The sequence below is a fragment of the Nyctereutes procyonoides genome, unplaced genomic scaffold, assembly GCF_905146905.1.
Source record: "Nyctereutes procyonoides isolate TBG_1078 unplaced genomic scaffold, NYPRO_anot_genome, whole genome shotgun sequence".
In the NCBI taxonomy this organism is placed as follows: domain Eukaryota; kingdom Metazoa; phylum Chordata; class Mammalia; order Carnivora; family Canidae; genus Nyctereutes; species Nyctereutes procyonoides.
Window position 1 is genome coordinate 9,683,374 of NW_026575132.1, and position 144,179 is coordinate 9,827,552.

General features: G+C 41.4%; 1 protein-coding gene, 1 long non-coding RNA gene and 1 pseudogene across 3 annotated transcripts; 2 read left to right on the forward strand and 1 right to left on the reverse strand.

Moving 5' to 3' along the window:
- The first annotated feature begins 17,074 nt into the window (after nt 1-17,074).
- LOC129522687 (aldehyde oxidase-like) lies at nt 17,075-83,180 on the forward strand. Its single transcript, XM_055344981.1, is given in 41 exon segments — nt 17,075-17,126; nt 17,765-17,861; nt 20,033-20,141; nt 21,603-21,669; nt 21,672-21,728; nt 23,638-23,712; nt 28,032-28,123; nt 29,038-29,118; nt 29,930-30,074; nt 30,954-31,046; nt 32,186-32,337; nt 32,531-32,627; nt 34,032-34,141; nt 35,166-35,183; nt 35,185-35,288; nt 35,290-35,364; nt 36,272-36,434; nt 38,076-38,168; nt 41,151-41,320; nt 41,972-42,089; nt 45,301-45,423; nt 49,006-49,099; nt 55,126-55,250; nt 56,933-57,013; nt 57,015-57,067; nt 60,256-60,311; nt 61,285-61,370; nt 62,178-62,301; nt 62,304-62,368; nt 63,998-64,225; nt 69,685-69,709; nt 69,712-69,779; nt 71,877-72,005; nt 72,915-72,989; nt 74,504-74,556; nt 75,792-75,906; nt 78,918-78,983; nt 81,152-81,340; nt 82,036-82,074; nt 82,076-82,204; nt 83,130-83,180. Coding segments are annotated over 41 exon segments (3,942 nt in total).
- Nucleotides 83,181-83,539: 359 nt separating this feature from the next.
- Nucleotides 83,540-106,247, reverse strand: LOC129522724 (uncharacterized). 2 transcript variants are annotated; one of them, XR_008666965.1, is made up of 3 exons: nt 106,092-106,247; nt 86,182-86,315; nt 83,540-83,669 (listed from the first exon to the last, which is right to left on the reverse strand). It is a non-coding gene; the product is annotated as an uncharacterized LOC129522724 (long non-coding RNA). The 2 variants fall into 2 exon arrangements; XR_008666964.1 differs by lacking the exon at nt 106,092-106,247 and adding an exon at nt 92,685-92,740.
- A 15,734-nt stretch (nt 106,248-121,981) lies between these two features.
- On the forward strand, nt 121,982-122,576 carry LOC129522688 (translationally-controlled tumor protein-like; annotated as a pseudogene).
- Nucleotides 122,577-144,179: the final 21,603 nt, after the last annotated feature.

Below are 144,179 nucleotides of genomic sequence, written 5' to 3' on the forward strand. Positions count from 1 at the left end.
ACACACAGAGAGAGAGAGAGAGAGAGAGAGAGAGAGAGAGAGGCAGAGACACAGGCAGAGGGAGAAGCAGGCTCCATGCAGGGAGCCCGATGTGGGACTCGATCCCGGGGCTCCAGGATCACACCCTGGACTGAAGGTGGTGCTAAACCACTGGGCCACCAGGGCTGCCCAAACTCACTGTTTTTAACCCATGGAAAACCCTAGAAAAGCTTTATAAGGGAAAATAATCCAATTGTTGTAACTTAAGTAGTCAGTAGGAGACAGTGATGAAAAATAGTAGAAATCCACCATGATCAAAGTGACATTCCATATGTCAGTGCATATAGTCTGCACAGCCGACTACCCCAGGAAATGGTCCCTGGTTTGGTTTTAATTCAATTGGGTACTGGTTTCGGCCAGCTCCAGGTGGAAGTCTGGCAGCCAAAAGTGGCGAGACCAGAGACAACATTAGACCAATGAGAAGGAAACCTCACATGGCAGTCTTTTTTTTTTTTAATAATAAATTATTTTTTTATTGGTGTTCAATTTGCCAACATACAGAATAATACCCAGGGCTCATCCCATCAAGTGCCCACCTCAGTGCCCGCAACCCAGTCACCCCCACCCCCCGCCCACCTCCCCTTCCACCACCCCTAGCTCGTTTCCCAGAGTTAGGAGTCTTCCATGGCAGTCTTAAGATTGGCAGCCATCCTAGTGACTTAGGTGGTTGCCTGTGCCCAAAAGACAATTCTGTATAAAAATAGGGAAAGTAGCACCTGGATGGCTCAGTTGGTTAAGCAGCCGACTCGTGGTTGCAGTTCAGGTCATGATCTCAGGATCGTGAGATAGAGTCCTGCTTCAGGCTCTCCACTCAGTTGGGAGTCTGCTTGAGAGTCTCCGTTTCCTATCCCTCTGCCCCTGTCCCCCTCAAATAAATAAATAAATTTTCCCCCCTTTTTTAGAATAGGAATTAAGAGGGCATCAAGTTTCTGGGTCTTATTTCCATACCAAGCAGGGTACTGCCTTCCAGCCAAAAGGCAGGCAGGTCTCTGGTCCTCCCTGTAGAATAGCCATGGGCTAGAGGAATGTAGCCTGAGTAACTGACATGAAAGTGTTCCAATAAGACCATACTCTTTGAAAAGCCCCTGAAATGAAAGTAAAGGGAGAGGAGAGGAAGTACTCACCAAGTTTGTACTAAGCCTTGGAGTCTAGATGAGCAGATTTGAGCCCCACGTTGGTAAGTTGCCAAAATGTTGTGATATGAAGTTTGGGTCTGGGAGTAAACAGCCAAGAAAGAATTCTTGAGACTTTTTATTTATTTATTTTTCCACCCCCCCCCACCCAATCAACCCTCAGTTTGTTTCCTATAGTTAAGAGTCTCCCATGGTTTTTCCCCCTCACTGATGATTTCCCATTCAGTCTCCCTTCCATACCCTATGATCCTCTGGGCTGTTTATTAAATCCCACATATGATGTAAATAATATAATTTTCTTTCTCCAATGGACTTATTTCACTCAGCATAACACCCTCCAGTTCCACCCATGTCAATGTAAATGCTATTTGTTCTTTTGATGGCTGAGTAATATTCCATTGTGTATATACCACATCTTCTTTATCCATTCTTCTGCTGATGGACATCTCAGCTCTTTCCAGAGTTTGGCTATTGTGGACATTGCTGCTACAAACATTGAGGTGCAAGTGCCCCTTTGGATCACTACATTTGTATCTTTCGGCTAAATCCCTAGTAGTGCAATTGCTGGGTGGTAGTGTAGCTCTATTTTTAACTTCTTGAGGAACCTCCATGCAGTTTTCCAGAGTGGCTGCACGAGCTTGCTTTCCCATCAACAGTGCAAGAGAGTTCCCCTTTCTCTACATCCTCACCAACATTTGTTGTTTCCTGACTTGTTAATTTTAGCCAACCTCATTGGTGTGAGGGGGTATCTCACTGTGGTTTGATTTGTATTTCCCTGATTCCAACTGATATGGAGCATTTTTTCATGTGTCTTTTGGCCATCTGCATGTTTTCTTTAGAGAAATGTCTGTTCTTGGCAAATTGAACTCCAATAAAAAAATTTTTAAAAAAATAAAAGAAAAAAAAGAAATGTCTGTTCATGTCTTCTGCCCATTTCTTGACTGGATTATTTGTTCTTTGAGTGTTGAGTTTGATAAGTTCTTTATAGATCTTCGATACTAGCCCTTTATCTGATAAAACATTTGCAAATATCTTCTCCCATTCCGTAGGTTGCCTTTTAGTTTTGTTGTCTATGTCCTTTGCTGTGCAAGACTTTTAATCATGACAAAGTCCCAATAGTTCATTTTTGCTTTTATTTCCCTTGCCTTTGGAGACGTGTCTAGCAAGAAGTTGCTGCAGCTGAGATCAAAGAGCTTGCTGCTTGTGTTCTCTAGGATTTTGATGGATTCCTGTCTCACATTTAGGTCTTTCATCCATTTTGAGTTTATTTTTGCATATAGTGTAAGAAAATGGTCATTTCATTCTTCTACATGTGGCTGTCCAATTTTCCTGGCATCATTTATTAAAGAGACTTTTTCCATTGGATATTCTTTCCCGCTTTGTCAAAGATTAGTGGACCATAGAGTTGAGGGTCCATTTCTGGGTTTTCTATTCTGTTCCCTTGATCTGTACATCTGTTTTTGTGCCAGTCTCATACTGTCTTGATAATTACAGCTTTGTAATAGAGCTTGAAGTCAGGCATTGTGATGCCACCAGCTTTGTTTTTTTTTTTTTTTTTTTTCAATATTTCTCTGGTTATTTGAGTTTTTTTTTTTTCTGGTTCCATACAAATTTTAGGATTATTTGTTCCAGCTCTGTGAAAAATATCAATGGTATTTTTATAGGGATTGCATTAAATATATAGATTGCTCTGGTAGCATAAACATTTTAATAATAGTTGTTCTTCCAATCCATGAGCATGGAATGTTTTTTCCATGTCTTTGTGTCTTCTTCAATTTCTTTTATGATTGTTCTGTAGTTTTTAGAGTACAGATCCTTTACCTCTCTGGTTAGGTTTGTTCCTAGGTATCTTATGATTTTTGGTGCTATTATAAATGGGAGCAGTTCCTTAATTTCTCTTTTGTCTCTGTTACTGTATAGAAATGCAATTGATTTCTGTGCATTGATTTTATATCCTGCCATGTTCTTGAATTACTATATGAGTTCTAGCAATTTTAGGTTTTCCACATAAGGTATCATGTCATCTGTGAAGAGTGAATGTTTTGACTTCTTCTTTGACAATTTGAATGCCTTTTATTTCTTTTTGTTGTCTAATTGCTGAGGTTAGGACTTCTAGTTCTATGTTGAATGACAGTGGTAAGAGTGGACATCCCTGTCGTGTTCCTGGCCTTAGGGGAAAAGTTCTCAGATATTCACTGTGGGCCTTTCATAGATGGTTTTTATGATATTGAGATATGTTCCCTCTATCCCTATCCGGTGGAGAGTTTTAATCAAAAAAGGATGCTGTATTTTGTCAAATGCTTTTTCTGCATCAATTGAGAGGATCATATGGTTCTTGTCCTTTCTTTTATTAATGTGATATATCACGTTGATTGATTTGTAAATGTTGAACGACCCTTGCAGTCCAGGAATAAAGCCCACTTGGTCGGGGTGAATAATCGTTTTAATGTGCTATTGGCTAATATCTTGGTAAGTATTTTAGCATCCATGTTCATCAGGGATATTGGTCTATAATTCTCCTTTTGGAAGGGGTCTTTGGTTTGGGGATCAAGGTAATGCTGGCCTCATAGAGCAAGTTTGGAAGTTTTCCTTCCATTTCTATTTTTTGAAACCGTTTCAGTAGAATAGGTATTATTTCTTCTTTAAATGTTTGTTAGAATTCCCCTGGGAAGCCATCTGGCCTGGACTCTTGTTTTTTGAGAGTTTTTCTAATTACTGCTTCAATTTCCTTGCTGGTTATGGGTCTGTTCAGATTTTCTATTTCTTTCTGTTTCTGTTTTGGCAGTTTAAAAGTTTCTAGGAATGCATCCATTTTTTCCAGATTGCCTAATTCGTTGGCATATAGTTTCTCATAATATGTTCTGATAACTGTTTGTATTTCCTTGGTGTTGGTCATGATCTCTCCTCTTCCATTCATGATTTTATTCATTTGGGTCCTCTTTTCTTTTTGGTAAGTCTGGCTAGGAATTTTATTATCTTATTCATTCTTTCAAAGAACCAACTTCTAGTTTCATTGATCTGTTGTACTATTCTGATTTCTATTTCATTGAGTTCTGCTCTAATATTTGTTTCTCTTCTCCTGTTTGATTTAGGCTTTATTTGCTGTTCTTTTGGAAGCTCATTTAAGTGTAAGGTTAGCTTGTGTATTTGAGATTTTTCTAATTTTTTGAAAGAGGCTTGTATTGCAATATACGTCCCTCTTAGGACTGCCTTTGCTGTATCCCAAAGGTCTTTGAACAGTTGTGTTTTTGTTTTCATGAATTTGTTAAATTCTTCTTTAATTTCCTGGTGGACCCATTCATTCTTTAGTAGGAGCTCTTTAACTTCCAAGTATTTGAGTTCCTTCCAAATTTTCTCTTGTGACTGAGTTCAAGGTTCAAAACATTGTGGTCTGAAAATATACAGGGAATAATCCCCATCTTTTGGTTTCTTGCAATGTTTTTAATTCAAAAAGGTGATTTTATTATAGCAAGGGGACAGGGCCTGTGGGCAGAAAGAGCTGCATCTGTGAGTGTGAGGAGTGATTGACTATATATTTTTTAGTTTGCGGAGGGAGGGAAGATAGAGATAACATTATGTTTTTAAGGAATTTCTGTATGCTGAAAGCAGGGTCTTACAGGTCCTTGAAGATTTAGCTATTGTCAAGATTAAGCTGCTTTTAGTCTTTAATAAAACATAAACATTGGGGAATTAAGCCAGCCATGACTCCTTGAGGCATGTCAGGCTCTGAGTGTTTCAGATACATATCAGTATGCTGCAAGCTGTAAGGAGATTTAATTTAAGTTACATTTCTCTTGCTCTTCTTTTCCTCATCAGGCACAGTATAGGTAGTAAGTAGAATGTAAGAACAAAGAATACTAGAAGAAGCAATCAGCCACCAGAAAATATGGTTCATTCTATAGGATAACTCACCAGACATGTTAATAGCATTTAAAAGGGGAGTGGGGATGCCTGAGTGGCTCAGCAGTTGAGCATCTGCCTTCGGCTCAGGGCATGACCCTGGGTCCAGGGATGGAGTCCCACATCAGGCTCCCTGTGAGGAGCCTGCTTCTCTTTCTGCCTGTGTCTCTGCGTCTTTCTCTCTAATGAATAAATAAATAAATCTTAAAAAAGGCGGGGGGGGGATGGATGAGTGGACTGTTCTAGATTAAAACAGACTGAAGAGACAACAAACAAATACATTGAATAGCCTTTGTCTGATTCAAAGAAATCAAAAGTAAAAGGGCTGTTTTGGACACTGGGAAATTTGAGGATACTAAGAAAATATTTTGTTAGGTGTGATCATAGCACTTTCTCTGAGTAAGAAAATGTCTTTTTAAAAAATGTATACTATAGTACTTGGGGATAAAGTAATGCGTCTGAGATTGGCTTAAAAATACTTCAGAAAAAAAAAAAAACTTCAGAAAAGGGCACTTGGGTGGCTCAGTCGATTAAGTGTCTCCCTTGGACTTCGGTCAGGATCTCAGGGTCCTGGGATAGAGCCCCTCACTGGGCTTCCTGCTGGGTGTGGAGTCTGCTTCTCCTGTCCCTCCCCGCTCTTGTGTGTTTCTCTCTCTCTCAACTAAATAAATAAAGTATTTTTAAAAATAAAATTAAATACTGCAGAAAATGTTAAGTTATTATGGAAAAACATTGACCATTGTTAGAGCTCAATGAGGTATATGGTGATGCTAGTTGTACTCCTCGCTTTTATGTACAAACTGGAAATTTTCACAAAGTTTTGTGTTCACATAAACAGAGTGACATGGCAAAGTGTTCTAGGTATATTTTTTTAAAAGATTTTTTATTATTTGTTTTAGACAGAGAGTGAGCATACCCATGAGTGAGGGGAGGAGCAGAGTGAGAGGGACAAGTAGACTCTGTGCTGGGGACCAGCCAGACCAGGGGCTCCATCTCACCACCCTGAGATCATGAGAACTGAAATCAAGAGTTGGAGGGTTGACCAACTGAGCCACCCAGGCGCCCTGGTGTTCTAAGTATATTAAGGGACAACAAGTCTGGGAAAAAATTAGTTTGGCTCTCTTTGAGTTTTTAAAAGGATTTGTGGGCAGATTTCAAAAATGTAAAGATAGACTCCAAATTAATACTGATAAATTCTAAGTTGTAGGCTAACTGATGAGTTTTCTATTTATGCTTTTCAGTATTTTCCAAGTTGCATTAAAAAAAAAAAAAGTTTTCCCAGGACGCCTGCGCAGCTCAGGGGTTGAGCCTCTGCCTTTGGCTCAGGTCGAAATCCCAGGGTCTTGGGATCCAGGCCCGCACCAGGCCCCTCACAGGGAGCCTGCTTCTCCCTCCGCCTATGTCTCTGCCCCTCTCATGAATAAATAAATAACACTTTTTTTTTAAAATAAAAAAGTCATCCAAGATGTTCATAGGGCAGTTCATATTTACCAGATAAACTTCATGGTTATTTACTGGATAAACTTTGAATAGTGATAAAGCTGTAAAAAAAAAAGTTTATATGAAGGTAGCTCTTGATTTTAAAAATAAACTCGGATAACTATTTCTAAAACGGTAAAGTTGGAGCAGCCCGGGTGGCTCTTAGCGCCACCTTCGGCTCAGGGCGGGATCCTGGGGACCCGAGATCGAGTCCCGCGTCGGGCTCCCTGCACTTCTCCCTCTGCCTGTGTCTCTGCCTCTCTCTCTCTGTCAAACAAACAAACAAACAAACAAACAAACAAAACGGTAAAGTAAAACCAGTCGCTGTCCTTAGGTTCCTTTCCTGCAAAGTTGGACTGAACGGGGCTGGTTCATTAGGACCGCGCCAGGTGGCGGGAGCGCGGTGGGAGCAGGGGCACCAAACAAACACCAAACAAACACCAAACAACCCCACGTGTTCCCAGACTGCACATCTGGCTGGTAAACCCCTTTAGGCTTTTTTTTTTAATTTTAATTTTTTATTTTATGATAGTCACAGAGAGAGAAAGAGGCAGAGACATAGGCAGAGGGAGAAGCAGGCTCCATGCAGGGAGCCCGACGTGGGACTCGATCCCCAGTCTCCAGGTTCAGGCCCTGGGCCAAAGGCAGCGCTAAACCGCTGAGCCACCCAGGGATCCCTGGAAAGCCCCTTTAAATACGTACCAAGGAAAAACGACCGAAGAGACGCCGCAGGACCCGCGGCACCTGCCGGGAGCGGGGAGCGGGGAGCGGGGAGCGGGGCGGGCGGGGAAGGTCCGCCGCGGGCATCCGGGGCCGCCAGGTGAGCGCCCGCGGACCTGCCGCTCTCCGCCCGGGTTTCCCGCGCTGGCCGGGCGCTCTGGGGCTGCGCTGCTCCCGGGCTCGGGCTCGGGCTCGTGCCCGCAGGGCGCGGCCGCCAGGTGAGCGCGGCCGCCAGGTGAGCGCCGCCCGCGCGCTCCCCGCCCACCAGCCCCGGGCCGCTGCTCCGCTCCCTTCCGTCTTCCTCCGCGACGGCCCGGCGGACCCCGCCCCGCCCCGCCCGGAAGCGGGAGTGCGGAGGGCTATGGTTCCTCCCCGCGGGCAGCGCTGCCCGCACCCCCGCCCCACAAGCCCGCAGGTAACTGGGGGGGGGGGGCGGGAGCATCCGTCGCTCCCGGGGCGTCGGGGTGCGCAGCGGGCAGCTTAGACCGGAAGGACGCGAGTTCAGACGCGTCGGCAGCCGGGCTTTGGGGAGGTCACAGCTAGTTCCCAGGGGAGCGGAGCCCAAGGCGGTTGGGGGGGGCGGGGCTCTGCAGAGCCTCGGGGCGGGGGGGCGGCGTTCAGCCCTGGGCCCCGAGCCCCCCGGAGCCCCCTGAGCCCCCTTTAAAGCACCTGCCGCCCAGCCCACGGGCGGGAGACTCTCTTCACTGCTGTTCCGGCGTATTGGCACCACTTTGCAAGGGAGAAACTGAGGCAGGAAAGCAATAAAAGGGCCACCTCGAGAGATGACCACCAGCGGGGCCGTGCTGCCCGCCTTTCCACAGCGCCAGCGGCTTGGGGCGGCCTGTGCTCCCCCGGGGTGCGGGGGACGCCCGGAGAAGCTAAGCTCAGGCTTCAGGGCCTCTCCTCCGAGCATATTCTTACACGTGTGGTTTTGTATTACTTTTCTTAAAGAGGACCCCTCCCCAAGTTGTACAAATTCTAGGCCCCCTAAAACCTTCCTCTGAGCCCTGTTGCGTGGGCTCCACACTGGATAACAGCAGCTTGTTTTTCCCGATCTGTGTGATGGGGGATTTTAGGATCCTCTCTGAGGACTACTAGGAGAGTCAGTATGGCAGTGGGATGCAGTGTTAGCAACATGACACTCTTTCTTTGCATGACTGAATGGCCAGGAAGTAAAACTCTGGCCCTTTTATTTAGACAAGCAAAGATTCGATTCCAGCTGTCTTACTGAGATGCCCGAAACTTTTAGAGTCCCAGTTCTTCTATTAAAAGGGAATACTTACTACTTAGATCAGAGTGAGAATGAGTCTTTAACTGGTTTCTTAAAGGTCTACTCTGTAATGCAGTGTTCCGGGGTTCTCAGGGGGTGCAACTGAGCCTAGAAACGATGAAGTCCCTGTTTGCATGGAGTTTGCATTGTGCTAGGGAGGCAAACAACAAGCATGTAAGTGAGTGGACATGTGTCAGGCAGTAAGAAATGCTAGGATAGAACATAGAGCCAAGTGAAGGGACAGAGAGTAAACAGGAGCTGATAGTTTATTTTTTTAAAGATTTTATTTATTTTTTCATGAGAAACACGCAGGCAGAAGGAGAAGCAGGCTCCAAGCAGGGAGCCTGATGTGGGACTTGATCCCGGGTCTCCAGGATCACACCCTGGGCTGAAGGCAGGCGCTAAGCCGCTGAGCCACCCAGGGATCCCAGGAGCTGATAGTTTAAGTGGGATGGATGTTTGGGTCTCTCTGGAAGAATGACCTTTGAGCAGTGACAAGTATGAAGTGAGGAGCAAACATTTGGGGGAATGGGGCCCAAAGATCCTCAGACATGGGGATTTCTGCATGCTAAGGGATAGTAGCAAGGAGGGTAGTGGGGCTGGAGATGTGGCCAGCGGCCAGATTGTTAGGTCTTTGTAGGTGATGGTAAGGGTCCTGATTAAATGTGGAAACTGGTTTCTGAGTCTTACTTCTTCCTTATCCTCCCTCCCCTAGCCCCAAACAAACCATGGTTGGATCTTTAACATAATAGCTAACAACAGTTGGTGCTCTATTGGTTTTTTAAAAATAGATAAGCTGGTTCTTATCTATGGGCTCAATTTTATCCATGGGTCAGATGTCCTGTGATCGTTTGGAAAGTACATTCTAAAGATGTCGATTCAATTTTTGTAGTTAACCTTTTAAAAGAAATCAGGCCACTCTTTCCTGGCAAGCAACCCTGATTGCCACATAGATAAAGTTTCTGGTCCAGAGGATGAGGGGCTGTTGAGAAAAGTGTGAGAGAGAAACCACCAGGGAAGAGGGGGTTTAAAGTCAAACTTGAGGTCCTCTGCCCATTTTTTTTGGTTGAATTATTTGGGTTATTTCGGTGTTGAATTGTATTAAGTCCTTTATATGTTTCGGATATCAACTCCTTATCAGAGCTATCACTTGCAGATATCTTCTCTCATTCACTTGGTTGCCTTTCTGTTTTGCTGATGGTTTCTTTTGCAATGCAAAAGCTTTTTTTTTTTTTTTTAATTTTGGTGTAGTCTCAGTAGTTTGTTTGCTTTTGTTTTCCTTACCTGAGGAGATATATCTAGAAGAATGCTGTTGAGACAGATGTCCAAGAGATTACTGCCTGTTTTCTTCTAGGAGTTTTATGGTTTCACGTTTTACGTTTAGATCTTTTATCCATTTTGAGTTTATTTTTGTGTATGTTGTAAGAAGTGGTCCAGTTTCATTCTTTTGCATGTAGCTGTCCAGTTTTCCCAACACCCTATATTGAGAAGACTGTCTTGTCCACATTGTATATTCTTGCCCACTTTCTCCTAGCTTCATTAATCATATAAGCCTGAGTTTATTTCTGGGCTCTCTATTCAGTTCTATTGATCTAGGTATCTATTTAGTGCCAGTGCCTTATATTTTGATTGCTACACCTTTGTGATATTTCTTGAAATCTTGGATTGTGATGCCTCCAGCTTTTTTTTTTTTTCCTCTCAAGATTGCTTTGGCTATTTTAAAATAAGTCATGTAGAGAAAGACAAATACCATATGGACTCTAAAAAGAAAAGCAAACAAATAAAAACAGATACAGAATCATAAATGTAGAGAACAAACTAGTAGTTGCTAGAAGGGAGAGGGTTGGAGGGATGGGCAAAATAGCTGAAGGAAATTACGTATAAACTGCCAGTCAAAAAATAAATAAGTTGCAGAGATGAAAAGTACAGCAATATTATAACATTGTATGGTGACAGATGGTGACCACACTTATCTTGGTGAGCATTGAGTAATGTATAGAATTGTATAGAAGCCAGTTAGGAGACTCCAGGTGATGTGATGAGCCTCCAGTCTGCTTTTTTTTTCAAAATCCCCTTAGGTCATCAAAAGGTGTTGTCAGGCAGAGTCTAAAGCCATCTGGAAGGAAAGCCAGTGCGTATTGGTCAGATATTTCTAGTTGCAGAAAGATTTATGAAATTTTACTTGCTCCATCAGGGGCCCCCAGAACAGGTGACTCACTTAACACAGAGTTTGAGGGAGGAAGAAGCCATAAATAAGTTATACCCCAGATGCAACTCTCTAACACAGCTCAAGAACTAAAGCATGTCATTCTACAGGGAGTGAGGCATAGAGGTCAAAGGTGTGATGTTTTGGAACTACTTAGTCATGGGTTTGAGTCCCATGCTCTCTGCTCTGCCTCTTGGCAGCTCTGTGGCCTCAGGCAGGCTGATTTAGATCTCTGAGACTCAGCTATCCCCTCTGCAAAATGGGGCTAATAACCATAACTTCTCTCATGGAACTGAGGTAAAGAATAAATGCCACGGAGAGTGGCTAGCAGGGTGCTTGACACGCAGTAAGCACTCAATATGTAGAAGTGATTATTAATATCTGCACCAGAAAATAACCTGCTTTATGTGCAGAGCCAGACCTGCCTGAAAGTGCGAAGGGGACTGAAAAGTAGTCATCAAGCATTATTTGCTCAACAAAATGTGGGGTCTTGATATTAGTACAGGAATCTGGAAAGAGCTGTCCATTAGCTAGTTTTCTTTGGGTTCTTGGTCTGCAGAACTGAGGAAGGAGATTTCTGGGATGGTTAAAATGATTCAGAGAAATGGGGGGGGGGCGCACTGGTGCCTTAGGCAGGAAGAACCAACAATTAAAATGAACTTTAAAGCCACCAAAATCTCAGACAGAAGTGTCCTTGCTGCCTGTCTGCTTGGCCTCCTTCTCTGTTGTAAGCATGCTGAGAGTTATTCCTTTTCTCTACTGGGTCTCACAACATACATCTCTTTCTTCCCTCTCCTTGTGCCTCTCAGCCTTGTCCTTTCACACATATCTCTTTCCCTTTCTTAGTTTCTATTCTTTCACCACTTTCTTGCCCCTCCTCATCTCTCTTCTCTTTCTTCTTTCTGCCTCTGTCTCGGACATGGTGAAGACCCCTCGGGGTCACTAGTCCCTAACCTGGCACAGAGGAAAGTGATTTCTCAATCTTGTGCAATATGACCTTGAAATCTCACAGAGGGCTGATGGAGATACAGAAGGAAAGACTCTGCCCTCACAACACTCCAAGCTATACTGAGCCAGGAACAGGTAATGACCCTGACCCAAGAACTGGCATCATCTCCCCAAACCAGAGTCAGTGAGAGTAACTGTTCATCATTCCCTTCCCACCCCCAGCCACCAGCTTGGCCTTGATCTCACTGTTTCACTCCAAGACTTGCCAGGACAGGGTGCATGCCATGACCCTGAGCCTCCCTCCCCCCTCCAAATACCATCCATCAGATCAAGAACAATAAACACATTTCAAGCCAGGGGCACATTGAGCCAGGCTTCAGTCTCTTGAGACAAGTACCCAAACAGGCAAGGCCTGCTTCTTCCTTTAATTCCTTCCAGAAATATACCAATATCCCTTAAGCCCAAGTGCTCTTCTTTACTATCTAAGCTACCCTAAGATCCTGTTTCATCATTGAAATGGGTCTTCTGTAAAATTTGCCATTGCATGTATTAGTTAGGATTACTTTCAACTGTGAATGACACAAACTCAGAACTAATAGTGGTTCAAACAAGATACAAATCATTTTTGCTTTACATAAAAGGATGTCTTGGGGCTGGACCAGAAGCTTCATGATGTCATCTGAGACCCAGATTTCTTCTCTCTTTTTCTTCTGCTGCCATTAATATATTGCCTCATGGTCTAAGATACCTGCTGGAGTTCTAGCCATTTTGTCCCTTTTCCAGACAGCATGAAGGAAGAAAGGGAAAATGCATGCTGGGATAGACAACAACAGTTTCTGTCATCATACTTGGCACTTCTGTTTTTCTTGCTTTTCTTCTGTTGAGATGCCCCAAGACTGTGAGAAATCCTTCCTCTCTCTTCAGTATTCTCATAGCAAATTGCATGCATCATGATCATTTATTAAAGTTAATTAATACATATTACGTTCCTATGATATATCCCCAGCACCTAGCTCGGTGTTTGATACAAAGAAGAATAATAGAAGGTGGTGCTCCCAGGATCAAGAGAGGCTTATACACACACAGATGATTAGATGATTACGATGCAGGATACAGTTCTGTCCCTCAATTCCAATATGTGGGTGGTTTCTCCCCACAGCATCAAGTAATTCCCTACTCCTGAGCATTTTGCAATTCAACTCAATCCTTACACTATCTACCCAGAGACAGCATCAAATTCTGTTATAGATTCAGTCCCACAAGAATGCCCCTCCTGCCCTCAGATGCCAATCACAAGTCCAGGTTGTTACCTGAAACTTCTGACTGACAGGCTATAAATCAGATTTCCACAGCCTCCTCCTTAGGCTTGATTAATTTGCTAGAGTGGCTCACAGAACTCAGGTAACCAGTTTAGTCACTTGATTACTGGTTCATTACAAAGAGTATTAAAGGATATGAATCAGGGGCACCTGGGTGGCTCAGTTGGTTTAGCATCTACCTTTGGCTCAGGTCATGATCCCAGGGTCCTGGGATGGAGTCCTGCATCGGGGTCCCTGCTTAGCAGATAGTCTGCTTCTCCTCCTGCCTCTCCCCCTGTTCATGCTTATACTCTCTCTCTTTCTCCAAAATAAATAAATAATTTTTTTAAAAAATAAAGGATATGTATCTATAGCCAGATGAAGATATAGGATGAAATCCAGAACAAAGGAGCCTGAGCCTGTGGATTTGAGGCCTGGCACAGGTAACAGATGGGTGTGTTCTGGTTCACCAACCTGAAACCTCTCTAAGTCCATCCTTTTTGGGCTTTTATGAGGACTTCATTACACAGGAATGACTGATTAAATCATTGGCCACTGGTTCCTCTCCCCTTTCTGAAAGTTCCAACCCTTTAATCATATGGTTGGTTCTTCTGGCAACCAGCCCACATTAGGTTAATTCCAGAAGTTACACCATTAATATAACATGACCACACTCAACACGGGAAATTCCAGGGATTTTAGGAGCTGTGTGTCAGGAACAGTGACTGAAGACTGAATATGTATTCCTAATTATAATTCACAATGTCACATCGAGTACAAAATTTAATGACAGATGTGTGGACATTGGCCATAGGAGCACAGAGGAAGCTGGTTACCTGTAGCAGAGAACGGAAAGGTATATTCGATGGCAGCACCCCCACAGAAGAGAGTATTTGAGCATGGCATTGAATGACATACCAAAATTCTGCCAAGTGAAGAAGATAAGAAGGACTTTAAGAAGGAATCCTATATCCTTAAATGTAGTTAGGGGTAAAAGTCCTGTGGGCCCAGCCAGTTCTCCCATTGTTCAAGATACATGGGTTGAGTGGCAGGAGAAGGTGGGCATCTGTCAAAAAGGCCTTGTAGGCTATGCCACAGAGTTTGAATTTCTTCTTGTATTCCAGGAACTCTTGAACATAAATGTCCCTAAGACCCATACAGTATGCTCATTAATGATGCATATTTTCTTTTTCTTTCTCCTAGAAATTCTGATTCCATAGGAAATTCATTTTAACAGGTGCCTTGAATGATTCAGGAATTCCCAGTGTGGTGGTTTGGCAGCCAGGAGTCAGTGTTGAATTAAAGCAAATGCAGATGATCAGACTTGGATTTTACAGAGGTCATTCCAGTAGTGGCATGAAGAGTGGCATTGTGAGTGCCAGGAATGGAGGCAGGAGACATATTAGGCAGCTCTGATAATTGTTCAGGCAAGAGGTAATAAGTGTTGACCCTGAGGAGTGACAGTAGAAGTGAAGGGTGTTTAGAGAATTATTTTGGAAATATCAATGACATGACTTGGTGACACTGATTGTGATGGATTGAAAGAAATAGAAAGTTGAAAATAGCTCAGGTTTTTAAGCTTGGATGACTTAGCAGATGGTGAGGCTATTAAACAAGTTAGTGAAAAGAAGGGAAAGAGTAAGTTTGGGAAATAAAGAGTTTCATTTGAATATGAATATTCATGTTAAGTTGGGGATGCCTGGAGGGGCACTTTTTTGTATTACAGTATGGGTATGCATACTCTCCCCAGAAACACACAGACAATCATACCTCTCACTATATTGCAGATTCCTCTAGGGTACAGATCTGACATTGGTAGTTGGCACATACTTCACTTTCCCTGGCATATGGCCACTTAGAATTGAGGGTGAGGAGACATCCACAGAATAAGCATATGTCCCCTCCTCACCCAATTCCCAAAAAGGTAGCAGTATAACATGGTGAAAGATGAACTCTACTTCTGAGACTGTGAAGCAAATTATGATTCTCTTTGTTCTGTGACTCTAAAAGAAATCCAAAGTTTTCATCCAAAAAGAGAAAACCTGATCATTTTGGGAAACATAACCAATCATGACATTTCAATCTGCTGCTGTTCTATTGCTGTGCTGCTAGGCTGCCCACACAAACCTGCTTCTTAAGTATATCGTTCTTGCACATCTTTGTATTACTTGGCATATACATTTTATCTTCTCTTTTGTTTCTTTGACTTGGGAGTCACTGGTTGATTGTGTTCTCTTTCTGAAAACTGTAATTCTTTGAACATGATAAATAAGATTTTTTAAAAAAATTATATTAGTATCTCTGGGGCTATTCTTTCCCAGCATCCACCCCCTACTTCTTTCTTCCATATTCTTTTCTACTAATATCTTTTCCCTGTTTCAGACTTTCTAAGAGAAGCTGGACAGGAAACAGTAGTATTCTGTTGGCAGAAACAACCACTGCCTTAGCAAACAGCGACGATTCAGGACCAAGGACAGTGGCAAACTGGTGGTGGGGCTCAAGATTTTGACTTTACACTTATAAGAGATGATTTGTGTATCACAGGTGTTCCATAAACATTAAATCAAATTGAAAATGTGAGTAGAAGAGTTGATTAATGTACATTTCCAACAAATAAGTGTGAGCTTGCTGATGTGAATATCACACAAGCTCTCTCGGCTTTATGTACGTAACTCTTCTTTTCCGTCTGGTACAGGTGATAGAAAAACATGTTGATCCTGAAAAAATGCCGTTACCACAGCTGAGGAAGACGTATATCCTTTTCTATGCTTTGAGTGTGTGCATGTGTGTGTATAGTACTGATATCCTTAGTAGGTGATATTTCAAATATCTTTTTAGAGCCATATTCCCTACCATTATGGTTTTATGTTCTTCTTTAAGAAAGTTTAGTTTTAGTTTTGCAGGCACTGCACAATTTGGCTGCCAGAAGAGCCAGATTCTTTCTAATATATGTTTTGGCACCAAATACATTGTATAAAATAGAGAAGCTAGCAGTGGGAATTATAGCAAATCTTAAAAGGGCTTAATTAAGCATCCTTTAGAACTAAGAGTCACAATATTGACATTCTATCTTCAAGAACTAATCATCATGTCCATTAGGAAAAAAAAAAGAGCACAGAAATCTCCTGAAATGAAAGTTAAAGAACCATGGAGAACTTAAACCTGAAAATGTTACCTTAGAAAAACTTTCTAAATGAAAGTCATGTAAGGAATGGGTTCTTAGCCTGCTATTCATGAACTCCAGTGGACTTCCTGATGTCTGTATACTCCTCTAAATTACATGCAGAAACATGTGGCAATGGTAATTTCTACATTTTTATTCCCTCTCCAATGATTGAGACTCCCCAAAGGGTGCACAACCCAAAAAGCATCAATAACTATATTCTGGAAGTCATTCAAGATCTTTGGATATAAAAACAATAAACACTGATTTCCTAGTTATCCATGGTACTAATGTGTAATATTTAAAATTTGGTTCTTGTGAGTGACAGAAAATCCCAAATAGCAGTGAATAAGATAGATGTTAAACGTTTATTCCTTTTTCATTTTGTTAAATTCGGTTCTTTTTGAAGCAGACACCCAAAATGGGATTAAATGTGCAAGGACTGATTTCCTGAGTGAAAGGAAATAGTGAGAGAGTTAGAGAAGGCCGAGGGAGACATTAGACCATAATGCAAGTGCCACCCATGAAGAAGAGAGGATGAGGAGGCTGAGTGGGAGGGTCTAAGGCTGCTGTGCAGTCTAAAGTACATTCATCAAAGCCATTGGGGGTGGCTGACAAGCTCTCCCATGTCCTTCCATAGCACTGAGCCATTGGCGGGGAGCAACCCATGGGAGTCATGGCCTTGATGAAAACTAAGGTGATAGAAATCAAAATGCAACAGCTTGGTCATTTATGCTCCATGTTGAAGGAGGTCTGCAAAACACATTCTCATGGCCGTCACACTCACATAAGGGAATCTCAAAGGTAGGTAAATACCTGGGCTAGTAAAGCAGTGTCATAACCTTATTAGGGAGCCAAGCTCCTTGGATCTTGTTCCCCCACCCTCCTCAGCATGAAGCTTTGTCCTCATGGTCAGAGATGATTAATTGGAGTGTAACCATCATATCTGAACTCCAGAAAATGAGAAGAGGTAAGGGATGAGGAAGGAGGCACCCCTCTCCTTTTGAGGACATTTCTGTCCTAGAAGTCATACATAGCACTACACTAACATCCCATTGGCCAGCATTGTCATTAACCTCACCCCTGCAGAAGAGACTGGAAAAATATATTTTTTTATTCTGGGAAACCACATGTGTGGCTGAAAATTGGGGTATCTTTTACCAAAAAAGAGTGAGAAAATAGATATGAGGGAACAAGTAGCAGTTTCTGCCATTGGGAAGCAGAGAGGTATAGTCAACATGGATACTAACACACAAATAATTATTTACAATTTGACATTTTACTTTGTATAGCATCAAAGATGTAGATAAGGATGAAGACAAATGTGCAATGTACTCATACTTTCAAGTAATTGGGCCTTTATATGTACAGACTCTTTTTGAGTTTGGCCCTGTTTTGGCAGTCCAGTTGTTTTGAAATGGAGGAAACTAAATATTATACACAAATGCAAATCAGGAATCTACAAAACTCTAAATAATAACAGCTAAGGTATTATCTGAACTTAACTATATATTCAAGAGTCTTTTTGATGGTGGTGTCCTCTAAAGTCAGAGCTATTCTAAATAGAGAATTTTGGAAAATATATTATCTTTAACTGCTTTTTTCCAGTTCAACTCACAGGAACTAAGTATGGCTGTGGAGTGGGAGGCTGTGGTGCCTGCACAGTGATGATATCATCATATAACCCCGTTATCAAGAGGATAAGGTACCTTGCAGCCAAGTCTAGATATGGTTGCATTTTTAAAGTCTTGAACTTTGTTTTATTCTTTCACTTGATAAATATGTATGAGCACCCACTATGTGACAAGAACTGTGCTAGATACTGGGTACAATGACGAACAAGATAGACATGGTCCCCAGAATATGAATGGGTTAGAAAAAACTATATCAAAAAAAAAAGAAAAAACTATATCATCAGGGGGGATAACATATGGTCAAAGAATCCCCTGTTGAAAATTGAAATGCTGTCTGACTCTGTGCTGTCTGGGGAAGAAAGGAAGGGCTGAAATAGCAGTGAAGAGTAATGCCATTATCACACTTTTGTGTTACCATTATAGCCTACTAACTGATATCCTTGCTCCCACCCCTGGCCCTCTATTTGGTGAATTCTGTACATCAGACGGATCACTTTCAAGTATAAGTCAGATCACCACACTCTCCTATTTAAAAATCACCAATAGTTTCATTATCATCTTCTCTTTATGTTTGATATTTATCCTTCTTCAGATTTGCCAAGTTTCTTGGATCTGTGGGTTAATGTCTTCTATCAGCTTTAGAATAGTCTCAAGCCATCATCTCTTCAAATATTTACTCTTTTCTTTCTTTGTCTCCCTCCCTTCTACCCTCCCTCTCTCTCCTCTTTTCCTCCTCCCCTTTTTATTTTCTCTCCCCCTCCTCTCTCTAACTATGCATATCTTAAACCATTTTACATCATTCTACAGATCGCAGATGAAGGCTGAGGATCTGAGCAGTGGTAAGATTTCAGAGATCTGCCTGTATTCCACAGCTAAGTCACCTGCTTCCTGAACTCTCGGTGATCCCTCCCTGCTTTACAGCCTGGCTGCCTACTTTAGTTCACCTGGAAGTTCTCTTTACTCTCCTATCTCACTTCCATGCTTTGGGAGATCTCTTGCAGCCATACCTCCTTGTTTTAGTATCTGGAGGGTGGCAGCTGCCCTACACTCTGTGAAGCCAGAGTGCTGACAGCCTTCCCTTAGTTCTCTTGCTTTTTTCCAAATCTTCCTCATCTAGGAGTCTAGATGCCTGGAGAGTTTTTTTTATAACATTCCTTCCCTACCACTAGTTTTACAGTACTACCCTCAGCACTCAGTGAAGTTTGGTGGGGAAGACTTTGGGGACAGTGCAGTTCAACTTTATATTCAGCCCACATTAGAAGTTTGTTGAAAACTGGTGTAGTTTCTCCTTACTCCTACTTATAGCAGATTCCTTCTCCATCCACATCAGTCAGAGATGAGGACATCTGTATCTCACTCTCTTATAAAGGGCTTGCACTTAATGGGGCTTAGTTCGTTTAAGTTTCTTCACATGCTCAGCATCTGATGCATTTTTTAAAAACTATAATTATATAGCTTATATGGCTTGTTTTGGTCTTTAGAATGAAGCCTTGGTTTCTAAATGAAGCCTTACAGTTACCTACCTTGCCTGTCTTTCAGCCTGGAATCCTAACATTCCTTCTGTATTCACTATGCTCCAACCTCACTGGCTTCTTTCTGTCCCTAAACATCCCAAGCTCACTGCTGCCTCAGGGCCTGTGCTTGTTTTGTCCCTCTACCTGGAATATTTGCTCCCAAACCTTTCATGTCTGGCTCCTTCAAATCATTCAGGTTCCAGCAAAAATGTTACATATCAACCCTCTTTGATCACCTTGTAAATAGCAATGCCTGCCTCACCTCTGCAACTCCTTATTCCCTTTGCCTGTATCAATTTATTCATAGAACTTCTTACTATCTCAGTTTATATATGTATGTATGGTCTATGTATATATGTATTGTCTATCTTCCTGCAACTAAAATATATATTCTACAAGGCAGGAATTTTATCTGTCTTGTTCACCAATGAATTCCAGTGCCTGGAACTTTGCCTAGCACATAGTAGACACTCAACAAATATTTACATTTAGTTATAAATGAATAATATTCTTCCAATCTTTCTTTTGTGTGTGTATATATGTGGATGAAATACTGTTTAGAAACCTGTGTATTTTGCTTCTAAAAAATGTGCATGAGCTGAGGACAGAATGTATTTGCAGAGCCTGAGGCATCATACAAAATCTGCCATATTGGAGGTGCTGGGTGAATTCTCATTCATTTCCCACTGGATACAATGTAATTTGTGCTTCTCTTTTGCATTCTGAAGACATTATGCAGCCAATGCCTGTCTGATCCCCATCTGCTCTCTGTACAGGGTTGCTGTCACCACAATAGAAGGCATAGGAAGCACCAAGGCCAGGATTCATCCTGTTGAGGTGAGGGTGTACTTCTTTCCTCATAGTATTTCTGTGCTTCAAAAAGCATGGCAAGCCACGCAAGTTGATGCAGTCGAACAGTCTGAGCTCTGCTGCTTGGCCACTGCCCACCCATACATGAAATTGAGCTCAAGGCCAGGAGTGACACCTGGTGTGTGGATGTTTTATAACTGATTCCTTAGAAAGATGCTTTTGGAAGCCTTCAAGGCATTTTCTTTTGAAAGAAAACTCTGACATTGCTGGGTTTGGTTTTTTTGTTGTTCTAATTAGATGGGACCTATCCTTCTTACATCTCCCAAATTCAAAGAAACGAGGGCCGTATGCATTGAGGGTTATAATTGCATCATTTTTTTTTTTTACAAAGTGCAGAGTAACCTCATTTTAAAGCTGGATGAAAATCTCAGCTCCAAAAAAGACTTAGTAAATGTAGCACTTGTTCAGAAGACAGATAATTGGAGTTTTTAATAAATTTGGAAGCTTTTTTTCCTAAGGCAGCACCTTGTTAGAACTTTACCTCAAATGAAAGGGCACCTTAGACTCCTGGCTCTTTAAATTATTTATACATTGCCCATAAAAATGCTGTTGCTACTTGTTTTTATCTAGGTTAATGAAGATCACTTATGGGGAGAAGGATATAAGAGGAAAAAAGATAGGAGCAATATAGAGAATAACTAAACTTCACATTCTCTGGACTTGAAGGAATGTCAGGTCCTGTTTCTGTCCTGTGAAACCTCATTACCTAGAGGGAGCAAATTCTGCTTAGATGCTCTTGTGAGATGTGGCTGTTCTACAGCTGTGAGACATCCTTTCATTTAGTAGTGGCTGCTGAGTGACTGGTGTTGCAATGTTGCCAGAAGACAGATTCCAGAATGGGGTTGTGCCTTTGAAGTTAGACTCCAAATAGAAAATGCTGGGAAGGAAAAGATTTGATAGAGAAATAGGCAATGTTTCCTTCTTGACTGTTTTCTGGATTAATTGTTACACTTTGCAAACAAACTTCTGTGTGCTCTAGTGATAGGGCAATTGTGGGCAGCTAGAAGACTCAGGAGGTTTGGTGTGGTTTGATTTTCTCAACCTGAGTGCAATTTGCTTCACTTCTGTGAGGAACTTAAAGGGGTAACTTTTATTTCAGTGATTCCCATTCTGTACTACGTATTGAAACCACCAGGGAATAGATGCCCATGTTCTTGGTCTGGGCTGCTGCTTGGGCCTTGGAAATTTTAAAGTTCCCTTGGTGATTCTAAAGGATGAGAACCTTTAATGAAATATGAAAACCAGTAATCACAGCCACCTGGTCTGAAGAAAAGGAGACACCTAGGATGAGAAGGAATTTCTAGTCTCTTCTCCAATTTTAATGTGCAAACAAGTTGCCTGGGGATCTTGTCAAAGTGTAAGTTCTGATTCAGTGGATCTGGGTTCGGGCCTAAAGATTCTGCATTTCTAACCTTTCTGTGCTTCCAGGAGAGGATCGCCAGGTGTCATGGCACACAATGTGGGTTCTGTACCCCTGGGATGGTGATGTTCATCTATAATTGCTAGGGAACCATCCAGAGTCCTCTCTGGAACAGTTAACTGATGTCCTTAATGGTAGGTTATATATATATGTATGCTTCTTTATTTTTAAATAATGGTGATGATAAGAGTTGATGTTAGACCCTTACCATGTGCCACATGCTGTATTAATGCTATATAAGGATTGTCTCATTTACTATTTATGATACCTTTGTAAGATAGGTATTGTTACTATTCCCATGTCTTAGGTGGTGACACTGAGGTTTAGAAAATATAATTTATTTAAAGTTGTACCACCAGGAGATCCCTGGGTGGCTCAGTGGTTTAGCGCCTGCCTTCGGCCCAGTGTGTGATCCTGGAGTCCCAGGACTAAGTCCCACATTCTCTGCATGGAGCCTGCTCTCCTTCTGCCTCTCTCTCTCTCCCTCTCTCTCTCTCCTTCTTCTTCTGCCTCTCTCTCTCTCTCTCTCTCTGTCTCTATTGAATAAATAAATAAATAAATAAAAATCTTAAAAAAAAGTTGTACCACCAATAGTGAAGAGTTACTTTGTTTAAGTCAGGATTCAAACAAGATCCACACATTGCACTTGGCTGATATATTTCTTGTCTTTTCTTAATTTATAAAAGTCTCCTCCCTTTTTTTAAAAGATTTTATTTATTCATTTGAGAGAGAGAGAGAGAGAGAGAGAGAAAGAGCATAAGCAGGAGAAGTGACAGAGGAAGAGGGAGAAACAGGCTCCCCACTGAGCAGAAAGCCTGGGCTTGATCCCAGGACCCTGAGATCATGACCTCAGCCAAAGGTAGATGCTTAACCAACTGGACCACCCAGGTGCTCCTGTTTGCTCATTTTTACAAACATTACAGAGCCAGTTTATTCATTTACTCTTTGAAAGGATCCAGTTTTCTCCACATGCCATTCTCCTCCACTACTTTCTCTTATGGAGTGGGTGCTCTCAGGATCATATTAGATATCAGAGGGCTCTTGATGAATACAATATGATATCAAAAAGATTGAGATCTTCTGGTGATATTTATTTCAAATAACTGTCTTTATCCAGTCTAGAGTGATTTTATCAAGTTCAGAAGCTCAGTATGTGCATGGATAGAGGAGGTCTTCATTAACAAGATTCTAAACAGTTTTTTAGAATAATAGCCTCCCAAATCCTATTTCTTGTGAAACTCCCCATGGTTCTATCTGTCTGTTTCCTGCCTCCCAAGTACCGTAGTTCCTGGCCAGAGAACACGAGGTTAAAGCTCATGTGTCTAACTCTTCCACACACATGGAAGATCAGAGCAAGTAGAAGTGAAAAGAGGAGATGCAGCACATGAACTGTCTCTTGCCTGAATTCCTTTAGATCTTCTTATGCATTTGATCTCATGGCTGTTTATAATGTGAACAAGTGACAAGGGGTTTTCAAATCTTAGAGTGCTGAAGACTTCCATGGAGAGTTTGTATAGAGTGAAGATTCCTGGGGTTAAACTCTAGATGGCTTGCTTCAGTGACTCTGTTTTCTCAATAAGACCCCAGATTTGGGGGATGAGTGGAGAATGTGGGCTCTGGACTACTGTGAGAGAAACACTACCCTCTTGATTTATTGTAGATAAATTGTGTGCCCGGTTGTTTCAAAAGTTTAACATCTGCCTTTGCTGCTATGAAGTGTCTTTGATCTGTCAACTGAAGCTTAGCTCTTGAATGTGCCTGTAGACCAAGTTTTTAGCTTGAAATCATTGTGTTCTTTGAGTACCTGTCATAAGCAGAAGATATAAAAATGTTTAGAGAGAAAACACAAATAGCTGAGTTGTTCAGCTCTACCTCAGGACTCTCAACCTAATATCCCAAGTTGCTGTTGAAAAAAATCAGACTTTATAGATTATATAGACTGAAATGTCAAACAGAGCTTTCCTCTTGGATGGGGTCCTTACTTCCATCATGCATCTGGCAGATTGTGCCTCTCTACTGGGTCACTTGAGTAACACAGTTGAGTTTTTCTCCTTTCGGGTAACCTATGCTGTTGCACAGGATATAGGTCCATAATTGATGCATGCAAAACTTTCTGTAAAATAAGTAGAAAGGAACACATTTTTTAGAAATTTATTTATTTATTTATTTATTTATTTATTTATTTATTTATGACACAGAAAGAGAGGGAATGTACACACGAGCAGGAACAAGGGCAGGGAAGAGGCAGAGAGAATCCTAAGCAGACTCCCCACTGAATGTGGAGGCTGACAGAAGGCTCAATCCCATGAGCCTGAGATCATGACCCAAGCAACATCAAGAGTTGAATGCTTAATTGACTAAGCTACCCAGGCATCCTGAAAGGAAAGGAACATATTATTGAGTGTATTTTTTTTTCTAATGAAACAAAGCAGTAGAGATTACCAGGTGTGATGAAGACAAGAACCATTGTTACTAATACAAGGCCTTTCTTATCCAGGGTTTGTAATTGCTGTTTGTTATCTGATCTTGGGCAGGCACTTATTGCCATTCATTAAGCTTGCCCTGATAGTCACACAATGAACACCTAAGCACTTCGATATTGGGTATAGATCATTGTTTCCAGAGGTCTTTCCTGATCTGTTTGTGTCAGCTGCCTTGCACCCTGTTGCTCCTGTGTCCCTCTGTGCATGCCTCTATGACAGCAGTGGTTTAATTCTCATTTGCTCTCCCATGTGTCCATCAGACAGTGGGCTGTTTGACAGTGGAGACTGCATCTCCAGAGCTGGTCACCATGCACTGAGTAGCTACCCAGTCACTATTTATTGCATGAATAAATGAATAAACAACTTGGAAATGAGGGACATAAGATTGCCCTTTAGACATTAAACTATGAAATCAATATGTCATAAATAAGAACTGAGTGATAATCATAATAATTAATATAGATCATTAAAATATTAAACATTATTAATATTGTTAATATTTATTGCTTAGTGCCAGACTTTATTATAAGATTTTTACATATTTTTACTTGTTGAATAATCGCTACTATTTAGATTTTCTCATAAGCTCAGATTTTTTGGAGTTAAAATTTAGTATGGATATGTTTACATACACATGGTTCTTTTTCATAAGATTTAGCAGTATTGATTCGGTAGTAGGCTTCAACTAGTAGTCACCTGTTTTATTAATAGCTAGTAGAAGAGACTTTGCCTCCTGCCTGGGGTTTGCATTTCATCTCCAGCTTCAGCAACTCACTCCAGAAGGCCAGCTCCTCCTGAGGCTGGACCAGCTGCTTTTTCATCAGGTACCAGGCTTGAATTAAGACTTAGATGATAGGGGCAGCCCCCCGGTGGCACAGCGGTTTAGCGCCGCCTGCAGCCCAGGGTGTGATCCTGGAGTCCAGGGATCGAGTCCCATGTAGGGCTTCCTGCATGGAGCCTGCTTCTCCCGCTGCCTGTGTCTCTGCCTCTCTCTCTGTGTGTCTCTCATGAATAAATAAATAAAAATCTTAAAAAAAAGGACTTAGATGATAGAGGAGTGACATCAGCAAGATGGTGAAATGGGAGTTTTCCACTGGCTTCGTCCCAAAGATCACCAATTTTGACAATCAATTCTGCATACAAGTGACTTATGGAAGTCCAGAGTCCAGTGGAGAAATCCCATCACACCAATGGAACAAGAGCAATAAATCCAAGATTGTATGCACTGAAGAGAATGAAAGGAACAGTTTCACTTTATCTGCATTATCCTTCCTCCAAAGTGTCATGGTTCAGTGCCAACTCAGACCTTCCTGGCTCACAATTTATCTAATGGGGGAACATGAGAGTATGTGAATGGGTATCTGGCTTCCCTAGTTGCATGGACACTGCCAGAGAGACCCACTTCTTTCTCACCTCATCTCACCTCATGAGGAGTGATGCATAATCTAGGAACAGGGAAAGGTGGGAAGTTAGCAGCCAGGGCTCTGAGAAGGCATCAATAGGACATGGATCTTACTAACCAAGATCAACAAGAAAACACAGAAAGATAATTCAACAAGATCAGGAAAACAATACATGGACTAAATGAGAGATAGAAATAATTTTAAAAGGAGGCAAACAAATTCTGGAGCTGAAGAATACAATGAATGGGATCAGGAACAAGACAAGGATGCCCTCTATCACCACTTCTATTCAACCTAGTACTGGAAGTGCTAGTCAAACAATTAGGCAAGATAAAGAAATAAAAAGGATCCAAATTGGGAAGAAAGAAATAAAATTGTCTGTACACATGACATGATTTTATGTATAGAAAACCCTGAAGACGCCACCAAAAAAATTGTTAGAACTAATCAATGAATTTAGTAAAGTTGTGGGATATAAAATTAACATACAATACTCAGTTGTCTTGATATATACTAACAAGCTATCAGAAATATTAAGAAAGCAATCCTATTTACAATAGCATCAAAAACAATAAAATGCTTAAGAATAAAATTAACTGAGGAAAGACCTGTAAAAGACCTGTACACTGAAAACTGTAAGACATTGTTGAAAGAAATTGAGGAAGACAGAAATAAACAGAAAGATATCCCATGCTCATGGATTGGAAGAGTTAATATTGTTACAATGTCCATACTACCAAAGCAACCTACAGATTCAGTGTAACCCCTAATAAAATTCCATTGGCATTTTTCACAGAAATAGAAAAAAAATCCCAAAATTTGCATGTAACCAAAAAAGACTCTGAGTGGGCAATGCAGTTTTGAGAAAAAGCAAAACTGGATGCATCACACATCCTGATTTCATACTATTTCACAAAGCTTTAACAATTGAAACAATGTGGCACTGACATAAAACAGACTCACAGACCGGTAACAGAATTGAAAGCCCAGATATAAACTCATGCATATATGGTCAACTAGTCTTTGACAGGGGTGCCAAGAACACAATGGGGAGAGAATAGTCTCTTCAACAAATGTCTTGGGGAAACCTGAATGAAACCATATCCCTATTTTATATCACTCACAAATGAACTCAAAATGTATTAAAGGCCTAAATGTAAGACCATAAATGTGAAACCATAAAACATAGGGGAAAAAATTCCTTGATATTGGTCTTGGAAATGGTTTTTGGATAAGAAGCCAAAAGCACTGACAACAAAAGGAAAAATAAACAAGTGGTATTATCTCAAACTAAAAATCTCCTTCACAGTGAAGGAAACAATCAACAAAATAAAAAAGCAGCCTACACAGTGAGAGAAGATATTTGCAAACTACTAACCATAGGGCATTAATATCCAATTATATAAGGAACTCATGCAACTCAATAGCAAAAATAAAATAAGTAATTTGATTTAAAAATGGGCAAAAGATCTGACTAGACAGTTTTTAAAAAAAAAAAAGACATACAGATGGTTAACAGGTACTTAAAAAGTATCCAGCATCACTAGTCATCAGGGAAATTAAATCAAAACCACAGTGAGATACCACACACCTGTTAGGATGGCTATTATCAAAATGTCAAAAGTTAAATGTTGGCAAGGTTATGAAGAAAGGGGTATCCTTATACACTTTTCATGAGAGTATAAAGTTGTACAGCTACTCTGGAAAAAAGTATGGAATCTCCTCAAAATATTAAATATAGAACCACCATAGGATTTGCAATCCCATTTCGGGGTATATATCTGAAGAAAATGAAATTAGTAACTCAAAGAGATATCTGAATTCCCATATTCATTGCAGCATTATTCACCATAGCCAGGATATGGAAATAACCTAAGGGCCCATCAACAGATGAATGTACACATTCATACACGCACACACACACACACACACATACTGCACAGAGGAATATTATTCAGCTGTGAGAAAGTAGGAAATCCTGGCATTTGCAACAACATGGCTGAATCTAGAGGACACTATGCTAAGTAAAATTAGCCAGATAGAGGAAGACAAATACTGTATGATCTTACTTACATGAAGAATGTAAAAAAGAAAAAAAGTTGGACTCATAGATACAGAGAGTATAATGGTGGTTGCCAGCGGCGGGGGATCGGGAGAAAGAGATGCTGGTTAAAGGACACAAGCCAAAAAAATTAAAAAAAAAAAAAAGACACAAGCCTTCAGTTATAAGATGAATAAGCTCTGGGAATCTAATTTACAGCATGGTGACTATAGTTAATAACACTGTGTTGTGTATTTCAAATATGCTGAGAGAGTAGACTTTAAGTGTTCTCACAACACACACACACACACACACAAGAATGGTAACTATGTGAGATGATGGATGTGTTAATTAAATCGATTGTGGTAATCATTTAACAAAGTGTACATATGTAAAACAATCATATTGTGCACTTTAAATATATAATTTTATTTGTCAATTATACCTCAATAAAGCTGAAAAATGGTAGAATCAGCAATAAATTGTTGATTATTTGTTTTTGCACCCACTAGACTTCTGGCTGCTGTCAAAGTAAAGAAAATGGGATTTGCCATTTGGATCAAGAAATAAATGAATTACCAGAATTTGAAGAAGTAAATAAGGTCAGTGAAATGTAAATTTTTTATAAGGTTTTCACAGGACATGAACAGAAACCAACTTACTTTTAGGAAGAATAAATAACTGCCCAAGTTGACTAATCATTTGATGCATTTCAACATGTCCCCTCTCCATTCTTCATCTTCATCCAAAAAAAAAAATTTCCGAACAACTTTATTCCTCATTCCAGATATTATTCTGGTTCAAGTACAACTATCCATAGAAGAGAAAACATATTAAAAAGAAGAAAGAAGAAGAAGAAGAAGAAGAAGAAGAATAAGAAGAAACACGTTGATACTTTAATGTCTCTTAGTTTAGTTTAGTTTGGTTTGAAAAAAAAAAAAAAAAGCTTTTTCAAGTCTTTTTTCCAGGGCTACTAGAAGCAAAGTGAAGATGTTAGGGAAATGGAAGAACTGGCAGAGGAAGAAGTGATAGGTGGCAATTTGGGGAAAAATTTTTGTCTCAGCTGTTGCTTGCCTCCTCTGCTTTCCCAGACTGCAAAGAGAATGTGCAAGAAGTTGAGTTTTGGGGGACCAGTGGCATCTGCACTGAGTTGCTAGAAACTAGGTCTGTATTAGAGCCCTCGACTTAGAACACAGAGATTGTGGCTGGCCAGTTGGCTTTTTGTCTGTCTCTGTATGTCTTTCTTCTTTTGACCTCATTCCACAAAGGATCTTTTTTTAAGATTTTATTTATTTATTCATGAGAGACACACAGAGAGAGGCAGAGACATAGACAGAGGGAGAAGTGGGCTCCTTGCAGGGAGCCCGATGTGGGACTCGATCTCAGGACCAGGATCACACCCTGAGCTGAAGGCAGCCACACAACCACTGAGCCACCCAGGCGTCCCTCCACAAAGGATTTAAGGTAGTCAGAGTTACCTGATGACAATAACTCCTGTTACTTTTTTTTTTTAAAGACAAGTCCAAAGCTCTTCTCAGAAGAGGAGTTTCTGCCATTGGATCCAACTCAAGAATCGGTTTTTCCTCCAGAGCTAATGGTAAGGTGAATTTGAGCTCATTCTAAAGGAATTCATGCTGAAATGCTTAGGAAGGGTATTTGCTTATGGATCTTCTCAGAAGTTGATTGAGAAATTGGTAACATCCATCTGCCATGGTTAATCCAAGGTGTAAAGAGTATGAGACTAGGGCAGCCTGGGTGACTCAGTGGTTTAGCGCTGCCTTTCAGCCCAGGGCCTGATTCTAGAGACCCGGGATCAAGTCCCACATTGGGCCCCCTGCATGGAGCCTGCTTCTCCCTCTGCCTTTCTCTCTCTCTATCTCTCTCTTGAATAAATAAATAAAATCTTTTTTTAAAAAAAGAGTGTGAGACTAAGAGAGAGATGGGTGAATGAGGGTAGAGCCATCATGAGGGGATAGTTGACTGCTAAAAGCAGCAGATTGTATCTATAAGAAAATGTCATGAAATAACATCACAACATTTATAAATGTAGACATGTTTCCAACTTCCATCTTTGTTGAAGTTTATCCTTCCACAGAATGAGTTTACAAAATTAAGCATATTACAATATTCTGAAAATTTTTTTTAATATTCTGAAACATTGAAATGAATTCCTTTGAGATATAAAAGCACCAAAGTAGATATATAGGAATGGTCTCCAGAAGGAATAGAATATTTTTATATGTTTAATCTGAACTCTGATTCCTTAGTAAAGCTTTACTCTTAGGTCACTTTTATTTTATTTTTTAAAAAGATCTCCATTTCCTTTCTCTGTTCCTACCAAAATGGGGTAGAAACAGGTGAAAGTGTTGTCATGAGATGATCTTGAGTCCCTCTTGCTTTTTTGACAGATAATGGCTGAGAAACAACCACAAAGGACTAAGATTTTTAGTGGTGATAGAATGACATGGATTTCTCCAGTGACCCTGAAGGAGCTTCTAGAAGCTAAATTCAACTATCCTCAGGCCCCTGTTGTCATGGGAAACACCTCTGTAGGTATGTAGAGCCCCAGGGACCTCTTATGAGGGAATTGAGGAAAAGGACTTTGGAGGAAAGAACCTCATCTATGCATGTTCTCTGGAAAAACAGTCTGAAAAAAGACTTTTAATCATTCAGACTCGACTTCCTCAGATTGCTCAAGAGACTTTCACAACTTCCATTACATAAGTAAATTCCGATTGCCTGCCATCAGTGCAGTGCATAGAGTTGCACCCAGGAGATCTGCTTCATAACAACTCAGAAGTAACAGTTCCAGTGACAGCTGTCCTTTCTTTCCATGTGGAGATTGATCTCAGGCTCATATTTGAAGTTGCTCTTTGTTTCCTCTTTTGGTGGTATCCGGATAGATATAAAATGGTTTTCTTACACCACAGTTACAGGGTTTTTCTATTGTGTCTGTTTTGTGAACTCAGTTTGCCTACTTCTTTGAAGAGTCTCTCAGAGTCCTCCCAAAGAGAATTTTGAGTGTGCCATAAGTTGTCTCGTAATAGTCAGCCAAGACTTACAGCTGACGAGTTCAAAGAGTCCTCCGAGTTCAGTGAAAGTCCATCTGGCTGGTTTCCGGGTGATTTGGCAATGAACAGATCAATAGAAAGATATGTAATTTTTGTGTATTTAAAAATAATTACTTTTTTTTTAGAGAGAGAGAGTGTGTGTGTGTGAGGGGGGAGGAGGGGTACAGAGAGACAGAGAGAGAATCGTAAGCAGACTCCACACCCAGCACAGAGTCCCCACACAGGGCTCAATCTCATGACTCAGGATCATGACCTGAACCAAAACCAAGAGTCAGACACTTAACTGACTGAGCCACCCAGGTGCCCAGAGATAATCACTTTTAATCACAACTTCAACATTTATTTTTTTCTAATCTTTTAGGGCCTGAAGTGAAATTTAAGGGCATCTTTCACCCAGTTATAATTTCTCCTGATAGAATTAAAGAACTGAATTTTGTGAACTGTTCACATAATGGTGAGTTCTTATGATCCCTGTTTTCTTAGTTCAAATTCATTAATCAATTTATGTCCTTTGTCCAGCAGGCAAGCAGGAAAAAAATTATTCCAAATTACAATATACAGAGATTTTCTCCTTATAAAAATGATAACATTCTGGAGGAGACCCAGGGAAGAACATGGAATACTCATCGTCTGAATAGTCAGTCTACTGAAAAAAACTTTCTGCCTGCCATATCAGAGAAATGTAACAACTATTCAGTGAAGAGTATTATGCTAAGTGCTGGATAGAAGATAAAGAATAGAACACAATCTTTGCTCTCTAGAAGCACAGTAGTAAGGAAAGCAGGTTTATGTATTAAGCAGCTTTCAGACTGGCCCATCTGTTTCCACAAAGGAAATTGATTTAATGACAATGATGAGAGGTAATATAAATGTGGGTGTGGAGTCTAGCTCTAGAGTCTAATTCTTGACTTTCGCATATTGGCTATGAGAACTTAGTCAAACTCTGAATCTCAATTTCTTCATCAGTTAAATAGGGCTATTGTCTCAAAGATTTCTTAAGATTCAAGGAGATTCTGGGAAGCATTCAGCATAGTAAAAAAAATTTGGCCTACATCACCTTTATCACCACCACCACCACCTCCACCTACATCACCATCACCACCACCTCATCACAACCATCACCTCCATTCACACAGGACCTCCATCACTACCACCACCACCTCCATCACCATCACAACTTTCATCACCACCACCACCACCTCTATCACAACTACCACCACCATCACAACCATCACCACCATCGCCTCCATTAACAACACTACCACCATTACCTCCATCACCACAACCACCTTCATTACTACCTCCATCACAGCCATTACTTCCATTAACACACTACCTCCATTACTACCACCACTTCCACTCCATCACAACCATCACTATCATCACCTCCATTAACAACACCACCATGACCACCACTACCACCTTCATCACCTCCATCTTCTCCATCACCACCACCGCCACCACCACCACTACCATCTCTAAGCAGGGCAGCGATATCCAGGAAAAAGATCCCATGTCTATAACTTTGGCCTAATGACATTTCCAACTCATCACTAATCACACTGCATTTATTTATAAATTATTTCACTTCAGGGCTGGCCTTAGGTGCTGGCCTAAGCCTGACTCAGGTGAAGGATATCTTGGGTGAAACAATCCAGAACTCCCCAGAGGAGAAGACACAGATGTACCAAGCTCTCTTGAAGCATTTGGGAACTCTGGGTGGATCTCAGATCAGGAACATGGCTGTATGTATTTGATGATGATAAACTCTGGCATGTGTGTCTGGAGTGACTATCTCTGACAAATCATGATACTTTAATTCTTTTGTAACAGACAAAAAATAATGATTCTCCAAAGCCTTGCTTAATCCTTAACTCTCACTTGTGTCTTTATAATTACATAACAGATATTGAAAATAGAACTCATTATTTTAAATAGTCTTTAGGGGGCCATATCGTGAGCAGGCACCTAGATTCAGATCTGAATCCCCTCCTGGCCATGGGCAACTGTACCCTCAACTTGCTATCAAAAATAAGTGACAACCCCTTGGAAATTACTAAACCTGCTCCTCTTATCCATTTTTTTCTCTGGGGAGGCAGGAGGTCCAGTTTTGAAAATGACTGTTCTTTGTAATATTAATAATTCTTCGCACCCTCGTGGATGCTGGAAGTTTGATCAATCTGTTCCTAATTCCATACACTTCCAATGTCTTCGTCACTTTCTTTTTGAGGCCTTGTGCTAGCTATTTTCCCATTCTGGTCACCCTAGTTGACCATACTTGTATTGGTTAGTGTCCTTATGTGACCTGAGTAGTAGAGAGAACTATAGGCTGTTAAAAACTACCGAGTGAGCCCCCATATTGAAGACTTTCTCCAGGTGGTACAGGGGGGTTGTGGCAACCTTGTCATATTGTGTGCTCATACTTAATTTTTGATGGAAGCCTACAGATCTTTTTTTGTTGAAAATGGCTGGACTCCATTCTGTATTTATGAGTTTTGTTTTTGAAACAAAAACAAGGGCTTTTAATATGTTTCTTTTTCCAACTTGGTTAATAATTATTGCTCATTGGTCCCCTATAAATCTGTTTTTATTTTCTTTTTTTTAATAAATTTATTTTTTATTGGTGTTCAGTTTGTCAACATACAGAATAACACCCAGTGCTCATCCCCGTCAAGTGTTTTTATTTTCATTTAAAAATATGGATTAGCCTTCTATTACCTGCCTACCTATGTTGTTAAATACCTACTCTTCATATCATCTGAACCACAAAATTACCTTTAGGAGGAAGGTTAGTATTCAGAGTTGTGTATTTAAGTAACATCCCTTTAAAACAATCATATGATGAGAAACATATTTTGTGATATGAATGTAAACATCAAAAGCTTCTTAACTTTCTTCCTAAAGTCATATTACATTATAGCTTTACGTGGTTCCACCCCCCAGTACATTGATTAAAGAACAGAAATTCTTCAGGTGCTGGAAAAAGACACAAAAAAAATAAGGCAGCACCTTACTAGTATAAATTTATTTAAGGCATTTTTTTATTCATTACTGAACCTACTAGGGTTCGTGGTTATAAACAATACATATTTGTTGAGTGACTTGATCAGATTATCAAGAAGGGTCTGATATCTACTGCCTCCTTACAAAGCTCAAAATGAATTGTGCTCATAATTGTGAAGAGGACTGTTCATGTGACTACTGGGCCACTCTGCTAGATATTTTTATTTATAAACAAGCAAAGAAGCAAACAGCACCACAAGTGGGACCTAGTCTGTAAGAAATACTACAAGATGTCATTGTAGGGGGGGCAATTTGCTAAGCATAGAAAGAACACTTCTTTTCCCAAACAACCAATTTCATCAGGTGTTTGGTAGAATTATTTCCAAAGTTTTTTTAACAGAACAGATTCCCGGGGAAGTGTCATTTCTTTCCACAGAAGGGAAACAACAGGTTCCTTTAAATGGGGAATTTCTCAGAAGGTGTCCCAACACAGATCTGAAGCCCGAAGAGATCTTGATCTCAGTGAACATACCCTACTCGAGGAAGGTGAGAATGTCCTTTCAGTCTCCTGGTTTTCCTGTGAGTTTACAGGAAATTGTTAATTCCTGTACAGGAAATTAATTCCAACATATAGTGAGTTAAGGACAGGTGCTGACTATTTGCAGGGGAGATTACAGTACTTGTTAGTAGTTACCTTTTACTTGTGCTATGCACTCCCCAACCATTCCTAGAATTGAGAGACCTTTGTCTCTACCATTCCCTCTCTGTCTCTCTGTCTCCCCTTGTCTCTCTCCATCCCAACTCTAAAATTACTTCCCTATAGATTTTTATAAATTCTTTCTCCCTTAAGGCTTTTTCTTAAAGAAGACTTGAAAATATGCTATACCTATATCTTGGGGTTTTAAAGAGTCAAAAAAAATACATTTTCAATAGAACTTAGGGGATAGAAGGACTTTGGACTCAAAGTGAACTCAGACTCAAGACTGGATCCTGGTTTCAAGATCTGTGACCTGAACTAACTACGGAATCACTCTGAGGCTCAGACTCCTTATTTGTAATATGAGAATAATCAAGCCTGCCTTGAAGGGTATAGTAGTTTGCTAGGGCTACCATCATAAAAAAAACATAAGCTGAGTGGCTTAAACAATAGAACTCTATTTTCTCACAATTTGGAAGGCTAGAAGACTGGTATCAAGATGTCGGCAAGGCTTGTCTTCAGAGGCTTCTCTCGTTGGCTTGTAGATGACCATCTTCTCCCTGTGTCCTCACGTGGCTTTCCCTCTGTTTATGTCCAAATTAACTCTTAGAAGAACACCACAATGTTAGATTAGAGCTCACCCTAATCACGTCATTTTAATGTAAATACCTCTTTAAAGGTTGTATCTTCAAAGTCACATTCTGAGTACTAGGAGTTAGGACTTTAACACATCCATTGGGGAGGGGAGGGGGGTAAGGTTCAGCCCATAACAGAAAGTGTGACAAGGTCCTGTGAGGCAGCATACATAAACTGTTTAGTGCATAGTTGTCACTCCTTATTTTTCTACAAGTGCCACTTAATTTTCGTTTTCAGTGGGAATTTGTGTCAGCCTTCCTTCCGACAAGCCCAGCAGCAACAGAATGCACTTGCAATAGTCAATTCAGGAATGAGAGTCTTTTTTGGAGAAGGGGGTGATATCATCAGACACTTATCCATCTCACAGAGATGTTGGTCCAACCACTGTCTGTGCAAAGAATTCCTGCCAGAAACTCATCAGAAGATATGGTATCATGTCCCTAGACTCCAAGTAATGGAGAAACTCCTTTTGTGATAACATACCATTACAAGAACAAAAATGCTTACTAGCTTTCTATTTAATGGCATGGAATTCCAGTAAGATTTCATTATTATTTCCATGTATCTTGATTATGATGAATCCTGAAGTGGGCATCATATAGTCTGTGTGTGTATAAAAGAGAAGAGGGGGCAGGGAGAGGGAGAAGGAAAGAGGGAACCCATCTCGTAATAGTACAGTAGACACAGTAAGCAAAATAAGAAAATATGCATTCTCTACCATGAGAGAATACTTTACCATGGTAAAAAATAGACTAGGGGGGTTTGTTTTATAATAAATTGCTAAAGTCATTTGCTTACATGACTTATCTTTGTAGATAATACTAATAGCCTATATTTCTGGAGCATTTGCTAGGTATCAGTTACCATTTCAAAAGTAAGTAGAGAAATGGTGGTTAAAGTATGAACTCAGTCAAACCCGATTAACTATGTGATCTCAGTCAGCCTACTTTACTTTCTAGTGCCTTTCCTTATCTGTCAAAGGGCAATAATCATCCCTACCTCATAAGATTAAATGAGTGAATGCATATAAAGTTCTTAAAACAGGACCAGGCATGCAGTAAATGCTCCTCTGATATAGGGGTTGGTTACCACTGGGCTAAGGACTTAACACAGGTCATCATCTCTTTCTTATGACCATTCCAGGTGGAGAGTTCTACTCTTTTTCTCCTTTTACTGATGAGGAAGTGATGGTCCTGGGACTGTGATTTAAATGTGGGTTGCCCAACTGTGGAGCTTACACTCTTATTTCCTGCATTATACTATCATTATTTGTCTCATACCCAAGCTGAGTCCATGAGGTAATGAGCCTTGTTGGCTAGGAGTCTTCTCTTTGATTCCCATAGGCCTTGGAACGAAGAGATGCTGGATGCAGCTTGCAGGCTGGTTCTGGATTAAGTTACCCTTCCAGGCTTAGCTCTGGGTGGGAAGGTGGAGTTCAAGAGAACTCTCATCATCAGCTTCCTCTTCAAATTCTACCTAGAAGTGTCACAGATGTTGAAGAGGATGGTCAATGGAACTGACCATGTATTGGCTTTCCCAGAACTGAGGGCTATGGTGATACCCAAAGTGGAGGCAACAACCTCCACTATGCCAAAGAGCTATAGAATAGAGGGAGACAACCCAAATTAAAGACACTTGGGCTTACTGGGAATCCTCCAGGCTGGCTACTGATGGCCTGTACACTTGGAGAAGATTCGCAAATAGAGCACAGAGTTGTGCAGGATTCCATTTAACACTACTCAGTTACTGTTTCTGACTGTTGTTTGGGTGGTATGCAGAAAGCTTGTTTGAACATATTTTCCTCAGTAGAACATCTCTTCCACTTGTGGAGGGTCACCATCCTGCATTTGACTTTCTTCTCTGGATTCAACTTCATTTCTCTCACCTGTAAGATGATGATGGCAGCCATTCCACAAGGTTATTATGAAGTGGGTCATCACAGGAAGAGGGCTCAGAGGAACATGGGAAGACTGCCTTGTAGCTGTCTTAGTGATAGTAGTGATAACCCAGGTCTCCCTTGTAAAAAATAGTTACAAGATTGTTTGCTAGGGAAGGCACAACTAGAAAGATTTCTCTGAATAAATTTTCTAGACCCAAAGGGACCTTGAAGCATCCCATGCTATAACCAGCTGACCAAATTAGACTAGAAGCCAAGAACATTCTTCATGTGATAGAGAACTTAGTATGATCACTTTAATAAGAGTCACAAAGTTTTCTCTTAATATTGCTTCTGAGTGTATTTTTTTCATTATACATGGATTTTCAGTATACATTATACTAAGAACCAGAGGGTTATATACAATTTCTGAAAATGGAAAATGGACAATGTGTAAGCGACATACTCTCACCAGGCAATCAAAAGAGGAAAAAAATAAACCCAATGTGGATTATCCCAATTAATAGCAATTATTACAATTTCTTGGGTGAATCAAGTGATATCACTTAAAGCTTCTACCTTGCAGTCTTATGTCTTCTATTTAACCTCCTCTAGTCAATATTTCTCTACTATTAAAAATAGTAGCCTTTGTTGGCTTTAATTTTACATTAAATTTTTTTAATTATAAAACATAACCATTAGGTGTGCTGTTTAAAGTCTTATTTAAAGACTCAGTGATCCATTTCTCTCAGTTCCAAGAAGTGTTCCTTCTAGGGACGCAGGAATTTTCCTCCTGTCGGGTTGTAGCAAGGATAGAGCCCTCTGCATTTTCCTTCCTCCCCCTTTGGCCAGGTGGTGCAACACAGTTTCACATTCATTTGCAATGGTGTGCTTTGGCTCTCACTTTTTCCCCAGCTTGAGTATTCTCTTCCTTTCATGTTATTTACCTCTCCCCTATCTTCCTATATTTTTGGTTTGTAAGTCCTCAAACCATTTAGGAAAGTATATGAGAGAATCATAAGCAGAAAGATGTTGGAAGTCCATGATCTATATTTACTTGGTTCTTCATAACGTAGAGTAGTATGTATGGACCTTCTAGAGCATGTGTCCTAGAGGTCAGGGAGCTGTTTCTACCTCCAAGGTTCTGCACAGATCAAGTACTTACTAAGTGTTAGACTTCCAAGGAGAGCTGCTTGTTAAGAATCATGGTAGCCTCCCTTCCAAGACCATTCTGGCCTATTTTAGATATCTACAATGGTTCTACTTTTCAGGATCCTGTTCACTATCCTAGCCTTACAGACAAGTATGAGAGTGCTTTAGAAGATCTTCATTCCAGACATCACTGCAGCATATTAAAGTACCAGGTTAGTGGCTTTTTTTTTTTTTTTTAATTCAGAGAGCCTGGCCTATAGCTTCTTCACCTGGACACTCCACTTATCTCACAGTGATTCTCAAGCTTTATAAGCTCCCCTTCTGGTGAACTCTGCATTTTTTGGTGTTAATTAAAATTTCAAACTCAATGAAAAATTATGACTAAAAATAAAACTAGCAATGGCAGTTTTTTAAAAATGTCTGTTTTGATCTTGAAGTTCATGTGTTTTGCTCTGTGGCCTTGTGCCACTGACAGGAATGAGCTGGCTAGCTTACCACACACTTCTGCCCTTGGCATTGCAGAAGTTGGAGCACAACCAAAGTCACATTCTGTGTCAGGGCCAGGGGGCTGCTTTGATTTTATTTATAGAGGAGCAGAAAACACAGCCCTTGGAAGTTGGTGAAAATGCAGTAATGGTTTTTTAAAAGAGCTACTGATTTACTTTTTTTTTTTTTTTAATAAAGAAAAGTGTCTGCTTCTCCAGTCTCTATTCTCCAGGTATCTTTTCTGTGAGTTACATTTAGAGTTGACTCTAAGTTCTTTTTTTTAAAAAAAAGATTTTATTTATTTATTCATGATAGTCACACACAGATAGAGAGAGAGGCAGAGACACAGGCAGAGGGAGAAGCAGGCTCCATGCAGGGAGCCCGACGTGGGATTTGATCCCGGGTCTCCAGGATTGTGCCCTGGGCCAAAGGCAGGCGCTAAACCGCTGCGCCACCCAGGGATCCCCCTAAGTTCTAAGAGCTATTAAAAACTCTCCTAATGAAAGCTGACTATTAGAACAGAATTCCTCATGACTTTCAAATGGAATTTTCTACTACAGCATCATAGCAATATGACCTGAAGTCATCCTGTTGGTAAACTGGATAAGATTGATGTGTTTTTCCTTGAAATTATTGTCAAGAAACTTTACCTTGAGAGTTTTAAGTCCAGAATGTGATGAGGCTTTTTAAAGCATCAGTTCATTGAGTCTATTGTTGGATTTAGTTGTAAAAGCTGACAGTACATCATAATGAATGTTGCAGTTGGTATATATCTCTTGAGGGTTTAGGTTCAGTGTGTTCAAAAATTCAAGGACACCAAACTCCATTGAAAATGATGATATTAAAAGTTTTGAAAAGCTTCCGTCTTTCCTGGTGTTCTACAAAACATGGAAGCTGCCGCCCTTTGCTTATAGATACCCTAGTGTTACCTTGACAATGGAAGAAACCTCAGAAAGGAACAACAACAACAACAAATCAATAGGCATTCAGATCATCCAAAGGAAAGTGATAATCTTCACACGATTGGTAATCATAAAAGGAAGCTTGTTGTTATAGATTGCAAGGCTGACTTTTGGAAGCAGTTTATCTCCCACACAGATGAGTTTTCTTTTTGTTTTCCTGTGGTTTTACACACACACACACACACACACACACACACACACACATATCTGCATTGCCAGAGCATCTTCAGCACAGGAAAAATCTGACAAACATTTTTCCCCAAATCAGTTCATTTGCTTTGAAAGCATTTTGCCATAGCTTCAAGAGATCACCCATTTGAAGAGACAAATTCATTCCTCCATTGTACCTTCAGCCACATAACAAGCAGAAGGTGTCAAGTCAAGTACAGCCTCTTTTAATAGTAGATTCACCCAACTGACGCCCCCCCCCAAAAAAAAAGTGTTGCATCTTCAGCTAAAATGCTGAACATGTTTTCAGATTTCATGTGCCACTCTCCTTTGCCTTATTGATGTAGGCCTGCCTCCTGCCTAGACAGCCTCTGATCTATCTCAAGCCAAAGGTTTATTTATTGAGTCCTTCAAGTAGGTTGACAATGAGCCAGGACCACTCTTCTCAAGTCCTATAAGCAGCGGAAGGCATTGGAGAAGTAGTGTGTATTTCAGTTATCTTTATCCTGGAATTTCCACCACCCACACTCCCACCACCGCCTCCTTAGCAGCCAGAGCCTTCATGCTGAACTCTGAGCCTGGCCTCTGTCCTATCCCTTAATTCCTCTTTCTTCATGCATCCAGTTCTTCTCCCAATAACCAACCTACTAGGAAAGCTAACAACTCTCTCATATTTGAAATAATGGGGAAGACATTATGTTTCTTAATGTCCACTTTGGTCAATGAAGCTTATTAAAGGTATTTAGAGACCATAGCAAGACATTTTATTCCATGGGTCTTTAAGAAAGAGTAGCATTAGTAACTCATTCCTCAAAATGCAGGTCCCTTTGTCTTCATTCTTTATCAGGATTGTCTAAGTTACGAGTTTTACCCATTATTTCTTAACTTCTTGCTTGGAATAGAAAAAAAAATAGGGTTCTTCTTGTTGACAGCATGCCCTCGATATTTTGTAAAACATAGTCACAATGTCAGAATGCTCTTCTGAAAAACATTATATATGCCATTGCTTAGATACAACAGTAAAATAATTTTGATAATTAAATTGAAAGAAATATGGGGTCCTGGGTGGCTCAGAATTAAGCATCTGCCTTTGGCTCAGGTCATGATCTCAGTGTCCTGGAATTGAGCACTGAATTAAGCTCTCTGCTCAACAGAGAGTCTGCTCCTCCCTCTCCTGTCCTTCCTGCTCATGATCTCTCTGTCTCTCAAATGAATAAATACAATCTTTAAAATTGAAGAAATATGTGAGTGTTAACAAGAGGGTATCATCTCACATTTTTAAGAAGAAATATTTATATTCATTTGCTTACATAAATGGGATTTGTATTAGAGATATTTATGTTCTATATTCAGTAAAGGTGGGGGGAAAAAGAATGATGTCATAACCATACCTCCCAGTTTGCCTACTGTATTATTGAAATAGGCTTTTGTCCTAGGGTTATTATTAACAGTGAATATTTTCAGTTTAAAAGTGTTCTGGTTTGGATGTAAATTATATAGCTACTCTCTTATGGGAGAAGTGCATAGTATTATAAAAATGATCTGTTAACCAATAATGATCTGTTATTGGTTAAACAGAGTGCAGACTCAAAGCAGCTTCCTCAAGATACAATTGGCCATGCTATCATGCATCTGTCTGGTATTAAGCATGCCACGGGGGAAGCCATCTACTGTGATGACATGCCTACAGTGGACCGGGAACTCTTCTTGACTTTTGTAACAAGTTCGGGAGCTCATGCTAAGATTGTGTAAGTGATAAAGTTGCTAATTAGATGTTAATGATTGCCTTTTCATCCAAATCACATTAGTGATAAGTAATGGTACAAAGAGGACAGGCTATTTGTTGGCAATATCCAATGTAGCTTGGGAGGGATATTAGATCAAAATGTAGGATTTACTACAATTTTTCCCTCCATATACAGTTGACCCTTGAACAACATGGGTTTCAACTGTGCAGGTCCATTTATATGTGGATTTTTTAAATGTCAGTAGTATGAAAAACATTTTCTTTTCTCCATTTATTTTCTTGTAAAAATATACGACACGTAAAATACGTGTTCATTCACTGTTGATGCTATTAATAAGGCTTCTGATCAATAGTAGGCTATTAGTAGTTACGTTTTAGAGGTGAAAAGGCTATATGCAGATTTTCAACTGTGTCGGGGATCAGTACCCCTAACCCTTGCATTGCTCAAGGGTCAAATTCACTCATTTCAAGTAATAGCTTCATTATCCCAGGAATTTTTTCCCAGTTGTCTGGCAGAGAACTATTAGAGCAGCCAGCCAGTCACTGGATGTATCTTAACACTCAAATATCTTATTCTCCAATTAAACATGTTCTCCATGGTCTTCAGGCAAGAGGGCTTCTCTGAGGACCTGCTCTGTGTATTCTCCTCTAGGTCTATTGATCTGTCAGAAGCTCTCAGCCTGCCTGGAGTGGTGGATGTTGTGACTGAGGAACATCTTCATGGTGTAAACTCCTTATGCCAGAAGGAGAAACTTCTGGTGACAGAGGAAGTACTGTATTTTTGCTTTCTGTTTCAAAAATAATTTCCTCAGTTAATGGCCTTACATATTTTTTTTAAAGATGGCATCAAGGGATCCCCGGGTGGCGCAGCGGTTTGGCGCCTGCCTTTGGCCGAGGGCGCGATCCTGGAGACCTGGGATCGAATCCCACGTCGGGCTCCCGGTGCATGGAGCCTGCTTCTCCCTCTGCCTGTGTCTCTGCGCCTCTCTCTCTGTGACTATCATAAATAAATAAAATTAAAAAAAAATAAAGATGGCATCAAATTTGGCACATCATAAAGAATTCCAATAATTCTTTGATACACCATATTCTAATGGTGAATGAATTCAAATATATTCATTTTCCATACAAGAAATGAAGTTGTCCAGTACTATAAAAGATACTTGGTGTTTTCCTATTTTCTGGTAGTAAGACAGTGTGCTGCTAGCATGTATGAAAGGTAAATGAAGAGAGAATAATGATAACTTTTATTTGTTAACCTTTCCCCTAAGAATCCCTCACCATTGCCCTAGGCTCAGTGTCCAAGTCCAAGTTCAAGTAGTATCTCCACCATGAAGCCTTTCCATATCCTTTTTTTTTTTTTTTTTTGAGAGAGAGGAAAAGAGGGAGCACATGCACAGGGTGGGAGGAGCAGAGAGATAGAGAAAAGAGAGAAATCTTAAGCAGACTCCATACACAGTGTGGAGCTAGACTCAGGGCTTGATCTCATGACCCTGAGTCATGACCTGACCCAAAATCAAGAGTTGGATGCTTAGCCGACTGAGTCACCCAGGTGCCTCATTTTTATGCCTTGATACAAGAATTCTGTCTCCCTCTCTGAACTCAGTCTGACTCATTCGTTTATACTACGATGTATTCAACAGGCATTTTTAAGTGAGCATCCAACGTGGCTGACCACCATAGCTGAGCAAGACCCAATTGGCCCTTACCCTCACAGAGCTGAAGGTCCAGAGGAGAAGGTGAAGTGGACCTTTAATGCCCTTCCTGCAACGTACTAAGCTTACTTAGTTACTCCTTTGTCTTATGTATTTCTCCTCCCTAGTAAAAGTCCTTGAGTCAAGCCCCATGTCTGATTCATCTGTATATTCCACACACTGCTTCCCATGTAGCAGGACAGAGGAACAATGATAGCACTGTTGCCATTTGAAGGTTTTGGGTGATTCAAAATGATTTGGCTATTGTATCTTAGGTTCCCAGGAAATGCAACAAGGGCAGCATCCAGCAGGTTTTCTGCCTAACTCACACTTCTCAGTTCAGTGTTTACCGAAAACAGTTTTATCATTTGACGGAGTCCCTACATCTGGCTCTTGCTAGCTGATTTAGTTGATAAAAATGCAAGTTTGATGACTGAGTGTGAAGTGGAGATTGAAACTCTCCCAAGGCAGGCCTGTGTGGGACTAGCAGAAGACATTGAGAATTACGGCCTTTGCAAAATGTTAATTAGACAAGCAAAACCATTCTGAGCTGCACAATGGTACTTCCTCTGGGAGGTGTGCACATGTTGATTATGAGCATCACAAGGGCAGGTCTGCGTGCCGGGTCACAGGGGCAGAACCAGGCCTCTGTGCAGAACTCCTTTTTTAAGTTATGCCTTTAAAAATTATTTTCATTGTAGAAACTTTAAACATATATAAAAATAGAGAATAATACAATGAATCCCCAAAGGCCCATCACTCAGTTTCAACAACTGTCGACATTTTGCCATTCTTCATTTATCTCCCCATTGTTACCCGCCCCCCAAATCACACTCAACAAATACACTTTTGTGTGTGTGGAATATGTCTAGATTTAACTTTTTACTATCATTTTTTCTGACAACAAAGCCACTATGTGCTCATTGTAGAAAAGATTTAGTAGTTTAAATCGATTTTAAAATGAGTGATTAAATCTGAATTGTGATCATGGTATAAGGTGAGACAGAACTGAGCAATCATGGTGAATTCTTCTGGTCTTATTTTACCTTTCTGGAGCCTTATATTCTTTTCTCCCATCAATTTTCTGCCCTTATCCTGTGTGAACTCTTTTAGGCCAACTACCTCACCTGGAGGTGAAACGATGAAGGGGATGCTCTGTGCTTGCTTATGTCTTGGCGAGTCTAAACTCAGTCTCTTTGTGAAAAGCCTGTGCTCCACCATGGTTTGGGGCAGAGATTTGCTCACCAGCAGTGTTGTGTTTTCATTTTCTCCCTCCCTTGTCTCTGAGGAGGTGGGCTATCACCCTCTGGTACTCCGTCTCCAGATGCTGCCTCTCAGGATGGCCTTGATCATGGTGGCAGCCACAGGTTGAGCCATGTGCCTGGCTCTCCCAGACCAGCTGGCCCTCCGCCCCTCCACAGCCCCAGTGGGTTGGCCTGAGCCTGAATCTGCCGTATGACAGTCACTCTTGCCCTTTTTCAGCCACTTTTGCTAGTGATGCAGCACAAAGACCTGAATTCCCCTTGTGCCTGGGTGTTGGTTCTCATTGGTCCCTGTACACACAGGGCAAAAAGAAACTACTGAAAGAGGCAGACCACTCTGGCTTGGTAGGTAGTAGTTTTAATAAGAAAGGGAACTTGTGGGGAAGCCTGGGTGGCTCAGTGGGTTAGTGCTGCCTTCGGCCCAGGGCCTGATCCTGGAGACCCGGATCCCGGGCTCCCTGCATGGAGCCTGCTTCTCCCTCTGCCTGTGTCTCTGCCTCTCTCTGTCTGTGTCTCTCATGAATAAGTAAATAAAAACTTAAAAAAAAAAAAAAAAGAAAGGGAACTTATGAGGCCTGTCTTGGGCAGCCACAGGGCTAGTTGACGTCTGCACCCATCTACCTTCATTGGTATGTAAAGGGCCTTCACTGGGTTCAGTCATGTGAGCCATCCAGATGATCTGTACCACACATTACTCTCTCAAGGCTCCATCCTTAAAACAGCTCCTAGTGTGGAAACTGTACCTTCTAAGGATAGGGAAGGAGTGAGGAACCTGCATTTGCCTGGGTCAAACTCAAGAGTCAACCAGTGATCACATCTTGTCAGTGACCTCCTCCAGCACCGAGGTCACCGGGCCAACTCTGACAAATGCACTTTCTTACCAGGGTCCTTGTTATCAGCTGCACTGCATGTGCAAAGGGGGTTGTTTACTCTGTGTCTCGCTCTGTGCTAGGAGGGAGGAGGAAAATGAATGAGAGGACCTGGTGCCTGTGCTCCCTGAGGACAAAAGTCTTTTTGTGTTGTAGGTATTCTGTGCGGGTCAGCTCTTCTGTGCCGTGATTGCAGATTCTGAGGTTCAGACAAAGCAAGCAGTCAAACAAATGAAGATTATCTACCAAGATTTGAAGCCACTGATCCTGACCATTGAGGTAATGAGTTCAAGGGTAGCGCCAGGAGAACACATTTCGATGGTGTAACAGTTAAAATGCTTTGGCTACAGTAACAGGAAAGAAAATTTGACTCAAACTGGTGTCTAAAACATAGGGGCTTGGGATCCCTGGGTGGCGCAGCTGTTTAGCGCCTGCCTTTGGCCCAGGGCACGATCCTGGAGACCCGGGATCGAATCCCACGTCGGGCTCCCGGTACATGGAGCCTGCTTCTCCCTCTGCCTGTGTCTCTGCCTCTCTCTCTCTCTCTCTCTCTCTGACTATAATAAATAAATAAATAAATAAATAAATAAATAAATAAATAAATAAATAAATAAAAAAAACATAGGGGCTTTGTTGGCCTCAGACTTTATCAGTGTTAGCAAAGAACCTGATTTTGTGCCTCTGCTCTCTGCTGCCCACAGTCCAGGCCTTCTGCCCTGTAGTCACGGAATGGCAGCCAGGAGCTTCTCGTCCATGTTCAGGGAGCAAGAGAGAGACCATTGTCCCAGCATTGTAAGCACGAGTCCTGAGATCCAGGTTTATCAGGCCAATTAGGTCACGTCCATCTCTGAATGAATGATTGGCCAGGGGAATGGAGGACCTGTTGGTTACTGCTGGGGGTTAGATTTTTTTGAAGTGTATGGGCTGCAGGGGGGTGGAACTGAGTGGGGTAGCGATGGAGATGTAAACAGAAATCTGATCACTGAAGGGGACAGGTGAGAGGAATGCTGCACTGGCAACCAGTGATGTCCAGGACAGTTGGCACACCTTGCAGGCCTGAATTCACCTTCACCCTGACTCTCTCGGGTGTGTGCAGGAACCAGCAAGATGCTCTGTGAAGCCAGTATTGGAGATAGCATTTTTAGATTCTCCAGTGCGTATCTTAAATGAGTATGAAGAATAGATCTTATGATGCCTGTAGGTATTTTGGCAACTTAAACAAATTGGAGTATTGCATTTTCTATCATGTTTTTTAGAAAGGAGTTAAGAGATCTACAAAGATTGTACGAAACCATGAAATGACAGGGTGCTCTGCATCTATTGCATTGGCTCTTATGATTTACTAAATAATGAAAGCATGCAAGTTGGGAAAGCAGCATGAATAGATTAGATTCAGCAGACAGGCGCTGTGGACTCTGGGAATACATTATCTTCACAACGAAATGAATCTGTTGTCCTCTAGGTGACTAGCATGCCCTGTGGCAGGGAATGAGAAACTGACTTGGCTAAGATTAGTGTCTCTAGGAGAACTTGGCCTAGGGTGTATTTCCCATCATGCTGTTTTATTCCTAGGAATGTAGCATTTGTTTCTGGACAGTGTCCTCAGTATTTTAAAATTAAAATAAAAGTATGTCAAGATGACAAACATTTAGAAGTTAAGTTGGAGTCAAGGAGTGATAAAGCTTCCCAAATTTTCCTGGCCAGTTTCAGATTCAAATATTCTCATCCCTTCTTAGTCAGATGTTGACTACCGTGCTTGCCTACCTTATACACAAAATGTTCCCCAACATTTTGTTTTAGAGTTACTTCTAAATAAGAAATGATTTCGTAGTTGCTTCTTCATAAGAAATTATTTACATGATACTTCATCAAAATGTTATTTATAATCCTTTGCCCAGTACTGGTGGCTAAATATCTTCCCTTCCCTGCCCCCACCTTCTAGCCAAATAAAATTCCAAACAAGCAAACAGATGCCACTCTTTCCTTGCCCTCCGTCCCTCCAACTGGCAGATCCCCAGTTGTTTGCCAGTGAATACCAGCATCGAACACCAAACTTTGACATGTGGGGAAGAGCTGCCTCACATTTTTATCAGAGTTCAAGCTCTCCAAGGTCAATCTACTAAGAAGGGAGTGGATTTAACCAAAATTTTTAGGGGGAAAGACACCCAACTCCATACACATTACAGTTCTTCAATCACTTTTTTGACCAAGAAATATTTGGGAAGTTGTCTCAAAGTTACTCAAAAAACAAGTAGCAAGTAAAGAGGGAAAATTTATAAGGTGTAACTTCTGTTTTCAACCTGGAATAGATGAATCTTAGATTACTATGAAAGGCATATAAATTCATCGTAAGAAGAAACTGTGTTATCAATCTAAATAAGATAAAAATAAATGTATCGCTGTCACTAACACTGATGTTTAACTAAGCTGATGCTTTTTAGAGTGCTTCGTAGTTTGAATGGGGAAACTCTATCAAAACTCTTGGCTCAAGGGATCAAGTTGATGACCATGGTGAGAAAAATATGCTCCCGACCAGAAAGTCCTGTCAGTCATCATGATCAACGATATGACCATAGCCAACACCTATACAGAGTTCGCCACAGGTCAAAGCAGGTTTTATACACTAACTCACTAAATGCTCACGACAACCCCGTGAGGAAAACCTGCTATTGTCTTCATTCTGATAAGGAAACAAGAAGACAGGTCACACAGCTAGTCACATAGCTGGTCAGTAATAGAAGCAATCAACAAACCCTCTATCAAGGAAGCTGAGTCCCACAGTGGTAAAAACAAATGAACCCACTGTTTGAATGGAGGAAATGGCAGGATCACAATCCATCAGCCCTGTAAGGTGTTCTGATAGGTCTAAACATCTACTAGTGGCCAGAGGGAACGAGAGTTAGAATAATTCCTGTCAGCAGGCTGGAATTTCACGGATGGACAATAACCTGTGGTAGATAATGTTGGCAGGAGCTGGTACGTCACATTTGCCAGTGGATGCAGGGATTATGGCAAAATAAATTCCTAGAATAGCTAAGAAAACCAGCCTACATTATTGTAGCTACATCCTTGATTATGTGTACCTACCACTGTCTCCCTTCGCTGGGCACCCAGGGGAAGCAGTAGGATCCAGTGTGTAAGTGGATTTGTGGTACATAGACTGGGCTTGTAATAGAATCTCAGTTCTGGGGCTGGAGTCCCAGGTGCCCCACTGCCCTGTGCAAATGCTGTGCTCAACCTCCCAAAAGAGGAGTGTGGAGCTGGCAGGCAGGCCTACCATGATCCTTATCACTAGAATGTCTTTGGCCAGCATTTACTGAGCATTTATTATATGCCATGTAAGCTCTTTATATGTCTCATTTCATTTTATCTGCACCACAATTTTATTGGAGCAATGTGCACAACTGTATCTCCATTTTACAGATGGGGCTCAGAGAGAAATAATAAGCCCACAGTCAAACGGTAGTAAATGGAGAGACTGGACACAATTCTGACTGGGTCTACAGTCCAAGCTCTAAACCCAGGTGCCATGTGGCCTTGGCTGCATAAAATGGGTTGTGGAATGCATAGTACAGTCTTCCTGGAAAATACTAGTTCCACTCCGGGACCACCTTACATGCTGGGTTTTTTCCTGAGCATACCCTCTTTTGACTCAACAGGCACATTTGTATTTACTCTGTGAGGAGTCTCTCTGAAGGCTGGTTCTTAGCTCAGGTCACTGGGATTGTGCTGGATGAAAGTGCATGGGACTCCGGAGCCAGGGAGATACTTCCTCCACTCAGATGCTGCCCCAGTGCCAGTGGCTGCTGCCAGAGAGCTGGGTCCCTCGCCCACAGAGCCTCAATTTTCTGTTCTTTCTAGGAAGCCATACAGCATAACTCCTTCAAACCAGAAAAGAAACTGGAATATGGAAATGTTGATGAGGCATTTAAAATGGTTGATCAAATTCTAGAAGGTAGAGCTATCTGAAAAAAGTAATGAGAGGGGAAGGAGCCCTGGAAGGCTTCTAAGCCTTTGCCTTTTAGAAATCATCTAGAGGGATGTCTGGGTGGCTCCGCGGTTGAGCGTCTGCCTTTGGCTCAGGGTGTGATCCTAGTCCCAGGATCGAGTCCCACATCGGGCTTCCTGTGAGGAGCTTGCTTCTCCCTCTGCCTGTGTCTCTGCCACTGTCTCTCTCTGTGTCTCCATGAATGAATGAATAAATAAATAATCTTTAAAAAGAAAGAAAGAAATCATCTAGAAATCAGCCTAGGTGGATATTGCTCCTTTGGACCAGGCACTTCATTCACAGATGTGTGTGTGTGTGTGTGTGTGTGTGTGTGTGTGTGTGTGTGTAGACCAGAGCAAATAAATAAATAATCTTTAAAAAGAAAGAAAGAAATCATCTAGAAATCAGCCTAGGTGGATATTGCTCCTTTGGACCAGGCACTTCATTCACAGATGTGTGTGTGTGTGTGTGTGTGTGTGTGTGTGTGTGTGTAGACCAGAGCAGGGAGGCAAAGTGGGAGGCACAGCCCCCTGTACTGTGCACTGACCACCTGCCCCATCATGGCCTAAGTTTTTACATGATGTAGTCTCTTTTCCTGTTCATAACCACTCTGCAGATTGGGAAAATGAGGCTCAGAGTGCTTACGGAGCATGAACACAGTCATACAACAGCTACTAAGTGACAAAGCTGCTGAGTGAATTGATAGCTCTTCTTCGGATTTCCAAAGCCCATGTTTCTTTCTCTTCCATCCTTTCTCTCTGACTTCTCCCTCCCTTCCTTCCAGACTTCCTTCCTTATGTTCAGTTAAAATGAAATTTATCTCTTAGAATATGGTTGATTTGAATTTTCCAATGAAATTTTTATAACTTTTTATTTTGAAATGATTTTAAGTTTTAAGAAAACTTGCAGAAACATTAAAGAAATTCCTAGTAACTATTGAGATTCCCCGATTATTAACACTTTACTACACTTGCTTTACCATTCTCTCTTTCTGTACACACATACACACACACACACACACACACACATTATTTTGGAGCCATTTGAGAGTAAGTTACAAGCTTGTTTACCCCTAGATACTAGTGTGTACTTCCCAAGGGCAAGACTATTATCTTACTTAAATAGTTATCAAAATCAGAACATCAGGGGCACCTGGGTGGCTCAGTCAGTTGAATGCCTGGCTCCAGCTCAGGTCATGATCCCAGGGTCCTGGGATGGAGCCCCACGACAACTCTGATCCCAAGCTCAGAAAGGGTCCTAAGACATACTGTCCTTCAGCATATTGCCAGAGCTGTGTCAGGTGTATTCAGTCCAACCACTTGAGGTCAAAGCCCAACATGTTTCTTAACTCCACAGCTGTACTAAGCCTGAATGTGGTCATGGGCTCCCTGGATGATGTCACCTGGAAGCTGTAGAAAAGACACCTCGCCCCATCACCCTGCCAGTATTCCTTGGCACACTGTCTTATTAGCTTCCCAGGGGCCATCTCCTTGCTTTAAAATTATATGAACAAAATAATCCTGATCTCAAAGATCTGTTGTGAAGATCCTAAGAGGTAACATAAGTGTGCTTGGCATAGAGCTTGGCGATCCATGACGGTGAGCGATAATTACTACTAGGCTTAGATGTTCTTGTTGTTCTCTGGACAGTATTTTACCGTCTGCTGCTGAGCTAACACCCTGGCAGGTGCTCATTTAGCACACCCGGTGTTTCCCGGTGTCTCCCAGTATGAGACATTTGTGAGACCTGCCTGGAGATTCCTGTGCCTTCCTTTCTAGAATTCTGGAATTAGAGGATCAGGATAGCACAGGAATATGCTCTTGACAAGTTTTCACAGGGCTCCAGGTGATTCTTCAGATTAGTGAAATGTGGCAAACACTTGAAGGATGGATGAGTCTGTTTTCTGGGAGAAGAGGAGGGAGCATTTTTATTTAGCATAAAGAGATGATGGCGTGAGCATCTTGGAAATAATCCATTTTTAAAGAGGTTCTTCCACTTGCCTCTCTTCTTGCCATGTGTGTTTTTGTGTGAATTCAATCGGTGTTCTTTCCCTTAACATCTTACTCATTTAATGCAGTGAAGTAATTCATTCAGTCTGTCTCTTGAATTTTAATTTGTATACTGGCCCTTGCCGCATCGATAAATGTATAAGTGATACAGGATGGTTTAAAAGGGATGTTCATACGACTTTTAAGTTTTCATCTTCTTGACTCACTAGTTTGAGGTATTTTTTTTTCCCTACAATGCAATAGTCAAGGGCAGCCCTGGTAGCGCAGCGGTTTAGCACCGCCTGCAGCCTAGGGCGTGATCTTGGAGACCCTGGATCGAGTCCCACGTCAGGCTCCCTGCGTGGGGCCTGCTTCTCCTTCTGCCTGTGTCTCTGCCTCTCTCTCTCTCTCTCTCTCTCTCTCCCTCTCTCTCTCTGAATAAATAAATAAATAATCTTTAAAAAAAATAAATGCAATAGTCAAGTGAATGATGAGTTTTGGCCACTTATTTCAATGAGAAGTAACCGGAGGTGATAGCCACTTTTTCTGCCTTTTAGGAAAGTAGGTGCTCTAAGAAAAACAAATATTTAAAAGAGAAAAATATGTGGAGCACTAACTATATCAAGTCTTAGACTGTGTTCTAGAAGGGAGCGATATTACTGTTTATTTTTATCCCCTGTGAAGATGTATTTTGCCCCTTGCTAACCCTGAGGTCAGAGCGCTGGAAGGGCATTAAGACCCCCCATTCGTAAACCAGCGGAGGCTGGGAGGCGTGCGACTGAGCAGGAATCAAACTGATCTAATTTCCCAAACCTTAGGTGAATGTCTCTCTCTACATGATACCACTTCTCATTTTTCTCTTTAAAATTCCGTTAGCTGGGATGGGCTTTCCACTGGAGAGCACAGAAGGCAATCTGTGCAGCAGGATTTGCAAGAGATCTAAGAGCCCTGAAACCGAGATTATCTTTCCCACATCCTGTCCTACTGGGCATAATACAGATAGACTCCTTCATATCCTAATGGCTTTTCAGTCTTTAAGGGCTTCTTATTAAAATGGAAATGTGCCTGAAGGAATCACTCCTAAAGGCATAGTGGAATAATGTTTTATCTCAGGGATTAGCTGATCAAATTAGTTGATCAAATTAGTTGAGAGCAACACCCTGAGAGGAAGAGAGGGAGGGCCCTGTGCGGGGAGGGCTGCAGGGTGGACATGCAAGGTAACAGGGTTCTAAAACTTTGCTTGCTTTGCAGATGTGAGCAGAAGCAGCTCTAATAGTTTTTAGCATTTCTGAGAGACAGGTGGGAACACTAATATTGTACACTATGAATGTGAGCCCACTGACAAGTGGATTTTTCAATGTGTCAATGTGTGATCTTTGATAAAAGCGTGCATTAAAATTGAGATTTGGATTTTTGACATTTTAATTTGTATATTTTATAAATGAAACATAATCTCATTTTTCTATATTTCTCTCTTTATTCAGATTTTGGATAAGCTAGGAAACCCAGACTCCAATACAAAGGATTTCCCTGGGAATCTGCCTTAAACCATCCGCAAATCACTGTTATTGGATACACTTTAAATTTTTTAAAGTTCTGCCTTTTACCTAAATGGTGGCTCATCATAATTGCATTCTGTTTTTTTCTCTCTGTTTAATTTTTTTCCCCTTTGTCTTCCAGTGCCTTAGTTGAATATTTTTCAGAATTCCAATTTGATGTATCTCTAGTGTTTTGGGTGTATCTCTTTGTCTAGTTTTTTTTGGCGGTCGTTCTAGGTGCAAATTTTACGTATACATAATATATATTACAATATATCTGGTAGCAACATTTTACCAGTTTGCGTATAAAAATCTTAACTTTCTTCACATCCTTTTACTCTCTCTCATTTGTAATAGTCTTATTAAATTTCCTCTTTATACTCTGAGTACCACATGAAACAACGTTATAATTTTGCTTTCAGTGAAATATATAAATTCAACAGAAGGAAAGTCTATTGTGTTTATCTGTATTTGTAGTCTTTCCATTGTCCTCTCTCCTTCCATTGATGTTCCAAGATTCCTTTTAAAAAAAATCACTTCTTGTTTCAAAAACTGTCTTTAGCCATTATTTTAGGATATGTCTGTTTAAGACAAATTCTTAGTTTCCTTATCTAAGAATGTCTTGATTTATTTTTCATTCTTGAAGAATATTTTTGATGGATATAGATTTCTGAGTTTACAGGCTTTTTAGCAGTTCAAGAAAGGTGTTGTACCATTTCCTCTGGTCTCCATGGTTTCTGATGAGAAATCTGCCTTGTGAAGTGTTTTCCTCCTCTAGGTAAGGTAATGTTTTTCTCTGTCTGCTTTCAGGATATTTTCCTTTCTTTTTTACTTTTTAGAAGTTTGACTCTGACATGTCTTGGCTTGGATTTCTATGGATTTATCATATTTTCAAATATTCACTCAGCTTCTTGAATGTATAGGTTTGTGTCTTTTGCCAAGTTTAGGAAATTTTCAGCTATCATTCCTTCAAGTTTTTGATGTCAGTGACCCAAATGTTCAATCTTTTTATAGTCCTACCAAGTCCTGAAGCTCTGCTCATTATTGTTTTAGTCTCTTTTCTTTCTGATGTCCAGGGTAGGCAATTTCTGTTGTTCTATATTCTTGATTACTGATTATTTCCTCTGTTCTCTCTATTCTTTTGTTGAGCTTTTCCATTGAGCCTCTTAAATTTTGGTTGTTGTATTTCTTAGTTCTGAAATTTCATTTGGCTCTTTGTGTCTTCTGTTTCTTTGCTGAAATTTTCCATTTTTCCCTTTGTTTTAAGTGTTTATGTAAATGGTCACTGATGCATTTTTGTGATGGCTGCTTTAAAATCCTTTTTAGATAACTCCAACATCTGTGGCATCTCAGCATTGGCATCTGTTGATTGTCTTTTCTTGTTCAAGTTGGGTTCTTGGCATAATGAATGATTTTCAATTGTTCCTGGTCATTTGATTATTATGTTGTAAGACTAGATCTTACTTAAATTTTTTATTTTACCAGAACTCCTCTGACCCATATTGGTGGGGAAAAAAGAGGGTTGCTGCCTTGTTATTGCTAGGTGAAGGGTGGAAGTCCAGGTTCCTCAAATAGTATCCAGTGGTATCACCACAAGGAAGGGTTTGGGGCATCTCATTACAGCAGCCTGATAAGGGTGGAAGTCTAGATTTTCCACCCAACTTTTGCAGATAGAGTTGGGGCCGCACTTTTTTCACTGGAGTAGAGTGGTTATTGTATAAAAGTTTTCTTGCTAGGCTTTCCATCCCTTGGCCCTTTGGGGATTTTCTTTTTTTTAAGGTTTTATTTATTTATTCATGAGAGGCACAGATCGAGAGGCAGAGATATAGGCAGAGATATAGGCAGAGGGAGAAGCAGGCACCATACAGGTAGCCTGGGATCATGCCCCGAGCCAAAGGCAGATGCTCATCCTCTGAGCTACCCAGGCATCCCCCTTTGGGGCTTTTCTTTTGTCTTTTCCTATTAGTATTTTGGGATTGCTGGCTTTTCTGGTACCAATTCTGGGATATATGAAGCAAATAGCAAAACAAAGATCATAACTCACTGAACTTACCATATGTCTTTCCTTGGATCCCAAACTTCCTAGCTAGTCTGTCTTCTTCTACCTTTCAAAGTCTTCTAATATTTCTTTTACATATAAGTAAATAAAGTCATTAGCTGTATTTAGCAGAAGGAACCAAGAAAAGTGCATTTACCCCATCTCCTCTTGGACCAGAAATCTCCTTGCCATAATAGTATTCTGACTGACTCTAGAACATCACACATCTTTTCCTAGACCTCTGTGACCTATCATATTGGGAGACCTGACAGATAGCCAAACAGAACTCCACTTCAGATCTGAAGATATGGTGAAGCCTGTGGAGTCTGCTGTCCAGCAATAGCATTGCTGGTGGAATTTCAACAGCTGGGGAAGGCTACCGAATCTATCTGAAAGCCTCCTTGACTCCGGTGTACCTTCCTGTAACAGGTGAAATACACATGGGTGGTCAAGAACACTTTTATATGAAAACCCAAAGCATGCTTGTTCTTCCCAAAGGAGAGGACCAAGAAATCGACGTCTATGTTTCTACACAGTTTCCCAAATATATACAGGTAACATGGGGCCATTGCAGAGGGGAGGGGACTAAATGGGTTCTGCTGGCAAAACATACCAAGAGCAATTAGAGACAAAAATTGTCACTGCAGGAACTGAAGGAATTTGGAGCACTAACAGCCCTATCCATTTGGGTATTAACAGCTGTACAATTTCAAAGCTTTTAAGAGAGTTTTATGAAAGTAGGCACCTTTTGTTTGTGGATTTATAACCTCAGAACCAGTTTTGGAGTCAGCAGGTCTCTTGCCATACTCCTGGCATTGTTAAGAATACCAAAGAATAAAAGGAAAGCCTGCCCTCCAGAGTTTATAAGTACCTAATTCACATGAAGCAATTAGGAAGTGGTATTGGATGGAATGGAACTGAATACTTAATCAGCTAAGTCAGAATTTACACAGGTGGAAGAATTACGAGAAATGAGGGTCTGCTAAGGGCTAGAATCATCCAGAAAGTCCACAAAGATAAAGTCTTAAGTTTGGATTTGCAGTGAGAATGAGATTTGTCTAGATGGTGAGGAGAGGCCATTTCTAGGCAATGCCACACCAAGAACAAATGCCACTCATTCAGTCATTCATTCACTCATTCCTTCTGTAAACACATATTTCCTGTGACCTATATACCAGGCAGCATGCATTATAGGAAAGGAGGAAAGACAAAAAGACTACCCAAGCTGGAATAAGGGATACATTTAGGAGTGACTAGGTTAAGTGTCAGGGTGAAAGCAAGGGGAACAAAGCAAAGGTGTTGACTCAGCAGGTCATACAAGCCAGTGTTATTACCAGAGCAGGTAGGAATGTGGGAATGTGTGGACTGAGGCCTTTAGAAGCTGATACATTAAGAAGGGTCAGGTGAGTCCCATTCCAGTCCTGTCTGCTCCTCATTTCCAGTGTGATGTTGGGCCCATAACTTCATCCTTCTTGGGCTCCACATTTATAAACATGAGTTGTTAAGATTAAATGACCTCTAAACATTAGGATGGCATGGAAGAGCAAGACCTGCATCCAGGGAGGACGCACTGGCCAACTGAGCAATAATCCAGATGGGAGGCGAGAAATGTCTCCAGTGGAGACAGAATGTGGGGAAATATGGGGAATGTGGGGAAAAGATCCAGTCTGAAAGAGGTTTCAAGGCCTCAGAATCTCACTGCTTGAGGAAACATATCCCAAGGGATAGTATGTAAAGGCTACTTTGATTATGGTTTGTGGGGAGATTTTTCAAAAATTTATTAGCACAGGGGTGTCTAGGTGCTCAGTTGGCTAACTGTCCAACTCTTGATTTTGGGTCAGGTCATGATCTCAGGGTCATGAGATTGAGCTCCACATTGGGCTTTATGCTGGGCATGGAGCCTGCTTAAGATTCTCTTGCTTCCTCTGCCCCTGCCACCCCCACTCCCCTCATACTCTCTCTCTCAAAAAAAAAAATAATTATTACTAGCACAAAAATAGCATGTTGATACCAAAAGGACTACTTAATATTAATGATAGTTTTTGCAGTGTCATAGCTAAATGCTACTGAGATCAGTTGTAGATGTATGCTTAGGTCTTTGGAAATTGTTCTGCTATTTAATATAACTACACGGTTTCTGCATTGTGTGTAGTGTTTTGGAATCAAAATGTGTAAAGACTGCCCCACTCCCTTGCTGCAGATGGATCAGATTAATGCAATCTGTTGTCATTCACAGGATATAGTTGCCTCGACCTTGAAGCTCCCAGTTAACAAGGTCATGTGTCATGTAAAGCGTATTGGTGGGGCTTTTGGGGCGGAAGGCCATCAAAACCAGCATCATGGCAGCCATCACTGCATTTGCTGCCAACAAGTAAGTGGAGAAAATCTGCTAAATAGACTAAAAATAAAATGAAGTCATGCTGTACATACTCAATATTGGGGTTAAGAAGAAAGAATTTGGGTTAAGATTATTTAAAATCACATATGGTATACAAAACATAGGCTGCCAGCTTATTACAACTTTTTTTTTATATATAATATATTGTCATACCAGATACTAAGAACCAAAATGGGACTCAATCATTGAAGAAAAATGAAAGCCACAGTAAAAATACCTGCAGGCAGAAACAAGTCCTAAATGGATGGTGGTTATTAGCCACCACCCTTACTTGGAAAGCACAAAGTAAGTAGAAGAATGGGGATGGAAGGGATTTCTGTTATAAAGACAACACTGCATGGCTGCAGAGGGCAGCATTTGGCTGCCGTGAGCAAACCAACAAACCATGCTTCTGTTTAACTTTCTATGCCTTGTGCTGACTGATTGTGGCCGGCTCACATCTGCTTTACCCAAAGATGTCAATTGGTGCAAAGATACTAACTGGATCTGGCTGGTACAGAGTGAGTGACTGGAAAACATGTGAGCATATGTACATCTATGAAAGCAGATCTGATAACCATAGTGCTTCTACATTTTCTAAAAAATAGAATAATTTCCAATAGTGTTCTGTGAAATTACAATTATTTGCCAACAAGTTCCTTACTTTTCAGTATATCAAGGGTATCTTTGTGAAACTCTGTCCCAGAAGTTCCCAGAAAAATTTCCATAGCAGAAAATAATTATTCTTTTGCTTTGTAAGAAATAAATTAACTTGTCAGAATGGATTAATTGCCATAATAAACAACTAAAAACTCTCAGGGGCTTACACCTGGATTGTGTTATTTCTTGCTCAAGTAACAGCTCTGTATACTCAGCAGGGGTTGTAGGGAAAGGGAGAGGAGAGGACCCTGCTCTGAAAAATTATTCAGTGACTTAAACTTTTTCCATCCAGCAGTGCCACTGTCATTTCCTCATGCAGTGCCACTGCATAATCTAGTAAGGCAGTCATAAGGCTCATATGACTATTTAGGTGTAAATTTAAATTAAATAAAACAGAAAATTCAGTTCCACAGTTGCATTAGCTATAATTCAAGTGCTCAGGAACTACATGTGGCCAGTGGCTACCATATTGGACATGTAGATAAAGAACATTGCCATCGTCATGGAAAGTTTGATTGCATAGCACCATGTTAGGGAGTCTGAGACCTCTACGGGCTCTTCTGCAAGGGCAGAACATAAGGGAAGCAGGAGAACATGGAGTATTATGTGGGAGGTGTTTTAGGCACCAGGCGTGTTAACTGTAGACCTTGCTTCTGTTCACTTGTGATGAGCCAGGACTTTGCCATCTAACTGCAAGGGTGGCTGGGCAATGTAGTCTTCCATGTGCCCAGGATGAAAGACAACAGCATTTGTTGAACACGGCACCATCTCCACCACTACTGGTGTAGCCACGTACATATTTTTAGGAGATAATGGATGTATTCATTTCAACTCAGGTTCACTCTAAGCTCTATTTTGAATTTGGTTTAGTTTAACAAAGATTTATTAAACTTTTTTCTGACAGAGATTACACTTTGGGGGTGGAGGAGGAAATACAACTTACACATATGAAGTCATCATGAAAACATAATAATGTTGGGTTAAAAGTTGAGATGCACGTGGTAAAACTATGAGGAGAGAGGAATATGAGTTGCAGTATGTACATGAGACATCTTAGAGAAAGTGAAACGCAAATGGCCTTCAAGAACAGATGGGCAGAAAGAAGGCATATGGGTGGTGGGCATAGTAAGAGCAAAAATGCAGAGGAGGGATAAACATGGCATGTTTGATAGGGATGGCAGTAAGGAGAGAGGGAATCAGAATACACGGTGATTACTGAGAGGTGGTGGAAAATGAGATTGGTTAGGTTAAGTGATGCCAGATGGAGAGGAGCCTAGCGTTTAAGGATGGGGGTTGAAACTTGATCTTGTAAGAAAGTGTAGGACTGGGTAGATCCTTGATCAGCCAAGTGTCATAACATAGGTGCATTGGAGAAGATAATAGGATGGCACTGGGCAGGGTGGCCTGGGGAGGAGAGAGGATGGAGGCAGCCAGACCATCGTATTTGGGGTCTGAGGTGTGATAGTAAGATGTAGAAGAAATGAATCCAAGAGCCACTGTAGTATTAAATAAAATAGGAGTTGTGAAAACCTTGGCAAAATACAGGAGATAATAAAACCACAAACATGATGTGGAGGTTTCTAGTAGAGAGAACCAAGTTAGAAGGAGGAAAGAGGAAGGAGGAACCTGGAAGAACAATGATAAGCTTGTTCATGTAAATGTTGGGGGAGAAGTGACAACAGGATTTTTAAATGCAAATGTCTTTCACCAATATGGAACTTTATTAAAAGGACTAGTTAGCGTTACAGAAGCCATAAACATAGCAGTTATTATAATTATGAGAAAATAGTGTTTTCTGATGTAGAGTGAAGACAGGAGATGATATTAGTAACACTTATAATAGTAATATTAATAATTTATATTTAGAACACTTGCTGTGTTTTAGTCACTCATCTATAATTTTCTGTGCATTACCTTATTTATTGCCATTTCACAGATAGAGAGATCATAGAGCTTGCCTAAGATCACAGAACTAGTTTAGTGGCAGAGCCAGGACTCAAACTTAAACTTCAGGAGTTCATAGGTCATGCCCTTCACTATGACTTTGGTTTGAATTTGGTACCGTTCAACAAAAACCACAAAGTGAGGAAAATGTGCTAGTCCATTCTGAGCAGGCCACCAGATTTGGAGATTAAAAGATGAAATGGCTTCAGGGAGAAAGTTCAGGTAGAAATGTGGAGCCAGAATTTAAGGACTTGTGGCAAGAATGGGAGGTTAGGATGTATGCAGTGGATTGTTGAGAGGAGGGTTGATTGAACAGCAGCAATGAATTGGACAGGAGTGTTTTTGTTTGTTTTGCTTTTATATCTACCCTTCCTTTTTCCCCCTTTTTTATTATTTTTAGTTGTGGCAAAATACAACATAAGATGTTCTGTCTTAGCCGTGTTTAAGTTTGGTAACATTAAGTACATTCGCATTGCTGTGCAGCCATCACCACCATCCATCTCTGGAATTCTTTTCATCTTGTAAAACTGCAAATCTGCACCCACTAGGTAATATGTCTCCATTTCTTCCACCTCCAGCAACCCCCTAGAAACCACCATTCTACTTGCCATTCGTTCTAATTTGACTACACTAGGTACCTGATATAAATGGAAATAGTATTCATACTTTTGGCTTATTTCACTTAACATGATGTCTTCAAAGTTCATCCATGTTATAGCATGTGTCAGAATTTCCTTCCTTTTTAAGGCTGAATAATATTCTATTATATATGCACCACATTTCATCAATCCATTCATCCATTGATGGACACACTTGGGTTGCTTCTACCCCTTAGCTATCGTGAATAATGCTGCTATGAACATAGATATATAAATAGCTTCAGAACCCTGCTTTTAATGCTTTGTGGATAAATACCCAAAAATGGGATTGCTGGATCATATTGCTATTTTTAATTTTTTGAGGAACTGTCATACTGCTTTCCATAGCAGCTCCACCATTTCACATTTCTACCAGCAGTGTATATGGTTCCAATATCTTCACATGCTCACCTATACATATTACTTTCTGTAGCTGGTTGGTCAGTTGGTGGTTTTTTTTTATAGTAGCCATTGTAATGGATGTGAGGTTATTTGTAATTTTGATTTGCATTTCCCTAATAACTAGTGATGTTGAACAACTTTTCATGCACTGATTGGACATTTGTATATTGTCTTTGGAGAAATGTCTATTCAGATCCTTCATCCATGTTTTTAGTCAGATTGGGTTTTTTGTTGTTGTTGAATTGTAGGAATTCATACACATACTAGATATTAACCTTTTATTAGATATACAGTTTGAAAAATTTTCTCCCATTCTCTGGTGGCCTTTTCACTCTGTTGATTGTGTCCTTTGATATATGGAAGTTTTACATTTTGATGTAGTCCAGTTTACCTATTTTTTTTCTTTTGTTGCCTGTGCTTTTGGTGTCATATCTAAGAAATCATTGCCAAATTTAATGTCATGAAGCTTTTTATCTATGTGAGGAGGATTTACAAGTGACAAAGTGAAATGTAGAGAGACACATGGTCCCCAGCACCAGTATTAAAGGTCGGTTCTCTTTTCCTAAGCTGGGTTCATGAATGATGGCAGAAACTTGGCTCTGGATATGGAGCATTATAGCAATGGAGGCGCCTCCCTGGATGAATCATTATTTGTAAGTGCTTTAAGGAGCAAGTTCACATTCTGAAAAGCATGACATAAAATGATGTAATTCAGAAAATGTTCAATAGTTAAATAACATATTAATAAACAAAGACCCACATTGCAGGAATAGCCATGTGTTATTTACTGGCACCTCCAGGGTAAGTCCAGAGATACTGGCTAATTCTGTGTCTGCATATTATCTCCATGTTTCCCGTACTTAGAGTTCTTTTCTCAAATGCAAGCATTATACTAAACCACAGCTCTACTGATATTCTGGCCTGGATCATTCTTTGTTGTGGGCCTGTCCTGTGCATTGTAGGATGTTGAGCAGCATTCTTGGCCTCTACTGGCACAGCTACCCTCTGGTCTCAACAACCAAAAGTGTCTCCATATATTACCAGGGAAGACAGAGGACTAAATTGCCCCTGGTTTAGAACCAATGCATTAGACCAAACACGATAACATATTTTTTGTGTTTTGCAGATATTTTATTCATTACATTCTATAGACCCAGTTTACAGAGCCTATGAATGCTTCAAAGTCTTTGGCAGATGTCTGAAACCTGAGGATAGACATGTATTAGCCCTAAAATAGGAAAATTAAAAAATGCTGATTACAAAAGAAAAATTATTCAAATCCTTAAAAATCATTTTATAGCAAAAACTATTTTAACATAGGGCCTGGGTCTATTTTAGCATGTTTAATGTGATGTAGATACGGTTGGTATTTCTGGCCTGGTTTTGGTCTTAAGTCTCAGGAAGGCAAAATAGGTATGGAAGGATGTGAATCTTATCACACTAACTCTGGATTTCCCCAGGTGATAGAAATGGGACTCCTGAAAATGGAAAATGCTTACAAGTTCCCCAACCTGCGCTGCCGGGCATGGGCATGCAGAACCAACCTTCCATCCAACACAGCTCTGCGTGGCTCTGGCTTTCCTCAGGGCTGATCACTGGGTCCTGTATCACAGAAGTTGCAGCCAGGTGTGATTTTGCCCCCTCCCCCAAGGTAATGCTAATCTAGTCTCTCAGCGGGGAGAACCATTGACAGGTCTTTCAGGTTGAGGAATTTGGATCCAGAGAGGCTAAGTGATTTGCCTGAGGTAACCCAGCTAACTAGTTAAGACGGAGCCAGGGCACCAACTTCAGTGATCCTTGTCTTCCTCAGGCTCTTTTCCCCAAAATCCTTCAGACAGAGGATATTGAGGAGGGAGCTTTGGATTCCAACCCATGCAGAGATTAATACCAAGAAGTCTTCAGTGGTTGCAGATGCCCCTGCTGCCAACAAGGTCTGTCAAGCCTTTCTTTTCTCTGCTTCCTTCACGTCTCAGGCAGCTGTCATAGCGTTTTAGTCATTTCAGTTACTAAAATAGTTTCCTTTCTGTTCTTGAAGTCTCGGTCCCGACTTCATTCATTAACAAGCTCTGCTCCCCTCCCTCTGCCTCTTGCGCTCTGAATCCTGGAGCAGAGCGAGCGTGGGGAGACTCTGCTTTCTTTCACCCCTTCTTGGCTCTGTCCTTCTGCTGTGCTGCTGGAGCAGAGGGAAAGGAGGACCAGAGGAGGCAGCCTCTTCCCAGGGAGCTTTGTCGTCTGCTCGCTTACATGGAGCTGCTTTTCACCTGTCTCTGTGGGCTCTATTTCTGCTAACTCTCTCAAAAATGGACAGTCCCCTGTGAAAGTGGGTTAAATCTCCAGCCGCCCCCAGCTGGCACCTCAGGCAGTATTTCCTGATGCTTCTTTGCCCCATGCTGCAGCAAACCTTCATCCGCCTTCTCTCTATTCAGTATTAGGATCTGCGGCCCTACACAGGAGTCATTTTCTTTGTGTCTCTTGAACTTCTGGGGGTTCCTGCCTTTCCCTCCTGGCCATTTCATCACGCCTCCCTCCTAAATGATCTGTTGCATTTGGTGGCATAGGGAGAATTAAATAATGACCTCCATCCACCTCTGGGGAAGTCAGAGGAGAGGACAGCTACCCTTAAGAACACTGCCTTCTCCGAGGTGCCTGGGTGGTTCAGTTGGTTAAGCATCTGACTCTGTTTTGGCTCAGGTCATGATTCCAGGGTTGAGAGATCTTGCCCTGAGTCAGGCTCAGCATGGGTTCTGCTTGAGTTTCTCTCTCTCCCTCTGCTCCTCTCACTTATGCTTGCCTGCGCTCTGTCTCCCTAAAACAAACCAATCTTTTTTTTTTCAGACCAGTCTTTAAAGAAAAGAACTTTTATATTTGTTTAAATAAAATCAATAACTAGGATAAGTGGTCTTATCTTGCTACAGAATCTGAACAATCCAAATTTTGTAGATCACAGCCTGGAAGTTAAAGTCAGGATTATCTATCAACAGATATTCACAAATGCAACTAGAATTAGAGGAGTCTACAGTGTGCCTGGACTGCAGTGGGTTATAAAAGAAATATAAGGAAAGGCTGCCTCCCTTTGAACTTACACCAGAGCAGCATAGAAAGCACATAAATGCTAACATATTCGATAGAGGCTTCGCGTAAAGAAAGCTTCAGGAAAGGCTTCAACAAGAAACTCAGTTTGGGCCTAATGGGATGAGCAGAACTTGACTAGGAAGACAGTGGATAGAAGAGACTGTAGCTGTTACCTCTCCTCACATTTTGATCTCCTTTTCTTTTATAGGTTCGAATGATAAACATGTACAAGGAAATTGGTCAGACACCCTACAAACAAGAGATTAATACCAAGAACCTGACTCAGTGTTGGAAAGAACGTATGGCCATGTCTTCCTACTCCCTGAGGAAAGTGGCTGTGGAGAAATTCAATTCAGAGAATTACTGGAAGAAGAAAGGGCTGGCTGTGGTCCCCTTGAAGTTTCCTATTGTCCTTGGCTCAGTCGCTGCTGGTCAGGTCAGTTCTCTAAACGGACAAATCAGAAGGTGCTGGGGAAACTTTCTGCGAAGGCGGGGTAGCTATAGGGTTGCAATGCCTGTTTGTAAATCATCTTCAGGGCTGTCCTCAATCAAGCTATTTTTTCTCCAGAGGAGATAAGAGCTCCTTTGCGGGAATCCCGAGGGTTAGTGACAAACATTCTTGTTGAGAAATTGGGGGACCTGGTATCTGCTTTTGGCCCTGGCACAAAGCAACTGAGTCAACTTGCTCTGGGCCCAGATCACTCAAGTATAAAGTAAGACAGTGGGATGGATGACTGCCAACACTCCTCTTTAGCTCCTCTTCCAGCTCCTCTGTGTTTCTGTGTCGCTGGACCATGAAATAGAAATGGGAAGTTGCATGGCATTTGGGTTCACCGCCTCTTTTGGTGGGTGGGATAAAGTAAACCCAGAAAAGTAAGTTATTTAAATAATTTTTAAACACAATTTTAGAAGTTTGCTCGCTTCTTAGCTGTTAAAAATGTGAAGCGGAGGACTGGAAATCTGCTCCTGTAGTTTCTTCAATTGATTAAATAAATTCTCTGCTAGTTTTTGTTTGCTAAATCCCACTTGCTGCTTCTGCCTTTTTTTTTTTAAGATTTTTAATTTATTTATTCATGAGAGACACACACAGGGAGAGGCAGAGACATAGGCAGAGGGAGAAGCAGACTCCATGCAGGGAGCCCGATGGGGAACTCGATCCCAGGGCCCTGGGATCACGACCTGAGCCAAAGGCAGACACTCAGCCACTCAGCCACCCAGGTGCCCCTGCCTCCCTATTCTTGAATGAAACTTACCTGAACAGGTAGGCATCCGCTCTACTCTAGCTCACTACAGAGCCGTGGTGTGGGTCCCCTGTCATCTACATTCTTACAAACACATTTGTATACATACATCTACTGGAGAAGACAGCAGAGCCCTCAAACCCGTTGTCACTCCCCTTTGCAGAATTCACACCTTTGGTGAGCCATGAAGAAGGAATGGCCGGTGCCTTGAGTGATGACAGATTAAGGACAAATGGGGTGGAACTGTGAGGAGCACTAATAAGTATGCTGTGTATTGAGGGAGCAGAGGAGGCCAAAAACAAAAACAAAAACAAAAAACAGGCAGGAAGGTCCTTCCTTCATGCCCATACTGATCCATTCACCTAACCATCGTGGCTCAGCTTTGGTATGATCATTAGAATGTTTCATGCTTGGTCACAGACATTTGGTGGCTCAAAGGAGCACAAAGGAACATGGTAACAATACAAGTGGTAATCTTTTTGCAGCTTTCCCATTCCTCGCCTGTTTGTGATGGCAGAAACAACACAGAGACATTTAGTCATCTTCACGCACTTTACTTAGATGAGGGAGACAGTTCAGAGGCTGTGGATGAGTAATAAAGGCAAAACCAAGATTATTCAGAAGGAGAATAGCCCGTCCCTGAGCAGACCAGCCAGGATCACAACCTAGAAGATCTGTAGCCTTATTTAGTCGTGAGAAAACTGAGGCTTCGAGAACTAAAATAACTTGCCTGAAGCCCCACATCTGGAGAGAGGTAGGGCCAGGCCTGTAGGCTCCAGCCTGAGAGGCTCTAGAAACAGTGTTTTCTCAGCTACACCAAGCTGCCTCCTACCTTTTGGTAGGAACTGAGATGGGATTCAGCTCACCTGGGAAGAAGCCAGATAACAGCCAGCAGTATGACTTCATCCTCAAACCACCGGTCCTACCCATCTTTCCCTGGAAACCAGCTTCCATGCTGAAAACATCGGCATAGGGCCGAACCCAGGAGTCCGAGATGGGGCAAGCTGCTTCCTGGAAGCCATACTTGGAAAGAGGAGGGAACTAGGAAGGATATTAAAAGGCCGAAGGCTGGATGATTCATAATGCCCACATCATTTAACCCCTATCTCACCTTTGTTGGGTAGGTGTGATTCTGTATTATAGGAGAAATTGAAGGGCATAGGTGTTCACTCTCTTGCCCAAGGACATCCAGCTATTGAGCGACAGAATGAGGATTAGACTTCAAGGCCTTCTAGTCACATGTCTTTATCATTCCATGTGTCTCCCTGAGCAGAGGAGCCCCATGCCCATGACAGCTGAAGGGCTCACATGTTCCTTCCCTCTGATGTATTTAATTACCAGCCTGTGGACACCGATGAGCAGACAAGATTTAATTTACCTCTGCATCGGTACCACCTTAGTGTGGCATCTGACACAGGGTATCAACTCAGATACCGGAGTGGCTGAGACATTTGGGGAATCTGGAACCAAAGCAAACTGCTCACCGACCCCGGCAGTCCTGCTTGATGATTGAGATTTCACAGACTAAGTCCCCGATTTGTGTTGAGAACCATCTGTTCTAATGCTCCAGTTGTGCCTATTTCATAGATGAAGCTTTGCAGAATTTTCCTTTGTGGCGATAACAATGAACCATCCGGTGGTGCCACTTAACTGAACCAAATTTGACATTTTAAATGACGCAAGGGGATTGCAGCAGCACATGGGACAAATTACTCAGCAGTCTCCAATAGAAATGCTGCCCTGGACACGCAGGCGGAGGACTGTTGCCAGCAGGGCCACACAATGGAGAAAATGCACAATCCGCTCTAATTGTAACTCTAGCACGTGTGCCAGCTACAAATTGCCACGAGCAACTTCTGAATTGCTTGCAGAGCCAAGGAGGCCAAATACAGACTTTAAAAGCTTCACGCTATTGTAAATTCATTTGTCAAACTTTTATTGGGCACTTACTATGTGTGAGATACTATGCTGCATTCCGAGGATGCCCTAGGACCCGGCCCTTCCTTTCAGGGGGCTTCTGTTCTAGCAGAGAACAATGAAGTGGCATAGAAAGGAGCCCAGGAGCAGCCCTTGCAGCTGCCACTACCTGGCATCTGATGAGCAACCAGGGCAGCCAGCTCTAGGCTCTCTGGAGGGGATGCCACCGCCTAGCTTTATTATTTGGGGAACAAATGGTCAGGATCACAAGAGATGGTATTTCCAGGAGTGCTGTGTGAACAAACAGTAAAACAATTCTGCTGCATCTTCTCAAGATTGGGTATGATTATCATGGCAATGATGCCCTCCTCAAGGTTCTGAGATTCTCCCTTGGGCTGAGAAAGTGTATCCCTATGTCTCTATGCGACCAATACATCCCTAGTGTACACCTGCTGAGCCAGGTAAATAGAGCCCATTTTCACTGCCAGTGTCTTAAAAGCTTTTATTTCACTGAATAATGTAAATCTTTGGATACTACTATAGAGGCAGTCCTCCAAGTGTGGCCCATGGCCCACAAGTGGCAATGAAGACCCTTCTGGTGGTCAGAGAATCAATCTAGGAATGTAGTTCATTTCTTGGGTATATCTGGTAATTGTCATGTGATTCCATTAACTTTCTTTTTTAAAATAGATTTTATTTGTTTATTCATGACAGGAGAAAGAAAGAGAGAGAGACAGAGAGAGGCAGAGGGAGAAGCAGGCTCCACGCAGGAAGCCCGACATGGGACTTGATCCTGGGTCTCACCCCGGGCTGAAGGCGGCACTAAACCGCTGGGCCACTGGAGCTGCCCTCCATTAACTTTCACTTATGACCAGGGTTGTTTATAACTTATCTGAGCAATGAAGGCTTACCAAAATTTTAGCTTCATTATATACATAATAGCTAGTTACTAGAATTTTCTAAAAACTCTGCCTTTACAGATCCTAGATTTCTATGCCATGCATAAGTATTAAGAAGCCTAATATCTGACAGATATTAAAAGCTGACAGAGCTTTAAGTCATCCCTTGCTGGTCCAAACCACACCTATGAGGTTGGCCTCTCCCAATTGAACTTGCAGGGCTTCCTAAACCACAGGGAACCACTGGAAGCATTTTCTCTAGGACCACATGCTACTAATATTGCTCTTATACTAGAGACTTAAAGTGAAAACGCCATCCTTGTTTTCTGTAGCCCTCCTGGGATAACTTCATACCCCTTAGTCTAGCATGGACAAAATTGCAAGAAGGCACATTCTTGTTGATTATAAAACATGTTTAGCTAGAGTCTGGATGTTTCTGATTACAGAAGCCTTTAATTCTGTGTTAGCAGTTTGGTTCTTTCCAGATCCCCACGGGGAGCTGTACAGTTAGATAAGATTACTTCCAAGTTCTCTTCCAACTAAAGCTCTGAAATTCTGTGCCAGGATAATTTGGAGTGGGCTTAGCTCATTTTGTAGCAAATAATGTCTGTCTGTCCCATCTTATTTGGATTTGTGTTTTTTTGCTTCTCTACAACAGACCTACAACTATGGGAATATGCGTTCATGTAAACAATTCTCTCCTGCCGTGACCTATCTATGCTTAACTTGGCATTTTACAATGCAAAGTTGCACAACTTTTACAGTCACAAAAAAACAAATCCCAAACCTAGATTGTTGTTCCACTCTGGGTTAGGGAGATCCTCAAATGTCTTAATGAGGAAATAGTAGCTTAAGGAACGTAGTCCTGCCGCAGCCTCAAAGCCATCCCATGACAGCCTGGTGTCTTGTGGAGTCATCATGAGGCAGCACTTGCCCCGCACTGCCCTGGCTCTGCTCAGTGTTCTCAGGGCAGTGGGAGAAGTGTCTGTGTATATTTTGGCAAGAGATGGAAAGGAGGGAATCATTCCCAGGGAATATTTTTTTTTATTAATGAATTTATTTATTTTCATCTGGTACTTTTTAATACCTTCTAGAATAGACTGGCAGTGAAGTGCATATTTGGTTGCTGAGGACAATTTTTATGCTGACATCTTGTTATCATTTAACATTAAACTAGTAAAGTAAGGGTTGGCAAACTATAGAGGGAGTCAAATTCTGCCCATGGCCTGTTCTGTATGTCTGTGAGCTTAGAACAGTTTGTTACATGTTTTTAACTTTTTTTTTTTAAGATTTTCTATTTATTTATTAGAGACACACAGAGAGAGAGAGAGAGAGAGAGAGAGAGAGAGAGAGGGAGAGACAGAGGGAGAAGCAGTCTCCATGCTGGGAGCCTGATGTGGGACTCGATCCCGGGTCCAGGATCACACCCTGGGCCGAAGGCGGCACCAAACTGTTAAGCCACCAGGGCTGCCCTGTTTTTAACTTTAATTCCAATATAATCAGCATACAGTGTTATATTAGTTTCGGGTGTACAATATGTAATTCAATAATTCAATACATTACTCCCCAGGGAAAATGTTTTAATTGAGAAGACATGATAACATCCACCAAAAAGATCATGGAGGGGCACCTGGGTGGCTCAGTGGTTGAGTGTCTGCCTTTGGCTCAGGTTGTGATCCCGGAGTCCTGGGATCAAGTCCCGCATTGGGCTCCTTGCATGGAGCCTGCTTCCCCTTCTGCCTATGTCTCTGCCTCTCTCTCTCTGTGTCTCTCATGAATAAATACATAAATTTTTTTTAAAAAATATCATGGAAACTGTTGTCCTCTTTTCTGGTTAGGCTGCTGCCTTGGTTCACATTTACTTGGTGGGTCTGTGCTGGTGACTCATGGTGGAATCGAAATGGGTCAGGGGGTCCATACTAAAATGATTCAGGTAAGTAGTATAGTTGGATTAAGTTGGGTGTGTGCTTGTAGCTATATGTATGAGAGAAAAGCCATGGATGAATATTTTCTGTTCCAAAATAAAAAGGACACGAGATTTTAGCTTTGACGTCTTAAACTATTAAGCTGTTAACAGAAACTGGATAAACCAGCCAGTTTTGTAACTGAACACCCTACAAGAACGTGGCAGAGGAGCCTCAGGTTTTCTTATTGCTACAGAAGACTGTGTCTTAATTTGTTGCTTTCCTTTGGGTATACAGGTCTCTCCCGCCATCCAAAAATAGAGCATTCCTTTGAAACCTTTTCCAAGCCAAAATGACATAAAGCAAAGGTGTAATTGCCATTAATTTACGTGAAAATATTTTTGAGCCTTTCCACATCCCCCCGAAATAACCTCTCCTAGTATTTCTGATTTGCTAATGGATGTACAAAATAAATCGGGATAAAGTACAGATGATGACAGATGCAGTTCAAAGCTCTGGCCGTCCCCAGGAAGGAGCTTCGGATGCCACTTTCGCTGCTTGGGGTGAGCACTGCTTCCAAACCCATGCTGCAGAACAAGCACTCTCAGAATTTTTGCTCTTCACTTTTTTTCCTAAAAGGGAAAAATCCTCTCCAGATTTATTTCATTTAGCAAAAACAGGTACTAATGTCCGCGTTTTATAAAAGCCAAGTGGCATTATGCAAACTTCCACAGAGAGGGGAACACTACTAAGTGAGTTGTCTTTTTGAACCTTTGCTGGGTAATGAAAAGATGTGTAAATTCTGATACATTGTGTTGTTTTTTCGCCCTTTTTATAGTAAGGAGTTTGAACAATTGAAAATATAAAGCACATTTGGTATTTCTAATCAAAGTCTACCCATTTTTTGGTTCATTTACTCTAATTTTTAGGTAGTTTCTATTTTGCAAATAATAGTAATATTAAAGATCATAAAACATTTGGAAGAGGCAAAAAACTTTTTTAAAAGACTGAACAATTTCACTACTTAGCAATATCAGTGTTTTGAGGTCTTTCCATCTTTTTTATCTTTTGAAAATTGCTAACATGTTGTTTATGTAGTTTTTGTATCCTGATTTTTATGTGTGTTTTTAAGTTTTTATTCAAATTCCAGTTAGTTAACATACAGTCATATTAGTTTAGCATACAATGTTATATTAGTTTCAGCTGTACAATATAGTAATTCAACAATTCCATACATCACCCAGTGTTCATCAGGACAAGTGTACTCCTTAATGCCCATCACCCATTTAACCCACCCACCACTGATAACCATCAATTCTCTATAGTTAAAAGTCTGTTTCTTGGTTTGTCTCTCTCTCTTCCTGCCACTCCCCATCCATGCTTATTTCTATTCTTTTTTCATCTGTTCTAATATAGAGTGAGCACTTCCTCCTGTGGTTCAGGATTCTTTGTAATTATGATTTTTAATGGCTGCTTGTGGATATATGTATAATTTATTTAACCACCTCCAATTGTTGAATACTTCAATTAATATTTTTGTATGTAAGCCTGTGGTCAAATCAATGACTATTTTCTTAAAATAAATTTCCATAAATGGAATTACTGGGTCACAGAATGTATCTTAAATCACTGACACGTGTTACCAAATTGTTTTTCCGAAAGTATCCATTTCATTACACCACTAACCAACTTTATACATTATGAATTTTTTAAAAACCTTAGATAATTTAATAGTTGTGAATGATAGTACCTCATTATTGCTTTGATTTGCATTTTTCCGATTATAGAGCTTTTGCTAGAATTTAGAAGAGCGAGGTAGTAGGAGAGGCCTCAAAGGTGTTGATTTCATGATTATGAAGACATGCAGCATTTCCTCCTGTGTTGGCTTTTCCTCCTCTTCCTGATGCTGTTGCATATAAGAAAGTCAGAAAAGCAAGAATATGTACTCAGGGTTTAGGGTTCAGACTAGCTACTAGTTTTTTAGAAAAGAACCTTTAGTAAAGGCTGGAGAATTCACGTCCCTGTTGCACGTATGGGGGCTTCACATATGGGCTTCCATGTAGGTGTGTGCACAGGTCTGTGACTAACCAGAGTATTTAAAAAAGAATCTCTCTTCTAAAATTCAGGTGGTTAGTCGTGAATTAAGGATGCCCATGTCTAATATCCACCTGCGTGGAACAAGCACAGAAACTGTCCCTAATACAAATATTTCTGGAGGTTCCGTGGTGGTGGATCTCAACGGGTTGGCAGTAAAAGTAAAAATCATTGCAATGGCGTCCAAATCATTAGCCTCACTAGGTACATGGGTGGAGCTCAGAAGATGTTGAGAATTAATCCAGTTCTTATCTCTTTCTCACACTGTGAGAAAAATGTGCTTTCCCTCAGTGTCATACCCTCAGTATGTGGTACAATCCAGCTGCCCTCCTGGGCTGGAAACCCATCTCCTTTTCTCCCCACTCCTGACATCTCACTGATCATTCCATTCTACTCAAAAATATCTCTGTGTCTTTCAACTTCCATGTTCCAGGAATATCACTGTTTTGATTCAGACTTGCACTTCTTGCCAGGGCCATTAAAAGGCTCTGTCCCTCCATGTGAATTTTATTTCCTTTTACTCTGGCTTCATGTAGACAGAGTGAGCTTTCCCATAAAATAAATCTGACCATGCCGTGTTTAAAAACAGTGGTCAGGGGGTTGCCAACAATTTTTCGGTTAAGTCCTGACCTCTTAGCATGGATTATAGGACCCCCATCCTAGATGGTCTGTCTTTAAGACCAGCTAATACTTCAACCCCACCCCTGGGAAACCTTTTATTTATTTTTTTAAAGATTTATTTATTTATGATAGACAGAGAGAGAGAGAGAGAGAGAGAGGCAGAGACACAGGAGGAGGGAGAAGCAGGCTTCATGCCGGGAGCCTGACGTGGGACTCAATCCCGGGACTCCAGGATCGCGCCCTGGGCCAAAGGCAGGCACTAAACCGCTGAGCCACCCAGGGATCCCCCTGGGAAACCTTTTATAACACCTGCTAAAGGGTTGGTCTCTACCTTCTCTGTGTCCCATGGGCTCTTAAATAAGCCTCTATAATGGCACATATCTTGTGGTTTTGAAATTAGTGTTTGCCTAAAATTATGATAATAATTTTAATTAAAAAATAATCCCTAGGATGTTTGTCAGACTCTTCTAAAATGCCTTGAACCCATCATCAGCAAGAATCCTCAAGGTACTTGGAAGGATTGGGTGAGAATCACTATTACTTTTCTGTTTTCTGTTGGAAAAAAAAGGAGGGAGGAGAAATGTGTGAATTAAATATCAGTAGAAATGGCATTTTAAAAAGTACTACAGTTACATAACGATAAATAGAGGTCTTTGGCTGTCTGCGTGTAAAAATGTTATCATAATATGGTAGAGAAACTCTTGCATCTGGAAAAATTCTCCATTAGAAAAAAGATGGGTTTTCTACCTAAAACTCTTGTTTTTATCTTTTTAAGATTATTTATTTATTTATTCATGAGACACACACACACACACAGAGGCAGAGACATAGGCAGAGAGAGAAGCAGGCTCCACACAAGGAGCCCGATGTGGGACTCGATCCCGGGAACCTAGGATCATGGCCTGGGCTGAAGGCAGACTCTAAACTGCTGAGCCACCCAGGTGTCCCAAAACTCTTGCTTTTAAGCCAGAACTAATTAATGTTTCCTCCTCTGGATCCTGAGTATTTTCTAGATAATAGCTATAAATCTGTTTGTTCTCCTTCTTTGGGTTTCACTGTTCTTAAATGGAAAGACAACACTACGGTCCTTCCATAAAAGTAAAAATCATATAAGCACTCGTTTAGAAATAGGAGACCAAGCCACTGGATATGCATCCAACCAACAGTAGGCACTAAATTCAGCAGAAATTTCAACTGCTTCCTTCGATATACTTACAACCTAATTGGAAGAGAAAACACACATTCAAAAGTTAGCTAGCACACTTTTAAAGTAATAGGTTATAAAGTACCAGATGGTGTAGAATGGATGTCAGTAAAAGCTGAGAGTATGTGTCATGCCGTTTTAGGAGTCACATTAAAAGCATTGGTTGGGGGGAAATAGCATTTGGGGAGTCCTCCTTAGAAATGGTTCCTGCTACTCCACTGAGCTAGGACTCATTCTATAACTCATACATATGGGAACTCTTAGTCCTTTGGGGGTATATTTATGTCTGCCCTCTGCTCTGTGTTTCCTGAGCTAAACAAAGGCTAAGAGAGGCTAGCTGAAGAGACAATGCAAGACAGCCCTCCACCATCATGACATGCTGCCATTGGGCACACTTTCCCCTGTAATGGTTGCACTTCTCACCTTTTCTTTCTCAGACCTGGGTACTTGGACCAGAATTATGCCACTTTCCTAAGGCTAGTGAATACCTGGTATTTAAACACTCAACCACCCATTGTTTCCTGGAACATTCCCTGTGGATAGGCTGTCTTTCCAGAAGACCGAGTGAAGTTCTTCATCCACAGAACACCCCTTGCCCACTCTAGTCCAGTCTATGGGTATCACATACCTTGGCAGTCGTGGAAGGATGTCACAGTCCCTGAATACATGCTGTTACTATAGCAGTGACTGCGAGTGCTTGTGAAGTGGAGAGTAAGGAAAGGAATACATTAGGCTTGGTTCTTGCTGTATTTCACATATAGTAAAACTAAGGTTGAAGCCATAGGTGATCCTTTTAAATACCGTCACTGCATCATCTTTCCTCTTGTTTCCCAGGCACAAGCTGCTTTTGATGAAAACATTAGCCTTTCAGCTACTGGATACTTCAGGTAAAGAGTCCTTTTAATCACACACTATGAGAAATAGCAAGAGCTTGAGGAAGAGTTTCACTCCTGTTTGCAATTTTGGAAAAAAAAAAATTGATTTGAATGACCTTCCGTTAATCCACTGTTATAAGCAACATTTAGCTTTTAGTTAATCCAAATGCCCAGAAAGGTTTCTGTTGGGAAAAATTGGCACAAAAATAAAATATGGCTGAACTGATGATTTGAATCATATGGAGTGGTGCTGGAGGGTTCTCTGAGGTTAGTGCTTGGAACCCACAGCAGTGGGTGATTTTCTTGTTGAAAACTTAGTGTATCCTTAAATTAAGAAACAAAGGTAAGGGGATGCATATTAAACCCATAATAAGATAAGCAGCATTTCACACCTTCTAGATTGGCAAAAAAGAAGAAATGTGACAATAACCACATGTTGTCAAGATGCAGAACAATTGTCACTGACCTACTTTGGAAAATAATTACCAAATTATTTTAATGGAAAGTGAAAGCCATCAGCGAGCGGGGTGATGCAGAAAGTCTTACCTGATTTTGTCATTTTGCTAGTTCTCATGGGCATTCCAGGGCACTGGCTGGCCAGCAGGAAAAGTGTCAGAAGCATTTTTCATGGCCACCTCCAGGCTGGCAGAAACAAAGGAGAGAAGGGTAGAAAGTGCTGGCAAGCTGCTGGCCTATGCTCCTCTTATACCATGACATTCTTCTGGTGTCCTTGAGAAGAGTCAGGAACAGAGCATGTTGTGTAGATCAGAGAAGTAGCAAAGAATGAGAGCCAAGGGCCTGGTCCTACAAGCAGAAGGCTGAATCCTGGAGCCAGAATGACAGGCTAACAGGCACATGTACACCTTTGAAATAGCATCTGGTCTAAAAAGCAAGTGAAATTCCCCAAATCTGACAACAGTAGGTGACAGGACTTAATATCTACTAAAAGCAGAAGGGTGGATAGTCATATGATGAGCATCTAACTTCCAGGCATAAGGAGTCATTGATTGGTTGGGAGCAATTGAATGTTTTTATCAGACAAAGCAAGTTTAATAAGAAGTAGATGTTTATTCGACAGATTTGTTGCATGCATTACGCGCAGGCACATCATGGTGCAAGCGTATTCCTCTGGTTTGCTGTACCTGCAAATCGAACACAGCCTCTGACTGGTCTGTTTAATCATTGGGGTCTGCAATTAGGGGACTTAATCATTTAACAGCGCTCCTCAAAAATTCTGTTTCCTCCAGAGGTTATGAGTCAAACATGAACGGGATGACAGGCGAGGGCCATCCTTTCAAGTATTTTGTTTTTGGAGCTGCCTGTTCCGAGGTTGAAACAGACTACCTGACAGGCGCTCCTAAGGTCAGTACCAATTGGAGAGGTCTTCAAGTCGTACCTTAGATACACCTAAATTCCATACATGCCGTCTATCTGAGCATCATAGAAGCACCATGTATTTGGCTAAGGACAATTTCTCTGTGTTACCACAAAAAAAAAAAAAAAAAGTTCAGCAGTTGCCTTGGTATTGTGGTTACTTCCGTGGAAAACAACTGGCGGCCTCTCTTCTTTATTTTTCTGGCCCTTTTAAATGGAATCAGGAAAGAAACCACTTCAAGGAAGAAACACAGCTTAAAGAGAGCTTTCATGTAGACTGTCCTGACCTCTTATTTGAAATGCCATCCTATGACATTTTTGAAGGATTTCATAAGCATCCATAACCTGCTAACGAGCATGAAGGGCCAGCCCAGGGAAGGTAGTAGCCAACTTTTGATATCTTTTATCAAGCTAGGTCCTGCTTTTTAGATAGTTTAAGGGCATCCTTATGCTTTTAAGGGATCCAGTGAGGACAAACACACACACACGTTCTACACACAGGTTCTCCTTCTCTCTCTTTCTCTCTCTCTCTTACACACACACACACACACACACACACTTACATTTCAAGGAGAGGTGCTCCTCTTATAGGTGGATCTTTGTGGGCAAATGAAGCTACTGACTGGCCACAGTCAATAGTAACAAATGACCATTAATACATTAAATGAGATGAGACTGTGATACCCTCACAACTGTCATGTGATAATCTTACCCAAACTTACCCAGAAGCAAGCTCTAGGTCTTGATATTTCCAAACGTACTTTGTAGTTGTATCTTGAATTATGATCAGATATAAGTTGTCGTGTAACAGGTCTCCAGCATGTATGTTTTTAAAACTATAGTCAGCCTATTCTTTGAAATTATATATACCTTTATTGAGTCTGCCCGGTAAAGTATCTGATTTGTCTGGATTCTAACTCAGACCAGATCACTTTGGGGGAAACTCGGACTGGGAAAAAACAATGATCATTCTAAACATGGCTTTCTTTGTAGGATGGCTGTCCTGTTTTAGTTCAGTAGAAAGCTTTCTCATGCTAACTGATTTCTGCATTCTTTCTCCCTCAAAGAAAAATTTGGTGAAAACTTAATCACTTGGGTTTTCTTTATATGTCTTGGCCTTGTTAAGATCTAAGAACAAGGGCAATAATTAGCCTTGGTATAAAATTCTAAGGTGTGTTCTTATAACTTATTTGAACAATCTTAAGAGATGTGCTAAATAGTCATTTTATCAGATGCATTCAAAAAAGCTAGATCTGTAGCTCAGGTTAGGTATAGACCTAGGTAAAATGCTGTAACATAACATGGCACCAGGGACCTCCCTGGAGGCCTCTTTCCCAGTCATTTTGCTTATGTTGTTAGAATTGTTCTTATTTCTACAAAATTTCCCTCACTTTGAACCTACACCTATATATTACTTATCTATCTCTGTGTAACAAATTACTCTCAAATTTGGCAGCTGAAAATAACAAATATTTATTAAACCTGACAGCATTCTGAGGGCCAGAAATCTGGGAACAACTTATCTAAGTGATTCAGGCTCAGGATTTTTCACAAGATTGCTATCAAGCTGTAAAGTAGGGCTACAGTCACCCCAAAGCTCAATGGTGGCTGGAAAATCTGATTCCGAGCTCCTTCACATGCTTGTTGGTAGGAGGCCTCAGTTTCTCACTGGCTGTTGGCCTGAAGTTTCCATTCCATACCACAAGGACATCTCTGTGGGATGTCTCCATGTCTTCAGGACATACAAGCTGCCTTCCAAACCCAGAGGGACTGATGCAAAGGAAAAAGAGAGTATGAGCAAGCAAGAGAGCACCCACGACAGAAGCCAGTCCTTTATGACCTAACACCGGACTGATGTCCTAGCACTTCTGCATATGCTGTCAATCTCACAAACTAACCCTGGTAGAGTATGGGAGGGGAATAATACATAAGGATGTGAACACAGCACGTGGGGATCATTGCAGGCTGCCCTGGAGGCCAGCTACCACAACCTAGAACCAACCACTCTCTTCAGCCCTAACCAAAAAAAAAAAAAAAAAAAAAATGACAGTCAGTCAGTCCATGGCTTTGAAAACAAAACCTTCACTAACACGGCCGGCATGAACGCATCTCCCCTCACCAATAACTGAGGCCACTGGTCTGCTGGAGGGCCAGGCTTGCTAAGTGGTGTCATGGAGAACTTTACATTTCATCATGTCCTTAAGTAAGAAAGTGTTTTATTATGATAAGACGTTCTGGTTCACTCTCTCATTTTCCTGAGATAAATGTTAGATGGAAGTCCCAAATCAAATAAGAAAACTTGAGTTTCCTTTGTCCCCTTAATAATTATAGGTAGAATCTGTTTGTCATGGCAGATGGCAGAAGGCATTATGTCACATAAAAGAAGGTACAGACTTGCTAGAGAGCAAGGTGTTACCAGTAACCTGGCCGGGCCTGCTGCATTCCTCATTTGTAGTGTATCAGGAATTTTTGGTCACCACATTGTCATTTAGATTTATCTTTCCTCTGTTCTAAAAATGAAAAATATATAATAGCAGATAACATTTGGGGACTTTCCGGCTGATGCACCCTCTGAGCTTCAGTAAATATCACCCAGCCAGCTGAACTCTGGATATTGGGTTGTATGGTAGCCACAGTTTTTCAACAAGGATCATGAAGGCCATAAACATTTTCTGTGTCATAGATTATGTCTGTTGCACTGAGTGGAACTCAATAAGTTACCTCACTCAGTCAGAACAGAGTCAAATATTTTTCTCTCCTATTGTTTCTGAAGAAAAAAAAATCAGTGCATAAGCTGGTTGAGTATGTGTATAGCTTTGAAAGTTACACGTGATAGACTTTGTGACACAATAAAATCTTTGTTGATTCTTTCTCCTGAAATATATTGTAGCCCAAAGAAGCATTCTAACCCAAGGGCATCCTGGCAGGAACTGTTTCTGAGTCTTCTCTCCTAAGTCGTATTCATTAAAATAAACATTTTTGCTCTTTTTCATTACTAGAACACCAGAACAGACATTGTCATGGATGATGACTGCAGTATAAACCCAGCCCTTGACATAGGCCAGGTATGTGTACCTGCTTTGTCTCAGCCCCATTTGTAAAAGCCAAAACTGCTGTGGGGGTCTGTAGGGAAAACATTCCATCCGGCTTATTCTTCATCTTTTTTTTCTACTCCTGAAGTCAGAATCTGTCTATTCAGGCCAGCCACAGAACTCAACTCTCTTACTGTCTAAAAAAGGGAAGAAAACAAAGATGTTTGAAGTAGTTTTTGAAGAGACATGCGGTGTGTGATTGAGGAGCTTGCATGAGTCAGAGGAAGCAAGCCTAGAGGTAACAAAATGAGCCCCATACCTCTGGGATTAGAAGTAGACTATCAGCTATGTGTGAAGTCTTGGGCCTACAATGGGGTCTAACTTGGAGGAGTTTAAGGTTGGGTTGGGATAACATCAAATAACTATGGCAGTAGCCATTAATAGGTAGCCTGTTATGCCCACAGACATTTTTTTAAATTTTATTATTTATTCATGAGAGACATAGCGAGAGAGAGAGGCAGAGACACAGGCAGAGGGAGAAGCAGGCTCCATGCAGGGAGCCCAACCTGGGACTCGATCCCGGGACTCCAGGATCACACCCTGGGCCAAAGGCAGGCGCCAAACCGCTGAGCCACTGGGGATCCCCTCCGCCCCCCCAGACATCTTATTTATTTATTTATTTATTTATTTATTTATTTATTTATTTATTATTTTTTTATGATGAGAGAGAGAGAGAGAGAGAGAGAGGCAGAGACATAGGCAAAGGGAGAAGCAGGCTCCATGCACCTGGGAGCCCGACGTGGGATTCGATCTCTGGTCTCCAGGATCGCGCCCTGGGCCAAAGGCAGGCGCCAAACTGCTGCACCACCCAGGGATCCCTTTTAATTTAAATTTGAAATAATTGACAAGATTTAAATAATCACCAGCTCTCTTACATAATTGTTCAAGTGGCTGGCGTTTCTTGAAAACACAGGAAATTTGCCAACACTGGAGCTGCATTTCCACAAGGAAGTCTGTTGGCTACCCTTTTAAAGAATCATGCACTGTGATTCTAGGACTCAGGACTCACCTGGAAGCTTCGTTCACTTTCTTTACCTGTCTCCTATATGTGGGCGATTCAGCTTACTACCTTCAGTTCAGAACATAATCTGAGGTTCTCTCCAATCATGACACATGTCATTGGAGAATGGGAAGAATGTATGGGTTGGAGAAGTCAGAGCAGGCTTCAGGGGGACCCTAGGTATGGATGAAGCAGTCAAGGAATGAATAAGCAAAGGCAAGAAGAGGGTGGAGGACATCCACCTAAAGAAAGACAGGAAATTCAGCATACTTTGTGCTCACAGCTAGTGGGGGGTGGGAGAGGGGGTGACGAAGGTGGTGAATGCCTGTGTCACCTGTGCCAGAGGAATGGCATATGAGGCTGCAGGCAGAGGATGTCAGAAGGCTGGGTTGGTGTTGCTGGAGGTGCCCCAAGGACTGGCGCCTGCCTTAGTAGGTGGAGGTGACATGGCCTGGGTTGTGGTCTAGGCTTCTGGGAAGATTCTTCGAACATTGTGTTAGAGAAAAATCTCCCCGCAAATAGACACAACAGAGGGTAGAGAATGGGGTAGAGAAAAATACAGCCACAGCAAGGAAATATGCACAGAGGAGACCCAGAAGTCAGAAAGATGTGTGGAAAGCCAATTTTACCTGCATGTTGACTTCTAAAACCTGGAGCATTTTAAAGCTGTAGAGGAAGCATAGAGAGCGCGCAGTTCATGTAAGAAGTGAGTCCAGAAATGTGAGGCTAACCCCACTCATGAGCAAGGGTGGTGAGGTAAGATGAGGAGAGTCTCAGACCCTGAGAGTCCTGTCACTGTGCTTGGGGTCCATAGACAGATCGGCCAGAGGGTTCCTTCTGGCTCGTGGACAGAAGAAAGTAGGGCCCTTGGGTCACAGGCTGTTTGAGGCCTCTTCTAGAGCTATACTTTCACTGCCAAATTGAGATTCAAAGTCAAGTTCTTTGACTTTGAACTTTGCACCAAATACGATGTTTAGAAATGCTTTGAGGTAAACTTCTAAGTAAACTTTCAGAGACATCTTCCAGGACATGCTGAAAACCCTCTTACACTATATTTTAAATATTCAAATAAACAGCATGAAGTTGAAATGCTACTGTTGATTGTATTTTCTCATATATGGAAATTCTTTTTTTCTCCCAGATTGAAGGTGTGTTTATTCGAGGCATGGGACTTTATACAATAGAGGAGCTGAATTATTCTCCTCAGGGAGTCCTATACACTTGTGGTCCAAACCAATATAAAATCCCTGCCATCTGTGACATCCCCACAGAGTTGCACATTTCTTTATTGCCTCTGTCTCAAAGCTCAAATACCCTGTATTCATCGAAGGTAAGTTGCGCTTGATAAATAAGTGCAAGCTTACCTGATTTGTGATATCTATGCAGGGGGCTGGGGATGGTTCCTTCATTTCTTGGTTGTTTGGGGTTTTACCAGACTGAGAGAGGAAAAATCCCTATTAAACATGTTAATTATAAATTAACAATGTTACAATTTTTTAAAAAATACTTCATATCTTGGAGCCTAGCATGAACTACTATTACCATCAGGTGTATTTGAATTTTCATTTTGTAATAATCATCTCATACCTATATCTGCTTTTTCTATTTGGCATCATTTCCTTAGGTAGGAATCCTAAGAATGAGAATACTAGGTTAAAATATTAAATTACTTGTTTAAAAGAAAAGAGTTACATATATAATCGTACTTTATAGGGATGCCTGGGTGGCTTACTTGGTTGGGTATCTGATTCTTGGTTTTGGCTCTGGTCATGATCTCGTGGGTTGTGGGATCGAGCCCGCCCATAGGGCTCTGTGCTCAGTGGGGAGTCTGCTTAAGGATTCTCTTACTCTGCCCTCCCCTCTCACATGTGTGTGCTCACTCTCTCTCTAAAATAAATCTTTAAAAAAAATAATAATATTTTATATATACATCCACACACAGGTTTACCTATAGGTGTACTTATACATATATATACATATAGATATAGAGAGAGTCATAATCTGGTTGACTTGTTTCCCTTTGAGGGTCTAGGAGAGTCTGGGATATTCCTGGGATGTTCAGTGTTTTTTTGCCATTCATGATGCAGTGAAAGTAGCACAACAGGAGAGAGGCCTGTCTGGACCATTGAAGCTCAATAGTCCACTGACTCCAAAGAAGATTAGGATGGCCTGTGAAGATAAGTTCACAAAAATGGTATGACCTGCCTATATAATTCTGAATTTTTGTCCCCTGTCCTCATGGCCAAATTTTATTAACCCACCATGGTGATTTTCCATGGAAGTAAAGGTAACAGGAATTCTGGGGGCATTTGACCATGGGAAGAGCAGACTGGCCTTTAGATTGGAATTTTTCATCAGCCTGGCCCTGCCTGCCCCACAGCGGGGCTCAGTTCTACACCACTTGAAAATGAAGGTCATCGCTCATTCATCAGTTACATGTTCCTTGGTTTTTTCCCTTCCCAAGACATGTTGGTCGGGAATGGGAGGACAGGAACCTAAGACACCCAGGCCAAGAGTATGGGCCATGCCAACAGTCTGTCTCACTCTATCCAATCAGGCACTTGAGAAAGTGCATGTAATTCCTGATTTGAACTGCAGAGTGGGAAGGGCCCTTTCAGGTCAAACCCCCAAAATAGCTCTTGCATCAACACCCCTGCAGAGCAAACATTTCCGCTCTCCTTGGTCACTTTCAGGGATGAGATCTTAATTGTGGGAGAAAGTCATGCTGTTGAACATGACCCCTCTGACTGCATAGGTATTCCTTATATCAGGGGAGAGCCGCCTCCTGTTCCTCCTCACAGTGCTGGCTCTGTGTGGCACCCCTTACAGCTAGCTTTTCCTAAGTCTCCCGTGAATCACCTCTTCACTATGGGGGAACACAAAGAGTAATTGCACTTTTCATTTGTCCCCCTTCGAAGGTGAGATGATGACTCTTGTAGCTGCCCTGGCCTATTAATCCCGTCCTGGATTTTTCCACATTTCTCATGCTGTCATTCCAAGACCTCTCCTCATCCTGGTTGTCCTTGGGTGGTGTTTATCTTGTTTTATATTACGCTATTTTTCACCTGTCACAAACATTTTCCAAATTGCAAACATCCACAATTGTTCCTTTATTCTAGATTCCAAAAGACAAACCTGGATCCTATGTTCTTTGGAATATACCCATATGAACTGAATGCAGACTTCTGGGGAAATGGGACTCTTCTGACGTAGCAGTCTATCCAATCTTTATGCTTTAAGATGCTAGGGCTAAAAGATAAATGTTCATAGTTTAGAAATCATTTCACAGGGTATTGCTTTTATATGATGCTGATTTTAAATGTTCCATTTGGATGTTGATAGATATGCTTAAGCAATTTAGAAATCATATTTTAAATAGCACAAATACTAACTGGTTTCCTCTAGAATGATATTCTCCATTACTCTGTTCCTTAAATCCATCCAGCTGAATGGAATAGAAGATGATGATTCGTATGTGATTCATATTTGGCTTGTATCCACCAACAGAAATTACACTGTCTAGTGAAAGGCAATTTTCTAAATAATTTTATTAGTAGTGTGAACTGTAAAGTTGTCATTTTCTCATATGTCCCCATCTGCTATCAGCCTCCTTTTATTGTCAGAATGGATCCAGGCACCATATCCAAGTGTCTGTAGGACTAAAGGAAAAAAAATGGATAAATTAGACTTCATCAAAACTAAAAACTTTTGTGCTTCAAAAGATACTACAAGAAATTGAAAGACAAACCACAGAATGTTAGAAAATATTTGCAAATCATATATCTAATAAAGATGCAGAATATATTTTAGAAACTCTTACAACCCAGTAATAAAAAGAGAAATAACACAATTTAAAAATGGACAAAGGAATTAAACACATATTTCCCCAAAGAAGATATGTAAATGGCCAATAAGCACATAAAAAGATGCTCAAAGTCAATAGTCATTAAGGAAATGTGAATGAAAACCACAATGGAAACTACTTCATTGCCAATAGGATGGCTATAATCAAAATGATGGATAATAGTAAGTGTTGGTAAGGAGTGTGGTGAAATTGGAACCCTTATCCATTGCTGGAAAAATGAAAATGGTACAAACACTGGAAAAAAATCAGCAGTTCCTCAAAAAGTTAAACATGGAATTACCAAATGACCACTCCTAAGTATGTGCCTGAGAGAATTGAAAACATATGTACATGCAAAAACTTGTACACAAATGTTCATAGGATTATTCATAATAACCCAAAGTGGAAACAACCCAACTGTATCAACTGATACCAAAATATAATACACAAAATGTGGTACATCCATATAAGAGAATATTATTCAGCCATACAAAAGAATGAAATACTGATATATTCTACAACGTGGATGAACCTTGAGAACATTGTTTAAGTGAAAGTAGGCAGACACCAAAAGCTACATATTGTATAATTCCATCTATATGAAACATCCAGAATAAACAAATTCATGGGGATAGAAAGTGAATTAGTGATTGCCAGAGGCTGAGTGAAGGGGAGGGGAGGGAATGGGGAGCTGATTGCTAATGGGTACTGGGTTTATTTTTGGGGAGGTGAAAATGTTCTGTAATTAGATAGTAGTGATGGTTGTACACCCTGTGAATATACTGAAAACCACTGAATTGCACATGTTAGAAGACTGGATTTTGGTATGTGTACTTCATCTCGATTTTTTAAAAAAGCATATGTGTAGAGAAACAGAAAACATGGGAAAGATTGAGAAGTTGTGATAATCATAAGAAATTTATCCCAACGGCCTTGAGTGACAAGACCTCAAAGGGGGCTAAGCAGCGAGACAAAAATTACCGAGAAATTCCACTTGCATTAATGGCAGAAAAAAAAATCTACACTGAGGTATAAAACACTAGAGACTACTTGATGGCACCTTCTCCCTGTCACACTCTCAACTCAAGGACTCTTGTCCCAAGGCCAAGTTAAGATGGTGGTGGTTCTTCAAATTTGCCTTTCATTACCACATGGATGTGTCTCGGAGACACCTCAAACTTAACATGTCCCAAGCAAATCTCCTTGTCAGAACAGCCATCCCTGAGATGCTAAGCCAGAAATGAGAGAGTGATCCAAGATGCTCCGTTCTCTCTGCGCATGCACCCATTCAGTCCCACCTCAGAGAAATTGCCTACATCTGTCCCTCTCTGTTTATTCCTGTGGCTATTGTGTTATTCCAGGCCATCGTTATTTCTAACCTTTGTAGTAGTCTCCTTATTATTGTCCTACATTTATTTTGCTTCCCTTCCAAACCATTCCTCAGATTAAAGCAAAATTCATATATAAGTTTATGGAAAAACACACATGGACATATGATTATGTTATACCCTTGCTTAAAACCCTTTAATGGGTTTCTTTCTATTCATTCCAACAGAATAGTATCTGAAATCTCTAAGGTGGCATGGGTACCCTCTGTGATCCGGCCCCTGACCATCTCTCCAGGGTTGTCTCATGACCCCCTTCTTTCCCATCAGAATTTCCCATTCTGTTTCTCACTCTGAATTCTTGGTCCTCTGCCTGAAAGGTGCTATCATTTCCATCCCTCCTTCAGTCTGCTACTATGTAGTGCTTCTTAAATTTTAAAATGCACACAAATAACCTGAAGATCTTGTTAAAATGCAATCAAGCAATCCCAGAAGCAAGAAGGTATGATGGAAGTGGTCCGTCTAGAATCAAACACAAGTAGGATTGGAAGGAACCCAGTTATCCACTGCTGTTGTATCAGTATCTTTCCTGCACTTCATACCTGTGGCTACATGGTGGAGAGAGAGGTCCCTCATGGGGAGGAGGAGAGAGAAGGAAAAAGTCTGAGCTTGGTTGCCAGGTATGGGAAGTGTCTGCACTACAGACCCACTCAGAGGTGGTAAGGGGAAATTCTCCCAATGGGCAGAGTTTTGGGTAGTGCACCTGGTTACCCACTTTGTGTTGAAAACAGAATGACTCAAGGTTAGAGTATATATGTGTGGTAGCAAATGGTTTGGCCAGTTGGGCAGGACCTGGAAGGGGAAAGATTGGAAGACTGGGGACAAGAGGCTCATGAACGGGTATATGGGAATGAGCACAGGGTGTCAAAGTGTTCATATTGCACATTAGAAATGTAAACTGTCCACTACGTAAATTTAGAAAAAAACAATGTGAAACCTTACCTCTCTTCCATTCACAAAACAAGTTCATCTGTCTCCTTTGAATGAGATGTTATGCCAATATAGTTGGCTAAATGTTGTGAAGTTGCATCGAAAGCACTTGCTGCTGTGTCCACCTGAGACCATGTTGGTGAAGGCTGTGGGGAAACAGACTCTTCTGTGCATGATTCGTCATATAGTACACAACATTTTGGAAAAGTGAGTTAGTTGGGCCTCTCAGCAATCCCACCCAGAAATCCCAGGTCCAGGTGAAATCTCTCGCCATGAAAGAGGCACTAAACAACCAAGTACATACACAAAGTGGCATTTGACATTAGCCTTCTCTGCCATTGGTCACCCACTGCTGACACAGAGTGTGGAAAGAGTCATGACAGCAGAGATTGGTGCCATGCCTTCAGGTAACTGCTGCTCCTGCTGAATGCAATGTCCAACCTGCCCCAAGGCAAACCAGAAATAACCCCCAAGTTAGCACCATCCTTCCAGGGGGAAGCACCATTACCCACCAGGGGGCAAACTGACACCTCCACTCTGGAAGGAGCAGTGTTTTACGTTAGCAGAAATAGATAAATATGCATTCTGAGTAAAGGTTTGCCTTGCCTGCCTGTAGGGCCTTGGCCAACACCACCTGAGGGCTTACACAGTGCTAAGTACACTCTCGTAAGATCTCCACTTAACATTGCATCAGACCAGTTTACAGCCAAGTAAGGGCATCTGCTCTACAGCAATGGAGTGAGAGTGTGACATGCAATCCACTGGTCATATCACATCTGTACCACTCGGAAGTGGCTAGTCCAGGAGAGCAATGGAATGGCCTAGACCAATGCCAGTTAGGAGCCTTGTGAGGATGGAGCTCTAGCCTCCAGGATGCAGGATACTTGAAATCAAACAGTTAACAAGCTGGCAGAAAATATCTAGACCTTTATACCAGATTATGGTTAATATCCATCGTATATAACTAAATTCCTCAAATTGATAAGTCAAAAACCTAATAGAAAATAGCCAAAGAACAGAAAAATAAATACAAATATTCATTAAATGTATAGCAAGATGGAAAAACCTCAAAGTAACAAGAAATGCCAATTACGGACTGTCACTTCACCTATATATTTGAAAATGGTGGCATGGCTAATACGGTGTTGGCGAAGGCTGTGAGGGAACAGACACTCTCGTACATGATGTGCTATCCCAGCACACACATTTTGGAAGGTGAGCAAGTTGGACTCAGCAGCATGCTTTCCTTTCAACCCAGAAATTCCAGATCTCAGAATTTGTGCAACAGAAATACTTGCTCAAATGTGCTATGTTAAAGCCTAAGAGTTTTCATTGCAGCATTGTACGTAATGGTGAAAAATGGAAAACAACTTCATGTGAACTGATAGAGGACAGTTTAAGACAATAATAAAAAGGCTAATAGACACGTGAAAAAATGTTCTACATCACTTGGCATCAAGGAAACACAAATCAAAACCACAATGAGAGACCACCTCATACCTGTCAGAATGGCTAAAACTAACAACTCAGGAAATAACAAGTGTTGGTGGGGATGCAGAGAAAAGAGAACCCCTCATACACTGCTGGTGGAAATGCAAAATGCAGCCACTCTGGAGGTTCCTCAAAAGGTTAAAACTAGAACTAGAACTAGGCTAGAACTTCCCTATGATCCAGTGTTCACACTATTAGATATTTATTCAAAGGCTACAAAAATAGTGATTCAAAGGGGCACATGTACCCCAATGTTTATAGCAGCACTGTCCACAATAGCCCAAATATGAAAAGAGCCCTGATACCCATTGACAGATGAATGGATAAAGAAGATGTGGTATAAATATACACTGGAGTATTACTCAGCCATCAAAAATAATGAAATCTTGCCATTTGTAGCAATGTGGATGGAACTAGAGGACATTATGATAAGCCAAATAAGCAGAGAAAGACAAATACCATCTGATTTCACTCATATGTGGAATATAAGAAACGAAACAGATAAACGTAGGGGAAGAGAAAGAAAAATAAAATAAATATAGAGGAGGAGGTAAACCACAAGAGACTCTTAACTATAGGGAACAAACTGAGGGTTGCTGGAGGGATAGTGGGGGGGGGAGGATGAGGCAGTTGGGTGATGTGTATTAAGAAGGGCACATGATAGAATGAGCACTGGGTGTTCTATGCAACTGATGCAACTAGTAATACCCTATATGTGAACTAAATTGAATTAAGAGTCAAAAAATGTTTAAGAGAAAAAGAACTTTATTGAGAACTTACTAGGTGCCAGGCACTGTTCTAACTATTTTACATGTATTAGCTGATATAATCCTTACAACAACCCAGAGAGACATACTGCCATTTTATCCATTTCATAGGTGAGCCTACATAACTTGAAAAAAAAAAGCAAAATTTGAAATAGTGCGAATAGTTGATTTCATTTTCTAGAAGCCAACCCAAACAATTAATGTATGTACACAAACATGCATGGGGAAATTCTGCGTGGATATGGAGGATTCTGGTAATCGTTAGTTCTGTGAAGTGAAACTTGGGAAGGAGCATTTTCTGCTTTATACACTTTTGTATTTATTAATTTTTTTAAAAAAAATAAGCACTGGTTTTAGAATTTAAGAACAACACCTAGAAATTAACACCTAGAAATTACATTAACACCTAGAAATGCACCTGAATGCATTATATGTACCTGATTTTGTTCCATATCACTGACTCTAAAGAAGGTTTTGTTGCTGTTTATAAGAAGAGATTTCATTCGAGGGCAGGAAGAAGTGTGTGTGGTATAAGAACTACGTTGATATTGATGTTCAAGTTGGCTTAAGGGAGGAAAAAAGTGGGGGCAGCAGAGGAAGATGGAGAAATAAGAGGCATGGGAGCGTCGATGGACAGGATTTGATTAGAGGAAAAACAGACACCCCCCTGTCCTGGAAGAGACCCCAGGAGAAGTCTAAGGGCCTCTCAGCTCTGTATCCTCCTCACAGCCCTCCTGAAGGCAGACGACTGTATTCAGGGGTCCACACTCAAGTTCTCGTGCTCCCCTTGAGAGGTACAGTGAATCTCAAGTGCATTCAGAGCCTGACCATTTGCGGGAATGCCTAATTATCCTCATTATTCCTCCCACCAGTATTTTTAAGCTTCCCTGTCCTAGGCACTGGGAACCAGTTACCTGCCATCATGGAGCTTACACTCTGGTGAATTCTTGAAAGATTTGCCTTCGAGGTGTCTTCTCTGACTTTTCCTCATATCCTCTGATCTTTTTAAGATCACACATAACCTAGAGATTGCTTGAAGGGTAGCAAGTTAAGGATTTGACCAAACGTAACAGCCAACAAATTGAAAAGGGCATAGGAATAAATAGAGAACATTTCAACTCCTGAAATATGTTTTTAACAAGCTCATTTGGAGGAGGGAATGGCTTTCTCAATTCCAAGTAATAAAATATTTATTTTAGGTAGCTGTGCTCAAGTTCAAAATCATTTATGTGTTGGCTTGTTTTTAATATGTACTCAACTAATTATATTCCTGTCAAAGTGATCACTGTTACAATCATCTAAATACATTTTTCCCCTTTTTTTAAGGAAACTGCTATTGTAAGTGACAGCAACTCTCAGCTTCATTGTCCAAACTCGGAAGTCACTTCTTTGGCACCACCTGCTGCTCTCTCTCTTTGGGGCCGCAGTCATCATAGAAGGTGTAGGAAGCAGCAAAACCAGAATTCACCTAGCTCAGGTAAGACTACATGTTAACAAGTTCCAAATAACTATGGATTAGGTGGCTTCTTTATGGTCTGAGCCATGGGTTAGGGTTTTACAGGACAAAGATGCTAGGTAAAAGGTTTTATCCCTTTTATAGGAAGAAAATGTACCCTCTCCTTAATTTCTTGTATCCTTCTCTGGATTTCTGTATTACTATTGGAAGTTTATTATACTCCCATTAAAATGTGAGGGTAAGTGGTCCAGAGGGCGAGACACACCATCTGTGTCACCTTGCCTCAGGACCATCTCATTGCCTCGGGAAGGAATCCTCCCTCTGGGAAGGTGGTGGGTCCAATGCACACAGAAAGGGGACAATCCGTATTTATTTGATTCCTATAATAAAATGAGAAAAAACAAGGATGCATATTCTATGTTCGATCCATGTAAATAGCCATGCTATGAATTCTACCGGAAAAAAAATACTTGTGTGATTTGGATATTTGAATTCAGCCTGTTGTGTAATAGTCTTTAATCGAGACTATGTATGTTGACTATCCCCTAAACTAAGTTATGAAGCGTTGGGGAGCAAGGATTATGTCTGTTTTAAAAATACTTTCCTAGACCATAAGGAATTTGTTGCCCTAAAGGTTGTTGGCAGATCACTGAGCCAGAGGCCAGAGGGAAGAAATATCACTGGTCTTTTTGTCATTTTGCATTTGAGGAACTCCTTGGATCATCAGAGGTACAGAGCTGGGCGTGTTAATCTCAAGGCCAAATTTGTATAGGATTTTTTAACTCAGGTACTGAAGATGCGTTAGTAAAAATGTCCAAATGTGAATGGAACATCAGATAACCCTCCAACATCAGAACAGGAAATGAAAAGTAGAAAAGCTGGACCTCTCTTTATGAACAGAAGACTTTACAATAAATCCCTCCAATTCAAACCCTTTCCCCCGCCCTGACCCCAAGCAGTAGCAGAATGAGGGAGGCAACAAAATAGATGCAGATAATCTCAATGTCTGTGATCTTGGTTGAATCCAATTTGAAGTCATGCCCTGGATTGACTTTGACGGCTTCCTCTCCCAACTGCCTCCATGGAGCCTCTGCCCAGAAGGCTTCTCTCGGCATTTGCAATGTGAACCATCCCAGCACTTGCAGTTGATACCTGGCAGGCCTGTGCCTCTGTTTCATTTCTGAGAGCTTTCTACCTATCGCTTTCAGGCGGGATCCTCTGTGTTCTTTGCTTTTAAGAAAATATTGCTGAAGGCCATGGCACCCAATGTGGATTCTACACCCCAGGTGTGGACTGGAGCATCTACACTCCTAAGGAACCACCTAGAGCTCTCCACAGAGCAGTCCATTAGAAGCTGGGGGGGTGAGTCACAAACTCCTATACTGTAGAATGAAAACTGTCTTGAACAAGAGGAGCAGAGATGCTTGAACATTCTCCTCCAAGGAAGAAGGCCAAAGGACTTGACATTTATTTGTTGATCTTTATGATGCATGCCTCTCAAGCAGTGTTGGCAAGTATTATCTATCCCTATTTACTAGGAGGAGAAACTGAGGCAGTCAGCCAGAAAGTAAAATGAATTTTCTATATAATTATTCTTAGCACCGTATCAGTTGTTCATGATCATTTTAGTGTAATGTATGTTTGAATAGACTATGCTTATCGAATTCGTCCGCGTGGGTGACTTTGATGCAACCGCACTGTTATTGGAATGGTGTTTGGAAGTATTTAGGATTTTAGAAACCTTTTTTTTTTTTTTATAAAATTTGGTAGTTTTATTTATTTTTTAAATATATTTTTTTAAGATTTTATTTATCTATGAGAGACACAGGGAGAGAGAGAGGCAGAGACACAGGCAAAGGGAGAAGCAGGCTCCATGCAGGTAGCCCGACGTGGGACTCGATCCCGGGCCTCCAGGATCACACTCCAGGCTGCAGGTGGCACTAAACCACTGCACCACCAGGGCTGCCCTAGAAACCTTTTAATTATGTACTTAGAGCTAGCTAAGAGAAACGGTGACCTTTGGGTTGTTTTTATTTTCATTGTGGCTGTTGCTATTACAGAAGTTATTTCAGTATTATTAATGCTTAGGAAATCATAGACTCTTAGGAATTAGGAAAAAAATCACTTATGACTCATAAACCTAAATTCCATTGAAATGCCTTTGAAAAGACTTTTAAAGTGGTACTTCCCCCTTTTTGCCTTTTAGAAACTTTTAAATTCTTATTAAATTTCATATATGTATTCTGTTCTGCTAAGGTACTTTTTTTTTTCAACGATGCAAATGGATCCCAGACAAGCTTTATTGCAAGCACCCTCAGGCGAGGTTCCACAACTCACGGGGGGGGGGGGGGGGGGGGGGGGGGGGTGTAACTAAGGTACTTTTTAACTTTGATTCTATTATTTGAAAATCTGATGAACATTGCCCTCTATCTGTACGTAAGTTGTTGATTAAAATATTGGACATAATAAGCCAAGCAAAAACTATGAGAAAATAACCAACACTGTTAACATTGAGCTGTTGTTCAGTCAAGTACACACCCTCCTGTGGTATCATGCATTTAGATTTCTCTATCCCCTCCACAGAGGAGCACAGACCCTGTCAGGTGCCTCGTGAAATCCCCGTGCGCTGTGTCCACAGCACCGATTAATTTTTCAGTCTAGCAATCTCGTCTCAAAAGGGAATGAAGCTAGTTTTCCTAAATACTCAGTCTCCTCTTTGGGACCATGGCCCCAGGCCCTCTCATCAATAATCCATTCCAGAAGACATCCAGAAAGTTGCCCAAGGGCAAAGTCAACCTCACCTAAATCCATCTTTTTGGAAACCAGGATCAATGGTCGCCTGTCTCCAGTGTTCTAGCACTGCTTTGGTTTTCTGTGATGTCTCTAAAAGATCCCTGACCATGGTTTCACAATCTCATTTACAAATAAGTTTAAGGTCATGGGACATAATTCGCCTTGATTGATCTGGCTACTGGAACAAATTTAAAGGCTAAGCGCTTTCTTATCATCTCTATGTATCCTCGGCTTCAAGTCTTTTTTTTTTTTTTTTTTTTAACTGTGCTTATCTGATGCTTTTAGTTTATGGAGTATTCCTTTGGTGAGAAATATGGGAAACAAAAATAGGAATAAGATAACTCTGACTTCTCTGACTTCTGTTACTATTACTCCATTTTCATTGAGTTGTATATCTGGTCTCTGTTTAATATATTTTAGATTGATAGTATTTTCTGCAAAATACATCCCTTAGACAACTTGACATTGCTCTGCACCACAATTTTGCCTTTGTTATCTGTTTGCCCCATTACTTCCATTATCTGTTCATGTCCTCTCTTTGTTTTTGCTGGTCAGAGAGCAATCTGGTTACAGTGCCTTCCCAACTCCTTAGTTCTTCCTCATTTACAATTATATTCTCCAAATTTCATTTCTGAGAGCTTCCTGTGTATTTTATGCTATATTTTATTGTTATAGTTTCTGGTAAATGGGAGGAAGTCCATCATTGCTCTGTGCTTTCTGAAATTGGCTTTTTATAAGTCTGTGGCCCTAAGTAAGAACACTGATGTTCTTTTCCTTCTCGTTATAAATTCAAACATGTTCTCCTCAAACATTCTGTCACAGGCTTTGTGACAGCCATTCCCCTCATTTATTCCCCTCATTTTTTGAGCCAGGCAAGGACCTTTTATACCTTCTTCTTTAGAAATAGTAGAATTTTTCAAACCTGGGTAATTGAAGGATCCCTTTGTGGCTATATCCTTTCTCTCTTCCAGTTTTCTAATTTGCTTAAAGGAAACCTCATCCATACCTTTGGTTTGACCAAATGACCTGTGTTGTCTACCCTGCTGAGAGCTGGATGTTGGTTCAACTGATGGATGAGGTTGGAGGTATGGAAAAAAAAAAACCCCATATTGGGGCTACAGAGGATGTTTTGGACAAAGGAAGCTGGTTTCAATAAGCCAGAGGTAGAAGTCTCAATATTTAGCCAAAAACTGGGGGATAGATAGAAAAGCAAAGAAGACCAAAGATCAGAGGGTTCAGTTAAAAAACAGTAAGGAAAGAAGAAGGAGTAAATCTAGACCCTTACCTTCAATAAACACTGAAGAGAGTTGTGTGCACATTTCTGTTTCTCTCCCTTTTAGCTCTTACCCACAAAGCCTCCACCTTGTTCTTTCCATTGAGGTTCCTGGATTTCCACTCATGTTTATATTTTATAATCATATAACCTCTACCTTCTTTGTTAGTTTTTTTAAAATATGGCCAGATGCCACTAGTGGGTCTCATCCCTCTGGGTTTAGGTGATGTCTAGTAGACGACAATGGCATCACTGCACCAAAATTGCAAGTCCTCTCTCCTTATCACCCACAGTCTATGCTCTCATATCCAGACATCAACAAACAGCTAACTCGCCCTGAGTACTTTTTATATACTAGGCATGTGCCATGGCAGGTGCTGGGTGCCAACTGTGCAGATGACAAAACTGAAGTACAGGGTGCTGAAGCCACTGCCCAAGATCACATCAGTAGCAAGTAGAAGGGTCGGGATTTGAACCCAGGAAATCTGGTTGTAAAATCTGTGTTTATAACCCCCTTATCTGAATCTATTTATTTTTCTGATACTGTTTTCTTTGTTCATTTTTCCTATAGAATTACCAGGACCTCTTTATTATTATTATTATTATTATTATTATTATTATTATTATTATTATTACTTCCCTGCCTCCACAACATAACTAGTGTCCTCTTTGGTTTCATATATTAGAACATCATCCAGGTAAGCTTTTAGTCTTCTAATTTACTTATTTCTTTCTCACATGTATTCATATGTCCTTCTGTAAGTTTGGCTGAGTGCCTTCTGTGTTACGAGCAGGGTGACCATGGTTCTTACCCTTAGGGAGAATCTGTCCCAGTCAGCAGTTCTGATTTAGGGACAGTTAATGTCTTTAAGGGATCCACGAATACGTAAAACTTTGTGCAAAATGTTGGTGTATTCACATGTGACTTTGACAGTATAGTCACAGAACAGAACTGTCATCAGATTCTGAAGAGTCTGTAACCCCTCCCATAAATACGAGAATCACTGGTCTAAAGAGACAGCGAAATCTTATAATACAGTGACATCCTGATTAGATCGAGATACCATGCTCCCAAACATGCTTTCCCAATCATGTGAGAGTACTCCCTCTTTGATCTGGTGAGTCCTTCCAACGTTACATGATTTCTTAAAACTGTCTAGTGACTGTCAGGAACTTTAAAGGGTCTGAGATTTTTACTTATAAGCTAACAAGTTAGGCTAAAACAGTTCGATGGACGCTAACAGAACACACAAGACTCCCGAGTCAGAGACAGAAGACTTTATTCTTCACAGCAATAGTATAGCTAGTGTATTTTCATTTCCAATTAGCTCCCCAAGCCCCAATTCCCACAAGGCAACGTGGAGAGGGCCAGTTGACACCAGATGTGGGCTGCATTAAAGCAGAGGAACCCTGAGATTAGGGAACTCAAATCTCTTATAATGGGTGGTAAGCCTCCCCGAAGGTGATGTTATCTTTATTACACTGAACAGTAAGCATTCCTGCTAATTCCTTCACAGGGAGACACTGTCTGCCTTCCGAGGCTGCTCACTGTAACAGCATCTTTGAAAAGATAGTCTGGACTAGAAGTGGTCAGTGCCTCTGTGCATGCAACGTGTTCATCTTTGGCATGTAACTTGTTCCCCTCTAGGGGTTTCCTTAGTCCTTTCCCTTCCTCTTCACTGACTTCCTGGCCTCCACACTTCCACTGAGTGCACTCCAAAACTGTACCCTAAATGTCTTCTGAGGACACTAGTTCAATCTAGAAAAACTACCAGGATTTTGCATATGATTCTGGAGGAGGGGAGTGGGAAGGAGAGTCCCAGTTATGACCAAGGGAGACATGCCAAGGGCAGAGAAGTGGCCTGTGGTTGAAATTTTGTGCATTTCCTTCTACCTGGCAATGTATACTGCTGTCCTGGACACACACCCACTGTGGAGAGTGGGGAAAGTTTTCATCCTGAGAGTACGAGACAACTGATACCTGCTGAGCCAGCACTTCTGTAGTAAATAGCAAAGCATCACACCCATTACATGGAATTGGTTTTCCAGGAAAGCACAATATTGTGCATTAGAGACTCAGAGGTTTACCATTTTGCCTATCTCAGTGAGGGTAACCAGATATTTTTCTCAGAAATGCAGACAGGTAGCACCTTAATGGCTTCTTCAAGAGTGAAGCTTATAAAAATAACATATTCTAACTGAGAATAGATTAGGCCATCTTCCTAAAGTCTAGCTTTGTGACAAGGAGAAGCAGAGAAGAGTCAATTCCTCACACTGCCATTTCAGCAGTGCATTTTATGGAATCACAGCCAAAGTGAAACATTTTTGTGAAATAAACGCCTGTCCTCTCTGAGTCCAATTCCATCTTTGATTAGTACTAATGGTCTATGAGGAAGAGAGGAGAAACCACTTCCATCTTTCATGTTGTGCAGAATCAATACCCACTAAGCATGTGTAACATCCATAGGACATTAGCATCAGACCCTCCTCTGCCTCTCCCTTCACACACAGCCCCCCAAAAAAACCTATGGTAAGTAAGAAAGAAATATTATATAATATTAATTTCAAAAATACAGTTTTCTCCTATAAAAATATACCTTATAAGCTACAGAAATTGTGTAGCCAGAGATATTTGGATTCCTAAATTGGATGGATAGAGAGAGAGAGAGATGTGGAAAAGTGAGAAATGAGTTAAGATGATGCCAACAGGGACATGCAAGGAAATATGTCCACAGAGAAGACTGAAGAATGCAGACTAGAAAACTAGGTAAACAAAACTGACATGAATAATCCATGTAAAACTTTTGTTATAGTGAGTAGCAGCTATAAATATTAGTATTACTATTTACCTGAGGTGGGGAGGCGAGACAAATTGTGGTAACATGTATTTATATATTTGTTCGTTCATTTTTCAAGTCATTTATTCATTCATTATTTATTTGAAATTATGTTTTCTAGAATCTAGGTACCTTCCATGATCACCTATATTTCATTTTGTTTCCTCATGAATTTAAAGATTACTTGAATCAATTTGATTAGCTAGAACACTGTCATCAGATAAGCACAGAGGAAAGACTTGTGCCAGATTCCCAGGCTGAAATAGATGGAGGGGTCATAGATCCAGCAGAAGGAGGACTCCTTCAGGGGAGCCAGCTCCTGGGTCTCAGTGGCGACCCAGCGTTGGAATTCTCTTGGGCAGCCTGCTCCCCACTCCTGTCTCTGAAGGTGTTGTTTTGAGCATTCGATGCTTTAATGAATGGGAAGCACTGGACTGTAGTAGACAGTCAGGAAATTATAGTTGTTATTAACAATTACACGCAATACAGTTATATTTTACAAGCATGAACTTCGTTATCAAAATGCACAGCTCCCAATTCTGCTACTCTTTAGCTATATAATCTGATAAATTATTTAATGTTCCTAAGCCTCTGTTTCCTTATCTGTAAAAGATGATTATGATCATGAGGATTTAAATTATATCATGTCTGTAAAATACAAAACATTAGGCTGAGCACATACCAAGTGCTAAATAAAATGTCTACTGCACTTAATACAGCTTCTACTACCACTGCCCCTACTACTATCATCATCATCGATATCATTAATACCTCTTTTGTATTTTTTTAAGATTTTTATTTATTCATGAGAGACATAGAAAGAGAGAGAGAGAGAGAGAAAGGCAGAGGGAGAAGCAGGCTCCATGCAGGAGCTGATGTGGGACTCGATCCCGGGTCTCCAGGATCACGCCCTGGGCTGAAAGTAGCACTAAACCACTGAGCCACCTGGGCTGCCCCCCTCTTTTGTATTTTACCACACTAGGATTCCTGCTTTACCATCCTTGTTTTCCTTCAATAGAGTCCATTTGCTGTCAAATGAATAGGAAGGGAAATGTTGCTTGGGCCAAGAAGAAAAGAAGCCTGAGAACAAACCTAGGATGTCTTTCTCACTCCTCTTTTATCTGCAACTTTCCATATTTGGCCTGTCAGGATGAACCTGACCAACAAGGCTTGGGGTGCTGGTGGGGACCTTGTGAACGTTCTCAAAGCACTTATCCTTCTCCCAGTGCTTCCACCCCTTCCCTTCCGTTGGCCCTCAGCCATCACAAACCCAAGTCTTCTTGGGAGGCAAGGATCCCCATGCTGGGCCTGCAGGAAATGCCAACTCACCAACGATGGTTCCAGCATGGTGATACCAACTTTCGGTGATAGGACCCTGCTAAAGTCCCAGCCTTGAAACTTTCCAGCTTGGGTTTAACTTACTCCTCGATATAATTGGGATAATACTTCAAGGAAGCTGCTGGGAAGACTAGATGATACACAGAAGTGATACACATAAAGCCCCAAACACAGTGACAAATAAATAGTAGTTGCATAGTCAATACTAGTTCTTCCTAATAACTGATGTTTGAAATTGTGCTTGCCAGTCTTGGCAAGAGATGGCTTTCTAGAAATTAGGAAGTGTCCAGGGAATTAAAAATTTCTATGTACACACTTTTTGAACCAGCAGTTCCACTGCCAGGAATATACCCCAGAGAAATAATTAGAGGTAGGTCAAAGATTTATTATATACTTGTCATAATGTCATAACAAAAATTAGAAATAAAGTTTCAATAATAGAGGATCATTTGAATAAATCATGGCATAACATATTATTGGAATTTAAACTATCTTGAAAAATGTTTTTTGTGTAATAACTGAATTTGAAAACAAAAATGATTTAAGTAAAAAAATTAATTAAGCACTGACACCAAATTTATAAAGAAAAATATTGTCTAGATGTACAGTATGTGCACATAGACACAGTGAGAATAAAAATGGAAAGAAATATACACATTAATAGTAGTTCTCTTTGTATGGTTGTATTATGAAGTTATTTTCTAAATTCTACAGCAACTCTACATGACTTTTTTACATGAATATGTATTAATTTTATAACTGCACCTACAGAAAAATTTTAAACAGAATGAAATTCCTACAGATGTTACAGTAGTTACAAATGCATTTCCTCTGCGGGTGCTGGGTGGCTCAGTCAGTTAAGCATCTGACTCTTGGTGTCAGCTCAGGTTGTGATCTCAAGGTCCTGGGATCGAGTCCTCCCACCGTCCTGCCCCTTGGGCTCAGCGCTGAGTGCAGAGTCTGAGATTCTCTCTCTCCCTCTCCCTCCCTCCCTTCCCTCACTCACACACTCTCTTCCTTTCTCCCTCTCTCTCTCAAATAAATAAATAAATAAATTGAAATAAGAAGGAAGGAAGGAAGGAAGGAAGGAAGGAAGGAAAGAAGAAGAAAGAAAGAAAGAAAGAAAGAAAGAAAGAAAGAAAGAAAGAAAGAAAGAGAAAAAGTCTCTCTGAAAACCAAGTTTGCTTGGTTTCCAGTGGAGATTGGAAAGGGGAGAGGAAAAATGCAAAGACTGGCATAGCTGCTTACCTGGTGACCACCAAATGTCACTGCCTGAGCTGGCAGTAAAGGACAGACCTGCCGCTAGCATTTGCAAGATCTGAAGCAAGAGTTCAAACCAAAGATGCCCAGCTCCCCTGTTCCTGCCCAGCTCTGCCCTGCACGGATGCCATCCCTGCCTGGACTCCGTTTACATGTCCCAGCTCCATCCCTCTCCCAAAAAGCCGTGTCTTGGCCATCACAGAGGCTTAGGGATGAGTCCCTAGTCGTACTTCTGTCTTCCCTGGGAGGAAAGACTAGGGCAGAGGCCAACATGAGCCATGGAAGTGGGTTTGGAGCCTTTGGGGCAGGGAATTCAGGTGTAGTGTGTCCCCACAGCTTGTGGCTAGAAGACAGGGTACTGGCTGAGAGTGGAAGATCCCTTTGATCCTGAGGACTCCCCGCCCCCTGGGGGTGGGGGGTGGCAAAAGAGGGACAGAATTGGAACCTAGAGCCGAGTTCCAGCGACCCAAGGCCTAAGGACAAAGTTGGGAATGGATCCTGGAAGCCACATTTGATGCTTCCGACATCAGTAGAAATATAAATAAGAATGAACTCCAGGATGGCAGTTTATATGCCTAAAAAATAATGTTCCAGGAAATCGAATAAAGTGCTTAACCTAGCCTTGCTCATCTTCAGCTGTAATTCTCCCTGCATCGCCTCCCTGCAGTATGTCAACTAATCAAGTTTAGTTCCTGTTGGAACCTGACCTTCCTGGTGGCGCCCTCCCAGCTAGCAGAGCTGTGGTCCGAGCTGCCCCAGCCAGCAAAGCCATTTCCTGTGCCACTGAGCTCTGCTTTCCGGCCTGAATGGTTACCACCTGTTTTTGTTTTTTCTCCCCCAAAACCAAGGCGTGATGATTTTCACAGGCACTGATTCTCGAGCTTACCTATCACCTTTCCTCTGCACTCCCACTGCACTGGTCCAGACTGTCTTCATTTGCACTGAGATTATTGCAACAAATTCCATACCTGGTCACCTTCCTCCCAGCACCTCCCCATATGACCCCACTTATGACAGAAAGAATTCCTTAGGAAGCTTTTTTAGAAATGTGATCACTTGTGTTTCACTGGATTAGAGCCTTTTGCGGTATGGCCCACGAGAAGCTCTGAATTTTTATGAGGTTCCCCTGGTCAAATACAAGCAGTCTGCAAGTCTTGTATTGAGAACCACTGCATATCATGGTCAAATTAATCTTCCTGAAACAATGGCTCAGAAATGCCGAGTGGCTCCCACTGGCCCCAAATATCATCACAAATCTGAAGCTTGCCTTTTAAAACTTTCTGTAGCCTGGTCTGACCTGCCTCACACACCATCTCCTGGTCCCTCCTCTGTGGTCAAGGCCACCTACTTGATTTCTTCCTGACACCTTGTAGGCAGCCTCCCAGCGTCCCATCTGAATTCCCCCCTTGCCTTTCTTCCAGGAAGCCCCTGCTTGCTCTCTGACTGCCTGGCGAGCCTGCTGTTTGTACCACTCTTTCGACACTTAGCTTCTGCTACCCCTAATTGCAGTTCATCTTTCTCCAGTGGGACCCAGGAGCAGGTATTTAGCAGCTTCCTGTTTTCTCTGTCCCCGCCTCCCACCCCACCTTTTCCTCCAACCAGGGTAGAACTGAGGAGCTGGTCTTGTCTTGCACCACCTCATCTCCCCTCTCCCCATTCTGGGGCCTTCCAAATAGGACAGATTCAACGCCCATGATGCTTATCAACCTTTGACTTGTTTTTACTAAAAAACTAAAACATTAGTTTTTCTTAAGACTTGTACCGAATTGTATGAAAAAGAAGAATTTCAGCCTTTGGACCCAACCCAGGAACATATATTTCTACCTGAACTAATGGTATGTTCTTTTTCTCCTGATTTATTTCTCTTTTTATGCCAACAGTGAGGGAATAAACAGTCCCATCAGCTCATCCTCAGTTGATACTTTCCAGCATTTTTTTACTCAGGTATCTTAACCTGAATGTCAAAAGGAAAATGTGAAACATCTTCAAGGCAAAACACACTCATCCTTATAATTTGTTTCTTTGGTTTTCATCCATTAAAAATAAAGCCAGGATAAAAAAGGGATTTAAGGGATCCCTGGGTGGCGCAGCGGTTTGGCGCCTGCCTTTGGCCCAGGGCGCGATCCTGGAGACCCGGGATCGAATCCCACGTCGGGCTCCCGGTGCATGGAGCCTGCTTCTCCCTCTGCCTGTGTCTCTGCCTCTCTCTCTCTCTCTCTCTCTCTCTGTGACTATCATAAGTAAATAAAAAAAAATTAATAAAAAAAAGGGATTTAATATCTGTCATAACAAATTGTACTTACTCAAAATGTTCATTGGCTTAATATCAGTTTGTCCCCATGGTCACCTTTGCACTACTATCACAGTCAGGAATGTGTGAAAGGCATTTTTTTCTCCCAGGACTTATCCCTGGGTGGACCCTCCTTGTCCCTGCCCTCTCACCTAGTAAAATTCTCCCTCTGTGATCAAAGCAGGAAAGTCACAGTCCATTCTCGTACACAAGCATCTTTATTAAAAATCCCAGAAAAATCCAGGGTACAAACCATCGGCAGATGAGGGTAGTTTCCACCTCCAGATCTCTCTGAGAGGGATCTGAGAGTTTGGCAGAGTTTTTAAAGCATCTAACTGCCTCTTTTTATTTTTTTTAAAGATTTTATTTAAAAAAAAAGGATTTTATTTTTAAGTAATCTACACGTAAACATGGGGCTCAAACTCATGACCCCAAGATCAAGAGTCACATGCTCTACCCACTGAGCCAGCCAAGTGCCCCTCTTTTATTTTTTTTACTTGTTCCTCCAGGCTTCCATGAACCTACATGTAATTGTTTCACAAACTTCTGTTGAGAACCTCCCAAATGTCAACACTGAGCTAGGCACCTGGGATACAGAAATGACACATTCCCTGTCCCTCAGGAGCTCACAGTCAAATGGAGTCAGACAGATGTGCCAGTAACAATTCTCAATAGAGCATGTAGAAGGTTCATATGACCTAAGAATCAGAGTCGGGAGTGAGCAGAGAGCAAGAGGTGGGACAGGAAGAGAAGAGAGAGACTTCTCCAATGAGCCAAACTTGAGCTAAAGCTTGAATTGTAAATAGAAGTCATCAGGAGGTGGGAAGGTAGAATGGGCATAGAAAGGGAATTCTATTTTTTTAATAATAAATTTATTTTTTATTGGTGTTCAATTTGCCAACATACAGAATAACACTAGATAAAGTAAAAATCACGCAGGTTGGCTTGTGGCTTTGAAGAACTTGTAACTTTCAGGGAAACCCAGAAATTCCAAATGACTAGGGCATGGCATGTTGGAAGGTCTAACCTCACCCCTACCGTATAGGTTAAAGCTGGGAAGGGAAGAGGAGGCCTGATCCTGACAGGTCTATAATACAGGCCTAAAGACTATGAAGTTTTTGTACATGTAATGGGGAGCCTTCACAGGATTTTGATAAAGGATATTTACAGTTTTGAAAGATCACTCTGGCTATTGTATGGAGAAAATTGGATTATAAGTAAATGTAGGGTGACAAGTGGGTATCACCATAGCCCAGGAGAGGGACAGCGGTATCTCAGATCAGGGTGCTGGTGGTGAAAATGGAGAGAGAGGACAATTGGGAAATATGGTTAAAAGGGAAAATCAAGAGGGATATTGGTGGATGGGTTGGATATAAGTGGGTAAGAGAGGAGCGGAAAGGGTCAGGAGTGATTCCTAGGCTTTCGGTCTGCACAATGAGATGCTAAGTTAGGGATATGGAGCAGAAGCTCCTTTGAGGGGACAGATCAGAATTTGTATTTTCACATCCTTTTTAGAAAGTCCAAAGAGAAATGCCAAGTAGGAAGTTGGAAACTTGGAGGAGAGGTTGGGATTATTTACATTTCCATTTGGCCTTTTGGGCTCAAAGCCAGGGGAATGGTAAGCACATGGCGGAGGAGAGGCCCTGGATCTAAGTCCTTAGGGGTTTCCAACAGTTAATGAATAGCTGCAAGGATGAGTGGACTCAAGAGGGAGAAGGAGAAGCCAAAGAGGGCATACAAATTAGAAGGCAGGAATTCCAGAGGCATTAGAAAAGGATGTTTTGAGGAGAGAGTGGTCAAACGCAACAAGTACTGTTGAGAGATCAAATAGGATGAGTCCAGAAAACAGTGGCAGAGGTGGCACCATCAACTGTCACAAAAGCAGAAAGAAGTGTGTTATGAGGGAGGCCCATTGTGCCCCTTAGAACTCTACCTTTTCCCATAGGGTATTTTCTGCCCAACTGCCTATTTACTCACAAGGTTGTAAGCTTGAGTGAGCTCTGGGAGGGAAGGGTGGTGCTCACCTTTGTGTCACCATTGCTTGGCACAGTGACTCTCAAGTTTTTGATCATGGCCACCTATACCTTTAAAAATTATTGAAGACCCCAAAGAGCTTTTGTTTTTGTGGGTTATATCTATTGACATTTGTAATATTTGTAATTAAAACTGGGAGATATTTTATTTTATTTTTTTTTAACTGGGAGATACTTTAAACATCTATTTATTTGAAACTCATTGTGCATTAGCATATATAACATGCTATTCATGAAGAACAACTATATTTTTCCAAAAAAAAATCATTGAGAAGAGTGGCATTGTTTCACAATTTTTTGCATATCTCTTTAATGCTGGCTTAAAAGAAGACAGCTGGATTTACATATCTGTGCTTATATTTAGCCAGTCATGATACCACACAAGGTCAACCTTTGGGAAGCTCCACTGTACACTCATGAGAGAATGAGAACATTTTGATTACAAAATAGTTTTGACCTTGAGACCCCTGAAAGGGTTTCAGGGACTCTCAGGGATCCTTGGACTCTAAGAACCACTGCCCTGACCTGTTGAGAGGAGTATATGAATTATTTCATTAACCCAGAGCTTTTAATACATTCCCAAGGACTTCCGTCTCTGTCATCATTTCCAACAGAACACATAATTGAAGGCAACAATTATAGAATCCTCATGATAAAGAACTCATTTAGCCAGTCCACCTTTAATTATTATTCCCATTTCCATCCCTTTAGTCAAACAGCTTGTACCATGATTTTCGTTGAAATTATTGGGTGTGAAATGACTTATGAAAACATGGAAATCTCACCAAAAGATCTGCCCTATTGATGGCTCCCACAATGAACAAAATAGTTTTATATAAAATATTTTTGTAAGGATATTATCAAATTTAATTTTTTAAAAATTAAACAATTCAGTTCCCTTGAGAAATGATTCCCTTGTTAATTATTAACCAGCAGAAATGGTTTAAGCCATGCTTCTTCCAGATGCATGGAACCATTTCAATTTCAAAGACTGGGCAGGGAGCCTGATGCCCTTGGGTTCATGGTTCTGGTCACATTAACCATCTGTGTCACCTTGACCAGGTCACTTCCCATCTTTGGGCCTCACTATTACTTTCTTCTATAAAACTAGACCAGTGGTTCTAACACTCATGTAAAGGAGCAATGGGAAGTCAGGGGCTTTTCATTGAATACCATATTCTTTGCTGAGCACCATAAAATAGTGGCAAATTTAGTTAGACTGGGTGGAATAGAAAGTTTTAGACCTAGAAAATATGTATTATATGATCCCTGTGCTGGATCAAACCAGTGAGCACAGAAGCCCATTAAAAAGAAAAGAAGAGAGAGAGGGGAAGAAAAGAAAAAAGTCATGCAATTAAACATGGTCAACTATTTGCAAATTATCCTCATAAATAGTTATTTTCTAATTGTTTATTCCATCTTACTATCAGCTATCACTTGTGGTACCATGGCTTTAGAGAAATGGTTGGGAGGAAAACCTTAAAGAAATTCTGTCCATTAACTACTTGTGTTAATTGAAGAAGGTCTCAATTTTCACCTATAGCTGTGAAACCCCTCAATTTTGCATTGGAAACCAGAAACTTTCCTCATTGGCTTTAAAAAGTCTAACATTCTATGCTTTTGGCATACTTCTGCTGTTCAACAAACAGACTTTGAAAGCCAAAAGAGCTTCTAGTCAAATCTCTAAGTGTACATAAAGCAAAGCCAATTCTGGGGTTTTCCTAAATTCACCCGGCTAGTTAGCAACCAGGCTGGACTTAGAACCCGGTCTCTGTTTACTGGCATGCTGGGCTTTTCCATGCTTCAAGCTTGCCTGATAAAACAGCATACACACTCCAGTGCACATATAGTTCATTGTTAATGTTCCATCATCATCTGTAACTTAGCCAACAATTATTTCTTCGGTTGAGAAGTTGACATTAGAAATCTCATCTCTGGCACATAAGATTCTTGATTGTTTATAAGTTAAGATTTAATTAAAATTCATTTAGTTCTTTTTTAAGCTACAAGAGATGGAAAAATATGCAAAGCAATGAATTTAATTATGCATTGATTAGGCTACTGTTCTATAAGTATCTGTCTTCCTTTTGTTATCCATGGTAGGTTCTGTTCATTCTTGTTTGGTTTGTGAGCTATAATGAAGTCTGTGTCTGTCTTTGAGATCAGCATTAAGTCTGCCCTTAGGGCAGCCCGAGTGGCTCAGCAGTTTAGCCCTGCCTTAGGCCCAGGGCGTGATCCTGGAGTCCCGGGATCGAGTCCCACATCAGGCTCCCTGCGTGGAGCCTGCTTCTCCCTCTGCCTGTGTCTCTGCCTCTCTCTCGCGCTCTCTCTCTCGCGCTCTCATGAATAAATAAATTAATAAAAAAATAAAAGTCTGCACTTACCTATTGTAATGGAGGGCAGAAGATCTCAAAAAGAAATTTCTGACTGTCCATGGGGAGAAGACTGCCCAGATCACTATAGAAACACTAATGAAGTACCCCCAAAGCTCTTCGTGTGATGGGGAACACCTTTCTTGGTGGGCAACAAAGAAGCCATAGTTCCTACTTCCTATGTTGAAAACCAAAGTTAGTGAAAGAAGATGTGAGTTGTAGCATCTGGTCACAAAGTACAATACATACCTGATGAGCCAGCTTGTTATATAACTAATATCTCTGGCTCTTCAGGAGCAATTGGCCTCTCGTTCCTACTCAAGAATGCAATTGGATTTTTTCTGAGGTTACAATTTCTATTCTTCAAAGTATCAGTAAATAGTTAAACAGATGTTTCTCTCAGGTTCTGGAGTGAAGAAACCTACAGATGGGTTTACTCCTTAGGTCAAATTCCACTCAAATATGGGGAAGTTTGGGGAGGAAAGAAAGGCTTATTTGTCATAATTTTATATCACTTTGCTTATTAAACCTGTATTAATCACTTCTAGGTTATAGTGTCATTTACAACACAAAATCTAGTTGGCTTCTTTTCCATTCATAATAATTCTACCTTTTTAGGGCCTGATGTGAAATTTAAAGTTTCCCATCCAATTATTATCTCTCTTCCAAGGATTTTGGGATTCCTTACAGTGACTAATGTAAAAGAAGGTACATTCTGTTGATTATAACAAAGTCCTTATCTTGCAGTTGGTACTGCTAAAGAAAGCTAAGGCTCTCTGACATTAACCAAATCACAGGATCATGCAGACGGAGGAAACCATATCTGGTCCTGTAATGCTGAACCACATCTGATCTTTTGAAAAGAGGATCTCCTAGATTCAGAAAATTCTAGTAAAGATTGCACATCCTCTCTTGAGAATCCATTTTCTGCTCATAGCTGGAGCTCCACAAATGTCTGTTGATTTATCTAGAAACTCTGTCAGCTGTCTCTAACCACCTCCGTTATTCATGAGTCCTTACCCTGGTTTTCCCTCCAGCAGCAGATGCGATCAGCTACCACGCTGTCTGTCACATTGCCCACAGCATCTTCGCAGGCCTCCTGGTCACCAGGTGTTTCTTCAGTGTCCCTCCTCCTACTCAGCAGAACCAATTTCAGTGCCTGTCCCAAAAGTATCCAACAAGGAGAAGCATGTATTTTTTTTTTCACAACTTAGGACGCAATTCTCTAGATCAGTATTACTCTGTGCAGAGTACAGGTGGAAAAAAATCATTTTTAAACACTCATTTGTTTATTAATGTCATAGTTGCTAAGCATTTACCCTGTGCCAGGCACCAGGCTATATGCCAATAAATCAAGCCTACTGAGAAAGATATGATTTCTTCCATAGGAACTACTAGTATTATGGGAAAGATAGATATTTTAAAGATAACTATAGAGTGATATATTAAGTGGGGTACTTGACCTTTGTATTTTCCTTTATCATCAGAGGATTCTCTCCCCACAATCTAAGGGATGCTTTCCAAATTGTACTGTCTTTGCATTAACCCAGTTATAGCAATTTTTAATTTTAATTAAGGAGTATTTGGGGATTTCTAAGGAAGGAAAAGATTAAAAAAAAAACTATTTCAAATGCTGTATACACTAACTGTAAAGCTAGATATAAAGTTATAAGCACTAAGTAAAATAAATACTTTGTGTACTTATCCTTTTATTAATACTTCTGTATTTTCTATTAGCAAATCCATTTGACTTAGACAATGAGAAAAAAATAAAGTTTTTAAAAAATTTTTGCTTTCTATCTTATAGAAATGTACTAAATAGGTATGTGCAGTAAGAGCATGGGTGATACTAAGGAAATCTGTACCTAATATGCCATTTTCTGTAATTATTACAGTCTTTTGGATCACTGAAAATTGTAGTTTACACACACACACACACACACACATCTGTTAGTGTTACTGATTCACCTATGACTTCAATACTACAGAATCTCTTCATGGTTCTGACTTTTAATCTGAGAGATGAATTTATTTTCTCAATCTTTATTTACTTTGCTTTTGAACTCGGATCATGTATAGTAAACATCCTTTGAAGTCTAAATAAATATCTATTTTATAATCTCAAAGGGCAAGTGTTCAATGTTAGATCATAGTCATGTTAAAACAAGTCAAATAAGTTTATGCCCTGAGTTCACAGTACAATTTTTTTAAGATTTTATTTTTGTTTATTCATGAGAGGCACAGAGAGAGGCAGAGACACAAGCAGAGGGAGAAGCAGGCTCCCTGCAAGGAGCTCGATGTGGGACTTGATCCCAGGACCCCGGGACCACGCCCTGAGCCAGAGGCAGCCGCTCAACCACTGAGCCACCCAGGCGCCCCTCTCACAGTGCAATTAAAAAGGCCATTGAAATGTGGACATATGAACAGTTATCGTTTTTCTGGATGAATCCTTAGGCTTCTGCGCTGGGATACTTGTTCTCAGCCTAGTTGGTAAGCAAAACTGAACTTTATTGGAAAAAAATCTGCCCCAAAATGAACTCCTCAGTCCCATCTATTTATACAAATGAAAATTAAATTATCCTTAATCATACAATCTTTGCTCCAAGTACTGAAAGGAAACCTTATTTTAAATGAGAGCTGCAAAGTTTATTTCAGGTTCTTTTTACAAGAGCCTTGCTTTCTGTCCAATGCCCCAAAATTAAAGCATGAGCTCCCTCTGCTGAGTGGATTAACATATGTCAACAAAACTGTCTAAAACATTTGTGCATTGCACGTTATGACATTATGTTCTTAGGAACAAAAAAAGTTAAGAATTATAAAGAAGTTTCCTTCTTTTAAACTTGTGACTCTGATATAGGTTGTAATGGAAAGGTGGAGAAAAGTAATTTATGAGGTAGAGATTCATTAACTTAGATTTTTCCCTAAGCACTGACACCTGGCATGATGACATTTTGTAGCCACCATTAATCTAATTACTAGGAAGTATTTACAGGCCCCTGTTCTCATACCTACCCTATTACTCCGCTTCGGTTCTTTAAAACACTTGTGACACCTGAGACTGCATAACTTATTTATTCGTTGATCTGGTTATGACTGTCTTCCCCTACCGGAATGTTGACTTCCTGATAGAAGAGACATTGCGCTCTCAGCCCCTAGAACAGTGCCTCACACACAGCAGGTACACAGAAATATTTGTTTAGTGAATGAAAGGAAGGAGGAAGGCAAGAAGCAGGCAGGTCTGCAGTTACTTATAGTGTCACTTAGGATCATGATCCAATTACAGATGATGAAGGGCTAATCATACAAATTTAGTAGGAAATGAGAGAAAGGAGAGAATCAATGAAGGCATGGTAAAAGAGCTGTGGAATTCAAATCCAACCTTAAAAGTGGGGAGGGTTTAGTGAAGTTAAACAAGGAAACAAGTACGGTGCTAGGTGCTGGGGATGCAACGGTTTGGTAAAGAAAGCCAGGGTGTAGTGGGGAAGGCATGGACCCTGCCCTCATGAAAGCCTACAGTCTGACAGTGAAGATGGGCATCAAATAATCACCCAAATAAACGAGGTGGGGGTGCTTAGGGAAGACTTCTCCTAATGGTGGCCAAAGGGTAAGTGGGAACAACCTATTAAAGAGGGTGGACGCAGCATGTGCCAAGGGCCAGAGACAGAAAAGATCACTGTTGCTGGAAAGGGAGAGAAGAAGGCAGGAGACTGACCTCACTGGGGAGGGGGCACTGTCTTCTTCCCAGGAGCAAGAAACAGTTCCAATGTTTGCCTTAGTATTTTAGGGATTCTAAGTGCTTTCTACTCTTTTTCCTATTTTCTGTATTTACAAGATGCTCTACTACACATATGTGTTACTTTAATGGTCAGAAATATGGAGCATTTATGAAAAAGAAAGGGGAGGCATTATATGCCTACCAAAGCCTTCCTTCCGTACTGGCCTTATGCTTTTCCAGGCTTACAGAATTAACGAACGTAGCTCCCTTTCGGGCTGCCCCCCAGCTGCTCGCCCCAGCCTGGCCAAGTGCAGGGCATCATGGGGGAAGCCTTCATAGCTCCCAGTCGCCAAGGCACAAACATGAGTCATCTGAGGACCTAGATCAGGAACATGGCAGTGCGTTCTCTTTATCCACTACCCGGGTGTGGGTACCTAAGTGAGGATATCCTCTCATTTAATATTTTTGCCATTTCCTGCTATGCCCGTCTGTGTTTTTCACGTGGCTGAGCCAGATGAATTCCTTAATTTCAGATCTTTGTGGCATAAGTCACTTAAATGACCAGGTTCTGGCTGGGGTAGGTCCTGCCTCACTGGTCCCCCCAACCAATGACCCAATCTGGTCTGTAGTTTTCTGTAGGGATCTATCCTGTCCAGAAAGGTCTATGTTTAATGACTCCCAACGGGGCTCTTCAACCTGTTGCCTCATAAAGACAACTAATAGTTTCATTGAGAGTAACTGGCCTGGTAAACAAGTGCAAAGGAGTTCAACAGGACTCACTCGACCTTATAGGGTAATTCTAGGTTGTAACGACTCCGATCTCTAAAATAACTGTGAAGTAGCAACTATAACATAAAACACAGTCAGATAACTAAACTCGAACACCCAGCGAGTTAATCCTCGTTAACTCCAGGTCTCTCTGTATGAAAGAATTGTTGGGTTGTGTCTAAGTCCCTTGTGTGAGAGCAGAGCCCTGTGTTCTGCTGGGGCCTCCTGCACCCGGTGACGGTGACTTCGGCAGTCTAGCCACTGGGGTTCTCCCTGCAAGGGGCCTTAATGCGGGAGGGTAATCTCAACCCTTGTCTCTGCAATTCGTTGTTCAGAGTGAATCCATCGACGGCCTTCCCAGGGCGCAGCTTCCCCGGATGGAAGGCCCAGACTGTGCCCCCACCGTGACCCGCCCGCTCTGCGCCACCTGCATCTTTCCCGCAGCCTTGGGAAGGATGTGCCAGTGCCGGGGTGGGAGGATAGAAATCTTTCCTGTCTTTCCTGGGGATGTCACTGCCCCAGGGCTGCTGTCTGGTCCCCTGGACCAGTCACATCCTCCTGCCCTACCCAACACCTCACCCCCTCCCTGCTTCTCCACCCCTACCTTATCTCAGTAAGTTCAGGTCGTTATAACAAAACACCAGAGGCTGGAGCTTATCAACAACAGAAATTTATTTCTCACAGTTCTAGAGGCTGGAAGTGCAAGATCATGGTACTGGTATGTCACATTCTGGGGAAGGCCCTCCTCCTGGTTCATGGCCGGTACCCTCTCACTGTGTCCTCACATGGTGGAAGGGACTAAGGCTTTCTCTGGATGGCCACCTCTTTCAGAAATTACTTATCCTGTTCATAAGGGCCCCATCCTTATGGCCTAATCACCTCCCAAAAGCCCACTTCCTAATACCGTCGTCTTTGGGGGTTAGTATTTCAACACATAAATTGGAGGGATATAAACACTCCCTCTATAGCACCCCCCGCCTCACTACCCACCTATCCTCACCCACTCACTGCCAACTTACTCTGCTTGACCATATTTTGTCTATTTATGCAAGTTACACATGCATCATTTCAGAGTGAATTCTTCAAACATAAAATTATAAATTTGGGGATACCCGGGTGGCTCAGCAGTTGAGCGTCTGCCTTGGGCTCAGGGCCCAGGGCGTGATCCTGGAGTCCTGGGATCGAGTCCCGCATCGGGCTCCCTGCATGGAACCTGCTTCTCTCTCTGCCTCTCTCTCTCTGTGTGTCTCTGATGAATAAAATAAGATCTTTTAAAAAAAATTATAAATTTGAATCTCTCCCACTCAAAAATTAGAAGTGGGTAGCATTGAAATGACTTTCACTATTTGTCTTCATTGCTTCTGTTGTATAAATAAATAAAGGAATTCATGATTCCTGTAAAACCTTTTTAGGACTTGCAAGGACTTCTCTTCTACTGGCATTTTTTATTCTAATTATCCAGAGTGAAAAGAAATGCATTCTCTACTTAATTCAGCATTCACAGTAAAAGCCCCAAGCTCGCTGATCCATCTTTCTTTTGGTCCTTGGGAAGCCATGTTACAAGCAGACTTTGAACTTGTGACGCCAACCCATTTGGGGTATAGGTAACTGCATCTTCGATGTGGTTTAAAAGGGGAACTGCCAAATCCCCTTTTAAGTGCTGATGTCAGTATTATAAATATATTGAACACAGAACTGTGGGATAATATGAACCCTCATTTATGATACAGAACTTGCTTTTCTCTGGCTGTGGACAGAACTGAAAGCACACGCATTATGAGGATGGTGGGTAGAAATGAAACCCCCCCATACGTAATCGGGAAGTACCAGTGAAGCACCCCAACTTGTCCTTCTTCTCTATTCATTATCAGGAGATAAAACATTTGCAGTTGAAATACATTTATGATTAGTGTTATGTAGAAAGACTATGATATAATGGAGCATAGAGTTTTATTTTAAGGGCAGATTTATTTCGATATCTTTTTGACTTTCTGTCCTGGACTTACATGTTCAGGTTCTAAGAGAACGTTTACTTTTTTGTTGGTTTTTAAGTTTACATTTTTGGAACCTTTTATGGAAAAACTTTTGGCCATAGTGAAATCCCCAAAAGAAGTTTCATGAGGATTATAAGACATCTCTCATGCTATCAAGAGCCACTGTCCTGAGGAGGCCAGCACTATTGAAATAAATGTGTGATCTCTCTTAAGGAGACGACTTCAAAGGGAATACCATTTATTGGCATGTCTGTATTTCAGGGTTTGGGTTGAAAATAATCACATGACTTTCTGGCCATCTTTCAGGTCCTAATGTTACTATTGTCATTTGTACTTCATTTGGTGATGTCACTGCTCGCCTGAGTAATATACCCATGCTCACCTCTGTCCCTCTCGAGATGCTTCAGCTCTTTGAACTCACCCTGAGGCTCTTCCCACAACACACCCATCCAGCCTTAGTGTCGCATTTACCCACTGCTCCAGACCATTGTGACTGGTAGATCACACCTTGTAACTTGGGCAGAGCACCCCCATAAGCTGGAAATTCTGCTCTGTTAGGCAGAAGACTGTTTTCCCAAGGCAGGGTCCCCGGACACATCTGGATACGGCCACATCAGGGGAGAGTCATGACATATTAGGTGCGGCTACTTTTCAATTCCATTTTAACTTTAGCATGCACTTTTTTTTTTTAATTTTTTTTTATTTTTATTTATGATAGTCACAGAGAGAGAGAGAGAGAGAGAGAGGCAGAGACACAGGCAGAGGGAGAAGCAGGCTCCATGCACCAGAAGCCCGATGTGGGATTCGATCCCGGGTCTCCAGGATCGCGCCCTGGGCCAAAGGCAGGCGCCAAACCGCTGCGCCACCCAGGGATCCCAGCATGCACTTTTATAATAAGAATACTACTGGATGTAATAAAGTACAAAATCACTTCAATAGTATATGGTTCCTTTAAATGAAATGCTTTCCCTCCTGCCCCCACCCAATGGAAGGAACACCAGCGAATTCTTTTAAATTATCATTTTCTTTCTTTTTTTGAAAAAGATTTTATTTATTTATTTATTCATGAGAGACAGAGAAAGAGAGAGGCAGAGACACAGGCAGAAGCCCTGCAGGCTCCATGCAGGGAACCTGACGCGGGACTCGATCCAGGGTCTCTAGCATCATGCCCTGGGCTGAGAGCTGCCCCAAATTATCATTTTCTTAATGGAGCAAAAAATGCAAGCCTTAAGCCAGGACAAGTCCTAATTTCTGTTTTCATTCCTGTCTCTAAAAAGGTACAAGATTATGAAGTTTAGGATGTCCATTTTTACCTGTTTAATTATTTTTATCTTGAATTAAATTTATCATAATAAAAATACAATTTTCAGCAAATACTTTATACATGCCTAGGTGCAAGCAATAATAACAGCTTAAATGTTAATCTGCTTCATTAAAGAACCTCAAGATATTGCACTATTTTCTTCAAACACTCTGCAAACCTAGGATCGTTGAAATCACAAATTACGTCATTGAAAGAGAATAATTATGTAATTGTACAGGTGAGGGACTGAAATACAAAGAAATTTAATTTAAAATTAAATTTAAATTTTAAATCTAATTTAAAATTAATTTAATTTATTTCAGTGAAGTTCATGGTGAAAGGGCGGCAGGACCAGGACCCAAACTTTTGTATGATAAAAACACTGAAATTAAGTAGCATATTCTTAAATTTTTTAAATAAAATGTTTAAGGTTGGCAGGAGCCCATCAACAGGGGGCAGCAGAGACCTCTTCTGGCGGCACAAATTCTCTGTTTCCAGTTTAGGAACGTGGCTTTTTCTCTGAGTGGTCTCAGAGGTGACAAAGTGTAGCAAGAAGGCAGATTTGGGAGGAGTTCCTGCCATCTGCTAGCGGTGGGCGGCGAGGTGCTATCTCTGGGGACTTCTCTCCAAGTCATTGTAACTAAATATGCACAACCTGCGTGGCTGGAATCTTGCTGTCCCATCCACCAAAGCCCACAGACCACAGCACCTCTGTCCCTAGGTTATTACCAAGTGCTGCAGCTGTCTTTTCAGGAAGCTGGCATTATATTCATGGAATATTCCTCAGCTACTAGAAATAACAAATACCCACCATGTGCTTCCACGTGGATGGAACTGGAGGGTATGATGCTGAGTGAAGTAAGCCCATCAGAGAAGGACAAACATTAAATGGTCTCACTCATATGGGGGATATAAAAAATAGTGAAAGGGAATAAAGGGGAAAGGGGAAAAAATGATTGGGAAATATCAGAAAGGGAGACAGACCATGAGAGACTCCTAACTCTGGGAAACGAATCAGGGGTAGTGGAAGAGGAGGTGGGGGGGGTGACTGGGTGATGGGCACTGAGGGGGGCACTTGACGGGATGAGCACTAGGTGTTACACTGTATGTTGGCAAATCGAACTCAAATAAAAAAATACACATATAAAAAAAGGAAGCTGGCATTTAAATCACAGGCACTCAAATCTGGATTCTCTGCTGAGTCCTTTCCAACAGTCAATAAGTCAGGCCAAGTAGAACAATGAAAGTAGGAAACTCCCATAAATTCTCATTTGCAACCCCAACAGTTAACTTGATTAAAGAAAATTTTAAAAGAAGAAAGAAAACTGTGGGTTTGGGAGTGGATAAAAAAAGCAAATCCCTGCCAGGGTAGAAAGCTGGTATCTGAAGAGCCAACTGTTATTATCTGAGAATGTAAAGGGTGAAAACCAGTCCTTTAGGTTATGAGATTTTAAAGAGCTTTAATTCTCCCTACTGTTTTTCTGAATGTCCATCTTCTTAGGAGCCTGAGTTCCTAAAAGTGGCACCAGCTGAGCCTTGGTTTAGGAAACTCAAGGATACACCCCCAGCGGAAGGTGAAAATAACACTCTCCTGAGGATGCCTTTTCCTGTCATCCTCTGCATCCGATGGAAACCAGTGGTTTCCACCTCCCATTATGGACTTGCCTGGTGGTGCTCCTAGGAGTCCTGGTGGGTCATCGGGCTTCTATTCACACGGAAGACGGCCACACCATCCCATGTAACACTTGGCACCGTTGGGATTCTGTTTCCTCCTTGGTCCCATCGATGTCTCTGGCCTTGGCATTGCCTGGCGTGGTCCACAAGGTAATGGCTCAGCATGTTTCCAGGAACAGTGGCAGCAAAGAAGAAAGACTGTACACACAGGACGAGGTAGGACAGTGATGGTGTCGGAGATTCGCACAGCCCATTAGTAATAGTGGCAACTGCTCTTCCCTGGGTCTGTTTTCCGGGTGCCTTTATACACATGACCCCATGGAGTCCTCCTAACAACCTTAGATTACTTATTGTAATCTCAGCCCATTTCAGACAAATTTAAGGCAGCTAAGAACCCTGTTAAGGTGACACAGATGTCTCCATTTTAAGATGATGACACTGAGCCTCAGAGAGTTGTAGTAAATTGTCTGCGACCACATAGGACAGCAGAGCCAATATTCAAACCCAGCCCCAGGCTCTATCCTGCAAGTAACCCCACACATGTCACATCAGGGCATGTTGTTCTTGGCCAAGGGGACCTCGCTAGCGTGTGTTTTTGTCCCCTTCTGGCATGTTACTTGGTCTATTTTTTTTCTGCAGGTGATTTATGGGATCAGGTTGTCTGTATTAAGGAAGCTGATTCATATGCTTATGCCAGGCAGGGCACAAACAAAGCGAAGATTGTACACCACGATGTGGAGTGTGATCAAGGGCATTCGGTCAGAATTCAGTCAGTCTCTGGTCATTCGGCAATGATGATTCTTTCCGGAAAATTCCAAAGCATATTGTTACCACAGTACTTGTGAAACCCCTTTATCTTGTGTGGCTTTCCCAGCTGCTGCAGAGATAGACCAGAGACCAGAAACATACTTTCTCCTAGAAGTTTCAGTCTGCCTTTATTTCTCTTACTGCTACCTGGAAATGTGTCCTCTTGGCCCACAAAAGATCCAAAAATGTGCCTACTGCCCTTAAGTATTCCTGAAATGCATCTGCTTGTCCTAAAGGGAAACCATTACAGAAAGCCCCAAACTCCAGATTTGACATTCAAACCTTAGAAAGTTCAAATCCTTGCCCTTTAACATCTTTATTTTTTTTTAATTTTTATTTATTTATGATAGTCACAGAGAGAGAGAGAGAGAGAGAGGCAGAGACACAGGCAGAGGGAGAAGCAGGCTCCATGCACCGGGAGCCCGACGTGGGACTCGATCCTGGGTCTCCAGGATCGCGCCCTGGGCCAAAGGCAGGCGCCAAACCGCTGCGCCACCCAGGGATCCCCCTTTAACATCTTTAAATGTGAACTTTGTTTCTCTTAGCTCCTGCCCCGTATTTCACCCACTCTAGTCTTTACCTCCTTTAAGTTTTCTCTTGCTCCACGTAGAGCCAGCTTACTCATCATTGGAATGTGTGAACTGTCCCCGCCCCCCTTTTTTTTCCTGGTCTTTTCTGCACTTTTTGCCAGGTTCCAAGGTAAAGCTGCACTGATTCCCTTTGTGCATTCCTGATACAGTCAGTGAAGAGGGACATAGCAGTCATCAGGATTATTTGCATTATGTTGGCCAGGGTTGGTAGCCTACTAGATGCTTTACTTAAGGGCAGAAACTGAAGATTTGTGCACAAATGAGTACAGTAGAGTCACATGTCACCTGGGGCCAGCTTCCAAGTGAAAATCAAGACTGAAAATTAACTGTAACACACTGCACCACTACACCAAGATAAACCAAGATAAAAAAGATTAACATTTAAATGTCAGAAATGAAATCCAAAGAGTAAAAGAAGAAATCACGGAAGAATTCCTTTATATGATGACTATGACTCAGACTCTAAATTCCATAAAAGAAAAGATTAATAATCCAGTTGCATTCAATAACATCGTTCTGCATAAGGAAAAATATAACAAAGTTCAAAGACAAGCACCAATTGGAAAATTTTTTTGGAAACCACAACACAGACAAGCTAATTGCATAAGCATATAAAGATCTCCCAGAAATCATGAAGGAAAAGCCAATAAAAAAGTGGACAAAGGACGGAAGCAGTCAGATCACAGGAAGAAAATATATATAAATGACCCTTTTACATATGAAGAGAGGTTAGGTCTTATTAAGAGGAGAAATTCAAATTAAAAGCTACAATGAAACAAATGCCACTTTTAACCTATCAGACTGGCAAAAATATAAAAATTTGACAACAAGTTCAGTTGCAAGCTGTGGGGAAAAACAGGTAGCCTCTTACGTTGCTGACAGAAATGTAGTGTGGAACAATCCTATGAAAGGAAATTTAGCAACGTGTATTAAAATTCCAAATGCTTGTGCACCTTGACCCAGCAACCCACTGTGGAAACGTATCCCACAGCTTGAACACATTCAAAATAATATGTTTTCAGTTATTTATTGCGGCATCATTTGCAATAGTAAAATATTAGAAATAATTCATGCCCATCCATACAATGGAATTTTATTTGGCTGTATATATTTTAAAAAGGAATGAAGACATTCTCTATATACGAATATAGAAAGGTCTCCAAGTTATACTGATAAGTGAAAGAGAAGTACAGAAGAATGTACAAAGGAGGGTCATAAAAATATTCATTTTGCTTATATTTGCATATAGGAATTCTAGAAGGACACACAACCTAACAATGGCCATCAGCTTTTTTTTTTTTTATAAATTAATTTTTATTGGTGTTCAATTTACCAACATACAGAATAACACCCAGTGCTCATCCCGTCAAGTGTACCCCTCAGTGCCCGTCACCCATTCACCCCCACCCCCCACCCTCCTCCCCCTCCACCACCCCTAGTTCATTTCCCAGAGTTAGAAGTCTTTATGTTCTGTCTCCCTTTCTGATATTTCTCACACATTTCTTCTCCCTTCCCTTATATTCCCTTTCGCTATTATTCATATTCCCCAAATGAATGAGAACATACACTGTTTGTCCTTCTCCGGTTACTGTGGCCAAGTTCAAAAAGGGTGTTGCCTGAGTTCTTCTCTGGGATTTTGATGGAATCTTGTCTCACATTTAGATCTTTCATCTATTTTGAGTTTATCTTTGTGTATGGTGCAAGAGAGTGGTCCAGTTTCATTCTTCTGCATGTGGATGTCCAATTTTCCCAGCACCATTTATTGAAGAGACTGTCTTTCTTCTAGTGGATCGTCTTTCCTCCTTTATCGTATATTAGTTGAGCATAAAGTTCAGGGTCCACTTCTGGGTTCTCTGTTCTGCTCCATTGATCTATATGTCTGTTTTTGTGCCAGTACCACACTGTCTTGATGAACACAGCTTTGTAGTACAACCTGAAATCTGGCATTGTGATGCCCCCAGATATGGTTTTCTTTTTTTAAAATTCCCCTGGCTGTTTGGGGTCTTTTCTGATTCCACACAAATCTTAAAATAATTTGTTCTAAGTCTCTGAAGAAAGTCCATGGTATTTTGATAGGGATTGCATTATACGTGTAAATTGCCCTGGGTAACATTGACATTTTCACAATATTAATTCTGCCAATCCATGAGCATGGAATATTTTTCCATCTCTTTGTGTCTTCCTCAATTTCTTTCAGAAGTGTTCTGTAGTTTTTAGGGTATATTTTGAGAACCATTTGAATGGTAAATGGTTCTCCAACCTTTTATTTTCAGGTTGTAGGTGTCCTTCTGTCTAAAATGAGTCTCTTGTAGACAGCAAATAGATGGGTCCTGTTTTTTTATCCAGTCTGAAACTCTGCGCCTTTTGATGGGGTCATTAAGCCCATTCACGTTCAGAGTTACTTGAACTTCTTCTTAAAGGGGAGTTTTAAGAGTCCCCCTTAAAATTTCTTGCAGAACTGGTTTGGAGGTCACATATTCTTTCAGTTCCTGCCTGTCTTGGAAGCTCTTTATCTCTCCTTCCATTTTGAATGAGAGCCTTGCTGGATAAAGTATTCTTGGTTGCATGTTCTTCTCATTTAGGACCCTGAATATATCCTGCCAGCCCTTTCTGGCCTGCCACGTCTCTGTGGAGAGGTCTGCTGTTACCCTAATATTCCTCCCCATGAAAGTCAGGGACTTCTTGTCTCTTGCTGCTTTAAGGATCTTCTCTTTATCTTTGGAATTTGCAAGCTTCACTATTAGATGTCGAGGTGTTGAATGGTTTTTATTGATTTTAGGGGGGGATCTCTCTATTTCCTGGATCTGAATGCCTGTTTCCCTTCCCAGATTGGGAAAGTTTTCAGCTAGGATTTGTTCAAATACATATTCTGGCCCTCTGTCCCTTTCGGCGCCCTCGGGAACCCCAATTAAAAGTAGGTTTTTCTTCCTTAGAGTGTCATTTATTTGCCTTAATCTGTCTTCATGGTTCTTTAATTGTTTATCTCTTTTTTCCTCAGTTTCCCTCTTTGCCATTAACTTGTCTTCTATGTCACTCACTCGTTCTTCCACCTCGTTAACCCTCGTCGTTAGGACTTCTAGTTTGGATTGCATCTCATTCAATTGATTTTTAATTTCTGCCTGATTGGATCTAAATTCTGCAGTCATGAAGTCTCGTGAGGCCTTAATGCTTTTTTCTAGAGCCACCAGTAGCTGTAGAATAGTGCTTCTGAATTGGCTTTCTGACATTGAAGTGTAATCCAGATTTTGTAACTCTGTGGGAGAGAGGGCTGTTTCTGATTCTTTCTTTTGAAGTGAGGTTTTCCTTCTAGTCATTTTGCTCAGTGCAGAGTGGCCAAAAACAAGTTGTATTGGAACACGGGGGAGTATCACTGGTCCCTCTAGCTGGTCTTCTGGGGGAGGGGCCTGTTGCGCTGATTTTCAGGTGTTAGCACTTGGGGGAGCTGCTCTGCCCCTGCCTGCTGCAGGGCTCAGCGGGGGTTGTTTACCCCGTGGGGCCCCAGGAGGAACAGCCGCAGTTGCTATGGCAACTCTGGAAGCCTGGATTCACCCTCCGCAGGAACTACGGGGCTCCGGGCTCTCGGTTCTCCGTCTGCAGGGCCTGGAGGCTCCGGGGCGGGGCCGCTGATCTGCTCAGCTCGGGGCAGGAGCGTCCTTGCTGTCCTGGGCCCTCCCGGCCTCTGCCTGTCCCGGGGGAGGCCGGATCCTGGGCTGTGTCCCGGCGCCCTGTGCTCCGGGGCCTGCGCTGTTGGATTCGCGCTCCCGCCCCGCAGCCCCCTCCCTGGAGCCGCTCCCGAGCCCCTCCGAGCTGCTCCGGTCGGTCCCTCCGTGCGCGCTGCAGCCCTTAGGGAGCTCGGCGCACTCTCCCGGGGCGCAGGTGTCTGTTAGTGTCCCAGGGAGCCCGAGGGCATCCCCGCCCTCCTGGGTCCTGCTCCAACTCCCTGCGAGCCCCTTTCCCCCGGGAAGGTTGGTGCAGCTCCTGCTCCTCCGGGACGGGGCTCTCCCGTCCTGGGGACACTCGCCCCGGCCTCAGCCCGGCTCCTCCGGGGCCCCTCCCCCTCGGAGGCCTTTTGTTTCTTTATTTCTTTTTCCCCGTCTTCCTACCTTGATAGAAGCGCGAACTCTTCTCACTGTAGCATTCCAGCTGGTCTCTCTTTACATCTCAGGCCGAATTCGTAGATTTTCAGGATGGTTTGAAGGTTATCTAGGTAATTTGGTGGGGACAGGTGATTTGGGGACCCTGCTCTTCCGCCATCTTGCCCCTCCCTCTGGCCATCAGCTTTGATAGGAATAGGTAGAAACTAGACAGTGAGACAGGGAGAGGAGCCAGATTCTTCATCAAATACATTTTTATTTTTTCCTTTTTAAGTCATTTGGATGTGTTCTCTACTTTTGAAAAACAATTTTTTAAAAACATTGAAAAATCCCTTAAATTGTCCATAACACACAGAACATAAGGCTTCATACATATAATCCTATGCCTAATGTTTATGCAGATTGAAGTTTGAGAACAACTTGACTAAAATAAAAAACAAAGGTTAGGTTGCTATGGAGGTGTCCAGGTATTGAAATCATTCTCCTTTGGCACACCTGTCAAATCCTTGCCTGGGAGTGAGTGGAGAACTCTAAAAAGGACTTGCTTGCCTGGAGGGATTAGACTAATCTTAAACAAGCCTCTAGAACAAGCCTGTTTGTTGCTGTGAGAATTAAAGGGAATCCAGGACAGGGGCCCCTGGGTGACTCAGTTGGTTAAGAGGCCAACTCTTGATTTTGGCTCAGGTCATGATCTCAGGGTCATGAGATGGAGCCCTGAGTGGGGCTCTGCCCTCAGCAGGGAGTCTGCTGGAGATTCTCTCTCTCTCCCTCTCCCACTGTCCTTCCCACCCCTGCCCACCTCAAATACCTTCTCTCTCTCTCAAATGAATAAAATTTTAAAATTTTAAAAATGGCTTTTCTGTCCATTCTCCACCCTGAGTGCCCCTCTGGCTACTTGCTTAGAGCTCCTGGCTCCTGCTAAGCTAGCACCACTGTCGTCTCTCTCCAGCCATCATCATGATCATCTATGGGACCTCATCAGCCATGATGAGATGTTCTCTGACATCCACCAGATCTGGGAGATCTCAGACGGGCTGTGGCTGGAGGTGGAAGGGAAGATGGTCAGTAGGACAGAGGGTAACATTGATGACTCGCTCATTGGTGGAAATGCCTCTGCTGCAGGCTCTGCTGCAGGCCCAGAGGCGTAGGTGTTGTCTGAGCCATCACTTGCAGGAAGCCAGCTTCACAAAGGAAGCCTACAAGAAGTTCATCAAAAATTACATGAAATCAGTCAAAGGCAAACTTGAAGACAGAGGCCAGAAAGAGTAAAGCCCTTTATGACAGGGGCTGCAGGACAAATTGAGCACATCCTTGCTAATTTCAAATCTTTATTGGTGAAAACGTGAGTCCAGATGGCACGGTTGTACTCTGGGACTACCGTGAGGATGGTGTGACCTCATATATGATTTTCTTTAAGAATGGTTTAGAAATGGAAAAAAATGTTAACGAACTTGGCTATTACTTTAAATATATCACCTGTTGTCCTAACTTGCTGCTGCTCTTCATCCACGCAACTCCAGGACTTAGACAAATGGGACTGATGTCATCTTGAGGTCTTCATTTACTTTGACCTTGCTCTATTTGGAGCAGACGCACTGTTTTTAAGAAAAAAACATGTCATGTAGATTGTCTAAAAATAAAAGGCATATAAACTCATTTGAGAGAATTCCTCTTAGTTTAACACATTTTTAAATCCATCCTGTGTAGTAGTGTCCTGAAGAAGCTGGAGCCTGGTTGTAGACAACTGCTAGAAAGCGTAAGACTGCCTGCAGAGAACTTGTACTTCTGGGACTTAGAACATAAAAAACAAGAACCAAAAACTTAATTCTGAGTTCAAGTAAAGGGACAGACCAGGCTCAGAGCTGGGCTAACATTTGAAGTGAATTTCTTACACATTTCATCACCTACAAACGGAAGTAGTTAACTCTGGAAGAGATTACCAAAAGAATAAAAAGGAGACAGATAACAGTTGGAAAAAATAAAATGAAATCGAGGAGTCCCAATTTCAGGGAATGTTGAAGTTCATGTGTAAGTTAAATATGCAGCTGATGGGACTCCGTGATCTGGTGGTGATATTTTCTGAACTGTGCCAGACCAAGGTGTGTGGTCTGAGAAGTGTAGCTGTAGCCAGTGAGGCACTAGGAGGGCAGATGAAAGATGCATATGATCCTGCCTCCCACTCCACTGGCCGGAACTCGGTCATACCATGTCACTTAGAAGCCGGAGAAGCTGAGAAATGCAGTTAGATGCTCAGAAAGGAAGAGAATTGGGTATTGGTGAACACTGGGGGTCTCCCAGACTCCTTGAAGCTTAGATTAAGAGCTGCATTAAATGTGAGAGTTCCATTGGATCCCCATAGTCCACTCCTCACTCTTCTTAATCTTTTTTTTTGTTTTGTTTTTTAAGATTTTATTTATTTGAGAGAGAGAGTAAGAGGGAGAGCATGGGATGGGGGAGGGTCAGAGGGAAAAGCACACTCCCCACTGAGCAGGGAGACCAATGTGGGGCTCAATCCTAGGACTCTGGGATCATGACCTGAGGCCATGGCAGGCATTTAACCCCACTGAGCCACCCAGGCACCCCACTCACTCTTGTTTTTCAAGGTCTCACTGGTGCTCACTGCCTCTCATCTTTACCCTCTCCAGACTGATAATTATCCAAGATACATCTCCTAGCTCTGATCTTTCCCTTAAAGATCTCACTTTCATATTTATGATATTTCATTTGGTTGAGCCATGATCACTTCAAAATCAACAAGATCAAAACTCAACTAACCATCTTCTTCTTTAAGCCAAATTCTTACTTTATTTTTGACCTTGAATAATGACCTTATCATTTACCTACTCACATAAGGCAGAAAACCAAGTAATGTTTTTTAATCTCTCCCTCACCCTCAATTCCTGCAGAAAATCCTCCCAGTTACCTCTTAAATGTTTTTTTTAACTATTCAACATATTTCTCTTAAGTTTTACTATTTGAATTTCTTATTTTGAAAATTTTCAATCATTTAGAAAAATGAACACCTGTACACTCTTAGCCTGGATTCACCATTATTAATATTTTGCTTCATTTGTGCCCTCCTCGCTCTCTCTGTTCCCCCTACACCCTCCTCTATCAATGTTCATTCTTCTGAGTGGTTGAAGTTTTCAGAATAAAAAATTTAAAAATAGCAAAACATAATAAAGAAATCAAATATGTTAAAAAATATATGTACACACATATTCTTACAGTATTCTCCTTCATAATCACAGCCCAACTTTCTTGGGAAACTTAACATTGATAGAATAATATTTCTGATATAGTAACATATGAGGAACGCCTGAGTGGCTCAGCGTTGAGCATCTGCCTTCAGCTCAGGGCGTGAACCCAGGATCCAGGATCGAGTCCCGTATCAGGCTCCTTGCAGGGAACCTGCTTCTCCCTCTGCTCCTCTCTCTCTCTCTCTCTCTCTCTCTCTCATTTATTTTCATGAATAAATAAATAAAATCTTTAAAAAATAATATATGAGTCTTTTTCAGATTTCTCTAATTGGTTTGAAAATGTCTTGAGGTTTATTTGTTTTTTTCTGGTCCAGGACTGAATCCGGGATTGTGCACTGCCTGTCTCTTTTATCTCCTTTAATCTAAAACAGTTTCTTAGCCTTTTTTTTTTTTCATGGCATGAATATTTTTAAAGAGCCAGGAGACTTGCTCAGGAGAGTATTCCTTAGTTTGCTTTCGATGGTTGTTCCCTCCTGAGTAGACTAACCATTTCTGGCAGGGATGTCTTTTGAGGGCATCACATCCAGAGGCACATGACATTCGTGTGGCCCATTATCAGTGATGCTCAGTCTGATGATCTGGTTATAGTGGTACCTCTAGGTTCATTGTATGCAAGGGAGGCTTTCCCTTGTGAGGTGAATAAGCTATCTGTGAAGTGCTCATTTGAATGAATGAAATTCTGTTCCCCAGGAGTCTTTCACTCTTTAATTTAATTTATTAATGTCAGAGAGAGAGAGAGAGAGAGAGAGCAGAGGGAGAGAGAGACAAGCAGACTCAGCAGGGGCCTGACACGGGCTCCATCCTGAGACCATGAAATCACGACCTGGGCCAAAGTCAAGAGTCAGAGGCTCAACCAACTGAGCCACCCAGGCAGCCCTCACTCATTAGTTTTAATGTCACTGACAATTGCCTGGTGATTTCTTCTAGCTCTCTTATGCACTTGTATTGATTACTTGGCATTTTTCTGTAAAGGGCTTTAATTTTTTTTTGTATCAATATAGACTCATAGATTCTTTTTTTTAATTAATGTGTCAAAATCCATACTGGCCATTATTTTTGATGCTCAAATCATCCTAAATGTACCCCTTTGAGGTAGTTTCTGTATCATTTTGACATAGATTCTTCAGTCTCTGAATACTTTCTGGCTCAACGAGATGTTTCAGGTTTACTTTGTCCCTTCCTTATCCCAGATCTGGAACTGGCCTTCTCCCGCCCACCCTCCCCAGTGAACCTTGGTTCCTTCCAGTGGAAAATAATATTTAGACACTAGATCTGATGCTACTGGGCAATCTTTGCTTTTAGGCTTTTTCAGTGGACAGAGCTAGGAAATATATTTTTTTTTTAAAGAAATGAGGCCATACCAATACCTCTAATTCTGATCTGACACCACAAGGTTCTTCCTCACTTTCCCCAACTCCATATTTGGATTTCCCCTCACCTGCAGTGAAAAGCCTAGTTCCCAACAATATACATGTACTTATTCATTTGCTCAGTCATACAGTATATTCAAATTGGTTCCAGAATCACTACCCTCAACACTGCCATTCACAAACTTACTAAACACAGTTTTCTTTTTATTCTAACAGTCTTTCCTACTGAGAGTGTGTAGCCCAAGTATCACGTTCAAAGTTTACTTGGATTAATGGTTTTGGGAAATATCAATTTTATATACAGCTAGGTTCATTTGTTTCTGCTTATATATTCAATTTTAGAGGATTTTACCCATTGTCATTTGCTTAATTTTTTTTTATATAAAACATCCTCATAAATATTAATGGCTGGGAGCACCTGGGTGGCTCAGTCAGCTGCGTGTCCAACTCTTAACTCCATACTAGGTATGGAGACTACTTAAAAAGAAAAGAAATATTAGTGATTATATATATGCTTCAATTATTGAGATTTTACTAACAAGATATTTAGCTTAATTCCAGACTTTACAAGGATTTCTTTAGGGGCCCCAGAGAGTTTTCACAAATATAGTTTGTAATTTGTTTTCCCCCAGTGCCCTTGTAAACCTGAGATTATGACATACCATTGCCTACCAACCTACCTGCCATGATTATCTAGGTGTGGCCTCTTGGGATATAAGCTATAAGCCAGGACTTGTGGTCTTTATCCTCATTACCTCCAGCCATGGTATTTCCGGGTGCTCCTGGGACTCACAGCCCCCCTAAGCAGAAATAACCCAGCAAAGACCACTCTTTTAAGCAGTAGTCTTAATCCTTGGTACACATTACAATCACCTGGAGAGATTTTTGAATGCTGATACTTATCTCCCCTTTCCAAAACCAATTATACCAAAATTATCAGGTAATTTTTTTCTTAACGCATTGCTTTATGGGGGCCTACTTACTGGGCTTGCAAACTACAGACATAAGATTCTTGGAATGCCATTCAATCCAGATCCCTATAATAACAATCCTTGGAGGGCATTTTTTCCTTATGTACCAAGAATTAGTTATGTATCCCTGAACCTTTAGAAATTATTTAAAATTTTATGTAACTGAGATGTCATTAAAGAAAATCGAACAAAAATTATATGGAATGGCCCTTTGATATTAATTAAAAATTCATACCTCATCCAAGAACTGGTGAGTCTTTGGCCAGTTGTAACTAGACTGTCCTTATCTTCTTTCTCTGCCCCAATTCTATACCACGCCTATGTTTCTAGTATCTTTATTATCTCCTGCAGCTCAGTGGATGTCTGACTCAGGGCCCTCTTGCACTCTATAGATCATTCTCAGTTCCTACAAACACCAAGTCCATTTATCATTGTGTTTCCCTGGGAACTGCTCCCATCATCACTCACTGCAAAGAATGCCTCCTACTCGTCCTATGGCCTCAAATCCAGAGGAATCTCCATGTCTTCCTACCTCTATTCCAAGGGTCACCCAACTGAGCATTCTATACCGGAGGACCAACAAAGCAGCAGGAATAATTTTCTTTCTTTTTTTTTTTAATATTTTATTTATTCACTCATGAGAGACAGAGACAGAGAGAGAGAGAGAGAGAGAGAGAAGCAGAGACACGGGCAGAGGGAGAAGCAGGGTCCATGCAGGGAGCCTGATGCAGGACTCGATCCCGGGTCTCCGGGGTCACTCCCTGGGATGAAGTCTGTGCTAAACCGCTGAGCCACCCGGGCTGCCCAGGAATCATTTTCTGACTGACGTCTGAGTTAATCACAGATCCTGTGCTAAGCAGAAACATAGACATCATAGAAAGAAAAGGAGACTCTTTTCTTTAAAGTTCCTCCCATCCTGCTGCTGTGGACTTACTGTCCCTACTTCTCACCTGCCACAGTGGGGCCATTTCCAGCTTCCAGCTGGCCACTTGCTCCCACTCTAGCCCTGCCCCTGGGTCAGCTACACACTCAGATTTCTCTTTATGGCACATGGGCTGCTGCTCCGCCATTTTCCAGAAAAGAACATAGCTTAAAAGGCATGAGGCATATGTTCTGCTTTAGTAGTTCAACTAAAATAGGAGCTTAAGGGATGCCTGGGTGGCTCAGTGGTTGAGCATCTGCCTTTGGCTCAGGGCGTGATCCTGAGGCCCTGAGATCGAGTCCCACATCAGGCTCTGCATGGGGAGCCTGCTTCTCCCTCTGCCTGTGTCTCTACCTCTCTCTGTGTGTCTCCCATGAATAAATAAATAAATAAAATCTTAAAATTAGGAGCTGAAGAGCTTCATAAAGGAAGTAGTATTAAGTGAAATATTGGAATAAGAAAACAGTGAGGTTCAGTATATTGAAGGGAAACCACTAGGTTGATGTTATGGGAGTCATAATCAGTGTGATATTTCCTTAGAAGGTGGCTTCTGCTACTTTTAAGGGGTAGATTGAAGATGGAATGATCTGGACTCTGGAATTTGAACAACTGCTATAGTCGGGATGTAAGGAAATTAAGGCTCAGACAAAAGAATGGCTGTTGAAGGAGGAAAGCTGGATCCTGAAAATGCTGTGAGAGATGAAATAAATGGATTTGAAGGATTTAATATGGATTAGTGCCTGGATGAAGGAATATGAGAAATTGAACTTAAAACTAAATTTTGCCAAGCAGTTAATCATTAATGTCATTAATGTAAATGAAGAATCAGGCCAACAGGTATCAGAAAGGAATTTTGAAAAATCATAACTTATTAAGAGATAATCCAATGCACAGCTGTTGATGACCAATCTTAAAAACTAAGAATATGCATAAAAAACAATGAGAAAAAGTGGTCTATCATTACTCCTAAGAAAGATCAACAGAAAAAAAGATAGCTTTCTAGCTGCCTCATTTATTGTGAAAAGCAAGAAATTCATAGCTTCTTATTCTTTCCTGGGAGTAATTCTACTCTTTATCTCTTAACTTGTATACTCAAGAGAATATTGTTGATTTCTGGAACATCCCACAAAACTGAACTGGAAATCTCAAATCATATAAAGTTATGATTCTGTTGTTTTCCTCTCTAGGACTTACCCATTTTATTCTAGAGTATAAGGATGGCATATTAGTAACTGGAGGATGCCATCCACCTCTTGGTATATATTAACGTGAGTGGAAAGTCATGTTTAACACAAATTCAGTGATTCACCAACCTTAAGTTCCAAATTTCTGTAGAGCCCTGTGCCTATCAGGATTCCCAGACAATGTGATTGGTGCACCTTTTTATCAAGCCTCACTGCTGCTGCTCTATATGACAGTTGAGTCACTGCACATAAAAGAAACGGCAACTTTAAGGCAGGGGATGAGATAAAAGCTAAAAAAAGACAGAGATGTGACCAGAAGCTATGGCATGTACAGATCTCCAGTTTCTGGGGGCCTCAGGAATACAGATATACTAGGATTTGGGGTGAAACTTATCCAAGCCTGATTCATCCAATGCATTTGTAACCTAGTTATACAAATGCTCCCACTTCTCTAAAGGATATTCTTCTGGCAACATAAGCATTGTGGAATATAGCTTTGAATCTAGAAGGAAGCAACAAATACCACTAAGAATCTAAAATAATCATTGCAAAGCTGCAGCACTAAACCCCAGAAGATTTCAGCCTGGAAGAGAGTGTCTTTGGCTCTCACTTAGGGCTTTATCAAGCCTAACTTATGGGCACGGGTGGTTTCCCATACCACCATGGATCAGAAGCAATCCCTGCCAATATGTTACCTTCCCTAGGAAATCTCCCTGTGTAAGCCTGGATTCCCTATGGAATTGGTTCACTCTGCACCCATCTGGGGTGTTGGCCATTCTCAAAATTCTAAAGAGCTGTGGAAGAAAGGAGCAGAGCCATTCACTGATCTAATGGAAGATGCAACCAAGGAATATTGGGTACAAGACAAAGGCAGACTTCCATACTGTGTGAGAGCTGGCCGACATTAGAACAACTGCCTCCCTGATGCTGTTCCTACTGATCAACAAGAAGGGATGCTCTAGGGCAGCTTTCACCATGTTTCACCATGATTGTAAAGTATATTTTATGATGGGACCCAATACACACACACACACACACACACACACACACACACACACATACTGAAACGAAGTTACCCAGGACAATACTTACCATTGCTGTATGTGATACAGTCTGATATTTCATCTTCTCTCTTCCTCTTTTTTCCTCTTCTGTTCTACTTATTCTTTTAAATATGCTGGTCCCAATTGAATGAATTGATTTCATGACTTACTATGGAGTCATGCTCGCCAGTTTGCCACGCACTGAACAAGATGCTGTTTCTGTAGAGATGGTCAGAGAAGCACCTGCATCAAAGCCCGGGAGATGCTTATGAAAATGGAGACTCCTGAGCCTCATCTGGGCCTCCTGAGCCTGAATTTCTCGGGTTGTTTAGGACCCAGATACAGTCTCCAGAAGGAAGCCCTGCACTGAGAGAGTTTGGAGATGACCTCCAAAGTTCCTTCCAACTCCAAAGACTGGGATTTCCTGAGCCCCTTCCAGACACAGGCATTATACTAAGAGTTACGAAGACAAAAAGGAGTCTACCACACAGCACCTGTCCCCCTGGAGAGACTGGATGTGCACATGGAGGGAGCTAAATAAGAACTTCACAATTTACAGCCAGGGAGGCATCCAGGTCCTGATGCCCTGAGTCTAGAAGGTCTGAGTGCACTTGTACACTGCAGTGGTCAGAAGGCCTCACAGCCCGGAAATATCTGTTTCCCATTAATGGGAAGGCATTAAGTTCTCAGGTACACTATGCTTCCTCACTGATAACCACTACAACAATAATAATAAATAGTTAACATTAATTGGATAATATTAAATAGCTAACATTTATTTAATTGCTTGCAACGTGTGACTGTGAATTCTCTTAGATGCTAACAACAGTCTTACGCATTGGATCACTGGTCCTCAAAGTGCAGTCCCTGGACTGTCAGCATCCCCTGGGAATTTGTTAGAAATGCACATTCTCACTCAATGAGAAATTCTGAGCCAGGGCCCAGTCATTTGTTTTAACCAGCCCTCTAGGTAATCTGGATACATGTTAAGTTTTGAGAACCAGTGGATTAGTATCGGTTCTGTCCCCATTGTTCCATGTGGTCAGAAGCACAGAAATGTTGAGTGAGCTTCAAGGTCACCCAGCTAGTAAATGGTGGAACCGGAGTTTGAGCCCAGGCAGTTGGACTCCGCAGGACACTCTTTCCTGGAACAGGGGAGACCCCGCTTGCCTCTGCCAATGTCCAGGATGCAGTGTTTAGGCCTCACCTGCTGGCAAGATCTAACGTTGCTTACCTTTCAGATTGGCTTCTTGAACAGTGGGGAAATCATGGGGCACTGAACACACTACCTCGACAGGGGCTGCATACCAGGTGGTTCAGAACTGGTAAGTGACTTACAAAAATGACCCAGGTTCCATTATTTGTGGTATTAGATTAAAAGTGAGCCTGGGGGGCCTGGGTGGCACAGTCTGCTAAGCATCTGACTCTTGGTTTCAGCTTAGGTCGTGATCTCAGGGTTGTAAGATGGAGTCCCCTCTTGGGCTCCATAAAATCTTGAGATTCTCTCTCCCTCACCCTGTGTCCCCCTGCCTCTGCCTCTATGTGTGGGCTCTCTCTTTCTCTCTCTCCCTCAAAAATAAATAAATAAATATTTAAAGGAAAGTTTCTTAGAGGATTGCTTTAGAAGATGTGTGTGTAGAGTGACCCACACCCACTTTGCATGGAATATAAACTGGAGACAAAGTGGACTCAAATAGCTTCCAGGTCTCCACTGCCTCTGTCTTTGAGGCAGCAGGGACCAGCAGGGCCTGTCTGCTGCTTTAAGGTGCTTTATTGATCAGAATACCCAATGCTCATTCCCCTTTGCTACACTCTGGACATGGTATGTCCCTTTGATGAATGGCTCCGATTTCCCCCAAAAATATACTTCTACAGAGCTCAGTCATCCTTTCTCCTCCTCTCCCTACCTCCTTCACCCTAGGCAAGGCCAGTAGGATCAGGGAAGGACATTATTGGTGTCTGAAAGTAGGGCAGAGGCTTGAGCCTGTCCCAGGCAAATCCCTCCTCTGCATATGGCAAGGGAACAATCTACCTACACACTTCCCAGCATCTCCTCTCCACCCAAGAGCTTGGGCCCATCCTTGGCCCTCATCCAGGCCCAGCTGCCCTTGAAGTGTCTCATGCTGCAAAATCACAGAGTCCCTCCCATGGCCTCTTTCACTCACTATCTAATCCCTTGACAATAGGTATGAAGACATCACTGGCCTCTTTGGCTTTTTTCCACTTTGCTCCATATTTCTGCCTATTCTAGAAGCTTCAGAACTCATCTTTTCTCAGTCTGCTCATTTCATCAGAAGGAAGCCCCACTTGTTACCTTTGCTTCCTAACGAATCCTTAAATAGAAAGCCACATTCGACTCCCAAATGGAATTTTCATGGCTCACCCACCTATGGTTTTATGACATGCAGGTTTTTTGTTCCTTCTCAAAATAAATATATTATAATTTAAAAAGCAAATGTGCATGAGCACTTTGGAGGAAGAGATGCTGTCCTGAGATCCTAACTCCACAAAAGGGTGGGAACGAATGCGTCCATTTGGCAGAACTGTTCTTTCCCTTCTCTCCACCTGGCATTGGACTCGCTGATTTGCAAGAGTCTCTCTAGGCCATCAGTCCCGAAATGCGTTGGTTGGGTCATTATTCATAACTTTGGGCTTTACTTGAGGCTTCATGTTTTAAGTACACAGAAGAAAAATGGAGAAGATCTAGGAAAATATTAAAGAAGTCTCTCACCTAAAGGAAAAAACTCTGAGTATCTGTAACACTCATAACATTTTGAGATGTCAGAAAAATTTTTAAAAAACAAACATGAAGTTGTTTCCATTTCTACCAAACATTAAATTGCAGAAATACCTATTCATATAAGTATGAGCATATATACATAAGTGGAATGCTTATCATTTAAAATTAAGTAGCTGGTCACTAACCCTGTGGAGCCTGTGAGATTATTCTCTCTGGTTGCCTCTGAGAATCAAGTAGAGAAATACATTTCAGAAGGGCTAATATTCCTCTGGCCTGAACCTGATTATTGCCTATTTAAGGTGGCATCAATCCAGATTTCATCACTTTAATCCCCTTTGTACTTGGAACATTCTTCCTGTAATAGAATACACTTTACTCAAGCAAAATGCTTATAAGATTCTTAAGCTGTGGGCTCAAGGCCAAGCCTGCAAAACCAACTTGCTGTCCAATAGAGCCTTCTAAGGGGTTGGGTTTCCCCCAAGGATTATTTGTAACAGGGACTTGCATCACAGCTATGACAGCCAGATGCCACCTGCCACCACAGAAGGTAACAGACAGGAACTGGTCATCAGAAAAAGTCTTTGAACAACAGAAGCACAATCTTCTCAATTCTCAAAACTGTTGAATCTTAAATGCTTAATTTTTCTTTAGTGTATTCTTTCAGGTTGGTTCCACAATATTCCACAGGCTCGTCTCTGTGGGTCTTGTGAAGCTTGGCATCTTCACCCTCCAGGTTAGAGAGTTAAACATGTACAAAACGATTGGTAGGACAACTTGCAAGCAAAAATTTGATCCAAAGAATATGATTGGATATTGGCAGAAATGTATGAAAACTCTTCATACTATAGTAGGAAAAAAACCTGTAGAAGGACTTAACCAGCATAGTATTAACTCCATTAGGAAGAGAGGAATTGCCATTATCCCTGTGAAATGCTCAGTTAAATATCCAAAGACATTTTATTATCAGGTTATTTTCAGAAATGATTTTAAGTCTGAAAATTTTCTGAGGGATTATGATAAAAGATCTATTGATACTAATTTTTAGAAAATTATCTATCAACTCCCAAGGTTTTGGGACTGATTTGGCAGATTTGTTTCTACTTGCTGTATCAGCTACATGCTATTGGTGAATGATCGATTGCTGACAACAGAGAAGGTCTGCAAGAAAAATAGATACTAAAAACACTGAAGTTCTAATGTACAGATAATTTTGAGAACTACCCTAAGCCACTGTACCACTTAACAACTGATGTCATGTTTTTGTGTAATGCTTAAGTATGATTTCTGGAAGGCTCATATACCCTGCAAAAGCATCTCTACCACCTACTCTTGGTTCTTAACGGATTGCAGTCACACGATGGTAAAATTGTTGATTTCCCTTTAGGGCTTCTCATTATAGGCCATAAGCTAAGTCCTTGTGTTATTCATCTCATTATTCTCTGCCTAGCATAAGGCATAAATATCTGGATGAGTGGATGGGTGGACGGATGGACAGTTGGATGGATAAATGGATGGTTGATGGATAGGTGAATGGATTGTTACATGAATGAGGTGAAACAACTTTTGGGAGGTATTGGGTCCTCCTTTCTAATGTCTTTGAAATTGCTTTACTAATTCTAGAAAAATAAGATCCATGTTATGGTCTTCCCTACAAAGGCATGATAGAATCATTGGAAAACTACGGAAGAGATACTGACATTTCTGCTTGCGGTTTGTGCCATTGAAATCAAGCAAACACAGATTCCTGAAAGGCAATATTAAGGAGTGGGATTTTTTTAAAAAGATTTTATTTATTCACGAGAGACACGGAGAGGCAGAGACACAGGCAGAGGGAGAAGCAGGCTCCCTGCAGGGAGCCTGATGGGGGACTTGATCCCAGATCCTGGGATCACGCCCTGAGCCGAAGGCAGATGCTCAACCATTGAGCCACCCAGGTGTCCCAATGAGTGGGATTTTATAACAATTTATTTTAACTGAGTTTTGTGGGATTGCACTAGATTATTGGGGGGAAAGTGGAAAAATTCCCTTCTACAGGGAATATTCATGGACTCCTTGCCAAAAAGATGAAACTCTACAAGATACTTCTCCTGCTTCTAGCAACCACCTTTCCCATGGGTGGCCCTGGGAAACAGAGCATCTCCAGTGTGTTAAATTGCCCCAAATAGAGTCATGTGTCTACTTCAGCAGTTTCACTTACCACTAGATTATTTGAAAACATAATCCTTACTTTGTAAACAGAGATTTCTTTGAGGAGTTTAATTAACCACACCCAAGATTGTGACTGTAGCCAACCATTAAATTCAGAGAAGACAATGACTAGCTTAGTCTCCCTCCACCCCAAATTAACGTATGTGGATATTTATTAACATGCCCAAAGTTGCCTATGATCTGCCCTCCTGTCATAGCTATTTCCCAGAATTATTTACCTGACAAGATTCTACTTGCTCAAGACATTCTCCCTTCTGCCCTTGAGAAATACTAATCTGAGATTATAGATGAATGAATTGCACCCACCTGGTAAAATCTGTATTTTAATGTTTCTAGAATGGTGCCTAAATCTCTGTGTTTCCCCAGTTTAGGAATCTATGACAACATTCAGAGCCCCACTGAATACCTGCTTGGACAAGGGGATGCCAAGCATCCTTATACCTGACCATAGATGCCTGCTTAGTGTACTTTCTTTCAAAAAAAAACTGTTGAAATATATATTTTTAGTAGTCAATTTTTTTCTGAATGAAAATAACTTTACTGCTTTTTATGTAAATAATATGCTTTTTGTGATTATGTAAGTAATATAAAGTAAATTTTAAAATGATTATGTAAATAAAAATGTTCACTGATATATTAATATCCTTTTCTATACTTCTCAATGCATATGTACATGCCTGTATAACTTCACAGAGTTCACTTTGTGTATACTGTATGTAGTCGTAAGCACATTTTAAAAGGTTTTTCCTTTTGTTTTTCTTTGTTTTGGTGGGGTAAGAGAATACCGCCTCCCTGCACCCCCCCCTCCCCACCACATACACACACCCACACCCACAGGTAACCAGTGTTAATAGTCTGGTATATATACATATCCTTCCATTTCTTTCTCCATGTTTATATAATCATAAGTAAACGTTCATCTACATAAATGGAGTTGTGGCATACAATATCTTAACGCCTTTATGTGAGTATATTCCTTCATCCACTATGTCCTACCATTCTTCTTCACCTAGTGATTGGGTAAATTAAAAGAAACTTAGTATCAAGCTAAGTGGAAGAGTAGTGGTTGGAAGGGAACTGTCATGAGGTGGGGGTGGGGTGGGGGTGGTAAAGCCTCTCTGCCTCCATGGCATCCATGTAATACACATTCCCTCTCAAGTCACCTGTCGTCTTCTCTCAATCAAGAAAAATAAAACCCAGAACCACTCAACTCTGCACACCTTTACCTGGCACCTGCTGCAAGACTGATGACATACAAGGCAGTGGCCCAGAAACGGGATTTGCTACTGGGAGATCGGAGTCTGAGCCCTGGTTCTGTGTGTCTAATGGCTGTGTGACCCTGACAGGTCTCCAGTTCTTATCTGTTTCCTCACCTGCAAAATGGGAATGCTGTAGTCAATTGCAGAGGGTTATCAGGTGGATTAAATGAGATAATACCTGTGAAAGCATTCTATAGTTATGAAGTGTGTTAGATAGTGTGGGAAATATAAAGGAAGTATAAATCTTACCCAAACTGATGAGATTAACATAAAAGGAATCACTGCAGTCCTCGGGCAGCTGGCTGCTGAAGGGTAGAGCCATATACCCTCATGACCAAGGGCAGTAACTCCCCCAGTTAGGAAATATGCCCACATACAGGCTGCACCAGCCTCATCCCATTGGTGGAGTGACACCCTTCCTTCCATGAAAAACCCTAAGGGAAGGCCCTTGGCCCAGGTCACACCCACCAGGCTCAACGGAGCAGAGCAGACTCAAAATGCTACCTGTGAAAAGTGAGATCCCTTTTGTGGCTGGACTGTTCAGGAAAGCCTTTCAGGCCCCAGGCTCAAGAGCATTCCTATAAGCAATAATTACCATAACATAAACACCCAAGCAAAAAAGCAGAGTAGCGCTAGTGAGGATATGGTGAATGTGCACTAACTATCCTCATGACAAAAATAATACAAACATTTCACTACACATATCCTCAAACCTATTGCTTTCATTGCTAAGAGTTGTATCTCATTGAGATACAACATACCATAAAGTTCACCCATTTAAAGCATACAATTCAGTGGTTAGTAGTATATTCATAGAGTTGTGTAACCAACACCACATCTAATTTTAGAACATTTTTATCACCCCAAAAAGAAACTGGGAGTCCACTATCACTTAGGAATTTAACCAATGGACATAGTCACAAAAACTTTTTTGCCAAGACATATACACAAAGGCATTCACTGCGGGGAGATATTCATATAAGAGTTAAAAAAACAAACCTATACAAAGTATGCCTTATTTGGGACTTCTTAAATAAATTATGGTGCATCTATATAATGAACTACTGGGAAGATATTAAAACAAATGAAGTAGACTTACATATATTGATATGAAAAATTATGCAAGAATTGTGTTTATAATATACCTTTCAAAAATTACTTTGAAATATTTATACCATATTCGTAAAAATAAATTCTAGAAGGAATTACAAGGAACTGGTAATTCAGCAGTTACCTTTAGAAAGAGAAACAGGACTGGTGAGTGGGTAGGGGAGCTTTCATTCTTCATCTCATGCTTTCTTGTTGGATTTTTCTAGGTACATGTATGTGTTCATAATCCCTTCTGTGGAACCCTTGAGCTTGGAATTTTAAATTTTTCTGATTTTAAAACGTCATATCTGTATTATAATATTACATAAAATCTTCAGTGGAGTCTAGAGCAACGTATTCTATTTAAACATGTTAATATTTCTACAGTGAAATGTATTATTATTCACACTAAGTGGAATTATTTGAAGAACTATGAATCTTATCATTAAATGAGATTGAGTCAGATTTGTCCACCAAGTTGGTTTTCAGGGCTTTTTAGAATTCAGAAAAATTAAGTTAAGGGATTGTGGATTTATATTAGCACTCTTTGATTTTTCTTATAATAACAGGGTGTGTGTGAATGATGAAATAGTGGACCATTTTTGTCTCTGTATGTTACTACTGTCTCTTATTCCTTACTTCTCTGCATGCTTTTTACTCCCCAGAGATAGTTGAGAATAATTTGCTCAGAGGAATAAGGAGAATGAACTCAATAGGACAGAATGTCACTCCCTAAATGACAACTAAAGGCAGAAAGTCTACAGTTTGACAAAGGACAATGAGGTCTAAATTCTACTGGTTGTTAACAGTGTGGGTCCATCTGTTACCGCTCACAGAGTAGGTGAAGCAGGGTGAAGAGCTCTCCTTCTTGAAAGCAGCCGCATACTAAAAGAGACACAGAGAGGGGAACAATGCCCAGCAGGCATTCAAACTGTGACTAGTTAGTCCTGTGGAACCTGGCCAGAGGACTGGGAGACAGCTCTTGACCAAAGTCAAACAATACAGTACACATTTAGGCTTTTCCTTCCCAGTTTTCATAGAATGGCACCTTTGCTATTCATAGGTGGTACACACATTTGAATGAAACCATTGATACTGTCCCTAATAGCATGACACCGTGGCTTTATTTCAGGGACTTTGGGTAACTGTACTTGTTAGGTACTGTCAAAGATTCCTATATAGGTGGCAGGAAGAACAGATTTCTCATTTTTATTTCCAGGCAACTACTCTGGTTCATGTCTACACAGATGGGTCTGTGGTTGCTCCTGGTAGAGTTCAATTGGGACAAGGTGTTAATACCAAAATGATACAGGTGACAGAAGTAGTTTCAGTGTTGCCATCAGCCAAAGTTAGACTTTATAAAATATTCCCAGACACTGTGTCATACTGCTTTTGGGTTTTGTGATGCAACAACCAGAATCGTCCCCAGGTGTCCCTAGGAGCTCATTCTCGATTACCGAGAAATAAGCCAGCTGGGACTTGGGAAGGGGGCTTCATCTCCCTTCTCTCTCACCAAAACTTCACTTCCCCAGGGACTAATGGCTTTATCCCCTCTGGCAGAAGTTCTGTAACTTCTCATGGGCTCCTAAGTCCAAATGCTCGGCTGCCAACATTTCCAGACCAGGCCTATATATAATTAGCACCCCAAATTCAGACTTCCTGGTGCCAGACAACCTGTTCATTGCTCCATCAACAAGTCTACTTTCTCATGATCACCCTTTACAAAGGGGCCCCATCGTAGAGTTAGGGCCCCTCCTCTAGAATGTAGACACATGTTCCATGAATATGCAACAGGCCTCTCTGTGGGTCATGAAAGGATAAAGAATCTGCACTTTCTCTCCATAAGATTCCTCTTTCCACAATAAAGCCTATTTTAAACCCATGCCATGTGACAATGTGGGATTTGTTCTGACCCATGGCACTTGAGAGGTTTGCGGTATAGAGAAACACTTCTCATTTTAAAACTTTAAAACTCATAAAAATTTTGGTTTGAAAATGTCTATTTCAACCATAGATTATGAATCTCCTTGTCACTTTTTAAAAGAGAAAAAAAAAAGCTTTTCTAATAGGTTTAGATTATTGTCGCAGTTTCACTTTGGACCAGTATATTCTGTCTGTTGTCCTATGTAGGTGGCGAGCCATGAATTAACGATACCAATAACCTTCCATGCTCCTTGGCGAGATGAATACCATGACAGCGCCCAGCACAATTCCAATGACAGCCTCTACTAGTGCAGATGCCCATGGAAAAGCTGTGCAGGTGAGGATTTTACTGATTCCCACCCAACCTTCTCTTAAGTCTCAAACCCTTTTTGAGGGGAGCTTTCTGCTCCAATCTAGAAAATTTTTCCTGATGCTTTTCTCCAAGAGCACTGAGGTCACAGATGAGATCCCTGAGGTATGGAGAGTATAAGTCACTTGTATGATGAGAAGAAGCAGAGCCCTTCCATCCCAGGTATGTCTGACTCCAGAACTCAAATCCCTTCACACCACACGGCCTTGCTCTGTGCTCAGTCTAGGGATACTTCTTGTGCTTGCTGCTCTGGACTGGTTTTTATGGCCTTGTTATGTATTCAGCAAATCTTAAATGAAACCTTAACATCAAGAAAATAGGGCAGCCCAGGTGGCTCAGCGGTTTAGCACCGCCTTCAGCCCAGGGCGTGATCCTGGAGACCTGGGATCGAGTCCCATGTCAGACTCCCTGCATGGAGCCTGCTTCTCCCTCTGCCTGTGTCTCTGTCTCTCATTAATAAATAAAATCTTTATAAAAAAAGAAAAAAGAAAAGAAAAGCAGAGCTCTTTGGGTTGAACTGGGCAAAGCGGGCTCACATTCTATCTGGCTTACTTATAGCCCCCTCCCTCACCTCCTAGGTGGCCTCCTAAGCCCCACCTCAGCCCCTCTTCTACAGGGAATCCCAGCCCAGTCTTACATTCTTACCTTCCTTCCTTCCCTCCCTCAACTCTCAATTATCCTGCATTGCCACTTCTTGCTCCTCCTTCAACCTTCTACCTCAGCAGAATCCCTTCTTCCTTCCAAGACAGACCCTCTAACAGACTTGGCGATCCTGTACCCTCCTTCCTCCTTTGAGAGTTCATTCCATCAATAATCCCTATCTTCAAATCTTTCTTCCAGTTCACTAACTTCTTCTTACAAATATATTCAACTTGCCCTGATCTGTTAAAAGACAAATCAAACAACAATTGACTTCTGCCCTCAAAGTCCCAGAGACTGATCAACAATTAAGTTTCATTTTATCCTGGAGCTCCAGCTTCAAGCCCTGCTGTAGAATGTTGGGCATTACCGGGGACTACACTTGGAAATTCCTTTGCATAAACTGGAGGTAGGAAGGAGAGTTTTTCCTAAAGCAGAGCTTAATTCCTACCCTGGGCATTCCCGAGTTTGAACAGCTCTCTTATGGGAAGTGCTGCCAAGCTTTTTTTCATTAGCCTGGGAGGCGGAAGAGTCAGGAGTCAAAGAAGAAGGAGAGAGAGAAGATGTGCCTAGCAGCCTCCTCCCAGGAGAGGAGACCCAGCGCTGCCTCTCCCCTCTCCAGCCTCCCTTTGATGGGGGCAAGAGAGCATCTCAGAGTTGAACTTGTCACTAGGGAAGCTCTCCTCATTGAAGTGTCCTCACAATAAAAGCAGTAACCAAAAAGCCCTTGACCTATTTTGGTAGCAACACTCTCCTTCCTTTTAGAGGGGAATGGGGACAAGGAGAACTCTGGATTTCCCTTAGCCTATACAACATCCCCTCTTTCTGAACTTGCAGCCATCTTAACTGCAGGTTTCTTGGGCTGGCTTTCCCCCAGTTAATTACACAATGCCCCCATGAGCATCTCAGAGTCAAAAGATCCCATCTCACTCTTAGATGACGTGATGCAATTTCACAGTCAGCTTGTCTGGATTGTATCCTGAGCTGTTCTTGGGATTTGGGAATGCCTATATAGAAAACCAGCAGTGGAAGCTGCTCTTCTTCTCTGAAAGGACAGGGGAACCTAGCAGATAGATGATGGTCCGTGGATTCCCTTAACCTTATTAATCCTGAAGACCAGGAGAAAGTGTAAAATGATTGTCTTCTACCCCTTCAGACATGAGAGAGACTCTATCCTATAGTACCTACTCACCCAGTCAGACAGGGGGATCTTTCTACACCATCATTACTACCATCCCTCAACCAAGAAGTAGGCTAGGTTCACAGCACTGTAACTTTTACTGAGGGCCTTCTTTCCTGAAGCCAGGCTCATAAGTGAGAGGGCAACCCCAGTCTTCCAAAAATGAAATCTATACCCCAAAGGGAGCAAAGCCAGGGTATCCCTGCTAGTCAAGGTCAGGATGCTAAAGCAGACAGCTGGTTCTGTAGCCTTACCACCCAACCCCATATGATGCACAAAGGGATCCCCTGTACCACCCCTCCAGTCAACAAACCCCCTAGCTGAAGCCAAGCTCACGGATGTCAGTATAAATGGAACTTAGCCCATAACATCATCAACCCTCTCTGTGGGTGGATAATTTGATGTGTCGCCTCAAACAATTTCCTAGGTCTCCCCACTCCACTCTTTCCTGTCAAGCCAATTGTACTCCAATTTCTCAGGAACTTTTGTGGTATTCATTTTTTCTATTAATAGCACTGAAGGACAGCCTGGGTGGCTCAACGGTTTAGCGCCACCTCAGCCCAGGGCGTGATCCTGGAGTCCTGGGATCGAGTCCCTCGTCGGGTTCCCTGCGTGGAGCCTGCTTCTCCCTCTGCCTGTGTCTCTGCCTCTCTCTCTCTCTCTCTCTCTCTCTCTCTCTCTCTCTGTGTGTGTGTGTGTGGTGTGTGGATGTGTCTATGTGTGTCTCTCATGAATAAATAAATAAAATCTTTTAAAAAAAAAAGCAGCTGAAAATTTCATGCAGCCATCTAAATGTCACATAAGGGGATTGAGACCTGGGGTCCCATTTTAATATGAGTGGATCTTGGGAGCTTCCAGTCCCCAGAGAATCTAAACTTCCATTTGATTTTTCCATCTGTTCTTTAAGTTTTAAAGAATGACACTCTGTTCGATAGATTGATTTTTTTCCTGTCTCTTATCAACTCAGATCTATGACTGACGCCCAGATCTACTTCATCAGCCTGTTTTTACCCACAAAAAGTGTAGAGTTCACTATACTGAAATTATTTCTTTCCTTTGCCTTCTCCTTTCCCTGGGATAAAATTTCTCAGGTAAGCTCCTGAGTAGTTTTAACCTACAGTTCACTGCCTATTAAAGGATCATAGAGTTAATAGACTAGATACAACCACCATTTTAATTTTAACTTATTTTATGCTAGTAGAATATACTACACTAGTATAAAAAATCAAAATCTTATACACATAACAAGGAAGCGATTTGTTTCTTAAATGTTGGTGTGTGTGTGTGTCTGTACATGTGCACATGTTGCATAAGTGAGGTACTGGTAAAATGTAAAATGCGTATCTTACATTGAATTATGGCCAAAAAAATTTGAGGAAACACTGCCCTAAAGTGTCCACATCCTGTATCCAGGTCAAGCGCAATTCCAGTAAGTTTATCTCATACACACAACTTAGCGTGACACATATCCTTCCCCTTCAGCCCTAACAAGTATCATGAACCTAAATCCATTTCAGAGCAAGTTTCAGAAGTAATCTTTTCATGTGAATAGTTTCATAAACGGACAGGCTATTCAGAAATTTGGGTCTTGTATTGTCACTTAAATTTTTTGTTCTCTTAAACAGACGTCATCAAAATAAAAATTTTAATGTCATGATACATTTTGGCAGAATATATTTCATATCATCAAAATCATTGTTTCTGGAAATGCATAGCTCTATGTAGAATAGATCACAGGCATTCTAGACTAGGTAAAACCCTATGAAATTCCATAAACATGTGACAAGGCTGGACTGCCACTGGCTCTATTCAGGCCTGTGAAGGTGACCCATGATCCTTGCACTCTACTTCCTCCAAGAGCTTTCAAGAATGACAGCTAGGAAAAAAAAAAAAAAAAAAGAATGACAGCTAGGTACCTATTCCAGATCCTAGAAATAAAGGTATTAGTGGTAGAAGAACCTCCTTTCCAATGATTGTGATCTTTTGAAAGCCACATGGGGAAAAGGCCATAATGATGCATCACAAATCTCTTTCTCTGGTTTACTTTTCTGTCGTGTGCATTTTTCAACCAAGACATGGTTAGATAACAAGAAACCTCTTGATTCAGCACAGGACACAACACTGTCTCCTAATTTCCTCTTCTGTCTATTAACCCAACCCCACACCCATCTAGGCCATAGGACAGAGGGGGGGGGAGGAAGCTGGGTCTATCAATGTGTCATGATCCTTTCCTTCCCTTTTGCCCTATGAGGCATTTGTGCCCAGAGCCCCATTCCACCCCAAGTCTCTTCACCTTGGGAAGCCTCCCAGCCCTGGAAACTCTGCCCAGTGGGCTTGCATGTGCTTGCTCTCATATGCAGTTAGAGCATGGGCCTGCTGGGCCGGAGTCTGGACCCTGAGGACCTCCATGACATGTGGCCTCCTGACGCTAGACGGACACTTGTAGTGCAGGGACCCCATTTCCCAGAGTTGTTGACAGGACTCAGCAGAATGTATGTGGGAAGGCACTAGTGGCATCATGCAGAAGGCAGGTGTTAAGAATCACAACCATAGGACCCCTCCTGTCTGCCTGCAGCACTCTGGCTTGCTCTGTGAGTGCATGGGTTGTGGGAGGTGGTGGTGAACTGTACACCTCCTGCTGCAGAGACCTGACTGCTGCTGAGAACAGGCCTGCCCCATGGTCATTGCTGTAGGACCTGACTGAACCAGGGCAGGTGGATTAATGAGCCATCCGTTAATGTCATTTGAAAGCCCTTGAAGGCTTTCCTGAGCCAAAATAATTCCCCCACCTGCCTGCTAATTCCCAGGGTTAGTCACACTCATTGCTTGAGGGATTTCTGAGGTGTATTAAGTGAGTTACTGCGGCGTCCCTCATCTGTTAGGCAACATATTAGCTCCAGAGTACATGAGTAAGGAGAAGGTTATGTAATTCACAGCAAAAACCCTTTGATGGCTTCCCTTGCATTGATAAAAAAAAACAAATCATTCTTAATGTGG